A 141509-nucleotide genomic window follows, 5' to 3' on the forward strand; every position below is an offset into this window, starting at 1 on the left:
GCTGCATTCAGCACACATCGCAATCAAAGGTGTGCTTCTAAAGCAGATCCCCTGCCTGTGCTCACACGCTCTGCCTTGGCTCCCAGCACAGAACCGTCACTGAATACACAGACTGGGTTCCTGGCAGACGAAGCTGAACACAAAGGTGATCTTCAGCAGCGTATCTTGTGCATCCAAATCACTAATGGCAGCCAGCCTGCGAGGCCAGACAAAATCGAGGCCTCCACAGTCAAAAATGGAACCTCCTGAGCCGAGGTGGTTCCTCGGCAGGACCTGGTTTCTACTTCAGACCTGTTCTTCTCAGACAGCGCTGACTGGCAATGTAGATGTGCCCTGTGAGTTCTATCACCAGCGAGCCCATGGCATCTGCAGGCTCTCCCTGTAAATCAGCAACTCCCCTCCCATTACTCTGCTGCTGAGCATCTGGAGTCAATTTTGCATCGTTAAGTCTGAGAATTTTGTGGAGTCAGGCCATTCCCCAGCATCAAAGGGATGCTCAATCCTCCTTAACAGGGTGGGGGGAATGCAACAGCTATGTTCTGCCCCAGTTTACCCTATCTCTAAATGAAAAATGGTGAAGGGCAAGAAGAAATAAAGTAATCCCATTGGGTTTGACAAGTGGGAAGCGATTGAGGGTGAGCCCGTGCTGTAGCTGAGGCTCCTGCTGCTGTCCCTCGCGTGCTGTTTCTGACACCTGCCCCCTGCTCCATCACAGGGATGGCCAGCGCTGTGTCTGGTTCTGCTGCTTACCTTTTCTGAGGGCTTCTACCACTGTTATAGTGACTGGGCACTAAAGAGAGCAGGCAGGATGACTTTACCAGTCTAGGATGACATTTTCCCCTCCCAACTTCAGGTCCTCTGTAAAAGTAAGGGGGGCTACAAAACATAATCCCAAAATGAGTTCTCACCAAACAGGGCTTGGTATCAGCACAGCCATCATTATCATCTGATCTGGGCCTGGGGCCGCAGAAACTAAACACTTGCCCCTCTGGGCAAGCCAGCAGAAGGTAACTGCTGCAGAAGAGGCAGTGGACTTCCGAGGAAGCATGTCATCTCCTCAAAAGACTCGCCAAGGTGGTAAGACTGCTTGGTCTGCAGCTTGAGCATAACACCATGGTAAAAGCAAATCCTTGCAGGAGAGCAGAAGGGAAGATTTACTGAAGCAATGTTTTGAAACATTACTGTGAGAGAACAATGGAATTATCACAAAATGGAATTTCACACGCCCAACAAATCCCCGCCAGGGACAATGGACTGACAAACACAGCCTGCAAGAGAAAGCAAGAACACAAGATCCTTTCCATCAAGTTTCACAACCGATCCTCTTGCACCTACCACCAACATGTCTAACCTACTACACTCAGCATGTGACAGCAGTTAAAGTCATGTTTTGCAGCAAAGAAAAAAGTCTAGCAAGATTTTCTTAAACAAACAACCCCTCTAATATTTGTACTAATTCTGTTTGAAAAAAACACTTCTTTCTTTGATAACTTCAGCAAGCAAATAATCATAAGAAAGCTACGAAGCTAAACTGGTCTTGCCACGTAGCATTTTAAACAGTAGAAGCTTTACAGTCAACTCCAAAAACTTAACAGATATCTACGGTCTTAATTCATGTTTTGCTGTGATTTTTTTACATTGGATCCAAGTGTTTGACAATGAAGGGCTACAAGAAAAGAGGAAGGAGTGCAGGAAGGACAGATAAATGAGTGGGAAAATGATCAAACTGTGACCAACACAGATTTTCTGAAAATGCAGAAAAAAGTCCTTGTCCTTGACAAAATGGGTACATCTGGAAATAATAGGGACAAAAACATGGCAAGGGGAAAAACAAGGATGTGTAAAAGAAACAGAGGCTCTCACCCAGCACAGCATTTGCATGCGTGTTCCATGTGGAGCAAAGGCCGAAGATGAGCTGAGTGTAAGTGCACTGCTGGATCTAGAGGAGGGAAAACAATAGCGAGAGACAACGATACTGTGGTAGGTAACAACCAGGAGCTTGCTGTTTTCAAGAAAGCATCTTTTGAACTGCTAGCTCAGAGCTACCTCCTAGCTGAGTCTGAGATTTCAGGCTGTAGAATGCTCCTGAAGAGGGCACAGCAACTCTTGCCAGACTCATTTCTACGTGACAGACCATATAAAATTGAAAGAGACCATCTTTAATCAACTGGTCCCCTCACGCAGCCCTTTTGAATTTTGTAAATGGAGTTTTGGAGAGACCGTTTTGTCTGGGAGAGGTCACTGGTACCTGGTCCCTAGGCGCAGCCTGTGGGGATGCGTTTGTCCCCACTGAAAACCGGTTTGCCTATGGAAAGCACCATCTTACTCTTGAACTTTGGGAGAAAAAACAACATGCTAGGAATGTCCCTAGGACATTTTGAGTCAGAAACTTTTACAAACTTATTCCAAAAGCTCATCAAAAATATATTTAAAAGGAAACACTAGAAAAGAGCAAACAAATTGCCCCCAAAATATTGTTAATAAAAAGAAATGTAGAAGTAGCATTGTCAAACTATATACATAATTGTTTTTTTATTAAAAAAGAAGAAAAAAGCACACCTACCGCCTGCAGTTCTGGTCAGGTTTTCCCCTTCTCCCCCCCACCCCCCAAAGAAATAAAAAATAAGAATTACAAATAAAATAGATTAACCCTTTCATCAGCCTGGTTCCTAACTGAAACAATTTATTCCCCTACTGTTGTGCTTACTGAACACATTTGTTAAGAAAAAAATCACAATAGGTGTTCTTTAGATCAAACTCAAAGTAGAGCTTTTCCCCTGCCCTTTTTAAGCCTTGAATTACATTAAAAGTATACTTTCTATGCAATGGACAAAAAGGGATGGCTGGGGGGTACAGATGTCCTTCTCAGAAGGTCGGGACTATTCCAGCTGAGTGGACAAAGGCTATCTGAACAAAGGTTATTGCGTTTCTGGGGCTTGCTCAGATTTATTAAGCATCACTTTGAACTTGAAATCAGCTCCTTTTCTCTGAAGCAGCATGAATTGCTTGTCATTTAGTTCTGCCTAATGATTTAGATATCATTCATTAACTCTAATAATAATGGCCCCGATTCACCAGAGCACTTAAATATGCAAATAGTATCATTTAGGCCAATGGTAATCACACACTCAAAGTTAAATGTGTGTTTTAATGCTTGGACAAACGGGATTCCCAATGTACTCAATGAAAAAGAAGTGTTATGATTCATGTTCACAATATATGCACTTAGTATTAATTTTAGCTTTTTTAGTGTATTGGAAGAGCTCTGGAGAAAAGACTACAATGTTCATGTGAACAGGGTTTAACCTTCAGCAGTGGGAACTGATGGCAGGTTTGTGTGGCAGTTGGTATGAGGTACCCACAGTTGTATGTTCTGACCTTCAGGTAGCTGGGAAATGTCCTCTGCGCCCCTCAGCACCTTGCCAAATCTTTATTGCCTTTCAATAAATGTATTAGAACATGTGACAGTGGGATTTGACCCTTGTGATCCTTATTTTCCATCTGGAGGTACATCTGTTGAAAGGTACCCACAGAAAGGGCCTTAACAGGACAGCAAAATAATACTTCTGGAGGGCTCCAGACAAAAAAACATCCAGTGTGCGTGGTGGAGACCAAAGCAGAAATACAGGAAGCAAAGGAACTGTTCAGTGAAACCAGGTTTTATCCATACTTCACATTTTCCTTTTCTGACAAGATATTTCACGCCTTCAGTATCTAGTATGTTTTCCCCTTTTCAGCAAAAGGCTTCATTCCTTTCTAATTTACCAGGAGAAAAAAAGTTTGTGACGAAAAGGTTAAAGATGGAATCATCAAAGATACAGGTGGAAGTTTGTCATCTGGGAACCAGATACGGTAGGAAAAGGTTTTATCATGTCCTCGGAGCAGCACTCTAAACTGAGCATGCGCAGCTTGACTGACTTTCCTAAAGAAAACTGTTCCAGAAGGATTTCGTTCTTGGATCAAAGGATCCCCCCACTGAAATTGTTTATATCTTGCACTCATTTATACAGCAGCTGCTGGAAAACAAGCCCAATTCTTCATCTGAAGAGCCTGACCACAATAATAGACTGAAGTGAAAATGACCAAAGAAAGAGAACACAAACAATGTCATTTTCAAACTCTGCCACTGGCCTCTTGGAGAAGGCCGAAAGCAAAGCAAGAAGCGCTGGCTCGCTGAGCTCCCACAGCCCTACCAGGCATTATCTGGGCACAGACTCCTGGCGCACAGTTGAAGAACTCTTCCCAAGCTCCAGGGAGGGAACTTGCAAAGCATCTCCAGCAAGTCTTCAGGAAGGTCCTTCTTCTCCTTTCTTTTTGCTGTCATTTCCCAAACTTCTCCACCCTCGTTTCTCTCACTTTTTAGCTATCAGCCAAGGAGTTTGACCCTTGAAGGGGCAGACAAACAATTTCACATGAAACAGGCCAGTTGGAAAAACAGCACTCAGCAGTGACAACGACCTGGTCCCAGGTTTCAGCAGGGAGAAGCCCTGAAACCAAACTGCTGGATTTAGAGTGGCACAAGCCCAGCCTCTGCTGGTCAGGTTTTTCTTGAAATGCAAGGCACGTACGTTTGGGAAGAGCGCTGGTACAATCAGTACAATTTCACTCTGACTCACAACCTTAGATTGACCCGCAGCGGCTGGTGAGATCTCTGTTCCCACAGCCTACAGCGGTTTCAGGTTTTATGAATACAAAGGGCTATCTACTTCAGGTACGAAACAAAAAACAGGTTTTTGCCAAGGTATAAAAGGGGCTACTGGTTTTCAAACTAAAGTAGAAATGAAATGAATTTTCAAGTGATTAGATTCTCCTCTGAAACATCAGTCTCAGAAAACTTTAAAATGCTTTTTGCTGAATTAATTTCAGCTTTTAAGGGAACCCAAAAGGAAGCCTTGGAAAATCATAAATTGTGCTGCCCACAATAAACACCTTAGAGCCCAGCAGCGAACGTGAAGGCAAACCAAGGCTATGAACAGAACCATCTGAGACAGAGAAGAGGAAGGTAATAAGAACAAGCACATGAGCTGATGCCACGTACACGCGCATCTAGGAGGCACACGTCTTTGCTGACAGAAAGTAGCTGAGTCGTACAAAAGGAGTAGCACCAAAGTCTCCCAGGATTTGCCCTGGTTAACTCAGGAACACCTCCACTGATGACAAAGGAATTATGCTGGGGCAAAGCTGGAAGTAGGGAACATCAAGCCCCCTTTGGTCAGACTTCTCCCCTGCATTTTGCTGATACAAGTCAGGTACTTTTAAAAGTCACGGCAATTGCATTTCAAGGTCCCCTCTGCCTCAGGCAGAAGCTTTCTCTCTCACAAATATATCACCTAAAAATCATCCCAATAAACCAGAACAGACAGAGGATCAGTTTGAGACTCCTAGAGGAGCCTTCAGCAGCTGCGTTAAGACAACACAACACACATGTGCTTCTTTTACTTTCGGATGAGGCAAACCCAAGCAAAGTCCCATGCAGTACAGTCACAACAGTTACAAAACAAAAATACACCACAGACAGCAAAGGGAACAAGAAGTATTGGCAGGTTCTTCTACGGACCTATCAGTTTTTGAGAATTAACTACAGCCAGCATTTTTAGAAAAGACTGAAGCATTCAAACCACCTACCTTGTGGGCTACATGCTATAAGAGCAGAGAAGAAACTCCCTGCTGCCACTACCATCACCTTTCAAAACCAGCAGCGTACCTGGAGGGGCTTTTATTGCTTTGTGTTCAACAGGTGTGTAATTAAAACGCCAGAGCTGTGTGGTATCCTTGCTTAAATGAGTGCTGTTCCTGGCTAAGCTTCACAGCTGCAAAGCTTTGTACCAACAAGCTGGGTCTTAAATCAACGAGAGACCTTACTGAGAAAACAAACAAGAATCCCTCAGTGCTCTGCAGTTCATTTTCTTTTGGTGACGCGTCAGCTCCAGTACCCCAAGCATCTCATGAAAACATCATACATAGAAAAGTTTCATCCACAGCACAATGTTGGCATAAGAAATGTTTGTACAGATCACAAATTAGTTTAGGTTGAAAGTTACAGGGAGCTTCCTAACTGCGAGAGCAATCTGAGCAGGGAACAGCCTGTAGGCATGGGATGCAGGGTGGTAGAAACCTCACTGGTTTTTAGCTGAAGCTCAATAAATTTCTGACAGGGTGAGGTGACAAAGAGCTTTCAGTCAGACAGGGGCTGGGCTCCGCTCCTGGGGCACTCCCCAGCCAGCCTTTTTTTCTGCACACCAGAGAAGCACGTATCCTGCCGTCATCGTGCTCTGGTGGGGCTAACAGGCTTCGTGGAGGCAGCTGGCAAACAACCAGCTAGCAGCTTGAAAACAGCTGAGGAGCAAGTGCAGGAGGTGCTCATGATCACTTCAGCTGGTACAGCTGTAGCCAGGAGAGGCAGCTGGGGGCACAGCCTGTGGTTCCTGTGGCACTGCTGGATCCGTGGTGGTAAAAACCATACGGCAGCATCGTGATAGTACCGATAATGAGGATTTTTAAGTACTGAAAGCGTCTCTGTATCCCCCTGAAAGCCCCAGGTTGCAACCTGTCCTTCACCCTTTGTGGACGACCAAGGAAAGTGGACGTGTTTTAGGGAACAGATTTAGGCTTACACTCTTGCTAATTTTGTAAGAAAAGCAGTCTGTGATGTTCCTTAGTCTGATGATGTATTTTTTTCTTGTTGGGTAACTTAGGCTTGAGACATTAACAATAGCAGGACAGGAAGCGTAATTAGGGTGTACACACACAAGTTATGACACACTGCAAATTTGCATGCGGCTTTGGTTAGCATTAAAAGAGCCATGTGGATCGGTTTATCTAATAACCATTCATTAGGATATCATCGAGGTATCTGCCATCTGCTTAATTTTAAATGAAGCTTTAATCAAGCTAGTTGCAGGCCTACAATTCAGAAAGATGTCTGAATTCCTGAACTCAGTGTTGTGAGGGTTAATCCAGCTCAGTGACTGCCAGAGGCAGGAGACCGAGAGGCTCTTTGTACACGCCAGGTCTGCAGCTCGTGGGGACAATTCCCTTTCTGCATGGCCGAGGAGCAGCCCCAGGGGCTGGCACAGGCTGTGCTTGGTTACCTGAGTGTGGTGCTGAAACGTGGCTTCCTCCAGAATTATTCATCAGGGAACCTCTAAGTTCCCAACGTACGGGGGCTGTCATAGGTCTTGCCAGCAACACCCTTATTTAACCACCAAAACCCTGTGTGTGTGTCTCTTTAATAAAAATATGTAATACTTAGAAATACTCTTGAATGATTCCAGATTGAAAAATGAAAACAACCTTTGAATCTATACAGGGCAGCTCCTTTGGGCACTTTTTAATGCAATAATTTATTAAGTTCCTATATTCATCATGTGTGCACAAGTATCATGTAAATATTACAGCTGTACTCCATGAAAAAACAAGCGTAAAGCAGACATAGAATTATACAGAGAACCGACAAACAGGGAAGAAGGGAGATCTAGTATTTTCTGTACAAAAAATATGCAGCTTCTTGATAATTTGTAAAAATGCATAACTTTTGGCATTTCAGAGAAGAACACTGTATAAAAATAAATATTCTATGTAAAATAACACACAAAGGCCAGTCCAGGGTTAGAATCATCACTGCAAAAGAAAACAAACGGGCGTTAGTGGCAGTTCTCCAACAACAATTAGCGACAGCTCAGCGGGGCAGGGAAGGACCACTTCACGGGACGGAAGGACAGAGGGACGCCACGAGGGAAGCTGGCTCCAGCATCTGCTCCAGGAAGGGAGCCGGTGCTGGATCTCAGCAGGCATCCTTCATGCTCTCCTGAAAGCGAGGCCAGGAGCTGCGGTCCAGGCTGCTCTGTACCTCCGCCCTCTCCAACCACCATGGCTCGTGTACTTTGAGTTAAAGCATGCAGCACGTCACAGAGCGGGGCCAGACCCTGAGGACCAGCAGAGGCATTTACGGGAGCCTCCAAAAGGAGCTCCTTAGATGTGCGAGCCAGCAGAAACAAGGCGAGAGTGGAGGGACAGGCATTTACACACCGGTGCTAGCCCATCGGCGCTGACAGCCCATCCCCTTGCAGCAGCGCCTCCCCAACAGCAGGGGTATCGCTGCGCAGGTGTTGGAGCACTTCAAGGCCAGACAGCTCAAAGGCCACAAATGCAATGGTCTCCTTTTTAGCCCATAAAACTGACCAGCATACAAACAAGGGAGACTTTTGCTTGCTGCTTTTCAGAGGTTTGGTCTGGAAATCCCACATTTGCCTCCACACCTACTTTGCCCTTAGCCAGACTCATAGAAAAATCAGCGGGACCTGCAGCACAGCCAGCTCAGCACAGCCACAACAGCTCCAGGATTATTTTACCTTGTTCCAGCAGCCTTGAACCGGGAGGCCATCTTCTCCCTGCAAAAGGGATGGATGAAAGAGCAGTTTAGGACATGGCAAATAGTGCAGAGAATGCGGAAAGAAGGAGTGGGTTAACTGTTACAGCTGCAACAAACAGTCCGAACCGGGGCTGGAGGAATAGTCTGACAGATATTCCTCACCCCTCTGCAGCGACCCGGACCTGGGGGCGAGTCTAGCTGGAAGCAAGGAGGCAGGTGGCAGGTCCGTGTCCCAGGCTTGACTCTGTAGCACCAAGGTGAAATATCACGCCTGGCACACCAAGGTCAAGCAAACCCCAGAGGCAGCACTAACCTCGGGTCCTGAGGAGGGTCTGGAAAAAAATTCCATCTCCTTTCTGCCCTGTTTGTTAAAGGGTTTGCTTTATCACGTGAGAGGCTGCCCAGCTGTCCCCTCTATGCCTCTGAGAAGCTCCTGCTCCAGGGAAATCAGGAGGGCAAGCAGCTGGCAGCCCGTGCTGGCTGAGCATCTCACTGACTCCTTGAGTGTTTGTGTTTTCTTTTCCCCCCCATAACATCAGTGAGATTTCTGTGAAAATACCCCTGCAATTCTGCAGCCCTGAAGTATTGGGCTATTCCGTCCCAAGATGGGCATGTGATTTATTTTTTATCATTGAAGGTTGGGTACTTTAAGGACTTTGCTACCAACAGACTGAGACTAGGCAGCTGGGAAATGCTTTTGTGAATTACTGCCATGAATTACATCTCAGTGCAGCTTTACTTAACGTGAGAAAAGAGGAAACGAATGTCAATGGTAATGTGCTCTTGAGCAGGAGATACACAGTTGAAAATTCGGGCACAAGGAGCTGCATCTGTGACACTAGAAGTCAAATACTTCTGTGTGTATCAGGTTCTCGGGCTGGTGCTACTCCCAATGAGAACTGGAGGCAGTGAAATTGTACCAAGTGTGATGCGGGCACATTTCTTCAGTCAAATGACTCAGTTCTCACTTCCTCAAGTACCAGACGAGAAAGCTGTTGTGCGTTTCATCCCATTTGAGAAAGGGAGGAAAAAAAAAAAAAAAGCAAATGCACAGTAGCATATTCTGACAAAAACTATTTAGAGATACACTTTCAAGGGATTCATGAACTGAGCACTGTCGTGATGCTGTAAGTTATTTCCTGTTTATGTACTAAAATGCAAATTGCATCTCTGAGTGCGTTTTCTGGACTGCAGTCTCCCTGTGGTTCTTTCTCCCCACTTCCCCCCTCTCCTCCCACTATGTGGAAATCCTGAATCACGGATTAATTAACTACCAGTTAAACTGTGGCCTTCCCATTGGTACACTGGTGGTGGCAGGAGTGACTGGTGTAGTGCATCGCAGGAGGAGATGGAAGGTTAGGTGCATGGAGGAACGGGAAGCCAGAGTTACAGCGTAAGGATCAGAGGAAGACCAGGGGCACGAGGAAGTGTTTGTTGCAGATAACGGAAATGGGACATGCTTGTTAGCACCGAGTATCTCCATCCACATATCAGATGTGTGAAGCATTAGTTCACGGCCTCCAGAAGTTATGCACATGGATGCGTCAGCAGGATGCTAAGCTTTTAACCTAGTTGGATCAAAAACCATGCTTATTCAAGTTCCCAAGCTAGCTTGCATGCCAGTATGCTATATATACATATAAATAAAAATAATGGCATCTGCATTTCACCAGATTTTCTGGCAAGTTTCCCTTAACAAAAATAGGTATGAAGAGGTGCGCATTCTAATATGGCCATGCAGGGTAAATTCTAATAGAGCAGAGACAAAAAAAGAAAGGCAGTCTGTCAGGGCACAGGCAGAATCCTTGGCACCTGTGAAATCAGGTGCTTTATTCAGCCAAACTTACTCCATAGAAACCTGGCTGTTATTAGTAGGAGATGAAACACATGGCTCTTTTTCCGTTGGAGACTGTTCTGGGCAGGCATGATTTCACTTTTGGGACTGGCAGAAGAGTTGCTTTGTGCTACCCCGAATTTACAGAGCAGCAACTAAGAATGTGCAAGCAGTCACTGCTATGGTCACTGCCCCACAGAGAAAATGGCAGCGCACGAAGCAGGGAGTGCTGGAAGGCACGCCAACACTAGCTCTTCACAAAGGCCAAGTAATGAAGGCTTTTCTAATGGCAACCCCAGGGCTGGTTTCCTCAGGAAACGAAAAACCCCTTCTAGATAAAGTATGGCTTTATCTAGATACATTTTTCTTTGGGAGACATTTTTCCAGCCAGTTGAACAAACTGATCTCACATCCCTTGTAAATGGCATCAAACAGCTTTAAGAGAGCCTGAGGTATGGAATAACGGCCCTGAAGCAGGCCTAGGCATGGTGAATGGGGGCTGAAAGGGCAGGGGGATACTACAGGATGGTTGAGACAGCTGTAAGGATAAAACCCTCACTTGGATGCTGCACAGCCACAGAGCATCTCTGAGTAAACCCATAGACTGATGATGTTTAATGGGATACTTAGAAATCAGGTGAGGTTAAACGTTCCCAACTGCCTTTGTGCTACAGTCGTTGGGTTAGATGCAGCACTAATACAATAAGCATTCTGTAATAGATGAATGATTATCAGGATTGTCAGGAAATAGGCAATTCCACGTTTCTTGGATGCTGTCGATACCATTCTGATTTTGGGGAGAGTCACAAATAGGAATTGTCTGGTAGGAATTGAGGGAGATAAGTGCCTAAATAACATGTTTCACGTGGGCTTGCTAACAGCTAACTATATTTTTTACAGTCAATGGACAGGGTGACTGAGGCAATACAGAGCAGTGCCAGACTGTGCTAACCACACAGAAATGCTTGAAAGTGGAGTTACGGAGGGAGGTAAGCATTGCAGCTCCTTGGCTAGAAAGCCAAGCTAGTGCAGCTGCAGTCTCCATACATGAGTCTAATAAAAGTTCTCAAAGTGAAGGCAAAGCAAGAACTGAAGCAGTTTTAAAATTCTCATTCCTGCTACATCTTCCTCATGCTGGCAGCAGCTGTGAAGCATAGCACAAAGGCAAAAGGACTGATCCTGGCAATAGCAGTGTGAGGAAGGCAGGGCAGGAAAGGTGAGGAAGGAGCTGCCACATGTGTCTCTAGGGCATGCAACTACTTAGAGGTATCGGAAAAGAACAACCAAGGCAAAAAAAGCAAACAATCATGCAGGAAAGGGAAGGTACGCCATACCAATGGGCACGGGGCATCCAGCCCGTCCAGCCCAGGTAACCCCGGCTCACCCTTCTCGCCTTTAAAACCTCGGAGACCCTGTTTATGAGATCAACCACTGTCGTTATTTCAGATAATGCCAGGCACCTCCGTGGCACAGGAGGAGAGGCTCAGTCCTGCGCTGGGACTGTCGCAGGGCACTCTGCTGCACACCCAGAGTACAGAGGGCACATGTTCCCGGTTGTACCTTATCTGTGTAATCAGTAGGAGCAGTTGCCTGCTCTTCTGTAATCTACGAGTCAGGGCACACTTCTCCAACTGAGCTCAGTCTGAGAGGATGGAAGTGATGTTTCATCTGTTTTGAAGTCATCCATTTTTCCTATTTCCCAGCAGCTGAGTTTCTAGATACACGATGCACAAGTATTCCTAGGATTTATGGCAATACTACTGATTTCTGGCAGCATAGTCACTGCAGTGTATGAGTTTAGATGAAATGTGTAGATATTCATACATTTATTCATCCAGATTGATAGATGGCATATTCTGACAGAAACATGTCCCATTCAAAACAATTGAGACGTGCTTCCCCTCTGGGCAATGCAGCTCGAGTTCCCCGTGTCACTCTCAGGCAATCATGTCGGCCGGCCGTTATTCCAGGGCAACAAAAAGAGTTTTGCTATCACGCAGACATGACGACACTGAACGTTTCCAGAGAAGAGCCCTCGCGGGCAGTAAAGGAGGCACCGGACTCTGTCTGCACAGGAGAAAGCCCTGGGCTCCCAGCACGTGGCACGTAGCCACGTACCCTAAGCCTGTGTGAGCTCCGGAGGAGGAAGGAACATAACCACGGCCACTCAGCAGCTCAAAGGATTGGTTGTTCCCCACTGAAGGCTGCAGTGGGAACCAGACCGGCCTTATCTGAGTGTTATACTTTTGCAAGACCATTATTTCTGCTATGATTTCCTTCCTCCTTCCCCACCACAAATCTTAAAACAGTACATTTGATAAAACAGAACATACCAACGGACAGGGTGCATCTAATCCAGGCGCTCCTTGGTCTCCCTTATCCCCTTTAGACCCTCTAGAGCCTTTCTTGCCCCTCTCCCCCTGTAAATAACAGTTTAGTCCAAAAAAAAAAAAAAAAAGAATACACAAAAGCTTTAGGATCATCCATTTCAAACAAATGTCAGCAATAGTTTAAAAATGATAAACATTTAGGAAACATTTTAAAAGAAGTGAAACCTCCCTTTGAGACGTTAAGTGAAAGACAACGTATGGCACCCCTAACCTTTCCGTGGCTGTATAAACACGCTGGCTGTGCCTAAACCCCACACCGAGACTACACGGGCTGTGCATCAAAGGAAGCACAAGGGCCACTGAACTTTATGGCAGGCCTACGGGGCCAGCGGAGGCCTCCTCTAGCACCATCATCAGGAGACTGCTTCTCCAGGCTTCCTGGACATTCAGATAGGGGCACCTCGAGCCAGAGGAGGGGAGAGCACTGCTCCGGGCAGTGCCACCCACCCTCAGTCCCAGGGGGCTGGGGGTTCCCTCCCCTCCCACAGGAGCTCCAGGGTGCCAGGCAGAGGGCTCCAGGGGCACCAGTGCCTCAGGGACAGGACCTGCAGCAGACCCCAAGTAGGATCTCCTGCTGCAGTTACTGGGCGCTGCTGGCCCAGACTCCCCGTGGAGTTGTTCTTACTACTCTGAATTCTCATTCAGAACGAAATTCTCATCCATGGGAACGTTTTAGAAGAAAAAATAACCGAAAGAGGAGGCCTGCTCCTTTGTGAGGGGGCAGCGCTGGGTCAATGAAAGGCAGCCACAGGAGGGCCCAAGGGAAGGCACAGATGCCCTGGGACAATATCCTACGAGAGCAGGGCAGCCAAGGCCAGGTGTAACAGGGGGATTTGCCAGAGGAAATTCTCAAAGCTGCTGAGCATAAAACAGGGAAAGGGGCAGCTGCACAGGGAAATGAATTTAGGGTCCTTGTGGGAAAGGTTAAAGGAATTAGGGGATAACATCAGACAGCACAGGCTGCTGTTTCTTCTTTAAAATGTGTTAAACCCAAAGCTGGCAAGAGAAATGGATGGGAGAGGAGAAGCAATGAGGCAAAATCACCCAGAACCAAGCACTGGAACAGAGAGGATAATCCAGGAAAATGCAGCGTGGGTTGCTCTGGAGGGAGGAGGAAGGAACCAGGAAGAAAGGCGGAAGAGGAGGAAGGGATAAAGGGGACAAAGGTGGACCTGTAGGAGCGAGGAAGACACACATACACATGAGAAAAAATACAGGCATTAGAACAACAGCAAAGATATTAACTTGGCAGCAAAAGGTCAGGGTTTGCACTTTTTCATCTGGGTGTCCCAAAAGGCTGTATCTGTTCCCATTGGTACCTAGTGGCACCATACGTCTCTGCCTGTCCCCAGGCACAGCTACGCAGCGCTCCACGCTGAACAGCAGGCAGCAGGAGGGCTTCTGACACTGAAAAACCACTACTCTGCCTAAAGGAACTGGAAGGGTTCACTGAGGATTTTGGCAAACTGTTTGGAAGCTTAACAAAACTGATCCTCGATTTTTAATGTACTCAACACTGAGAATCTTCCTATTAAAGTGACAAGCATACTGCAGCTGTCTGGAAGAAAAAAACAAACAAACAAAAGGGAGGCATGTCAAATGAACCCATCTCCCACTTGCAAAGAGGAAGGTGGTGTACCCCACGTCCCAGCCCCTGTGGAGCAGGTCGGGAGCAAGGCGTTGCTTTCTCTTTTTAACTTCACACCTTTCTTCTTGTTCATTTTGAAGTCTCGTGACTGAACTGCCATAGTTTTGCCATAAGCTAACTTGGGAGAAATGGTCTCTCACTTCTCTCACAGAAGAAGCTACATTCCACTAAGGGAGACCTAGTGTTCAGCTAGGGATATGGGGCAGCAGAGCAAATCCTTGGGGACGAGCAATGTCCAGTTCTGCTAAATAGTATTTTTAATATGTCTCTGACCTCAAAAAAACGGAGGCATTCAGACAATACAGCTTTATTCGAAGGGGATTTAACAAAACTGTATTGTTTAACTCCTTTAAGTAGTGATGACCTAATCACCATTTTTGGAGCGGAGCAGGAGCAAGGAGAAGTCGTGGTACAAATATATGGTGGGAAGAGAGGTGTTTTCTAGGATCCCACCTGAAAAGACATTGCACTTGCCCATTTACAGTCTCAACTTTCTCACGTTTTCATTTCAAATGTTGGTTGCAGTGAGGCAAAACATGCTTCAAGGGGCCAGCGAATCTTCCCACTCATGCTGCTTTCCAACCCATCCTCTACAAGGAGGTGTTTCCAGTTTTCATTTGCTTTTATGAGAGCTTAGGGAAATCCTATTGACATACTACAGCCAGTGAAGGACCCTTCTTTTAAATAATACACCCAGTTTAAAAGCCAACTGAAGTAGCATAGGAATTCTGTTATTTTCTGCTTAGAAGCCACACAAAACACAACTTATCTCACTAAGGAGGAAGTTAAGAAGCAAAGCCAGAAATGGAATGATTAAAAAAGGAGAGGACTTTGGAACTCCCAGGAAATTTGGACCTTTCTCCCCAAGTTTAAGATGCCAGTTGGCTACTGCATTCCAGAACTGCTCGTTCTGTGCAGAGCAAGGTCAGAAATACATTGCAGATAAGAACAGAGAACACTCACTATTTATGAAAAGCAAAATCATATCATGAAATCACTGCATGGGCACATGCACTATAAATCTTTACATATTCAGATAAATTTAGGTGATACCAGAGTCTTATCAAGAGAATGTATATGTGCATGTGTGAGCACATGCGTAAGACATACACGTTTACTTTATTAACCTGTTTGACATATTTACAGAACTGTAGTCTTAAAACCACAACCCAGAAGTCATTTATATTTTTAACTATAAATTATATTCAACTGTTGGTCTTAAGTGTTTTTAATCAAAAAGATTCAGAGACTTAACAAGCAAGAAGTTCCTTATGTTGTTGAAAATCCAACGATTTGAATGCCAATGAAAGGCAAGGAATGTTCAATGCACACTTTTTAGTAATATTTATCTTTTTATAACGTAGGTGGTGAGACAGAAGAGCAGCCATTCACATTATGGGTTTTGATCCAGCTCTTTATCACATCCAGTCAGGACAAAGCCTGAGGAGGCTTCATATCTGACTCTTTAAAGTATGCAAATCTAATTTATCTTCTCCAAATTTCCATCTTCCAAATTCTCTGGAGAACCCTTTGCTAGAGGTCAACTTTTTTCATGCTTCAGGGGGAATTTAAAAGTAATGTGATAAGATCTGCTGACTACATCTCAGTTAATTCTCATGGGAATCCCTAGACACACTACAAAACAGATAAGCAGGATTTCCTAAAGCATGCCATGTTGGCCTAACTCTACCACACGTGAAGCCATACTTCAGTGAGAACAGAGCTATGACAACAAAGAACACATTAGAAAATCCCTCCTGCATCTTTCAGAGGGACATGCTGTGATGTCCCAGATGATGACACAAACTACAGGTATCACCTTCAAAAATACAGGTTTGTAAAGTCATTCATACAAAGGTCTAGCAAACAGAATCGCATGCTAGCTATCTTTAAGTGGCTCAGGCACTGACCACTCCACCACTGTGCAAAGACCAAGACTTGCTTGGTAACTTACCCGGATTCCTTTGTCACCAGGCAGACCTTGTAAACCCTGAAACACATCAACACAAAAATAGAAATATTTTACAAACAGATAGGTCCCATTGTATACTTCCTCAAAAGGAACGCGTGCCCAAGAGTTTCTTTCCATCACTATCAATTACTGTGTGGTAAAAATTAACATTTCCTGTAGACAACCTCCTCCTCACCTCCAGAAGACCATCCAGGCTAACACACCACTGCTTCTACTCTAAGGATTCTTCACACAGAAACCAGACTAGCTGAAAGAACTCCGTTTCTGAAGAGGAATACAAAAATACACAACAGCAAGCTGCATTTTTTTTTCCTCCTTTTATTTATTTATCTTTTATTTTTTTAAACAATGAAGCAGTTCCCTGATTACCTAAAACCAAAGTTCCAGCACTGGCTCCATTTTGCAAAAGTAATCCCAAACAATGGAACTAACCTCACTCAAGGCAACTTTTGTCACTGCGATGAAAATGCATACACCCACCTGTGGAAAGGTACACCATGCTCAAAAGCATTATTTTGGAGTAAGATACAAATCCTGCGAGTCCCATGCAGCTTCTTTTGGTACTTTGAGGGCCACAGAGAATTTAGAGTTCCCTTCAGCTTCATCTATCTCATTCTGAATAACTGCTCTGAAACTACCCAGCTCTTCCTGTTGCTCCCATGGGGGTATTTAAGCTCATAATTTTGATTCTTTAACACGTAACCTAGCTGAAATTGGAAATGTTACGTTAACAGCAGCACCTTAAACTATCAGCCACAGCAAGGAAATAGGGGCTTGTAGATAACACATTCGTAGTGCTCTCACACTTACAGGAAGTCCTGCTGGTCCCATTGGTCCTACAACACCAGGATCTCCTTTACTGCCCTGAAAGAGACAAAAGAGTAGAAATTGTTACGCTCCTATTCGGTATGAACAGGCAGCACAACAATGACTACAGAAACACTTTAGAAGAAATGGAAAGATTATGATTTAAAATACCTAAAACCCCAAGACTAAAATGCTTAGAATTCACAGACCAAGTTGAGGGTCCTATATGCACAAAGAGAGAAGTTTCAGATGCTAGAAAGACCTAGAGCTTCTCAATTTTAAGGAACTGTTGTATCTTCAGAGAAGTTACAGAGTATTGGTCAGTTCTGAACCAAACTCACCCTTTCTCCTTTTGGTCCTGCTGGTCCTGAAACCCCCATTGGTCCTGGAGTACCCTGTAGTTGGAGGAAAGAAAATATATCAGGCCTTTTTTATTCCAGGGCTTCGTTAAAGCCAGGAGACACAGATGCTCCTTTAGGAAGAAGCACAGCTGGGAAGGACACTCCAGTGGCTGAAGGCATCTAGCGCCACTACAGCTTTCAGCAATGGTGCTGATGGGTTTGAAGAAGTTGTTACATGCAGTTTGACAAACACGGGAACTGCTGCACTAGATCACACCAGCACCATCTTACAGAGCCTTGTTTTCTGATTTTGAAGCTATGCCTTCACAATTGTTACAGGGGGCATTTCTACTAGTACCACGAGGGAATGTTTTTCTCTCCAGTTTGTGTCACAGACAATGCTGAAAGCTGTAGCAGAATAAAGGCCATTTAGATATACAGTAAGCAACTTTTGTGTGTGTGTGTCGTTTCCTTCCCCCCAACCTCCCAGTGTCAGCTGAGGTAGACAAAACTAAAAGCTTGCATTGGTGGTAGGCAGCCAGTCATGCAAGCTGAAAGACACCGTGCTGCAAAGAGGAATGCAGACGCATACCAGGAAGGATAGTGGTATCATTCATTCCCAAGCCTTCTGCTCCCTTTTTGCCATTTCTGCTACTCCGTCGGGCTGTTGATCACACTGACAGGAAAACCCACGTTTTTTGCTCCCCTTTTGACACAGGGGCCATCTCCCACTAGTATACCAAACCTATTTGCTGGTAGTGCTGAGGCTTGTTCAGGCTTTGGGAAATGAACCCAGTCCAAGCTGATCCTTAAAAGGGGCAATAGGGCAGGCAGCCAACAGTCCTCCTCACTAACAAAACACTCACATTGAGGCGATGCTGGATCCAGGCACCTTCAGCCCTGTACAGCCTCCTGGGTTTTGGAGCATTCCCTGCTGAAGGGTCTGCTACAACTCTCCCAGACCAGATAAAGCACAGCCTTCACGTTTGCAGTGAGCATTGCCCCTAGCCACACTGCACAGTTAGGCATTTATTTACCCAGCCCTACTGCATACGCTTATAAGGTTGGCAAGAATCACAATGCATAGTCACAAAAGTAACCCCTCCAAGTTGAGTACAACTCATGGATCAGAAGAGCTTTTCAGACAAGCCAAGATCTGCAGGATGTAAGTAGAGATACAGTTCATGCAGCACAGTTTCAATGCAGTGAAAAAGAGTGGCTCTCCTTGGATTCATGCACAGGAGTCTACATCACAAAGATCTTAATTACCTGCATATTTGCGTCATTTTAAGATAATTTAGTGCCATGAAATATACTGAGAGCTAACCTGCACATTTACAAAAATCAAGCTACAATTTTCCGGAACAAGAGAGCAGATAAGCTGTAACTCAGAACCTGTCCTGAAGTTCCAGAGCAGTGGATTATCCCCAGTTACACTAAGGAGAAATCACTTTTTCTTTTTAAATAGCCAATTGGAGCATACATGCGTGATGCATGATTTCCCAAGTGGGATAAAAAAGTATTTGGCCCATTATTTAACAGCTTTTACCCTTGGAATGGCAGCATGCTTTACAGCACCAGGTTAGTGGTACCTGTCTCATTCCAAGTTTGACAGGCTGAGAAGCTAAACCACAAGGAGTTTATTTCCTTCACATCTCACAATGAGTTAGCAACAAGAGGTGGGGATCTTGCTTCTTCCTGTTCATCTATGAGATGCCATTGCCTCACAGATGTACTCAGTGGATTGGAAACCCCCCATGGTATCTCAGACAGAGGGAAAGCATGCACAGAGCTGATGAAGTTGCATGGCATTGTGCTGCTGGCAAGCTAATGGCTAGTCCTCCTCGCAGAACGCCTTTTAGCGGAGACATGCTTCCCAGGCAAAGGAGAGAGACCTGTAAGCATAACCCACAGTAATGCAGCCCTAAGCACCTAGTGTGAAAACAAGGCACGGCAGAAAGCTTTTGCTCACAAGATAAAGCAGACAGGAGTTGTTATGCCAAAGACACAACTGAAGAGCTGCTGTTGTGAAAAGGCTGCAAGCAAGGTTACCACGGAGAGCAACAGGGTGGAGGGATGGAGACCCCTCACAACAAAGCAGACAAGAACCGAGCATCGTGGAACCATGTGGAAGTTTCATTCATCTTGTTATTGAGATAAAGTGGAAGAAGTAGGCTGTGATCCCAGGATCCAGACAGACTCATAGTATCAAGAAACAAGCATGTGTCTTAATCACCTCCCAGACTTTAACACGCAACACACACACACACACACCCCACACCCCCAGAACCTGCTTTGGAGAAAATAAGGTTATTCTTGGCATAAACAAGACTGGTGGGAAAGACGAGACAAGTCACGATACTGGGGGGAGGAACATAGGGCAAAGGAGAAATGGAACTCACCGGTGGTCCAGGCCTGCCGTCTAAACCTGAAGCACCCTGAACAGATGGGGGAGGGTTAACAAAAACAAGGCAGGAGGAGAGGGGAGGAGGGTAAGGGGGGGAAAGGAGAGGGGAGAGGTGAGTGAAGCAGTGACTTGAGACAAACATATGCTTGCAATCAACAACAACAACTAAAGATCTCAAGGACAAGTGATGGTACTTACAAGCAAACCAACAAAAACAAACAATGAATACATGTAATATTGACCTGCAGCTTTCAGATCCCCTTAAGACCACAAATTTATTTCCCTCTTACCATGCCACCAAGAAAACCCCTGAGGAAGAAGCTGCTCTATGACAGGCGAGGAGGACAATGTGACAGTGGAGTTGAAGCCTGCATTGGCTTTGCACAACACAGAGGAGACACAAAGCTCAGAGGCCTGCAGAGCCATCGGCAGGTCTTCAAGTTCCTACCAAGAAACCCAGGTCCTGTAGGTACACAGGTAGGTAGCTGCAGGCTTCCTCCCCTCTCCATCTCTTGTCCAACAGGAGAGGTGAGGAACTGGTTGTCTGGGGGCTTCTAAGACAGGTGGTCCATCCCCTTGTGTCACCAGCACATGCGTACACCAGGCTGAGCTAAAGGGGCACTTTCCTGTCTGCTTGGTGCTTGCCCTGAATTTCGTCATCCATAAAAGCTTGCAGTGGTTCTGCCTAAGGTCTGTCTGGCACAGTGTGGTATCTCTGACAAAGACCAGGTGAGCAAGCTTAGGTAGAACTAGTACAAGCAGTGAGTTTCCTCCACTTGCACGCGACAAAGCCCTCAGCTTGTCAGTCACTAATGCAGACAAACCAACTGAAATTCTGGCACAACATCAAGCACAAAGTCTCACATGAAAAGCCAGCAGAGCCAACTGGGGGATTTTTTTTGGCATCTTTGTAGTAAGCACTATCAAATAGGTCCTGAAATATTTCCACTGCATTTAGTTTGACAGACCGAAAACACTCTGGATCACATGTGGGAAAAGCTCGAGAGAGAGTTACGTAGTTCTGAAGAGGTCCGCAATATCTGTGATCTTACTAGAATCCCAGTAACTGTGCCTCTTAGTTGGCCAGCTGATATTGTTAACCCAACAAACAGAACATTTCCGAGTGAGCCTTCCTGACTCCACAGCTTGGGAGCAGTGTTGTGAAAAGCCAAGGGACTTGGCCATTGCTGGAGCAGAGGTCAAAAGACCAAATGCAGGAATAAGCCACAGGACCCTGGTTTCTGGTGGGGCTCTGCAGGGTAATTCCCAGGGCATCTTCTGTACAGACTGTCACAAGGACCTCCCTTCCCTGTCCTGGTTCCCTCAGAGTTGAGGGAACACCTGTTTTTACACAGAAAGCTTCCATTTGCATTTCTCAGGGCAGAATAGGGACTGGGTTTTTATTTCTCGTGGCTTCACTGTCCGTTGGATTAGAGCCTTCCAAAAGCATCCCCTTCTCTCCATTGGCTATGCGAGGAGCCCGTGGCAAATACACTCATAACGAGCTCATGTGAGTGCCTAGAGTTAGATGAAGTGCTGGAAGGTAACCGCTATAAACACAACTGAAAAAGCAAAACATTTTACAAAGAAAGACATGCACATCTCAGCCAAAGTCAGGGACAAGAGCTCTGGGTGATCAAACAAAGGCAGACAAAGTCTCAAAGTGCACAGGATGCACTCTCGGTAGTGCTCGTTTCCAGGCAGGACTTTCAGCAAGGGGAGATGGTGGGCTTGGCCATCAGTGCTTTTCATGAGAGGATCTGGGGGCTGGCAGAGCAGCTGAGTAGGACTGAGCTAGTGCTAACTCATTCTCAGCACTCAGGTGAGTCTCAGGCACTGGGTGAGGAGGCATTTTAGCAGATATGATGCAAGCTTTTCTTTGCAAAGTCCTCAAGTTTGTATCTAAAGCTCTTATAACTTCATAATTCTGCCAAAATTCCTCCCTGTAAGCTAAGCAGTGCACTAGTGCTAGCCTGGTGTTACTGAGTTCACAAAGCAGGAAACAGCAGGCTTCTACTGCGTTGGGGAAAGCATCAATTCCACTGCAGAGGCGAGAGGAAAGTACTGGGTGGCAAAGACTGGATGCACTCAGAACCACCACACTTTTGCACAAAGCCTGGCCCAGGTGACAGGCTGCTGGCAAGATGTTTCCTTTGTTACTTCTGCACATCTTTGTGCTTCAGGGAGACATGGCAAGACCAGCCACAGACATTTCAAACAACCCATTGGAAAGTCACTGTTTTCTCCAAACCTGCCACAAGCAGAAAGAGCTAAAAGGATCAGTGATGTATTTAACAGGCTTAGGAGATTAAGATTGCATACAGAAATTGAAGCTTTGTAAGTTTAAGAAGCAAAGGCACAGTTATTTATAGATCATCTTTCTCTGACTTTACATATCAAATCCCTGTGTACATCTCCCATTGAGGGATCTTTTTACGGCTGAAACAAGTTTGGCTTGCTGCTTGCAAGTGCTGCTTGCTTCCTGGATACTTACGGGTAATCCCAGTGGCCCTCTGTCTCCTTTTTCACCCTGGACACCCTTCTCTCCTTTCATTCCATCAATCCCTGCTTCCCCCTAAAGGAAGAAGGATGGAGCAGAAAATAAACCCACCGTGACACCACTTATATAACAAACATTCCTCTGTTCTGCTCTGTTCCGAGAGCGATGAAGCAGCAGAAAACGCAAGAGGCAAAGAACAACGCTTTAGCCTGATTCTTGGCCCAACCTGAAGAAAACCAGTATCAGTCGAGTGACTTGCACGAGTACCTGTCCTACATCAGTGCCAGTAAGAGGGGAAATCAGGCCCAGATGATAATTGAAGATGGTCAAAGGGGGACTGAACTTGCCTCTGTGTTATTCTCCCTGCTCTTGCAAGGTTTGTCAAGTAATTGTTTTAAATGGCTTTACATTTAAATGGCTTTACATTTTAAACTGTGGATTCACTGGAAGCGAATGACAGGTGTCTATAAGCTTTGAAGAAAGTCATAACAATCTTTTGAAGACACAGACTTTATACATGCAAAGGCATCAGTTTCAAGATTTGGGGGGAAATTTTCATTATTTTTCCAACTGTACTTTTGAAATTCAGTAGTATAAACCACAAAGCAGTATCAAACAAATATTACATTTTTATAAATTCAAAATGCAATCCCCAAAGCTTTTTTCCCCACTACTGCAGTTTGTAAAGTATTTAAAAGTCATTATTCTGGTTGCATTTTGAAACACAAGTGTCAAAAGTACAAAGTTTGCACAGAAACAGTGTGTCTGACTGGTGCACCCTTCTACAACTTACAGAAGACAACACTGTCGGCTCACTCTACCAGCACACTCCAGTTTCCATACCCTGTATTACTGCCCCACAACACCGTTTGGCTTGGGCACACACCTGGAAGAGTTACAAATTTCTAACGTGTCTGCAGAGGGTATAAAATTCTCTTCCCTCCCCTCATTACAGAGCAATTTATTACTAATTACAGGGACGGAGCAAAAACTTCCCTACTCAAGACATCTCATTGCACTTGTTAGTTTAGCCTACATAGATCCTCTGTTTGAGGAGGAAATCAGTGCAGTACTGTTTGTAATCCAGCCTGTGCTGTGCAAGACTGCCACCTGCAATTATTTGGCAGCCAGCCCCCAAGAAGGGGCATGTGCCAAGTCTTAGGGAAGTTTCCCCAGACACTTGATAACAGTAGCTAGTGAGTTACAGACCAGGAAGGCAGATTAATTGTATTTGTAATCAACATTCAGAGAAGAAATGAATCAGGATAAATGTATCCTCTTCTCTAATGCCCAAATAGCACAGTTAGCCAAACACTAAGTCTAGCCAGAATTAAGATGTTTTGCACATTTTCAAACCTTTGCTGAGAGTAAGGAAAAATGCAGATCTCATTGAATATTTCCACTCAAATATTTTTTCACCTAGGTACATTAGTTTACTGTGGGTAAACCAGTGGTGCAGACTGAACAGAAACACATTTAGATGGAGATTAGAAAGCTTTAAATCACCAAGAACAGAGAAGTTCTTGAATGGGTTTACAGCAGAACTTACAGCATATAAAACCTGGCTAATTTTAAGATAGAGTTCAGTTACTTAGGACTGTATGACAGGCTGCCCGTCCTGTTGTATAGACCTTTTACCCTTCAGACAGAGATTTCAGCTATGCTCTCACGGGAAGATTTCCAACGGCCAGTGGCTTCCTTCTTCTCTAGGACAGGAGAGAACAACTGGTTTTCTGAATCCTAAAATGAATGCTGCTAATCCATTTTCTTCAAGAAAGTATACAGAAGGTTTTATTCTCTTACCAAGTTGGAAGAAAAATAACTTTGAAAGCTAGGGGGTTGTTGAAGGGAATTCTTGCACCTCAGACAACCCTAGTCAAATTTCAGGATTTGAAGTTTTACAGCCTTACCTTCGGTCCCGGGAGGCCCTGAACACCCTGTATTTGGGATGAGAAACAAGGTATGAGCAATGCTTAAGGGTGTGCCTTAAAAGCCAGGTATTCCAGTTCATTGTACAGCACAGAGCTTTCATTTTCTGACATGCTGAGGGCACAAATGCTTAGCCCAAAGGCCTCTTTATTTGTGTAGAGGGCACTTCATGTACTGTTCTCATCTGGTAATGAGGAGGCTCTCGCCAAGAACCACCTGGCTGCAGGCCAGGCTTGCTAGTAAGACCATTTTTGCAGTTGATCCCTTTAATCCTGTCCATCCCGTCTCACTACTGTCTTCCCTTTCATCTCAGACTAACGTAACCTTCTCCCTTTACTTCCCCAGCCCCTCGTAGCTCTGACCTGCCCTGGGGGTGCTTTTGGAAACGATGCTAAGCATGTTCCTGCTTCAGTGCTGCAGTGTTTCTGGCAGTTATCTCCACCCAAAAGCCTCCCCAGCCCTTCCCACTCTATCCTCACTCCCGGTGCCTCTCTCCTCAGGTGAATCCCTCAAAACCTACCGGAGGTCCTGGTGGTCCTTGAGGTCCAGGGGGGCCAGACATCTAGAAAGCAACACAAGAGAAGTTCCTGTCAACCCACCAGCCTCAGCAGGTGAAGGGGAACTGCTCAGTGGGGAGGCAGGGCACAGGCTGCAGCTGAGCTCTGCCAGGCTTGGAAACCTGGACTGCCCCTGAGGGCTGCGTTAGGAAGTGGCAGCAATCCAGGACAGAGCAGCCAAGAAGCAGCAGCAGAGCAGCAGGATGCTGGGGAGGGTTATTGTGGCAGCTGCAGAGACTTAGGTGGAAGGAAAGCAGTGATTTTTTTTTCAGAAAAAGGTCCACTTCCACTACGGTCCCACTGTTACTGCAAGGATTCACAAGATTAACAGCTAGATGACAGCCGTTTCAAAATATCTGGAGGAAGGTTGCTGGCCCTACACACACGAGTACTGATAGCCTGTGGGACTCCTCACTGCAGGGTGCTACAGAAGTTAAGAGTGAGCTTTGAGGGGAGAAGTGACAAATTCATGAACCCAAGATCTATTGAAAATATCTAGATCCAGGCAGGTATTTTTCAGAAAATCCCTTCACCACAAATGCCAAGGAAAATAATTGTTATGCTTCTCATAGGCTTCTGTTCTTTCCTAAGCATTTATTATTGATTGCTTGCCGTGAGCTACATGGTTCTTGTGCAGAGAAGTAGGGCATCAGGAGCTAAAGACAGCTGGCAGTTCAGCCCCACAAGATGAAGCTGGCTGTCCCTCAGTGAAGGATGTCATAAGAGGGTGGGATGTGCTGGTTTCCAGCAGCCAAAAATCATCACTCCTTTACTGACAGAGATTGCAGAGAAAATAAGACAGGTGACCTACCGATTCTCCTGGGTTTCCTTTGTCTCCACGCTCCCCAGGCTCGCCCTTCTCTCCCTGCACACAACAACAGACCCTGTCACAACAGCTGCACACTGGTGCCTCACGCCAGCAGAAGCCACCCATGAGCCACCATATGTCAAGCAGCTCCCCAAAGGAGGGGTGGGAACAGAGTGGGTATGTCTCTCACAGCTCCACTTGTCTCCAAAGCACCCCTGCTTCCAGAGGTGACGGCCTACAGAAAGCGAGGCCCCTGGGAACAGTGGCTGTGGACACTGCCTGCCTTTCCCAGCAGCAGCCTCACACCTCTGCGGCACTGCAGCCTCCAAGAGAGGAGGCACAGCAAGCAGGCCCTGCTGTCAGCAAACCAGGCGTCTCGGCTGACTTGGCTGCACAAGCACCTGCCAGAGCCCAGCACCTCCTGCCAGCAGTGGGAGCAAATGCCCAGCTGGCTCCCCGCCTGCTGCTGGAGCCCCAACAGATGTTTGCTGACACCTAAGCACCCAACTCCAAGGGATGGGGGTGGGTCTGAGGCTCCTGATACACTCTGCACTTTGAGAAACGTCTTTCTCTATACTGTTTTCACCAAGCAGGAAAAGTCAGCCTTTTTCACTCTTACTGTCAATCCTGGAAGTCCAATGGGACCCGGCAATCCTGATGGTCCTGGCATCCCTTGGTCACCTCGTTCGCCTTTCTCTCCAGTGGGGCCATCAAGACCCTATGGATCAAGAAAGATTTGCAGTTTTCTGAAAAACTAAGGCAGGCATAAGAGACATTGCCAGAGACAGGACTAGCTCTGGCCCCTCCAAGGGCACACTGCAAAACCTAGACAGCCTTCAGACACCTAGGGAAAGGGAAGGCTGCACCAGCATTGAAATCAGACAGCGAAGTGCCTGAAAACCCTCCTGTCATTGTGGATGTGCCGTTCCCCAGCGCAGGGATGGGGAACTGCTTTCCTGCCTCCAGGTTCTGCTCGTGGTTAAGCAGTTCGCTGTAGCCCATGCTAGAAACACACCAAAAGCTAGCTGTTGTGATAGCAAGAGGTTTTTTTCCTAGTAATCCTCTGAAAACACAAGATTTCACTGCATAAAACCCTCTTGACTAGTGCTGGGGATGCAGGAGTTGTGACAGGCTCAAGCCGGGAGACTGGGCACTGCCCCAGTTACTTAGGGGCTTTGAGATATCCAAGAAACCCCGTAACCTGGAGAGCCACAAGGACAGAGCAGTGCTGAGAGGGTCCGATTTACTTACCGGTGAGCCGGCTTGTCCTGGCTCTCCTTTATCCCCCTTTTGTCCTGCAGCCCCAGCATGGCCTGGCTCTCCCTTTATCCCAGGAGGTCCATCCTTTCCTGGCAGCCCATGAGGGCCAGGGGGACCCATTTCTCCTGGCTTGCCCCGTGGCCCCTAAAAGAAACCCACACAACAACAAGTGAGTGTAGATAAGAGTAAAGTTAGACTCCCTAGCCCAGAGACTCTTTCATTGCTCATTCACTCAACACTAATGCAATTTGAAGAGGCAGGAAAAATAAATAGTAGACTTGCCTTCCTTGCCATCCCAACTCTTCCTTAGAAGTTAGTACCTTGATAAGCTACTAACACACATTTTTGTGGAGCCAGATCATTTCCCCCACCACCTCCCAGGAGAAAAGTAACTGCATCAGCAACAGCAAGATGGAGCAAACTAGCCCAATTTAAGGCCGCTGAAGCAAAGAGCAATCACAGAGGCAGCTTGTCTTACCTTTTCTCCATCATGGCCTGGAGGACCTGGCAAGCCAATTTCACCCTGAAACACAAAATTGTTACTCTGGCAGTTTGGAAGCAAGTATTCTTACAACTTGTGTGGCATTGGGTTGATGAAGGATGGGCATTACAGAAGCAGTCAGCAGGGACTCTGACTTTCAAAACTAATAGTTACAGAAAAAGCATGGAAAACCCTGGTGAAACAGTACATCATGTGAGTTCTAAGAATTTCACCAGCCTTGTTTACCCAGAACAACAGTTCATGGCCCCAACACTGTAAGTCTCCAGCCAACACAATCCCTGCAGAGATCAGTTCCCATGAGCTGCTTCTTAAAAGGGAGTAGAGTAGAAAGGATCCCTCATCTTTGAGATAATGCCTTGGTGGGGGAAAAGGGATTCAGGATTTCATGCGTGGGGTGTGGTAGAGCCTGACCAGATGCATCCTGATAGTGCCAATAGGAAGAAGAGGAGCACTGGGGAGGGATGTTTGTGAATTCTGCCGAGAACACTCCCATGTTTCCCTCAGCTCCACAAGGCCTGAGCAAATACCTTCTGTCCTGGTGGCCCTGGAGGTCCAGCCACACCCGGAAGTCCTGGTGGTCCCTAGACAAAGAAAAAACAGTTTTCAAAATATCATCAGGGTTTTTATTTGTGTGTTTTGTACCCTGCTCCTCTGAGTTTAAAGGGGAATTTTCCTGGGGACTCCTAAAATTGTATTTGCTTGGGAAGCTAAGCAATGGCAGGCCCTGAGTTAGCAACAGGCGAAATCCAAAGCAAGTTGTAGATAAGTATGCATTTCTCTACTTTCTTATGGAAGAAAAGTTACTACAGCTATTCACTCTTAAAACTGAGAAGAACCTAACAAGGTTTTCCCTTCCTATCTACAAAAATGTATTTTTAGAGTAGAGATCATAAGAGACACTACACTTCTTAGATCCTAATATTTATGAGCAGATTTTACGACCAGCTTTGGCAATTACCACTTTAAGGCAAGCAGCTTAGCCACTAGGCAGCAGCTTAGCCTAGCAAGTGGTCATGCTTACACCCATTTTGCTCTGCCCTGTTGTTGTTCTGTATTTTAAAAATCTAGTTCCCCCTACCCCTGCTTTAAACAATTAGATTTGTATGGGACTCGTGTCAAATTACACTTACCAGTGGTGAAATGATGTCCTCCCCGCCCACCACAAAGTGCCCACCATGGACTGCCACGGATCTTTATTGCAAATCGCCCAAGGCCTCTTTTTTTTTTTTTCCACTTGGGTCAGCCCCCCCCTTGCTCTTCCCTGCCCCTTCTGAGCAGCATGCGTTACATTACCTCTTAAATCAGAGAAATAAAGGGCATGATTATAAATTCAAGTGCTATGATCAGAAGGCAAGGTGAGCTCTTCCTTCAGCTGTCAACACTGCCCCAACAGCAAAGGCCAAAAAAAGCTTCAGTTGCACAAAAATCACCAGGCTACCTGCTTAGGATGAACATATGGCCACTTGCTTAAAACCACACAGCGAAGCCAGGAACTCACCATCAAGGCCAAAGTTCGTATTTCCTAGGAAAAAAAGTGAAGAAACAGTAACAGTCATTTGAAAACAGAGATTCTTCCCAGGCTGGGTTTGTTCTCTTTTAATGTAACGCCAGCCCAAATGAGTAAGGACCTTATAGAATGAAGCCAAAAATCATCTCCGAGTCCCATAGAGCTGTTATTCAGCAATTCCTCCCACATCTCTTTTTTCCAAGCAGAACCCAGGCCAACCAGCAGTGCACAGCTCTGGGAGGCTTTGCAGAGGTTTCTTTCACCAGCGTACCCCAAGTCACAGGCCCCTCTTGAGGAGATTCACATGGCCTTTGTGCCCACCAGTGCTAATGCACCTCTTAAACAAGATGCAAAAATGTTTACTGAAACACAGCACGCAGTGAGCTATGGGTCGAAGGGAGCTATAGAACAACTAAGTATTTCCTTTGCTGCTACTGCTGCGGAAGCAGATCTAAGCTGCTCTGGGTTTTCTGCATCCCCTGGGAAACAGTAAGACACCCAACAGCCACCTCGTGGACAGCCAGGCAGTTGCTCACCTGGAGAGCTTCACTGATGTTGCCATCGTAGTCCATCATTTCATCCTTCCCAGGCTCTCCTTTGGGGCCCTGCAAAATACCAGACCTTTAGTCAGAGTTTAGGGATCGCCCTTACCACGGTACAGCCTGAGAGCTGTGGCTCACCCTAAAACAAGGTGTCAGAGAGGGGTCAGTTTCACAAGGTTCTGGTTTCCCATTTGTTGAACTAAGCTCAAAAGCATATTTTATAGAGGAAACACTATAGAACTGTAGCCAGGTGACCCCCAGACTATCAGACAACAGTCAGAGTCTGGCAAACAGTGAAGTTGAGGCCAGAATGCAGGAACTGTCTCTACTGCCAGACTTGGCATATCAGCAAATGGCAGCAGCAGGGTGTCCAAGTGCCAGAATTCATCCGGGGGTGCCCAGACACACCTCTTGCTGATGAGCTGAGCATGAGGTGGCTCAGAAGTCTATTTTTTTTCCCCCTGAAGTAGCAGTACCTTCTGATAAGGGTATGGAGAAGTGGCCTGTGTCAAACTTAACCCCTGACCACCTGTAAGCACTTCAACAAATGGTGAGAACCTCAAGAAAGCAGAGGCCCAACCTAGACAATCAGTGCTTAGACCCCTGTGGAGGGCCAAAACCCTTTAGAGGTGTTAGTGAAGGGACACCTACCCGTGGGCCCGTGGGTCCCTGCTCTCCCAGTGCACCAGGCTCCCCCTGTAACAAGAACGTGCTGTTAGCAGTGCCTGTCACTTCAGCTGCTTCAGCTCCAGGAACCTCCTCTCTCTGCTGGTCCTCTCTGACAGCCTAGGTTGGGCTAGAAGACCCTGCACGTGCCTGCAATACCTCAATAACCTCAAAGTTTGTAGGTTTTCTTTGCAGGAAGTAGCCTTCAAACCCCCTGGAGCCATACCTGCTCCCCCAAACCAGCCTGATGGGCTCTCTGGCACCCTGGAGATTCAGCATGCTCCAACAGAGGCTGCTGCTGGAAGAGCTGCCTCTGGGGGACCAGGCCAGCCCAGAGGCTGTATTTCACTCTCCCCCTTCAACATGCTGTGTGTACAAAACCTGTTCTCTGACACATGACTGAGACCAGCCCATTTTGCACAGAGCCATCTCTCCTTTCCCTTCTCCAGGTTGCCCCTGTTCCTCCACATCTGCCCAGCCGAGGGGGCACCCTCACCCACAGCTAACAGGCTGGGGCAGCCCCTATGCCTCTTTCATCCCACAGGTACAGCTGCTGAGCATAGGGGGCTGGCCAGCCAGTCTCCAAACAGTCTGATCCTCTGCTTAACCGTCTGCTTTTTGCCTGCTTCCTAGGCAGCTCAGTTTTAAAGTGCTTCACTTCTGCTACGTTTTCCATGTACAGGAGTAATTTTGCAGCTACTGAACCTGGAGCTGGGTTGCACACGAGCCCTCTATACCTTTTCCCCCTGCGGTCCTGCAGCGCCAACATCACCAGCTTCTCCCTGAGAGGAAAAGAAAGGGATCATTCTGTATCAGGTGGGTGGTGCAACTCCTGCATTTCCAGGAGGAAGGACCACACCAGCCGAGCACCCCGGTGTGTCACCCCAATCTCCCACCAGGACTTCACACCGGTACCTTTCTCCACTACCCAGCACCAGCAAGTATTGAGCGTGAAGGAAAGCATCCACTTCACACCCCAAGGAGGAGTGCAGGAGGGCTGTTCCCCACATACATCTGAGATAGAGCCTGAGTTTTAAGCATTCTTGGGGTGTCCTTTGCCAAGAGGCAGGATTTCTGTGCCTTTCTCTAGGAAGTAGGAGAAGAAGGGGAGAGGAGGTTCGGATGGCCCTGGTCCAGCCTCCCCACCTCAAGTACCCCAGGGGCTGGAGGCTGCTGTTGTTCTGGGCACCTGTTTTCTCACAACACCCAGAGGGGACTTATGTGAGCACAAGGAGATTGTTCTCCTCCTCAAAAAACAGTTCACAAAATTTCTCTCCTTCAGCAATTTAAACAACCAAAACACTCTGCAGTAGCTGATATCCCTTCAGCACGTAAGCAGAAATGGGGACGGATGAGTGCAAACTTCCTCCACACCTCGTGCTGGGCACAACCCCTCACAACAAACTCCTCACGCGAGGAAGAACACTCACCTTTGGTCCAGGGGGCCCAGGCAGACCTGGGGGGCCAGGTTCCCCTTTACCTCCTGCCAAGGCATTCTCACTATTTCCCTTCTCGCCCTGTGTGCAAAGAAAAACAGATCATGTCTCGCTCCATCTCTGCAATTTCACCTGGCAAACCGCTGGCTTAGAGATTCAGGGCCCAGGATGAATTTTGTCAGTGTCCCCCCACCCTCAGCTGGCCTCCTGACAACCCAGGGACATCCGTGCTCAGAGCCCCAGCTGGGTGGCCACAAACCAGGCCGGTATTGCTCTGCCTGGGGGCTCCAGCTCCGAGCCCTGCCAGGGCTTCACACAGCTCTCACCTCTTCAGCTGCAGTGCTCATTCCTTATCCCCACGCCTCCAGTTTGACCACACTGTGGGTTGTTTTTTTCCCCACTGTTGAAACCAAGCTGATAAAACCACTTGATGATGGCTTTTTTTTGGTACATCTCCCTCTGAAGCTGTAGTTCTCAGGCAGACAGCATTACAGAGCAGATACAAGAGCAGTAACAGGAGCTGTTGTTAAACTGTCATCCTCTGCCACTGCCATTCAGTGCATGGTCCCCTTTCCCAAAGGGCAAGTACCTAGTGAAAGCCTGACTTGGGAGGCGTAGTTGCTGCCCACCTCTCAGAGCACAGCTGAGAGCCACAGGGGAAGGGCTGCACGCAGCTAGCGTAGGAGAGAAGAAGGAAAGGGGATGAAGAATGGCCCCAAAATCGCAGACGATACAAACCTTCAGGCCAGGGAGTCCGGGAAGTCCAGGGTCACCAGCTCGTCCCTTCTCCCCCTGTTGAGGAAACACAGCCAGGGGCTGACTGCAGCCTGTGCAGGAGAAGCAGCCAAAGGAGAAGCTGCTCATGCTCTCAAACCGCTCCCCTTCCCCTCTGGGATCTCATTTTAGGCACAGACAAGGCACCTGCCAGCAGTGCCTGCTCAGGCAGGGACGTGCTTTCTGGTGCCCCTTTGCCCATCTCCGCACATCACTGCCATTTCTCTCCCAAGGAAGGTGAGTGGGCAGGGGATCCAGACTCCCCCCATCCACTATCTCCACCTTAATGCTCGGGTCTGCTAAACCCTTCCTGCTGTCATCCCTCCAGCACAGGCTCTCCCCATTTCTTATAATTAGAGAAGCTGCTGCCCAGGGTGCCTTATCTTATTTGGGGTGCAGGAGCTCAGCTCTTCCCGCAGGAACTGCCTGCTAATTTCCCAGTTTTCACCCCTCCCAGTCACCATGAACTGCACTGCTCTGGCAAGGATCCCAGCCAGCGTTCCTACACCTCTCCCAGGGGTGGCTCCTGCCCCCACCTCCAAACCCCAGCCTCATCACGCCTAAATAAAAGCAGCGCAGCAGCTCAGTTAGCAGCCAAGCTCTGTGACACACGGTGGTGGTGAAAAGCAGCAAAAACAGGAGTTTTGGAAAGGGCAGGGACAGGTGATGGTTTGAGGCCCCCGATGGGATGCCCGAGAGCACGGCCTGCAGAGAGCTGCCCAAGGCACCCTGGAGGATGGGGGATGTCGCAGGGCAGTGAGTAAAGAGGGCAGCCAGCACCCAGCCTTCGCTTGGTGAAGTGACTTTGCTTAGTTCACCACAGCATCTGGATCATCTGTGAATGATGGGGGTTCAGTCAGTGGTCTTGATGTTGAAATTTGGTTCTGTTCAGCCTATTCTATCCAACCCATGGTTTCCAGCTACTGTGTGCTGTCTGGGGCTCTGTCTTTTGTCACGACAGAGTGTGATATTGGAGGGTTTTTAATGCCACAAAGACATTTCAAGTGCACCAGCATAAAAAGGTGTCCTTACCTGCAATCCTCACATCTCCAAGACTAACAATTTGTGCAGATTACAAAGAACAATTCAAAACCCCTTTCCTAGCAGGTGCCTAGCTCTCTCCAGAGCAGCAGCACACCAGACCAGCACAGCATTCCCTGGTGCTGCACACCAGTCTCATCAGAGCTCAAGGGCACACATCTGGCATGCAGGGGGCTTGCCTCAATGCTCCAAGAATAGACATGCACTGGTGGCTCCATGGAAAATAATTAACAAGCAGTAATCATTTTTAGGCAATTCTGGAGTGCAGTGACCCCTTTCTCTAAGGTATTTCAGCCTGCTGCCACCTGGAAGGCCCCCACCAGTTTTCTCCCATAGCAGAGCATGCATCAACTAATACTTCTCTCCCTGGAAAGAAGAAAAACATTTGCAGGACTTCATGCCCAAAGAAAAAAAGTTTGGCCTTCAGAGTTTTGTTACGGACAACAGAATTTAAACATCCCGAATCCTGTCCCAGAGCTCTGCAAGTCCCACGCTCTGCCTTGCTCTGGTTTTGGTACCGTACTTTTCATTCCGGGCACGGTTTCAGTACACATGCCTGTAAGGGCTACAAGGACCCTACTGAAAACGTTGTGCCACCTGAACAACGGTGTAAAGAGGCAGGTTTCCTGAGGAGGGAGGTCAAGTTACTGAATCCTGTTGTAGGGTGTTATTTCTGGAGCCAAGAGATGCAGAACTGTCCTTAGCTGTTCCCGGGACACGACTATGCCCCAGGCACCTCACGCTGCCCTGCCTGCTGCCAACCCCCACCTCCTGCCAGCGAGAACATGCAAACGCACTTCACCAACGGGGCAAGAGCCAGAGAAGGACACACGATGCCCCGCAAGCACAACAACGCAAGGCCAAGCAGGCTCCTGCCAGCTCCCGCTCTCAGGGAACACAGCACACAAAGCCCAAACACACGGTGTCCTACCCGCTGCCCCCTTTTCCCTGGCAAACCTGGGGGGCCCATCCTCCCTGGGACTCCAGGCTGTCCCTTCGTGGGGAAGAAGAGAGACAGAGAATGGCTGTTACGTGGCTGCCGCATGCTGTAACACAACCCTGCCAGCCTCACACAAGGGGAGCCAGCTGTTCAGAAACCAAGCCAGCTGCTTCACGATGGAGAGTGACGGGGTATTTTTGTACCCTGCCCGCCACAGGAACTCAAACCAGGTCACGGCACGCTGAGACAGGGAGGCTGTGCACGAACAGAGGCACTGGGAGGCAGAGGGCGTCAGGGGAGAAGGAGCTTGCTGAGCCAAGTGTGCTGCGCGTGTTTTGTGGGGTAGGGACAGAAGGCAGCAGGAGGGTGCTCTCCAAGCCACAGGCACCAGCAGGAGGGAGGGAATCTGTTCGCAGTAGTCTCTTGCTCACTTGGCATCACTGCATGTTACTGCCATTTGCTATTGCCCTTGCTTATGGGGCAGGTGTCATTGTGACCTGGATTTGGGCACTGGGAAGTGCAGGGCTATTCCTCAGCTCCCTCATGGGAAGTGGAAAAAAATACCACAAGACAAAATCACAAACAAAACAGAGCGATGCCTACAGAGTACCTTTTCTCCTGGAGTCCCAGGCTCACCCTGGTGGGGAAGAGACAGGAAAATAAAGTGAGAAAAAAAAAAAAAACACACACAAAAAAAAAAAAAAAAAAAAAAAAACAAGAAGACAGCACAAAACCTCCTAGAGCTATCAGGGTGGAAGAAGCAACATTTCTTTATGGATGTCTTGCAAATAAAGGCATGAGGATGCATTAAATGCATATTAAAACAAGCTCCAGGCAGAAGTACTATCTTCATTAGTCAACTCCTGGACTGCTGAAAAAAACACATCAAGCCTCAAACAAGAGGCTTTTGGGAAACTGAGTAACCACCTTGCAGTGTTTCAAGAAGAGACTTCCAGATGCAAGGGAGCATGGTAAGACTCTTCTGCTGGCTTTAAGGAACTTGCCTGCTCCTGGCTCTGTTTGCAGACTGCAAGGCTGCAGGCACAGCTGGGATGTGGGTGTGTGTGTTAATATGGGAACCATGTGGGATCAGGGAGAAAAACCCTCCCCACCAGCTCTGGAGATAACTTCCTTATCTGTCTTTTCTGCAGCAGCTGGAGGTGATCAGGACAACAATCACTGTGCATCTCAGATCCCTCAGGGTAACTTTCGGCCCCCTAATAGGCACCCAGCTCACCCCTTGCTCTGCTGCCATCCCTGTCCTGCTGTGGAGTGCCATGAGCTCACCAGCCTCTGCTCAGAGAGGTGCAGAGCAGCAGGGGCACTGCTGAAGGGGGATGTAGCCTCTCTGCCTAAAGCAACAGCAGTTCTGCGATTCCCCTTTAGTGGGAGCTGTCCGACCATTTTCCCGTGCTCTCCTCACACAGCTCCAGCCCTTCTCTTGGATGTGCCCTATTTGAGACACTGCAGCGTAGCACAGAACTGACCTTCATCCCGGCGGTGGCCAACCCAGGGGCACCCTGTCAGAAAGAGAAGAGACAGAAACCTTGTTTAAATGAATTGGACATGAGGTTTTTTGTTGTTAAGAAATAAAACAGTACCAGCCAAGTGGAACTATAAGGCAAAATCCACATCTTTTCCTTTCCAACACTCCAAGTAATGCTGTAACGCCACAGAGCACACATCCTCCTTCCCTGTACGGGTCATTCACCTATGGCAGTGGCTTTGCTTTCCAGAAAGCTCCTCTAAAGAGGGAGATCGTGGGCACAGCCTGGTCACAAAACCAGATTTCCACCCCTACCCTGCTGGTGAAGCAGGGGCCAACAAGCAGAAAGGCATCAAATAACTGCAGAAAGCAAAGAGACTGAGGGCCAAGCACCCAGTCCAGCTCTTGATCCCAGATACGGAGCCCAGATACTGCTTTTATCAGAGAAGACGAGCCCTGCAGCAAGATGTTTTCAGGAGAGCTGCAAAGCCAGCCACCTTAGGGGAAAAAACAGCTCCCAAGCACTGCAATTCGGGTGTCATTCCGCACCACAGAGCAAGCGACCACAAAACCATGGGATTCAGCCTGCCCTGCAACCGGAGACAGGTGCTCAGAAGCCCCGGGAGACAGGTGCACCCGTGGGGACAGGCACATTTTCCTCAACAGCACTGATGCAAAAAGCAGGTCATTGGCATTGACCCTTTGCTCTACAGTCTCTGTGTGCCCTGTGTTAGTATCAGTTAGGGGCTGGTGAAAATGTCCAGTTACAAAAGCAAATATGAGGGATAACGGGGGTCTAAGGAGAAGGGAGGAGGTGAAGTAGTGTTAGGAATTGGGAAATGACAGGGCTTGGGATGTAGCACATGAGGCAGAGAGGAGGACTGGGAGCCAAGTTCAAAGTAAAGAGAGCTTGGAAAAGTTCAAACAAGGAGGAGTGGGGAGCCAGAGAGCAGCGGGATCATACCTCTCAGCTTTCTGAAACAGAAATCAGGGACAAAGCTAAAAACACAAGGACAGAAGATGGAGATCAGGGATTCTATGCAATAAAAGGGGAAAAAAGCATTCCAGAACGTCTCAGGGGTCAGTAGGTTTTAGTGAATATGGACTAGAGTTATGAAAGGGATTATGTGCAGAAAGTGGCTCGGGTTAGGCTTTCACGGTACATTTGGGATGCCTGTTCCTTGCTCTTTGGCCTTTAAATGGCAGCGAATGCAGATGTTATTTTCTAGTACTGATCCTAGAACTGCAGCAATGCACACACATGCAGGCTTGCTCACACACACCGACCCTGACCCATTGCTGCACTAGTCCGGGTCCACGCCTGCACAACCCCGCTGCCTGCCGCGGGCAAACACGCACCACGCAGGTTCGCAGCGGTCACTCGGGGCGCCCGGTTCACAGAATGCCAATTCCCTAGAGACCTCGGCAACCGGCTGCTCTCGCTAGCAGAAAGCATTCAGATCCTGATGTTGCAAGACAGCATCAGACCGGGCATGCCATTTGCTTTGTAAAACCCTTCTTCCCCCACAGTCACCGCCAGGAATTGGGCCCTACACTTCGCAATTTAGAAGCAAAAAGAATTCAGCTGAGGACAGCCATCGACCAACAGACACACACACCAATCCAGGTGATGCTTGCGCATCAGGGACAGCCAAGTGGTACGGGTGAGGTCAAGCAGACAAGCATCACTGCACTGTTTACAAGGTACCTTCATGCCATGTCTTCCCGGAAGCCCTGGCATGCCTCTCTCCCCCTGGAAGCAGAGCAAGAAACACAGGAAAAGAGCAACAGACACAACGTGAGTCCTCCCAGGGCCCCGTGAGGAAGGCCAAGCGCACAGGAGATGAGGAAGGCCACTGGGTGACGTGGGGCACAGCCCATTTTCCCCACCTGACTCCTCTCACCAGGGCCATTTACCAGCAGTGGTAAGCAAAAAAAAAAAAAAAAGCCACCCACGCTTTGCTCTCCTTTCTCTTTTCTTCTTGGGGTGACTTGCACTTCCCTGCTGGCACGGCAGTGTCCCCCACAGTGAGAGCCCACTGCCAATCCCCCCAAACACATCCCTCTGCTCAGAGTGGGGAGTTTCCAGGGGCACAAGCTTTCCATTCAACTGCATCTCCAAAGGTAAGGGGCACTCTGGCCATCCAGCAGTGTGAGCCCAGTGAAGAACTGAGCAAAGGGATAAGAACTATGACAAAGCAGGGACAAAAACAACAACAAAAAATCTTCCCCATCCTCCTTGCACTTCTCTATTCTGCTGTAGTTGTGGCTTAAGACTCATCACTTCTTGCTCAGCCAGTTCGTGGCACGCACCCTGTTCTGCTCTAGAGAGATCCCCAAACACAAAGAAGTGACAAATCCTGGGAAGGTAAATCCAAGGAACCCGGTGAGTCACCACCTCTGCAAGACCAGGGTACATTTAGGACACAGACCTAACTGCAAGAGGCATCTTCCTTGGGTTGCGCTGGTTCATTCAAACAAGCAGAAGCGTGGGTTTTTACATGGATGCTGAGCTAGGTGTCAGGGTCACACCAACAACTGAGAAGGCAGAAGAGAAATACCCTTTTTCCTCAAAAACTTGTTGTTTAATAATAAAACATAACCAATTGCACAGCACCTTTTATTTACTGAGCTCAAAAGATTTTTGACAGGAAAAGTTTCAGTGCAGGACAAGGCTGTCCTGTGATCTGAGATGAGAGATCACAGATTAGAGAAGCAACAGCGCTGGGAACAAAGACAGTCTCTGTGTCCTGCTGCAGTATTCTGCGGGGCACAGGGAGCTGTTCAGTCTGCGGCCACTACAGGATGAACAAACCTGTGCAGGGAATCATCAAGTCCAGGGTTTTTCTTGTACTGTAATCCTGAACTGTATCTGATATAAATGAAAATGAAACATCTTCAGAGAGGCTGCTTACTGATGTTGTGTTCAGTCCTTGCTTGGAAGCACTGTGTAGCAGGAACATATGTGCCTTAAAAATTTTAGAAAGCAGTTTTTGTAATTATGACATGCTGTTAAGTGTATTTTGTCTAATACTGCCCAATGCCATACCATAAACAACCCAGGCAGCTTGGGTACCTCTCACCCTATGCAGTAGATTGCACAGTGATGTTTTCATAAACAAGAAAAATAAACCAGTAATTATGAATGCTTTGCACTACAGAAATGAAGACCAGTCTCTGCCCCTCTTTCCCAGCTGATTGCCCTGTTTTTTTTTTTTCTTGAATGAGACAAGATCAAAGCTTTCTGCTGGGGGGCACCTGTACCATGGAGCCTGGCCCCACAGAGCAGCCCTGCACAGGGAAGTAATCCCCCATCCCAGAGAGTTTCCTGGAAGAAACTACACCTTTCTGAAGAGCTGTTTAATTATTTAGCCCTGCGAAAGCAAAGCCACCCCAGTGAGAAAGAGCGAGGTAACCCCTAACAGGGGGCAAGTTACAGAGCAACCACACAGCCTTGACATTTTCTGATGATGGCCTCAGACCGTTTGCACAGCCCCCATCAACACCTGCAGGATCACACAGGCCCTAGAGCTAATTAGAGAGCAGAAACAAGCATGGCACTGCACCATTAAAGAGCAGAAAGAAACCTCAGAGCCACAGCCAGAGGATAAGCAGGAAAAGCAAGTCTCCAGAACATCTTTAAGCCCCTAAGTACTTTAAAGCTCTTGTAAGGCAGTAAGTACCCACCACGATGATTGCTTAGTGGTCTCCCCATGTCCTTTGTGCCAAGGAAGGGCTGCACAGCACGCCATAGCCACCACCAAAGTGATGGAGCCAAGCCAGAAGCTGGGAAGGATCACCAAAGGCAGATGTCAGAGGCAAAAACGCCCAGTTCAGGACCCCAGAAATGCGGCCAGCAGCATCTCCTAGCTCTCCCAAGCTTCTCTCTGTCTTAGGAAATACATCCATGCTCCTCAATCCCACTGGAAGAGAAATACTACCCCTCTCCCCTCCAGCTCAGGGGAAACCCCTGCTCCCGGTGAGCAGCTTTATAGCTGCTCAGTGCCAGCCGTGACAGAGCATGCCCTGTGCTCATCAGCTCGTTAGCAGCACTGGCTATGGGCCACCAATTACACCAAAGACCCTTCCTTTTCTGCTCCTTGCTGCAAAAGGCAGAACACGTGGAATTATTGAGCAACTCTGCGGCCAATTTCTTATTGCTCTTTCCTCAGAGCATGGGAAAAAGCCTCATCCTAAGGAGCTTTCATAAAAAGAGAAAGAAAATGTCAGCTAAGCCGAATGCAATTGCCAAGCTGGGGGCAGCAAGTGAAATGCTTCCTAAAATGACCCAGCTGATCGTACTTACAGCTTGTCTAGTGGCCTTCAGGAGACACAGATGAAGACCTCAGGGTTATCAAATGAACAAGGGGTTCGAATGCAACTTGCAAGCCTCTTCAGCAAGTCAGGGCCTTGAAGTGTTCTCTGCTACCACAAGAAGCAGTGATATGCTGTGCAAAATTGATCGCTACAGCTCAACTATGAATCAGCTGCAGTATTTGAACTGGACTCCCCAAACAAAGAGGAGGTAGATCCTGGCCAGTGTAATTGAATCCAAAGGTGGAAACGTGAAAAGCTTCCCCAAGTCCCAAATGGCCCTCCTGGAAGGGAGGCAGACAGGAAGAAGAAATTTCCGGGGGCAACAAATTCATGCACCATGTGGATGTTCAGGAGCTGCTACTGGGTGATGTCTGGCTGCTGATTTAGGGGTATCTCTTCACTTTTATTTCAATTCCTCTGAGCAAAGAAGAAAGGAAGTAGAGAGAAAAGTGATACTGACAGTAACAAATGAAAGTCTGTGTGTGAAAGAACAGTTTTGGGACCGGGGAGGTGGCCCTACGGAGCTCCAATTTATTAGCACAAAAAGCATGGCAGGTTTCGTTTCCACTCTTTATGAAGCAAGATGAGTAAGGGCCCAAGTAGCTAGAGCATGTCTCCAGGCTCACACTGAGTCACTGCTCTCTAACACAGAACAGAGAAGGTTCTCAACTGTGGATTACCCTGAGACATCACTGAAGACTTGGAGATTTCCCTTTTGCCAGAGCCCAAACACAAAGAGCAGGCAGAACTACTGCAGAGCACAAAAGCTTTGGGGGAAAAGGACTGCCTCCCTCCCTGCTTGGTGCAGGCTGCCCTGCAAATAACAGATGCCAGCTCCTTCCCCCATCTCTGCCGCTGGTCCCCTCCCAGAGCCCCCAAGAAAGTGGGAAGAGGAGAGTGTGAGGAGCCCCTAGGACCTTCGTGAACCAGTGATGCCAAAAAGCAAACTAGAATTGACTCAAGGGCTTCGGAGGCCTTCTCAGATCCATTATCTCCTGCGAAGGCTTTACTCTCATCTCATCTGGGACTAGGAGATTTCAGTTTGGATTCCAGAAGATAAATCAAGGACTGATTAGTCCTTGTACGTGGGTGCGAGCACAGCAGGTGTCTGCTAACTGTGAGATGTGGGAGCAGGGACGGAACGCGGCGACTCCTTCCAGACTTCTCTCCCACCTAGGCCATGCTCCAACTTCAGTCCTGCAGTTCAGCTTAATTGGAGAGCACCTGGCTGTCGAGACAGCAGCAAATTTGTAGCTCCCAGAACATCCAGCCCTGGGTGCAATTCTGCTTTCATTTGCACTAGCACAAACCAGAAGCAATTCTTTTGTGCTTGATGGAATTGCACTAATGCGAAGCTGGACACAGGGGAACCTTTGGACTTTACATGCACCGTGTTATTTCTGAGGAGGTATTGTTTTCTTGTAGCAAGACAACTGCTGCTGTGATATTCGGCTGTTAAACCAGAGCCTGCATTCCCAAAGAACGCTTCCTTAAATTTGATGTACTACATCCATCCGCGTTAAGTTCTGAAGGTGCCTTTTCTACTATTTTTCAAACAGTAACACACCCAGATGGAAAAAATGTAGCAAATGTATATGCTGGACAATAAATGAGATGTATGCTACACACGAAATACTTTAAATGTCTGTGTCACTGTTAATGCCTTTCAAAATATTACTGAACCAATCCTTTCTCGTGATGTTTACAATGTATGGCATGACATGGGATGCTGTGACTGTCATGAACACTTGCCAATGTTGTAATGTTTTAAGTACAGTCTACATTGAGTAATATACTTTAAATATATGGGTACAGTAAATTTTAGTCAAATAGATAACATCTGGGCACAGACCATATGAGCCTGTAAAAAGTGTACAGAAACAGACAGAAAAGGCTGGTGCCAAACCTCAGCCTGAGTTGCAGAGTTTGAGTGGATTTGATGCGTCAGCTAACCAGATTTTATGAGGAAACCCCAACCCATCCCATCAAATGGAGAGATGTAACAAATCATTAGCAAGCTTCATAGTCAGAGAAATGCCTTTGCTAAGAATCAAATTCCACCAAATGGATAAAGGCTGCTTTTATTGCCTGAGCGTGGAGAGTCTGTTTGCTGTTAATGGCAGCACAGATGTGTACTCCATTAAATACCCCACAGAGCTGCCTCAGACCCAACTTCCTCTTACAACCCATCAGCCCAAGGAGCAGCATCTCCCAGATGATCTACTGTGGTAGAAAACCATATTGCTCATGCCTACCTTTATGCCGGCGTCCCCTTTTTCACCCTGCCCAGCAAAGAACAAAGAGAGAGGAAACGGAGAGGGACAGTGAACATAAGGAGAAATCGAGTGAGCAGAACAATCTTAACAGCAAGGGCCAAAGAGAAAATTGCTGAAGGAGGGAGTGCGTGATAAAAGCAAGCCTGGGTGTCCGGATAAACCACGCTGCCAGTCTAAACGCGGGCTGTAACCCACCCCTCATGGGAATGCAAGGTGGCTTACCTTGCTGGAGCGGATGCTGGAGGTAGCCCATGCTAATCCTTCCTGCATATTTTGGGTGTAGACTAGTCAACCATTAAACTGTTTTGGGGACCAGAGTATCATCATTCTCCCAGCCTTAATGCAAAAGCCTCTAAAAGGCAGGTCAGTTTTATTCTTGTACGGGGACCTGTGCAGGGCTAATCCTGGTCCTGGTTCAGGACAGCAGTGAATTGCTCTGGCCAATTGTCCAGGCCCTGCACACAGGAACAAGTCTTTCTGTGTACACGCCTTACACCAGGCAGAGAATCTGCCGCCATCCCCGACCCTGTGTTTTCCTTTAGCATCTCTGGGCTTGCGTGGCACTTATCTGCCCCTGGCAGACAGCCTCACTGACTGCACCCAGCAGTTACCTTGGGGCCCGAAGCTCCAGGGAGGCCATGTGCACCAGGCAGGCCTGACGTGCCTGCCTCCCCCTGGGGAAGAGAAGAGATGAAACAGAGAAAGAAGCAAACACAGTGAGCAAGCAAGAAAGGGAGCGTGCAGGATGGGGCAGCAAAGGTGTGAGGGGTCCTGCACACAGGTGCCCAGCAGATGCCAGCCTACCCTCCACGTGTCACTAGGAGAGAAGCACCTCTCTGCATCAGGAAGGATGCTCAGGGTGCAAAAAGTACGGATTTAAGGGAATGGTCCCACAATCCTCTATCCTAGCAGAGCTAACACCTTTGCGCAGATCTTTGCCCCATTTTCCCTTTCCTCGACCCACTCACCAGGGAGGATTATCTCCCTTCCTTTCATCCATTCCTTCCACCTTCCCCAGAGAAAGGTCGCAACCTCGGGCTCATTCCTCCAGCCAGAGCACGGGCTCTTAGCTCAGTAAGTAAATTAGCCAGACAAGTTGTTTCATGTAAGAGGGGCTCGTAGCAGAGGCCCTCACTGCGAGGTCGTTGCATGGACCCCTCGCCGCCCGCCCAGCGCCCTCAGGACAGGATGGGCTCTTAATGGAAAAACCGACAGTTCAGTGGAAGAGGAGGCAATAAATTGCATCTGTCTGCAGGAGTGGGCTGTGGTCCGTGGGGGCTATAATTTCCACTTCCTGACATAACAAAAACTTCTCAGTTTATACAGAACTAATTAAAAAGCTCTAAGGTCTTGCCATTTTGCTCACAGAGCACCCATAAAGCAGTGCAGAGAGAACACGGGACACAGGACTCCTGCCTGCTGGGAGCATTCACCTTCCCCGTCTCCTGATGACATCTTTTAGCAGTGTCCCTTCATTCCCTTTCCCTCCTTTGATCTTCCTCTGTGCCTTTCCCCCGTCTCTCTTTCTGTCTCCATTACACCCTCCAGACTTGACTCAACCCTGCTGTTAATTAGCAGATGCTAATTTAATTTAACCAGGGAAAGGATCAGCTTTTTCCTGCTTTACTGCAGGGAGCTATACATAGCCGGGATTTGGCCCTTCCAGGTAGCACAAGAGCTAGATCTCAGTCTGGAAGTGGCTGTAGAGAAGCACACAGACGGGGAGAAAGCTGTACCATTGCTAACGGAGGGTTAAAGACATCTCTGGGTCCAGTCCCTCCTTACGCAGGTGACAGTATGGGATCTGGGGGCCTGTCACAGCCCCTGGTCCAGCAGGAGCAGAGCTGAGCAGAGAGCTCCAGAGGAGCCCACAAGGCATCGGTGCGGCTGAATTCATTTAGCAGTATTGGAACTGCCCCTCTTACCTTTCTGCCGGGGTATCCCTGAATCCCAGGGTCTCCCTGCAAAAGGGAAAAGACAAAACAAAGTGATGCTTGCCCTGAGAAGGACAGATCCCTGCCCCTTCCCCTGAGGAGATGCTGGCATGAAAGGCCACTACATGAGGAAAATTCACTTTTTTGCTCAGAGTGACCCCACCAAGTCCCTGAGCCTCCAGCCTCAGGGGTCCCTGTTTCCTGCATTGACTGAAACCAGCAGGAAAGATACAAAAAACACTGGCAGCTGGGGAACTCATGCCAGCTCCGTGCCCCAGCTCTGTGCTTCCTATCTCCTCACCCTGGCTAAATATCTCAAACAAAAACAAATGGGGGTGGGCAGTTGCAGCTGAAAAACAACAACAACCACTCCCCCATTCGCACTTTGGCAAGTGAATAAATGGGAAACTGTGGTGGAGTTAACAATAGCATTGCAAAATCGGTTCCTGAAGCGCTGGTAAATGCTTTGAGAGTGGAAGAAGCCAATAAAGCTGTGTGTGGCAAAGAATTTTGCAAGAGGGGCTGATGAGGCGTGCCTTGCTCTGCTGAGATGCAACTCAGACACTTTGCCAGGGTAAAACCCATGAGTCAGCATGCAAGCTGGGCCCCAAAGGCAATACAGAGCTGGGGCAGAAATCTTTCTCAAATATTTGATGTAACCTCCATTCCCCCTCCTCCAGCCTTCAAAATGTACACTTCTCCCCATGCCAGCAGAGTCTACCTCTCAGTTTGTCACCTTGCTCCTCAAAGTGAGGCCAAATGTCTCACCTTTGGTCCAGGAGGCCCAGGTAAGCCCTGTAGGTAAAATCAAAACAGACACTGGAGTTGGCAAATGTAGACAACATTATACAGGCTTTGGGGTGATGGGGGATGCTGACTGATTTGGCTTGAAATACACCTTTACAGAGATGACTTGCTTCGGTGAGCTATCCTGACCTATTCTTCATGTAGGTAAATACTATTTTAACCCATACTCCCAAATATTTCATGTCCATGCTGCTCCATTCCCCCAGGCCTGATTTCACAGAATCCAAAGACCAAAAGCTGCTTTGCCTCGTGCACTGTGCTCCAGAATCCTTCCTGTTTCTCTGGCTTTGCTTGGGAGACTCCTTCCCAGCCCACTGTGCAGCTCTGGAGTAAATCAGGCGTTGGCAGCTTTCTCTGACTAGCTAAATAGAGAGAATATATTAACAAACAAACCACTTGTGTTTTTAAATGAGAAATAACCAAACAATTTACCTGATATGAACCATGAAGCACACCGGATATACGTGTATGTAAATATAAATAAACAAAATATCCATACAGGAGCTGCCTTCCTGATGTGAGCAGACAGGAGGAGAAAAACTATCCCAGATATGCTTTGATACCTATATCACCCTTGATTTTGCCTGCTTATGGCAATCCAAATGTTTAGTCACCATATCCTTGGCTCCTCAGAGCTCAAAGAGAGAGGAGGATGCTTGCAGGACACCCAACACTCCATGAGGCACTTTTGCCTCAAGGGACAAGACTTGCTTGTCCTTCTGGAAGGCCTTGAAAAGGCCTGCAGATGGAAGCTCCTTTCACAGGGGCCAGCATGTTACACTTCTCCCCAGAGCACACAGGAGGGGAGCTGGTTTTTGGTACCCACCTTTCCATCTCTGCCAGGTTTCCCCGGTTCTCCCACTCGGCCCTGTTGCAAAAGAGAGGCACGTTAGCATGGTTTTCTGCTCTGTCCCCTGACATTTAGCAATATACTGTATTTTAAAAGGTGCTTTAGTTTTCGCCCTCCTTGGCTGCTTGCTGCCAGCCTGAGAACAGGACAGGAGCAGGACTTCAAAGGGACGGCAGGGATTTTTATCAGTCAGGTTTCTGCTGCAAGGGGGATAATTACACCCTGCGTGTTACTTTTGTCTGCAGAGGAGGAGGAAATGGGGCTGGTGTCACCCCCTCACATGTGTGTGTCCAGATAGCGACAGCACAGGGTGCCCGCCTGCCCCCCCGCTCTCCCTCCTTCCTGGGAACTTCTTCCTCCCCACACACCCACATCCCCTGCAATTCCCCCATCCATGGCTTCAGCAGAGGCCAGAGGAAATTGCCTGCACTCTAGAGAATGGGGAAGCTGAAAGGCTTTTTCTTAATAGGACTTACAGGTGGCCCAATTGGCCCGGGCTGTCCTGGTGTTCCCTCAGGTCCAGCCGGTCCAGAGGGCCCTGGCGGGCCAGGGGGCCCCGGGGGACCTTGGATTCCCGCTTGTCCTTGTTCGCCCTGAGGTTCGTTAAAACAAGGGGTTATCGTCAGGCAGAGCAAACCCATCACCCCAACACCCCGCCACCCAAGGCAGGTCAGCCCGGCCGAAGCGGAAGAGGCAGAAGCAGGTCCCAGGTTAGTGCAGGAGAGGTTTCCAAGAGGCAGAGCCCTCCTGAGGACATCTCCCCACAGTTTGCAAAGCCAGCCGAGGCCACCTTCTCAGAGCTGGCTTCAAAAGGGATCTACGGATGACCAAGCAGTCCAAACAGATCTTTTCTTTTTCTTCGCAAGTCAGTGAAGTACGATTTCCATTGTCAGACACCGACATCTCTTGGGCTTCTCAGGAGGCTTTCCAAAGCACTTGGCAGTCACATGTGAAGCAAAGCCTCCCGTGGCCAGACTGGCACTTCCCGGCAAAGCCGCAGCGTCCTACCTCAGCCTGTTTTCCCCTGCGCTCTATTTGTTGGACAACACTCCCTCTGTTTTTCCAAGGACCGAAAGTAGAAATGCCACAAAACCGAACGAAAATAACACGATCATCATGGCATTTCTGGAGCTCACCCAAAGCAGGCCTACGTACGCCAGGCAGAGCCGGTTTTTGTAGGATTTAACAAGGCAGTGCGTGCAGAGCCACCTGCCATTTTAAGCTCCCTGAACGAGGCCGTCCCAGCTGGTTCCTCCCCAGGCCCCTCGGTAGCCCTACGGCGGCTGCGGCTCATGCCTCAGCAATGTCATCTGGCCCCAAGGACCAGGACTCGGGACCAAGCGGCGCTGCGGAGACAGTGGGTTGGAAGCACCCCGCTTGAATACCAGACTGCTGATCTGTAAGTGATGGATCCAGCAAACTCCTCTGGCCCCGCGGCGCCCATGTGAAGCTGCTGCCTCACGGGCTCCCCTCCTCGTGGCCATATCGTGACATCCCACTGCCGGCGACCCAACTTAAATCTGATAAACTCTTTTTCCACGGGAAGCTAGGAATCAAACATGGTGGTTTCCCAGTTGTAAACCATTGGGTGTCTGCCGCATTTCTCCTCCCTGCACTGCTGCCAGGTAAAACCGAGCCCACTGTCACGCAGCGCATGCAGAGGACAATACACAAAATCTGTCCCCTGGACGCGTTCCTAACAAGGGTGATGTTTATCCTGGCTGCCTATGGTAAAAACACAGAGATACAGGGACATCTGCTTTGTTTAGAATGATAAATGAAAGAAAGAAGCTGCAAATTTCAGCCCGACCGCCGTGAGCTCTGTTTAGAGGAAAAATTTCCAAGGCGTGGGCCAGGCTGACGGGAGGCTGGGGAACTGGGAACGGGGGACGGCTCCCTGGCAGGGGATGTGGAGATGGATGGGGAGAGCAGGAGCCCTGCCCCAGCGTGGTGAGCGGCTGGAGGGAGCTCACCCAAAGTCCCCCTCGTGTTGCCTTCGCTCCATGCGTCAGGCACAGCGAGTGCCCATCCATGCAGATCCCTCAGCATGCAAAACGTTACTGCCACATCGCTACAGTCTTATTAATGCATTCAGCACGAAAAGACCCCCACAGATCTAACTGGACCGTAAGTGGATACTGTAAGTTGGAGATCGGGTGTCGCGCTCATCAGATGTCATTCTGTATTTTTAGCTGTTGACTGGAGCTAATTTTTCAGCTCTTTTAAACACCATTTGGTCACCCTCATTGTGCCTCTGCGATGCAACGCTTGTTGAGCCTCCCAGCACAGGTCTTGTTGACATGCTCAGAGGCAGCAGCAGGATTTTCCTCTCTCAAACACTTGTGCGAGTATTTACTCCGCAGCCTCACATTTTTTTCTTAGTGTTCAAACGCCGGGCTCCTGGAATTGCTTGGTGCTGGCAGATCTGTAGGCGTGGATTACACTTCCTCGCACTCAGGGAATGAATGTGGCAGCAGCAAAACAGATCACGGCAAAATCCTCCAGTGAAGTTGGCCTCTGGGAGCGGAGGGAATTTGCAGCCCTGGCTGACGACAGGACACAGGGCAGCTATTCAAGTTTCCCACTTCATCCTGGATAGGAACTTCAGCTTTCAAAGCCTTCCCAAGAGGTCAGCCCTTGGCCTGGCTCTTTGGATTGTCATTTTGAAGGGCAACCAGCGCAAGCCATGGGGCTTTACGCAGTGTGAACGCTGAGCTGATAGGAACGGGACTGAGAGCACGGGCCCAAGGGATAAGATCAGGATTTTACACAGCGCTGGACAAGGGGCAGGCACCTCCATGGTACTGCAGACTGCAGCTCCCTGCTAGCATCTGACTGTCTAGACATGCAGCTGGGTGACAAAACCCAGCCGCTTCGTAGAGGGTGCCCAGCACACTTCAGTGGGGTAATTACAGCGGTTTGTCTGCACAGGAAAGTTAATCCCGACGGATGGAACGAGGGAGCTTAAAGTGGGCTCATTAAAAGCCACATGAACTCTGACTATGGACACTCTTATTCACCATTCATATGTCCGTAATTCATTTTATGAATTCATTCCCAAAATAAACTAAACTAAACATGAGTTATGGCCCTGGAAACCAAAATAAATGTGTTTACACAAAGATTTAATGCAATTTAATGAAACCATTATAAGAGCTTATTTAAACACATTCTCCCAAGTGTCTTAGACCAGACTAGCCCTCAGAAGAAGCGTTTGCCTATTCATTCATCTCAGTTAAATTTCACAGACATTAGCTACATTTCAGCAAGAGGCTTCCAACCTCTTCTGGAGATTGAATATGCAGGAACTGACTCTTTAAGGTAGGAGACTGCTTGTCGACAGTTCTGAGAGCAGTTTCATGGCCCATTTCTTTTAGTTTAAAGAACTGGCTTCACTGCATTTCTTTTTAGCCATATTATCACATCAAAGATTTCCTCCACTTCAAAGCAAGTCCCTCAGCTCTGCCTGAGCCTTTTGGAAGCCCCTCCATAGGGGAAGACAGACAGCTAGCAAGCTGATTAACTGCAAGCATCGGAGTAGGCTTAGAAACAGGCAACGAGGAGGAGAAGTCTACCTGGAAAGTGCGTCTCTTTATGACCGGAGGTGGAGCCAGCCGCACTGAATTGAGGAGAGGCAACAGCTGAAGATCAAACCAGAAGGTCGCAGGGCAAAGGAGGCCGTTAGGGCACCGAGAGTCAGAGAGCAGCCAGGGGAGAGAACAGAGAAGACGGGAACAGAGAGATTGCCATCAAAGTTGACCACCGCGCGGGGCACGGGTACCTGCTGGCAGACCTCCGAGCTCCTCCACGCCATGCGGTGCTCACACGGGGATGCGCTGCTCACTGGCCCGAGCCAGGCCAGCCCTCCCACTGCACACAGCTTTCACTGCTTGGAGATAAAACTTACCCAGGGGATTTCTGACTCCACTGCTCTCCACAGGCAGCATTTGTTGAAAGAAACGCCCCCCCAGGCTTTGCTAAGCTCTCCACTGACAGGAGGGTTTCCCTTTATCTCTCATCATCAGATTTGGGGCAACTATCAAAAGGCTAATTTTCTCCAAGTTTCCCAAGTGTGATTTCCTATTTCTTTCCCCCTTCCCTTTCAAGAGACTGCCTGTATCTGTGGGCCCCACCCTTCCCTGGGGTATGGAAGGGAGTGAAGAGAGCTAGCTGGGGTCAGCAGCAGGCATCGGGGCACCAGCATGGTGCATTCCGCCATGTGGACACCACCAAGGGAGAAGATGAGACCTTGGTGAGCCCCAAGCAGGGCATTGCCTTGGGAGCCAGCGCTTTGCTTTTCCTTGTTTAACAGTAACATCAGCCTCCAACTGCTTATAGCCAGGAATGCTGCCCTAGTGCACAAAGCTGACCCGGACACGCAGAAATCAAATGCACTAAAGCTCGGGAGCATTTGTTCATCCTTGTGCTGTATCCAGTTTCCACTTGCATACATGCTGCTGTCAGCCTGGCACCCACCGTGCCGGCTCCAGGCCCAGGAATGCTCCTCTGCCCTGATCTGCTTTCCTGTTCCTATCAGTTTTCCATTGAGGCTGATCTTGATTTTACACAGGGAGAAGAGAAAGAGGCTTTCTGTGCTCAGGCACAAAAGCATGTCCCTGCTGTGCAGCCTTTCCCCAAGTGAGCTGTGCACTCGGACCTCGGAGGTGTGCCCGCAGGTCTCCCATGGCAGCAGGCGCCTGAGCAGCGCACCCTGGTCCCTGCAAACGCCGCTCCTCGCACCCGCAGTGAAGGCCAGGACCCAGTCCCGTTGCAAAGGGAAGCAGTCACCTAATATTGCAGCACCGCTGCCCCGTGCTCAGGCGGCTGTGTTTGAATATGCTGATCCTGACAGCCTCCAGCTATGGCAATAAAAGCAGTGCTGGAAAATCAGCTGGGCTGATCTATCTGGAGGAAGTCCTGCTCTTTTTAGAAGACAGTGCAGGAGGCCCCTTAGCTCAGGAGAGCATTTGGGGCTGAGCTGACCTTCTCAGGGGGGATGTTGCTGTAAATCAGCACAAAAGATGTGCCTGTATGAGTGACCCAGAGCCATCTAAGCTGGCTTTGTCTGTCTCCTCAAGTGCTGAAGTGTATCTGAAATATTACGCAGCTCACAGGGAAGCAGAGGGAGGATGTTGGAAAAGATAAGGAAGAAAGTGGAGGGAAGCAGTAAGAGCTTTCCCCAAACCAGAGGAGAGACAATGTCCAGCGATGGATTCAGGTGCACGTAGGATTGTTTAGAGAAGGAACCTGAAGCCTCCTGCAGGCAGCTCCTGCCCTGCCCCTCTGCGTCCCAGTGGCGAGAGACGTTCAGCAAGCAGCGTGCAATACTGGGTGCACATCCTTGTGCCTTTGCATCGGAACTGGGTCCCGCCAAACTGTCACCCACAAACCTTCAGCGTAAGGATCTGGTTAGAGCGCAGGGCTGCGAGGGTGGTGCTTAGGTATTCCTAGGGGACAGTGAAGACGTGACAAAGGGGGTCAGTGAGACACACGGCGTTTTGGAGAGCAGATGGAGCATGGCTGCTCCCCCTCTTCCCGGCGCTGGGCTCCCTTCCCCAGGGCAGCACTCTGGGGACAGCCAGCCCACACCGAAGGTACAGCCCCACGCCTGGGATCATCCCTCGCAGAGCCGCAGGACATACAGACTCGTACAGAAGAAAAAAATAGGAAACTGCAGCATGAGCCAAGGCATACATCCTAACCTACATTTCCTTCCTAAGAAAACAAAGGCCAGACAAAACTGAAACAACATCTCTCGCTTTTCAGGATGTTGCTTTTCCCTTCCTTGCCCAGAACATCTGACAAAGGTCCTTGTCAATGAGTAAAGCAAGAACAAATTTCAGTTCAGTCAAACGTATGGCACTTTTACTGCAAGCCTCATCCTCCTTTTCATTCTGGGAGGAGGAAAGGGAACTGCACCTCTGCTGGCTGCTTGCACCCTGAGCCTGTGAGCAGACCCTTTGGGACAGCCCACCATGAGCTGACCTGATGGCAGTCACTCTTCCCACGAGCACATCTTGGAATGCCTTGGAATGACCCATGGGCTTTTTAAAATGCTGAGCTTGCTCCCTCGGTGAGTCCAGAGCTAACCCCCTGAGAGCCAAGGAGGCTTTGCTGGGACGTGAGGTTTTACTCCAGCCTTTTCCCTGCTGTCCCCACCCTGTGGTATGTCACCCTAGGGTGCCTTCACCCCAGGAGCGAGCGCAGGTTACCCCCGGTGATGCAGTTTGCATCTCTGTTTCCCAGTGTTGCTGCAGGTCCCATCCCCACTTTTCACCTTGAGCTCTGAGGACAGACAGGAGCTAAGGGCTGTAACAAGAATCCAGGACATTGCTGGGGTGAACATTGTTGTTCGCTTCTTTTTAACATAACAATCTAGTGAGCCGGCTCGCCTAAAGAAACACAGCTGACCTGCTATTATTGTACCCGGGCTGGCACATGACCACAGCCCCCATCTCCCTCAGTGCCAGCCGAGATCTCGCCCCTGTCTCTGCATTGCAGAGCATCCAGGGCCCTGCTCTCCCAGGGACAGGGAACAGAGCCCAGCTAATTGTCCAGAGGCTCGTCAAAAATAAACAGAAAGCCCTTAAGCCTGTCTCCCTGTACACCCAGACTGCAAATTCCAGCCGCTTCATATGATGTCGTTCCAATGCATTTCCAGTGGATTTTCAGCGCTCGGGTTGTTTTTAGAGCTGGTTAAATTTTGCCCCTGTAATCCCCTCAAACCCCATGATGTACTCTCTCCTCTCTTGGCTGTGGTACATGCTGACCAGGCCAGGACAGAGAGGCAAGTGGGGCAATATCCTGGCTTTCATTAAACGGCTGTTGGCATCGGTCCTCCCTCTGTGCCTCTTCTCCACCCTGGGGACCAGCTCATGGAGGACCAGTCAGAGTGCCGTGGCCACCCCTGGTCATCTTCAGGCAGGGAGCACAACCCTTCCCCTTGTCTCTACGCGGGGTTGGGGACAGCAGGAGGAAGAACAACAAAAGAGGGAAGGCAATACAGTTTCCTGGGATCTGCAACCCCTGTATTGCTCCTGGCCATACAACATGTGGGAGAGGGATGGAGCTGGAGCACCTCTGTTCCTCCAGAAACCCCAGGTTTCACTGGGTTTTGGGGTTAAGGACACAGACCTTGTCTCCACCATGTATTTGCGTCTAACCCCGCTGGGGCACAGGGGCTCTCCAGGAAGAAGCAATGACAGCATTTAGCCAGGGGTCAGCCCTGGTGGGCAGGAACAGACCAACATCCCTCCTGGAAAACCTTATCTGCAGTTTTTCTGTGAAACACATCAATCAGCCGAGTGCTGCTGCCTGGATGATGCACCTTGTTAATGAAGAGATCTATATTTCCAACAAGAAGCCACTCAAACGAAGGGGGATTAACATGCAGGAAGGCGCAGGACAGATAACAACACTAATGACTTACCCTGTGGGGGTACTCCGCACACTGACCCTGTGAAAGAAGGGGATTAAAAGGAAAGGGTTTAAAACATGAACAGAGAGGACCAAAATAGATGCAGGGTCAGACCCACAAGGTGTAAATCACTGTGGCCGTACTGAACTCAGTGAGGCCATGCCAATTTACACCTGATAAGCAGCCTGCCTTCCACCCCCTGCCCCTAGAGCCCTCTGTTTCCCCTGTAGCTCTCGGCCAAAGTCTTTAGTTTTCATTTTTAATTTACTTTTAATTTTCAACACATCTCACATTAAAATTACCTTTTCTCCTTTTTGTCCTGGGGGTCCCTATAAAAGAAAAGTGATTTTAAAAAAAGCTCTCAGTAAAGAGTTCCGTGCATGCGAGGGGAAAGGGATTGGGGAGGTACAACTGCGAGATGGGGTACTTACTGGTTGTCCCCTGGGACCTGCAGCACCCTTTAAAGAAACACATTATTATGAACGTGAGGGGAATTCCCATTTACAGTGACAAGACAATAAAAATCTCAGCATAAGGAGTAGGTGGAACCTCAGATTTTAAACACATTTGTGGAGAAAAGTTCCCAAGAGAGCTTTGGGCCCTTTGTGAAAGGAGGAGTGAAAATACACACATGTTCTGGCTGTACCGCGGGGGGGGGGAATTATTAGGAGAAGGGGAAAATCATCAGGAAAACACATCCTCATTGTTCCCGGGCCCTCAGCCGACACACTGGGATGGAACCAGCAGCAGCCAGGACTGAAGCCTGGTTGCGCAAGTGAGGGATGTCAGCTCACCCCTCCGCCACCGAGCAGGGAAGGGGATCTTCAACATGTGCTCGCCAGAGGCTACACTGACACCCGGGCTCCAAAAACAGAACTCACAGAAGAGCGCATGCAGAAGTTCAGTGAGTGAAGGTGACTACAGAGCTGCTAGCTTAGCATGTTGGTGTCTGGGGATGTCATCATCAGAGATGTCAAGAGGAACAAGACCACATTTGGGTTTCCATCAAGCGCGGCCCGAGTTTATCATTCTCGAATGAAAGAATTTCAGTACAGCGCGCAAATGAAACTGAGCTTCAAGAGGGGAAGAAAGATATTTAATACGAAAAATATGCTTGTTTTTGGTTAGATAAGTTGAAAGTCACCAGATGGGTTTTCAGAAAACTTTCCATCAACTTTTACTTCTGCTATGAGGCCAACCACGAAAAATGTCAGCTCCCAGAGTATATTTAAAGAACATAATTGCTAACTGCAAGGAAAACATATCCCATGTGTAACTAGAAAGTTGCTGTTGTGACATGATGCATCGATAGCCATAATGTAAAAATGACAGACATGCACCCCAGCATGCTGCAACGAAGTTACAGAATTAGGTAGGGCACTGGCTGAAGCTAGGACCTCTAGCCTTCCTACAAGCTCATTTCCAGCCGAGTATGTCCTTTCAAACTAACCCATCAGCCACAAACAGATAGATTTTTTATTTTATTTTATTTTATTTTTTTTACCATCTCCCCCTTCTGTCCAGGATGACCCTGCAAAAGAAAGACAACATGCCTCAGCTTCAGTCATCGTAACCTCTAGAAGGTGTTGACTTTACCTGCTTACCCCTTGCCTTGGGAGGTACTTTGTCGAGGGAATTGCAATGCCAAGCACATGCAGCTTCGCTCACTCACCTAACAAGACACTACTCCCCCCTACACAAAACACTCGGAACAAAGTGCTTTCCCTGCAGCAGTCAGGCTGATGCTCTTGCAAAGTGCTATTTTATAGATTTGCCTAGAAAGAAAGCAGCCACGTTCTCTCTCCCTAATCTCTTGACTCCTGTATCTCCCCCAAGGCATCTATGGTATCCCCCTGCCTGCCAACCTTCTAATTTTCTTTTAATCCATGCGTGTGCATGATATTGCAAAATTATCCTCTCTAAAGCATGCTTTGTAGCAGGCAGGTAGACAGGACAGTGGGTCATAGCAGGAGGGAGGGCACAAAGCCCTGAGAGAAGCTGTTTGCTTACCGGTTTGCCGTCTAAGCCAATAGGGCCCTGAAATCAAAAAAAAAAAAGGGAGAAATGAGGAGAAATGCTGTTGCTGGGGGTGTCTGTCTACCCGTCCCAGCAAGCACTATGTGCTGCAAGACTGCACAGCTGGCTACCACTCCAGCATCCTCACTGCTCCTGCTGGGACCTGCTCACTGTCAGCCCATTGCAGCAGCAAAGCTGGACACAAGAGGAGGCAGAAGGGATTCACGGGGAATTTGTAAAAACCCTCAGCATTTCATGTTGCTCCGTCCTGTAAAGTAGTTGAAAATCAGCACAGTTTTCTCAAGACTTTGATTTTAAAAGGCACCCACTGTTGGAGGAAGAGGAATTTTTGCAAACAATAGAATAATAAAAGTATCCCGAGGAAGAGGTGACACACAGCTCGACAGCATTTTGAAGGTACTGTCTGATGAGAAACAGGCTCTGTAGAGTGCTGTCCCACCTGCCGCTTCTTGAGCCGTGCTGATTTGCTCTCTGCTGCTCCAAAAGACAAAGACCACAAGGGCTTGGGGGAGATCTGCTTCTCCCCAGCCCAGGGGCAGCTCAGGGCCCCCCTTTCCACAAAGGGCAGAGCCACAGAGCCTGGTCAGGTCGCAGACTGCCAATTCCTCCCGTTTTCCAGGCATGAGTCTCCCCCGCAGACCTGCTCTGGCACATGGCATGTCCTGGAGCAGCAGCTGAGCTGCCTGGCAGGAGCAGGGGTGCCAGGGGTGTTGGTGTTCACCTTAGGCTTCCTGGTTGTCCAGGGTAAGTGCATAAGAACAAATAGCAACTCTGTGAGTTCTCCAGCAGCCTTGATGCTCCAGAGAGCATTGCCAGCAACCATAGGACTGAAATTATATTTGTTTTGTCCTCTCTCCTGGGCTTGTTTCCCGTTCCCTTGCCCATCTGTAACTTAGCATTGGAGAAAAATCTCCCCCTTCCTGCGCTTTTTGTCCTTTCTCTTTGGCATGACCAGAGCGTTCAGCTCATGGTCCCCAGCTGAACTGCATCGTGTTGGACCTGTTTGGATCACAGATGCCTGCTGCTACTGCAGAGTTACCTAAAAGTTCAGTGAAGGTTGGAATTTCACCTATCTGGGGGTTATTTTCTTTGTTTGGGTGGTATTTTCATAGGATGGTTTTCTTTTACTGAACAGCTCTGGCTTCAACTATGTTATTTTAACACTTCTGGTGTGTTTTTTTTTTAAATTAATTTCCTTTCGGAGTTGTGGCGTGTTTTTTTTCCCCCTTAAGTATCTTTTAAATGAAAAAAAAAAAGAAAAACAAGTGAAGAAAAAACTACTTTTTCCAGTGATCAGATCAGGTCCCTGGTCTCAGACAGAAACGATAAGCTCCAGCAAGCACTAATGACACTTCCTAGGAATACTGCACACATGTACCCCATAAATTAGCAGTTACACTTACCGGGAATCCAGGAAAACCTCTAGTTCCAGGCTGTCCCTGGAAAGGGCGAAACAGAGATAGCAGTTTAGAGGAACCGAAGAGGAATTTGATAAACCCTATGTCCTCTCTATGGAACCTTTCCTTCAGCCTCTGCCCATTTATCCTGCAGCTCTCTGAAGAGTTACTCAAGGTCTGATTTGATTTCCCTCCAAGGGGAAGGTGACTTGGGAAGGAGTGGAAATCTCACGTCCCTGCTCCAATTTGTACAGGGCCAGCAAAATGCTGGAGCAGGTCCAGCTTGGACTGCAGGCAGTTTCCTTGAAGTTTGTACATTAATTAAATGGGTGTCCCTAGCCCATACACTAGCCTTTTGGAGTATGTTCCAGAGGCTGAGCTCATTTTATGGCAATTCTTGCTGCCATAAACCAGAGGCGTTTAATGCAGGGTGCTGCTCTGTGCAAGACAAACCTCACAGGTCACTGGTGTCTAAATACAGCCATTCCTCTTTTCCTCCCCTAACGTGCATGTCCCAGTGCATTCATTTTCCTCACAAATAATTCTGGAGAAGAGATGATTTTTTTTTCTGCTTTTTTTTTTCTCTAAGAGCTATGAGAAAAAGGAGAGTTAGGCGGTGTGATGAGGAACATGAGCACCAAGTTCTTTTCCCCTGCCTTTTTCTGGCTAGCCAGGGCTGGCTACCATTTTGGGATCAGGTACAGCAAACAAACTGGCTCTCTACGTATCTGGCAGCTTCTTTACTCACTTAAAAACACTAGGGAAAAAAAAAAAAACAAAAAACAGAAATTGTCCTGGCTGCTACTTTTGCATAATTGTACAGTTTCTGGGACTCGTGACATGTCAGGTCACAAATACCCTAGGCCTTTGCTCATCCAGTAAATATACCACTTTACTTGAGGACTAATCTTCACAAAAAAAGAGCGAGCCAAGTCAGGAAGGAAGGTGGACCAGATTTCAGCATATCTGGAAGCGAAGCTATGTAGATGGAAATAGCAGGATGAGGTAAATCCTGTACCATGCTCATCGAGCAACCACTGCGGCAGCTTGCCTTCCCTAAAAGCTGTACTGCGATGACAAAAAGCTCAGCTTTCTTGTGCCTTCTCAGCTTTGTTTTGGGGTAGAAAATGCCTTCCTTAGGCACTTTGAGATACCATGACTGGACTGTTTGAGCCTTGTAACGGTCTCCTAGGAAAGAGGTGGGTATGAGCAAGGGTTTGCTTCTTCACCTTAACATCCTGTGTGGTGACGTGGGAAGGGGAAGAAGGGGACAGGTTTGCCAGACTGCAAGGAGCTCATGAGATTTGCTATAGCAAATTTCTATCCCCTTGGGAGACTGCTTAGAGCCACATCAGCAGGAGAGGGAAAACCTTCAGGTTACGTCTCCTCCATCCTCCCTGTGCAGAGATATTCAGTGGAGATTTGACCCCGCAGAGAATGAAGGCAAGTGACCTCTTCGCACAGTCTGAGGGCTGCTCCTGCCACAGTGCCTGGACTCGCACCAAACAGTTCTGTTTCTATACACAGTGCTAGCAGGACCTAATCGCATTTGCACTGTTTTCTTAGTTTTGCTAAGTTGAACTTGGTCAGCTTTGCTTTGCATCGCAAGATACATATAAAACCACCTGGTCTTGTTGGCCAGTGACCAGGAGGGAAGAGAGGCTATAAATTAAAGGATTTGTCCACCGCTGCTTTCTGAAAAGGCAAAAATCAAGAAGAGCCTAGCCACAATTCATTAATTTTGGTTCCCTGTTGGAAGCCTCCCTGGACAAGAAGTGCTAAAAAAAGAATTAAGGAGAAAATCTGGAAATGGTGCAATTTGGCTTCCTCTCTAGACTACAGACTGCTGCTTCCCTCTCCTTGGAGGACGGCAGAGTGATTTGCACAGTATCAGGCCAAAACAACAGTTCAGCAGCAAGCAATTCCAAGAGACTGTTTTTGTTGGGTAGCTGTTTTTCCTTGTCTTCTTTTTAAGATGTTGATCCTATGAAGTATGTAATCCTGGGAGCTGCCAAATCGTGGAGATCATCTGTTTCTGCCACTATCGACATACTGTCCCTCTCTGGCCAGAAGTTTAGCAGCTCTGAGCTCAAGTGAAAACTTTAACCTCCAAATGGAAATCTGGAAACTATTTCTCATCCCACGTCTTCCCAAGTGGCCCCTTGGCTGGGGTTCCCATGTTTGTCTTCGGTGCTCAGCCATCCTTTTGACCTATCACCAGCTCCAGTGGAAACTGGATCATCTTCACAACAGACTTTGGGGTGGAAGCGGGGAGCTGCCCCATTCCTTGCATCTTAGAGCTTTGACCAGGTTAGGCCAAAGCCCATTTTAAGTATTATTCACCATTTTCTGCCATTTTCAGGGTGCAACATGTTCTGTGCTTTCCCAAACAGGAGCAAAGGTAATGAGGCAAATAAGCAGCACTGAAACAGACATTAGAATTTGTCCTGCAGACCAGGCACATGTCCTGCAGGAAAACAGCAGTGCCCATCCGCATCTGCAGGACCTACAGTGACGGGGACCCCCAGCTTTCCTCTCCCATTACTATTCCACACTGCAGGAGGCTGAGCACTACAGCTTGAGGAAAACAGAAAAAAAGGTGCAGCATATACCCTCTGTATCTGCTCATGGGGCCGGGTGGCCTTTCTCAGAGGCTGGAGGGACTGTCTGGGTATCAAATGCTTGGGGCACCCATTCATATCCTGGGCTTCGGTTCTGTCACTTCTCAAACCCCAGCGTGCCGGGCAGGTGTGCCTGGGATCCCGCAAAGCTGTTTCTTATTAGAAACACTTATCACAGGGCTTTTGGAAAGCTAATTGGAAAGCCAGATGTAGCCAAGCGTTCGTGCTGCCTAGGTCCCTCTCACTTGACCTCTGCTGGGAAACAAAAGTCGCCGGCGGCCCATCCTCTTTGCAGGTCAAGGACGGTGCTCTTCACAGGTTAATCAAAATCGGAAGTGCCCAGCAGGAGGGAGAGAATTGAGGCGCTGGGTCTTTTCTCATGGAAATCTCTGGTGGAGGCTGCACAGGGATAGAGTGAGGAGGACTGGCTGCATCTGCACAAAAGCAGAGACTTGACGGCTGAACCGCAGAGCAAGAAACATCCAGTGTTTAGGGCACGCGAAGGCTCCAGCCCTTAATGTTCTGTCGGCCTGTTTTTATTACCCCACACTTGCAAAAAGCTTTGTCTGGCTGACTCCTTGCACGGATGCTTTTGCTGGAGTGGGGTGCAAAATCCTGCCTCGCCTTTCCTCTGCTCCCCAGCCAGCAAAGGGACTTTCAAGATTGTGGTAACTGTGCTGACAAAGAGTTTCCAAGATTTTGGGTAGTGATAAGGACGTCTGAACAACTCGGATCTACCCATCTGCATGAGTTCCCAGTCACCAGCTTAGCCCTGATCCTGCTCTTCTGCAAAATCAGGGCTTTTGTCCTTTGCTAATGAAACCAAAGGCTGAGATCAGCCAGAAAAAAGGGATAGTCTCCTCAAAAGTGGCAGTGGCCCTGCTTCAAGAAGGAAATATGCTTCTTCCTTTCAAATACAGGACTACGGTCTCCTTGTGAGGCAAGGCTTCTTCATTTGTTCTGGAGTATGAGCTGTAATTTCATTATATATAGTATATAATAGTGGTATAAAACCAAGCATGGCTCAGCATAGGAACCACATTATACAGGGTTTTTGCTCTCTCCCACTGATGCTGTCTCGCTGCCCCTCCTAAGTCTTTCCCTGTAACTTGCCCACATCCTGAATCAGTCAAAAATAGAGAGAAAAACCACTTACGGGTGGACCGCGGGGCCCGATGATGGACATGCCTGCTTCTCCTGGAGCACCCTGCAGAGAGACAGAAGAGAGGGAAAGGGCTGAAAGAAGGAAGAGATTAAAAAAAAAAAAAGACATTCCCACAAAGATCGAAGTTAAATGAGAGTGCCCAAGGTGTGAGAACATCAGGGCTCAGCTGCTGTTCTGGCCTCCCCAAGCTCTTACCCTGCATTCTGGGAAAAGAGCTGTCATTTGGAGCTAAAATGGAAGCTGCACAACAAGGAAAACTGTAAACACGTCAAACACTTGCAGGATCTGTCCCTTGCAAGTGTGAAAGATTGCCTGAAACCCTTGCTGTTGTTAGAATATGTCATGGTGTCGGGCCAAACTTCAGCTCAACAGATGACTGTTTTTCTTTGGCATTTGCCCCTTGAAAATATCTGATGCTAATGCTCACCCTCAGTCCCTGGTCCCGTCCACAGTTCGGGACTTTCTAGGCACCTTTCACATTCCTCCCCAGATGCAGCTGCATTTTAGGGATTGCTTTCTGCCCATCATGTGTATTCTTTGTAAAGTAACCTGTCTGCCTCAGACAGGCCAAGTATTTGGGGAAAAATAAGCTGAAAAAAGCACAGATTCTGAATATTCTCCAGTGGGTGTTTATAAGAACATCTTTTGTAGGCAATACTGGTGGCTGGATAGCACCATACTAAAGACCATATTCTCTATTACAGGGTAAGGAAAAGACAGAAAGGGATTATGCAAGCTGCCCATGTCTTTTGACTGCAAAGCTAGTGATTCTATGAATAGGTTAAATGAGACTTAATGACCGGACAGGAATGTAAAAGTTTAGGTCTAAATTAAATAACCCCACATGGAAGCAGCTTGGCGTACTGTGCAGTATAAAGGGGTGGGGGAGAACATCCAGAAAATAAAGGGCTTGCTCATATGTGGTTTCTAGAAGAGACTGGGTCTGCCATGGAGGCAAGGAGTATAATTAACAATGGATCACATTGAGCCAGACAGTTTGAGTCCAATCCTAAGAGGAACATCAATTCCGATACCATTTTGGTACCTGAAAATTGTTGTAGCCCTGCTGCACCAACATACATAAAAATACTTGAGGTCTAGCCTCTCCTGCACAAAGAAGCTGCCAGCCCCATGGTGGGAAGGGTTGGAGCCTTTGGGGCCGGTTTCCAGCCCAGCTGGGACTCGATGCGGGAGATCCCAGCAGCAGTAACCCCCTGGCCACCCATGCCCTGCAGACCCCAGTGCAGCATGAACTGCCTTCATCCTCGAGGCAGAAACAGCCAAGATCAGACAGGTCTGGAGCCTCTTTTGGGTTGACTGAAAGTCTATAAAGCTGCAACATTGGCTGGGGAGAGTGCAGCACAATTTGCCCAAGGCTGCTTCTCTACTGAAGTGTGAACTGTGGGCACAGAACAAGCCCAGAAGTCAGTAACAGGCAGCTGATAAGAGAGACGGGGCAATTAACAGCTGCCAGAACAGCAGCTGAGCTCTCTCCTTCCACAGTTCAAGACCAGAGTGTCCAGGAAGACTCTTACGTGTCCTGCACAAGAGACAGAAGAAGGGATGTGGTGGGCTCGAGAGCAATGGGAGCTGTGGGCAGCTTGCCGGCTGCCTCCTGCCAGCACTGGGGAAGAGCTTTTCTTGTGTGTCAGCTCAGATGGGACGTGGACGAGAACAGCAAAGTCCTTGCTGGAAAAGCAAACAGCCGCTCTCCAGCTCCTAGCCACCCACGATGCACAGGACACGTTCGTGTCTTTGGAAAACACGCCGTATCCCTGAGAGGCAGCTCCAGAAGTGCCCGGGGCACAGCAGCCTTTGGACGGAGCATCCCGTAAACCAAACAGCCCATGGCAAGCAGAGCTCTCTGCAAAACAAAGCTGGGGTGGCCAAGGAGCTAGGGCGGCCAAGGAGCTAGGGCCTCACAGAGGGCTTTGGGGAAGCATGGGCAATTCAGAGTGAAAGCTTGGTCTGTCAGACAATGTTTGTAGGCTCCAATGAACAAGCAGGAGCTGGCAAGCAAGGAGAGGATCTGTCCTACCTCACCCTTCCTTGCTGTGCTTTTCTATCTCCTAGAAAGAGCAGCAAATGGCCCTGGTATGGTGGTGCCCTGCACAGGTAATTCCCCTACTGGGTGAACGTCCATCCCTTTCCTAGCTCCTACACCTTGCTGCTGCTGGCTGCAGTTTCCCAGTTATTCACACACCCCAAACACATCCATCCCACTGTTCTCATGGGTGCCAAGTCCTACCACGTCAGAAATGGGAGCATGCCATCCTGTTTTTCCTTGCAACAGCTCGCACCAGGGACTGGGCTGACCTGGGAGGCAGAGGGGAGCTGCAGGGGTGGTTAGGGCAAGCGGTGCTGCCAGCGGGGAAGAAACTCAATGGTTAACACCCAGGAAGCCTTGATGGGAGCCCTACATGTGCCCGCCAGCTCTTACACTGTTAGTAAATTGTCATAAACAAGAAATGCAGTGTTTTTGGAGGCTGAGTGGCCTGGAAAGAATTTGGGAGATAAACTCGCACTGCTGGGGGAAAGGGGGAGGCCTGGGGAGCGGAAGCCCAATGCCAGGGCTGTGACAAGGGGTTTGGGCTGGCCCTACAGGAGAGCAGCTGGGGACATTGTGGGCTGCAAGGAGACGACTCACCTTCTCTCCGGGTTGCCCTTTTAGTCCCTGCGTCAGTGGCACCCATCACAGACACATGCAAGAAGGTGCAGGGAAAAGAGAGAGAGAGAGAGAGAGAGAGAGAGAAAGAGACACAAACACAGGCGTCAGCGGCAAGAGCATGCTCCCCTGCCCCAAAACCCAGGCTGTGGGGTCTGGGTGAGCAGGGTGGCCTCAGCTCCCACCCCAGCCCTCCTCCCCATCCTCACCCCAGGTTGCCCGAGCGGAGAGCAACCCCAAAACGCAGCGCTCAGCCAGACAGGGCTTGCTCAGGGCAGGGTTATTTGGATAGGGCAGCTGCGGGCAGTGGTGTGAGTTAGCAAGCCCACGGTTAGCAAGCCCAGCCGGTGCACAGGGCAGCTCCCGAGGGGATGGGAACACCTCCCACACGCACGTGGTTTACAGGGCTGGCCACCCTGTTGCAACCAGGAAAGCCCCTCAGGTGTAGGGCTTGGGGAGGGTGGCTTTGCTCACACTGACACCCGCCAAGGGTGAGCCTGAAAGACCCCCGAAATCTCAGGGGTTGGAAAAGGAGGGGGAGGACAAGGCACAAAGTTTTGACTTACCGGCCGTCCAGGAATCCCCATCGCGCCTTTGTCGCCCTGGCAATTAAGGCAAAACCAGAGGCAATTGGAAACTGGCCAAAAGCAAGGTTATAAAACTGCACAAATGAGCTGTGCCACAGACGCGGCTGAGCAGCGCGGTGCAAGTGTCCAGGGATTTTGAGAGAGGGAGAGAGCAAGTTAGAGAAGAAGTGTGTCTGTGTGCACCCCAACCTGTCAAGGCAGCTGTGTAAGCCACTGGTTTCTTTGTGATATGACAAACCAGCACATCTCCTGATAGAAATGACATAAGATGACTTTAGGCAGGGAAAAAAAAAAAAAAAAAAAAAAAAAGGAAAGAGTTTTCAGCCTAACAAAATCTAATCCCAATTTCCAACACTTCATAAAATCTACATCCTGGGAACCAGCTTCATGCAGTAGTCAACTGTCACATTTTTCTCTTTCTTTACCAAAGTCATCTCTGGTGTTAGCTATTTATTTATAGAGTTATCACTTTTAAACAGGATTCTCTTAGACTTGAAAATACAGTCCTGTCCAGAAGCATGAAAAAAAATGTGGGAAAACAAGCTGACACAGGAAAAAGCATGTCTGGAAGAAGACATACGAGCAGCTGTGTTCGGTGTCCTCTACCCCTTTGAGATACTTCCCAGTGCATTGTCAGGGTGTGAACAATCCTAACAGCAGTTTGGGGAATGACTTGGGGTCAGGCAACGCTGAACAGAGCCTTGTAAACACACTAACACAACACCGGTGGCAATTTCCTTCAGCCACTTACCTACAAGGCAGATTTCTGCCTCTCACAATTCAGTTTGACTTTGTAATTAAAAACAGAATATATATTGTTTTTTAAAATTAACCCTTTCTGCATTCCTGGTCACCAAAATTAAAGGCTATGCAGATCTGGTAGACAGTCAGAAAGATCCTTTCAGCAATCAGCTGCTATGGCTTCAGCGGTCACATCACTTTTGCTCTATGTTTTACAAAAATGACAAGATAATAAGCTCTCAGTTTTGTTCCCAGCAATGTTTGGGATTTTCTGATGTTTTCCTGTCCACGGATGCCTGCATCCCTAGACACAAACCTAGCTTTCTGGTTTCTGCAGCTGGAGACACTGCTTCATTGATGCCACTTCTTTGTGCCTTCCCCAGGTCCAGTCCCAATGTCTGTGAACATGGTCTGAAATCTCTAGAAGGGGAATGCACTTTATTTCTTTTTCTGGGTGTACACAAAGGTTCCTTTGGTCATGCATCCCAAATCCATATGTTATTGCCAGGATCCAGCCACAACCTGGTGAGAGTTCAGCCATTTCCCTCTGCAGAGCGGGGAGGCCATTCAGTTTTGGGTACATTTCTTTCCACACAGGTCATGTTTGGACAAACTGAAAAGCAGTAGCTGCTTTGCAAGAACATCCCTTGCAGATGGACAAAACACTAAGCAGCTGCTTGATTTTAATTTTCGTAGATGATGGGAAACTGCTTTCATCTAGGGTTTTACGCGGGCTCCCAGTCCAGCTAATATTTGCCTATCTCTGCGTGTCAGCAGAGAGCAAAACTCCTGGTGTCAGCATCTTGCCCTGGGATTACTCAGCGGCTGCTGGAGAGCAGAGTGGTGAGTTTTCCTAGGCTTTCAGCCCTTTAAAAGCTGCTTTCCTCCTGAGCTGAGATCCCTCACGGTTCGAGGTAAAAGCTGATTTTATTTCTGGTGGCTCTGCTGTGGCCGGTGCCTGAGCAGGAAGAGCCCGAGGTCGGGGCTGAGCTGCATCTGGTCTCCAGCGAGTACCTGGTGCCGGAGTGGTACGTGACTGCGCCATGTCTGGTATGTGACTGTGCAGCGTTACAGCCCTCTGAGCAACCTTAATGAAAGGGGGAGCTCCCGGTAGGACAGCAAATAAATGCCAGATGTTTACGAGGAAAGGTTGGCTGTGACAGGGAGCCAGGAAAGAGCGCTTATGGGTGGACGATACCATGTAGGTCAGTTACAAATCCCCAGCAAAGCTGCCTGCAGCTCCCGTGTTGGAGCTAGAGGAGCACGAAAAGCAAGGAGCAGCCTCTGTCCTGAGCTAGGGGGAAGCCAGCAGCACAGTTGGCATTTCATTCATGGGGACACTGCCCGTTACAGCTGCTGCAGTCACCAGGTGAGCAGCAGCCCTGCCACAGGGAGCCACTACCACAGAAGCATGCGGCTGTGACCCCAAAATCTGTGCTCCTTCCCTGATCATGACCATCACAGATGCAGATACAGTTATTATGGACTTTCACATTTGTACCAGAGTGACTTAGGTCTTACAAATCCTGCCGCAATTACCAAGCCCCACCAGCAAGAATACAGCACACTGCACCTCTTCAACTGGGCCTTCACACTGATAAAGGCATCTTCAGAAGCCGCGTGTTTCCCAAACGTGGGAAGGCTCATAAGGACTATACTACCCTTAAGTCTGGCCTACAAAGCTCTTGCAGTCCCTGACCTGTTACAAGCCATGTCCTGTCTGCAACATGCTATTCTTCTGCAACAGGTTTGCTGTGTGAGACCTCTACCTTCTCCCTGCTTGCAAACCCTGGAGATGGAATTACTGCCAGACAGAGAGAGAGAACAAGAAAGAAAGAATGGAGTATTTACCGGAAGCCCTGGTCTTCCTGTAGGACCCTGAAACAAAATGTGCAGAAAAAGTGAAAGTTAGCTTGAAAATCTGAATGGAGGTCTTCATAAAGAGAAGAAATCACAAGCAAGTGTTTAGGAAACAGAATGGTTAAAAATCTCTCCACAGCTTGTTGACCATCAGCTCTGATTGCTTGGGTTTCCTAATCTCCTGTTTGTAAAGTTTTCTCTCCTTTCAGCATGGCTCTACCCACAGCTATCCACACGGGCTCCGAAGGTATCTGCAAGTCCGTGGAGAGCTAGCTAATTACAGGGCTCTGACTTTCTTCCTTAGTTTCCATCTGCTAAATATTAATTTTTCATGTATGGAATTGCTGTAGTTGCCACAGAAATGTTGCATGTTCAGAAATGGGAGGGAAAATGTCCGTGAGAGGATCTTTTCCTTCGGATGTGGTCCAGACAGCGAAAGAGTCCGGGAACCTCAGGCCTATTGCATGATTTCATCATTTCCTTCCTTCCTTCCTTCGCCCCTTTTCAGTCCCAATCTTACCAAATTTCTTGCATGACTGCAGGTTGCCCTTGCCTTCACCAAAGCCTTGATTGACTTCAAGGATAACGGTGGGAGCATCTGTTGGGCAAGAGGAGAGCGTGGAGGCTCCTTTTGCTCCCGGGAGTGTTGCTCATCCTTTTCCTTGGCTCTTCCCCCAGCTGGCCAAGACTACAGGCTGGGCTCAGTGCGGTTCTGAGGTGTACTTCTGCCCAGCCAACACTGGCACCAGGGGCTGAGCCCTACCACCTGGCATCTTGTCTTCTGCGAGCTGGGAAAGAAACCTGGGAGAGAGACGAGAGGTCGTCAGCACTTTGGGGTCGCTATCTAGAACACATACGACAGCCAGCCAGGCAGGAGCCCCAGTGGGTTGCTCATAAGCTTGGGTTTCCATCCGATTTTAATCATGAGAAACACGCAGGGAAAAAGTACTTCCTACAGCAATGTGGAGGACTCTGCTCGACTCTTCAGTGGTGAACTTCTGCTCATGGCAATTGAGCTGGTCTTGCTCGCCAGCCCCTTGGAAACCCAGAGGTCCTGAACGAGACGAGGGTGCTGTTAGCCCAAGACAAATTCCACTTTGGCTAAAGACGCTCGGTCTGCCTGACTTCCTCTTGTTATTTCCATTGGCTGGAGCATTCCTCGCGGCCTGTCCTCAAAGTCTGCATGCGGAGACAGGTTCAGGGGTCGCAATAAGCCAGGATACAGTAGCGCATATTGTCAGCACTTCTCCGGTGGTCCCATGTGTTTCTGCCAGACTTCAATCTTTCATTATGATATTAAGTTTCTAACCCTTATTGCTGCAAAGAAAGTCTGGAGTGTGCGTCTTCCTCGCCCTGCAAAGGCACAGACTGCTCCCCAGGAGACGTCTGCATTGACCTACTGCTTTCTCTCAGCAGCAATATAATAATATAGTGCCAACTCCGCTACCAATGCTGTGCCACATCCCTTTAGCACCAACATGTGCCTGCCTGGGGCTCCGCCTGCAGCCCCCTCTGGAGATGCGATATCCCCCCAGAAACCACAGGCTAACGCTGAAATACATTCACTTCAGTGGCCAGTCCTGAAAGCCTCTGGGTTAAACGATTGCTAAAGGTTTGCACGGATCAGGGCTTCCAGCTGTAAAATGCTTTCAGACCTTCTGGCCTGGAAGGTGCAACTTTTTGGAAGATTGTTGTCGTTAAATCGGGCTGTGCTCATATATCTGTGGGAGTTCAGTCTACAGCATTTTGACTTGATGAAAGGGGAAAATAGGTTGTGCAGCAACTACTTCTCCTCAGAACGTCATCTGCAAACTGTTTAAGACATTTTTGCATGAACAGACAAAAGATGACTACCGTATGTTTAACTTCTCATGTTCCTTCATAGAAACCAAGTATAGTTACTCTATTGTACATGAATATAAACCATTTCCTCTGGAAGGACCGTGCTACAGACAATATAGCATTTCTTTATAATCCTGAGAGATATTGATACATGGCCTCATTCCTTACATTGCTTCTTCTGATTCACTGTGGGTCTCTTAATAGCTGTAAGAAAACTTCTGCAATAACCTAGCTATTTTCCTGAAGCCTAAATCGTCTGCGCTGAGGTTTTGCATTAGCTAACATTTGAAAAGGAAGCTGTCAACACAATTTTTCCTCTGAAATTGATAGTTATGCAGCTATACTTGAAGGCCCAACAGTTCCGCAAGCCCGGGTGAGTAGCATGGAGCAAGTCCCTACGGCTCAGCTCACGCCATGTGTTTGCGATCTATCTTTCCTTTTTTCACAAACATGTCTCGTTCAGCGTGTGGCATCCAGTGCATGCAAAGCACATGCAGCCGATCCCCCTGGGGTATGCAGGGCCAACTGCTAACACGTGGATATCTGAGCCCCTCGCGTTTGCTTTGTCCCCATCCCTACAATCCCTCTGTCTCGCCCTCGGAAGTTGTGACACGGCCGAGAGGAATCCCACCCCAACGCGGGTCCTGAGCACCCGCAGTACTTGCTGTTTGTGAGATCCCGGGGCGCCCGGACTGCAAAGGACACCACAGACAGGAGACTTTGCCAGTTCATGCCCCGCAAACTGTGTCAACAGCTTGTAAAACCACAGAGGTTCGGTACTTACAGGTGGACCTGAAACAGAGAAGAAGAAAAAGAAAAACAATTAACTTTACAATAAATCCTAAGGACGATGGCTAGATAAACATATTGTTATCATTCTGGGGGACTGATCCTGATGCTGCTTCCATTTCCTGACACACACTTACCGCCTCTATGCTCTTTAATTAAGGCATCCCCACAATTAGCAGCATTACTTGCCAGTCACCACGAGTGCAGGGCAGCCCCAGAACACCCTGTGTTGGGAAGACTGTGCCAGTCAGGCTCCCGGCACTGTCACGTTCACTGTTGGTCCCCTGGCACACTGAGGGCCCTCCCTGAGCGTGACACTGCTGAGCACAGAGTACTCGTTACTTGTGTGACTCCCCCTCACATCCCACCCTCCACTCAGGGTCAAGAAAGCTAAATGTGGGGAGGTGGGAGCCCCTGCATTGCAAAGATGCATCTGCCATCAGCATCCGTGGTCCTGCAAAGGCATGGAAAGGTTAATGAGGAAAGTGCAGCTATTAAACATGTTGGGTGCTTTTTTCCTTCAGTACATCCTCGTTTTCCTTCTCGCTTCTGCCTCTGTTCCCGTAGAAGCCAACCTGCCCTCTTGGAAGAGATCCCCTAAAAACTTCGCCTCACCTCACTGAAGCACTGCACGTCCCCTGTACAGAACCGTTGCACGGTATATATCAGGGCTTGAACAGCACACTTCTTTCATCGGATCCCAGAAATTTCCTCAAAATCCTGACAGATATTGTGTGTGGAAAGAAACCCCTGAACTCACCATTTTGTGGTTTCCTCTCTGTGAGAGAAGCGAGACGCACAATACAACTGTCAGGGGTTTCTACATTTTCCATACTTTCTAGACACTCTCTTCCCTTTTTTTTTCTCCTCCACGTAAAGTGCCAAGAAGTAAGACTAAGCAGTATAACAGGCGATCTGACAGATAACAGGCAGCAACCTCTCCTCTGTGTGGGGGGCGGATGTCATGGCAAGCACCTGCAGAGTACGTCCTCATCCTGAAAATGCCCCTGGCTGAATGTCCATGACAGAAACAGAAGACTTCAGATGAACAAACATTCTCTGTGCTGGAAATATCCCACTTAGCGTGACGCCGGCAAACAGTTTGGCTATCAAGCTCTGGTGACCTAAAACTGCACTGTCAAATGCTGTTCTTAGCCTTGTGCTCAGCTTTCTTCTTGGCTGATTGAAAAAGGGTATCTTTCAGTTAAAACAGAATAAAAAGTTTAGCACCTTGCTGGTAACCAACAGAGCTGAGCCAGAAGGCTCAAGAACCCAAAACAAACAACTCTACCCAAATTTAGGATTGGAGCTCAGTGGGGCTGCCACCAGCACCAGCACTGTCCTACCCAGTGTGTCAAGTCTAAACAACAAAAGGATTTCTGATCAGAGAGTTTGTTTCGGAGAGCAAGGTCAGCCGCAGATTCAGGAATCCCAATTTATGCCAGACTGGGAGGAAAAAAACAACAGAGTTTTCTGACTCTGGCTTGGATGACAATGAAGTTTTGTGAGAGAACTATTTTGGAGAGATTCTGTTTCGGAGCGAGCGCCCTGTCACAAGGTCATTGCTTGCAGCCTGCCAATACACGGACTTTATTTCCATTAGCAACACTACAGACCCTTAATAACCCGCCTACCTGTCTGCAAGGCTCTGGGGCACTCATGGGTTGCACGAACCAAACTGCTTAGCTAACACTGCAAGAAAAAATTAACAGCAAGCAAATCCTGAGCTATCCCTGCCCTTCCACACCAAACGTGGCCAGACAGCAGCACAGCCAGCAACGGTAGTGCAGTACTGCTGAGAGAAAACACAAGCTTGTGTCTGCTCCAGAAGCTGTGTCCACAGAGCTGAGTAAATCAGCGGTGCCGGCAGCCCCGGGCCCGTCAGGCTGTGCACCCCACGCAGATCAAAGGCCGGAGGCATACTGGAGGCCCATCTTTGTTATATGCCCTCTATAAAATTAATGGTTGCGAGAAGGGGGGCTGCACAGTCTTGTGTAAACACACACCAGTGGGCGGCAGGGACACGGTCTTGGCTGCAGTAACTCCAGTGGTAGAGACCATCCATGGACTGGGCTTCAAATGTCAGGACCATTGGTGTGACCCAGGAGAAAGCGAAGCCCTCGGGCGCAGCCACTTCTGAAGGCACCGTTGCCTCGCAAGGGCCTGGGGAGGAGGAGGGAAGATGTCCCGAGGACAGCGGGGAGGGAGGATGTGCTGCTGGATGAGCTGTCACAAAGCGCTGGGGATTTTACAACGTGAAATAATGCTTCAGCAAAGTGGATTTGTCATGTTCCGTCACGGTGATTAACGAGAAGGCCAAGCAGAGCTTCTAAAGAGGCTCAGCCTTTAATATAACAACGAGTAATTTAACGCACATTAGAGGAAAGAGCGGGCAAGGGAGGGAGGGGACCCTCGTGCCTCTGCTCCCGCCATCAGCAGCTGGGCTGAGCCAGCCTCCCCCAGGCAGCACTGGGCTGGCCCCTGGTCAGGCGTAAGGCAGAGCCGCCCTGTTTTGCGCCAGGGACAGTGGTGATCTCATAAATTGAGCAAGCAGACCTGCAAGCTCAAGCAAGAGCCTTTTAACATCTGGGCAAAGCCTGGCAGAGCTCCCCAGGTTGGCTGTGCTGCTCCTACCAGGTGACCAGGCTGCACGGAGCCCTTGGAGAAAGCAAGCTGAACTGCAGCAGTCACCGCAACACCGCTGCAGGTTCTCCCACGTGCCCCCAGGCTCCTGCAGTCCTGGCCAGTTTGGAGGAGCAGCACATAAAGAGGCCTGACTGCCCCCAAACAGGACAGGTCTCAGTGGTGGTGGACTCCCAGGGACTCCCCAGACAACCAGAACCAACAGCCTTGACAGCCATGAGTGCAAATCACAGCTACGGGGGCTCCTCCTCTTCCCTGCTTCTAGCAGGCTCTTTTGGGGTGAGCCAGAAGTGATGCTGCATAGGAGATCAGCTAGATCCCCTTTTCATAGACAGCCAGCAAAGAAAGGCAAAAAGTTGGCAGAGCAGGGACCAAAGCTGCAACGAACACTCCTAAGCCTCTTTCATAGCTCAGCCCTGCCAGCAGACAGACCCAGAGCTCCCAGATGACCAAATTTCCAAGCCCTGTGGAGAACAGGGAGCTCACATGCTTGCAGTTAGCTCCTCCAGACCCTGTGTGTTTTGAAGCCCACCTCGGTGGGGCCAGAGTGACGTGGGTGCTGGCATGCAGGCTGCAGCATGACCTCCTGCCCGTGACGGGTGGCTCAGGAAGCGTCTCTCCATGCCGGCACTCTCGCTGAAAGGCACTGGAGGGCTGTAAGCGATTGCGATCGCTGTTTATCCAGCTGCGGCGCTCGGCGAGCAGCGGGGGACGGAGGGAGGGGACGGAGCAAACGTGTCGAGAGTGGACGAGTGGGAGGAAGCAACAGCCTCCTGCAAAGAGGAGACCTCCAGAGCACCTTTGAAAAGGAACATTAGGAAAACAAAGGATTCTTGTGGGGGTACCCGGGGTCCCTCCAAACATGTGGCCTCTGGAAATTAGCACCATCTGCACTGTCCCTTCTCTGCTGTGCTGGTTTTTGTGCAGATAGAAACTCTCTTTAAAGAAGCTCTGCTTTCCTGTAGACCAAGTGGGTAAAATGAGCAGCCGTGGTCTGCAGGGAGGATGAGCTCACCTTATTGCACCTACTGAGCGGGCACACCTGCAAACAATGGGATCCCCATGCCACAGAGCCCTCTGCTCCCTCGCCCTTCCCTGTGGCCAGCTCAAACAGTGACTATCAAAAACAGAACTGCAATGACCCCTTTTCCCTCAGCCACACAAAGAGATAAAAAGCCACCCTCTGAGCTGTGGCCTCTTCGGGCCCAGAAGAGGGGATGCTTAGTTTTGTAAGAGGGTCATATTTATCCTAATCTGGAAAGTCCCATGTCCCAGCATATCACAACTTAAAAGCTGGACAGTATGAGAGCGGGTCAGCATGGTGTGAGACCTTCTGCTGATGGCAGAGATATCCCCCAGCAATGATCTCAGAACTGATAGGATCATTGAAACCATCCCAGCCATTTAAGGGCATTTCCCAACATCTGGAAAAGTGGCTGTTTAAAACACTCTTAAATGCTGCTGCTTAATTTTTTTCCCCCCTGACTTCTTGGAGCCAGGCACACCAGTGTCCACAGCGTGGGTGCCTGCTCCAAAAACCCACATACAAAGCATTTTTTTTCCTGCTCCATGGCACAAATGACACAAGGAGGTTAGGGAGGGGACATAAAGACGTTGCCATCGCTTCCTTGGATCTCATCTCACTACACACAGCAGCAGGAGGGGAGATGTAAACATGTAATCCATCCCTGTGAGGAAATCCAGCCATTTCCCAGAGCCAGAAGGCAGCCTTAGCGCGTTAGAGAGATACAGTTACTTCCTGACATTCAGGACTGTTAATTGATAACAAGATAGCTGTGGGCCAGGCAATTAGTTATGAAAGGCTGATTGAAATGTCAGCAGCCCGTGCACAATGTCGCCTTGGGTGGCAGAGGGAGCCCCTCATTTGTGGCGTGGTGCTCCCCCATTTCAGAGCAGGCAGAACCCAGTGGGGTGTGATGAGCCCAGATGGGGGGTTTGCCTTTTTCAAAGACTGGCCACGCTGCTGTTTTGAAGCCCAGGGTTCCTCAGTCTTCTGGAAACATCTCCCCTACCTCCATCAGGGGCCAAATGATTCAAAAGGAGGTGGAGGGAGCATTAACTCAGAGAGCTGCAAATGATGAGGCAAAAATGCCATGCGCCTGCCAGGTGACAATGGGAAATACTTGCCATAATTCAACAGTCTTAGTTCTAAGTTAAAGACAACTGCAATCTTCAAAATAATAAGGAAAAAATAATTAACAGCAGTGATTTCCCAAAGCGCAGCCTCCAGAAGTGTTGCTTCAGGCGGTGTCAGCAATCCGGGAGTACAGCTCCCTCCAGAGAGCACCAACCCCTCAGGAAGGCCAGGCGCCCTGTCCCCAAAACAGCCCCCTCCCCGCTACAGCCATGCGGCACGGCAGGAGGTTCTTCAAAGGCTCACAGCAATGCTGGGCAGCAAAGAGGCTCTCAGGATTTCACTGCCAAAAAATGCGACCAACGCTAAGCCGCGGCACCAGGTTACGCCCGTCACTCAAGCTCGCCTCTGAAATCAAACCCATGACATCACTGAGCCTCAGCAGTTGATTTCAGCAGCTGCTGGGGACAAAAGTCACTGCTCAGGCACTCTGAGCATCCCCGTGCACCACCAGCACCACCCGAGGAGGAGCCATCAAGCACAGACCCAGAGAGAAGTCCATGGGAAGCCTTGTCCAAAGCGAGCAACAAGAAGCCATTAATTTCTCATGGAGAAATTATGGTGATTAAACAGCAGTCTCGAAACTAGAAGGTTGGGTCCAATAGTGAAGTTAAGACACAAGCTGCACCTCTGAGCATCCACTTGTTTCAAGAAGTGCCTAAAAGTGCAACAGAAGCCACTTGAGCCTCCAGAACCTGTAGAGGCATAACCATCGGCCAGATTAAAGTGCTCGCAGGTGAGGGATCAGCAGCAGACAAACAAATATTCTGACAGACATGTGGGAGAGCCCCTCATGAAAACAAAGGGTGGGAAAGGGCCAAGAGCAGGCAGCCCACACGGCGCTGGCTGCACCTGAGACGATCGCGGCACCTCGGGCACCGCTGGGAGAGATGTTGGGATGGACAGGGCAGAACAATGCTCATTTCGGGCAGGCATCCACGGGTCAACAAGCTCTTTCCAAGCAGTGAACAATCGCGTTTGTCCCTGCCATGCTGAAGCACTTAGCACCACAGAAAGTGGAAAAATCAGGGCTGGGAAGGGCCCCCAGGGTCAGCTCACCCAGTGGGGTTTCTCGCTCGGGATCTGGAGGCCCCCTTGGGGTTTTCCAGTAGTGGTGCGGACCCCTGGATTGAAAATGTTGAAAGCAGATGGCAGCAGGCTTGCTGTGCCACCAACTTCTGCCAGAGCTTGCGTGCCCCTGGGCTCCTGCGAACCGCCAGCTGAAAACCGCAGCTCTCGGCTGTCCCCTTTCTCTTCCCCTCCTTCCTCCCCTGAGCAAACCAAGCAGAGATGAAAGGATTCCCGGGGTGGGAGAGGGACACGAAATCAAGGAGGAAACATCTTCAAAGCAACCAAAGGAAAAAGGTCTCTACCTAACCCACGTGGGCAAATATTTCTCTAACCTGTTTCTGTCATCTGGGGCTGGAGACTCCACACTCTTACCTCATGATCCAGTCCAGGGAATACTCCTGCCCTGATTCATAAGGCCCTATTTATTATCTTTCTTAGAGGCTACCCAAAATTTCCAGTGTTGCTGTTTAAAGCAATTGATGACCTCCCTGATGCATAGCAGACTTGAAGAACAGCCTTTTTCTATTTCTCTCCTCTTTGTGGTCAACTTTTACATGTTTTAAGCCTGCTCTCCTGTTCCCCACCCCAGTCTTCTCTTGTCTTTAGACTAAATAAAACCTAATTTTTCCAGTCTCTCTGCAGCAGCCTTGTTTTCTGGGTCGCTGGTCATTCCATCAACTTGCTCCCTGCGTCAATGGCAGATGACTTGGTAAAGGCAGAAGAAATGGTGTCCACGTACCTTATCCACAGGGTCTTAATCACACAGGGAAACTGACGCCCCCTGTCACCACGTCTGCCTTGCCTTTTTCTTCCAAAACATCGCTTGTCCTCCATGAGACCTCAGAGGTTTGGAGGTTTCTTGCAGTGTTTCTGTAAGAAGCTCAGGTGCTTGGTGTCCAGTGGGACCCACTCTCCTGCTCCACTGAGGAAGGCTTCCTTTTCACTCAACTTCTTCAACATTTTCTTGGTGTCCTTGATCATCCTACCTCACCCTAGGCTTTCAAATTTTCATCTTGCATATCTGCTAATTTCAAATTCTTCCAGCTTTACATTCTTCTGTCTTGAAACGAGCTCACTGAGCAGTTTGTGATTTTCTTTAGTTGATCCCTTCCTCTACCCTTTGTATTGGGATGGTTTTAGCTCACACCTTTAACAGCGGTTCCCTGCCAGACTGCTGAGTCTCTTCAGCTCCTTCCCCAGGGGTCCTACACATTAATTCTCTTGCTCCTACTGTACTTTTGAAGTCCACCTCAAAGACCTGGACATGAGTACCTCACAACTCATAGTCTGAAGACACCCATGCAAGTGCAAAAGGCTACCACTCCAATAAAATCCTACCCTTGGCAGAGTAGATGTTTGATTGTCTTTCTGCAGCCCCCACTTCACATCCTCCATCACATCCTATTTCGCACCAGAAATATGGTAGATTGTGTCTGAAAGCTCTGGAGATCCAAACCTGGATTGAAAACTGCAACTGGTTATTCAGCAGTCGTCTGAAATTCCTCCACTGAGGAGCTGACTGCTTCTTCGGTGCTTGGTCAGGCCCTGTACAAGTCCTACTCCCCAGAGAGCTGCAGAATTAGAAAAGAACCACAGGGAAAAATTGGCCAAAGTAAATCATGGCTGGGTAAAGAGAAAAACAAAATCCACTGCACTTTTACTTCCTGCTGAAAATTACAATCTCTCTCATAATGTGGTTGTCTGGGAACAGTAGAAATTTGGAGCTTACTGCAGCTAATAATTATTTAAATCCATTCTCCGATCATGTACTTAAAATGCAAATGATACATTTTACTTGTCAGATTGCATAGATTCATTTTCTTCCTACGCCATTTTTGCAATTAGCTGTTCATTTTAATATATGGTGCACTAATTGTTACTTTTTTTCCCTAATTCTTGTTATTCTTCCCCCTCTTCTATCTGCTTTTTTCTTCTTCCTTCCCCCTTCCAAAATATTTTGCAACTTTTGTACCAGCAAATTCTGTCACCTACTCGGGGAGGAACAAAAGACCATTGTGTTCGATTCATCTTTTAATAGACTCCTTCCTCAAATACCTCGTGGACTGCCAGTGCTGTCTTCCAGACCTTGTCTCACACCCTTTTGAGTTATGAAAATGTTTGGGAGGGTCTTTCCTTTAACCGAGACGTTTTTCCACCCGAGATGATTGATCGCTCCCAGTTACCACTAATTACCCTATCAGCAGTTGGACATAAGCCTAGCCACAGCGTTCTTCCTCCAGAGGCCGGCAATGCATCCCTGTCGCTCGTTATCCTCTTCTTCAAGGATGGAACAAACTGGCTAATTAGAGACACTATAAATTCTTCCTTCAGGCTCTTTTTCCTGATGTGCTGCCTTGTTTCCAAACAGAGCATGTGGAGGAGAGCAGGGTTGATGCTAGTCCTTTTAAAAGGAAAAATGCGATGGGGTTTCCGAGCCCAAGCGGGTTTGCACAGCATGTTTTATTGCACAGGAAGAGGAGGGTACTCGTTCATTCATCTAAATCTAGCTGATGCTTTCTTAGCACGTCTCAAACACCGAGAGGCTTGCTTAGCTTGGCTCCTACCCCTGCACAGGGCTCTGCCTGGAGGGAGCCAGGCTGGGGCTACACGCACAGATGGAGACAACCCGTGCTGCCTAACAGCAGTAAGAGGATTCACGACTTTCCTTACCTAGGATGAACTGACAGGCAGATCTCTTCCCCGACGCCTCCGGTGCCCAAACCAGATGCTCTGCACTGTGCACGCTATAAAGAGAGCAATAGGACTGGAAAAGCAAAAAATAATCCCAAGCAGCTGCTGCTGCCCTGCTGAGCACAGTCTGGAAAACACCTGTATTCTCTCGTCTTCTCACGTTTGTGGATCTGACTCAATGAGTAAGTTTGCACAGGTTTTATTGCTGCATATACTTGTCAGAAACTCCATCTTGTTGGAGGCGAAAAGATTCTTCTTATTTACCTATACAGGTCACTACTCTTTAAGGTAGTGAGAGATCTCCTAATAATCTCAAGAAGAAAAGAGGGAGCAATGAAGATGGAAAAGAGAGGTTTTCCCCCTAGAATAGAGGAAAAATTACTTGGAGGAAAACCAACTCATTTTAGAAACTAGGCACTAAAAAGCTCTTCCTCTCAGCTTCAAGGAAATGCCCTGAGGGCACAAGGAAGGACAAAGGGCATTACATTTAGAGAGAAACCTCTCTGAAGTACCAGGGGTTGGTGGTATGCACACACTAAAGGGATGCACACCTGGCAAAAAAAATCAGTGGGGCTGCTCAGATGGTGCCAAAGAGCTCGGAGTCCTCCCACAACAGCAAGCCCTCACTGCTCTAGAAAGAAAAAGATTAAAGAGGAGGAGCAAGGACCAAGGTCTACAGCAGTTTGCTGCTGGGGAAGGCACATGGAGAAACCCCCCTGGAAAAAGAGGGGATGGCTGAAAGTGCATCGAGTCACACAAGGCAAGGGACAGTGCTTGCCCCACACCAGCCCTTGATCCAAGAGTCAAGCTATGTATATGGCTCCCCTTCCTAAAGGACCTGGGAGTCACTTCCCGACACCTTCCCAAGTAACTCCAGGACCCCTTCCCATTAAAAGTCAGGTTAATGCAATGACAAAGCACGGGAGGCAAGCCAGGATGCCTTTGAAATTCAGGGAAAGAGGAAGTCATGAGCCACAGCCAATAACCCCCGTCTCCCCTGTTTCCACAGAAAAAACATTTGCTACAGGCACACAGGCTATCCGTGAGCAAGAGATCACCACGCACATGAACTGGCAGTAAACAGAAATACAAGGCTAGAGATGAATGCATGACATTTCATCACTTCTTTCCACTTCTCTTTCTATTTTTAACCCCACACTAAATTGCATTGCACCAGGGATGCCAAACAGGGCCTCACAATGCCACAGCTCTCCCCAGGTTTTGGACAGGTCAGGGCCAGGTATATGGCTCTTCAGCAAGCAGAGGGCTGAGACTTGCCTCCCTCGCTGTGCCCAGGGCTGTGTCACAGACATATGAGCTCTGTGGGGCACTCTGGGATTCAATCCTTCTTTCATCTGGCATATAATAGTGTTTAAGGGGTAGTTAATCCATAGGCTGCCTTTTGGAGTCACATAACTATTCCCACTTTGCTGCCAAAATCTTTCTAAAAGGAGCTGATATTTAAGAAAATAAATTACAACAGGGAAAAAAAAATCCCAGCCCATTGTGTGCTTCAGCTCTGTTAGGGACAGGGCCAACACACAACTCCCAGCAGCTGCCACTGCCTCCAGCAACATCTCCTCCCTCGGACAGCAGCAGCTGATGATATAGGAGGAGGACAAGCAAAGAAGAACCACTGGAATCCAGCAGCATCCCAGAACCGGGTCTGGCCTTGCAAAAGCCCCCTTTCCAAAGCCAAGCACAGCCAGCATCCCCTCTACCTGCTGCTGGCCCGTCCGCACGGCGGGGGGAGCTGGTGTGGATGGGATCACTGGGTGGTCCCAGCATAGCGCACACGCTGCCCGGAGCGATACCGAATCATAATAAACAAGTCCCTCGCACAAAGCCCTGTCAGTTCAGATTCCACTTGGGCTGATATAATCTTCATCTTCTCTTTGAAAGAAAGGATGAAAAAAAGAAAGAAAGAAAAAAAAGAAAAACCCAGACATCCTAAGGGATAGGAGTGAGGCAAGCAATGGATTGATACTGCCCGTGTGTGTCTCAGCCCCCCAGCGTGGGGAAAATGTGCTGTTAATCAGCCGCCCCCCTGGGGAATACACTGATTTAATTACCACCCGCCTGCGCGGTCCAGCCACGATGCTGCTCGCCCAAGACATTGCATGAGGAAGAAGCAGACAGTGAGCCTCGGCAGCCGGGTTGGAACAGGACGAGAGAGCAGAGCAGGAATTTCCCCGGCCACGTTCGGGAGAGCTGGGGGGTGAATCAGTCCAGGGAGGCTGTGCAAGGGGGCTGCCTCCCACACCCACAGATGCAAGAGGCGGACAGCATCAAAGGGCGCATCACTGCCCTGCCAGAGCTGCGGGCATCACAGAGGGGATGGATGCATCAGGGGGCCGCCTCTCCCGTATCTGAAAGGCAGACTGGCTTGGGGGAAGTGCAGAGAAATGCAACGAAGGGGTTTCCAGATGGGAAAGGGAAGAAACAGCCAGATGAAATGAAGTGGGGAGGCCCAGTTAGCAGGACCTGATAGCCAGGGGGTTAACAGGGCACCCTGCAGCCCCTGTGGGGCAGGCAGACGCAGACCATGTTATGCCACAGCCCCTTCCCCAAACCAGCAGCAGGGCACAGACCCCGCACGTGAGCGTGCCTCTCCAGCCCTCCAACTGTCATGCTGCTGGTATTTCATGACGTTAATCTGGGATGCATTGGAGCGGTGCTCCAATGCAGGCAAATGTTTTCCAGTGCTTATGTTTCACAATGCTTACGAATGTCAGAGAGGAAGCGCAGAGCAGAGCAGAGACACATGCCAGGAAAAACAGGGTGCGAGCTATGGTGAGCCTGTCAGCGAGGACAAGAGCAAGAGGGACCTGCACTCCCCTCAGCTGGGGTTATGAACAGGCTGGGATGGGGGAAACTGAGCGAGGGCAAAGCGCTACAGAGCTGTGCCATGTGTGGCCATCCCCACCAACCAGCAGCAGCAAGAGCTGGGACCAAGCATCACACTTTCAGTCTTGCTCACCTACTCCCTACACTCATTCTCCAGGAGCTGAGAGGAGAGACCTCCACCGTAGGGCTGAAAAGCTTTTCGCTCACCTCAACACCTTAATGGGGTCCTGGGTTGTTTGCAGCAGTTTGCCCAACACGGGACCTTGATCAAGAAGCTTGGTCCAGCTCCTGGAGAGGAGGAGCTGCGTCAGGAGCACCCCCTCAAAGCAACACACTGGATGGTCACTTTGAAGTGGCTTCACCACAAGACATGAGCTTTGTCTCTCCCACCTGGGGGACAGCCGGGATGTTTAATAATTAATGGCCGTATGCTCACCTCCAAAGGCCAGCGCGAAAAGCATCGCTGTGTCTTTAACGGCTGCCAGCGATGGGAAACTCATTGGAGTGTGTGTTCGGAGGGGAAGAAGGTTAAGATGATTAACTGGTGCTAACAAGTTTAGGATGTGGAAGAAGTATTTTCTTGGACGTCCATCAAAGAGAGGATTGAATGTTCCCCGGCGGGGGGGGCGGGCGGTATGTGTTTAACAGATGAGGTTTCTGCCTCTACCAGCTCTGCCTCCCAAAGCCGCCTGCCCCACATGATGCAACCTCTCCTTTTTAAACCGCTACTTCTCCCCCTGCCCTAGCGGCCGTACCTGCGGCCCCCAGGCTGGCACAGGGGCTGAAAGTTGATCCAGGGGGAGGAAAGCCGCCCCTCTGCTCTTCCTGTTGATCCTCACCCTGGGACACCCTTCGGGCACCAGCGGATCAGCCTGGCCCTCGGTCCCTGTGGCAGGCGAAGATGCAGGCGGATGCCCGGAAGAGCAGAGAGGGAATCAAGTATCACTGCACCGAAAACTGACACCTCAGAGAAGAAGGTTTCTCCTGGGCATTTGCAGCCCTGCTGCAAAACCCCACTCCCTGCCCAGTCACAGGGAGGCCGAGCAGAGCCATCCCCACCACCAGCAGCCCACTTTGTACCTCCCCATGGCCCTCAAGCACACGGCAGCAGCTAACATGAGTGCCAAAGTCCCCTTGCAGATGGTTTTGGAGCAAGCAACTTGCTGCCTGCAGCATCTCCCTTAGCCCGCCCCGGGTATTTTCAGTGCTCCTCGCAGGCTGGCGGGCGCCCATGCTTTGTGCAAGTGCCCTGCCGTCAAGCCTGGTGGCCAGCACGACTCACCTTCATTCCTCCAGCCGCCGCAAAGCTGCCGGGATGGGCAGCACACGCGAGACCCGCGTCGTGGGGCCCGGACGTGCGTCAGTGGCTGACGCAAACCAGCCCGGCCATGTGCACACAGCCCAGGCCTGGGAAAAATCCCTCCATCCTGGTAGCGCACTCACACTGAATCAAAGCCCTTGCTGTACAGTAGCAGCACAATGTGCTCTTCGGGTTTCTCCAGCCAGCTGGGATGTCTTTGCCTTGCTTTGTCACGGCGCTGATTTATGCCCATATGTACCATATACATTGTAAGCACAGGCACGCAATGGTGTAAACACTTCCACCAAACATCTGTACACAAACCCATCAAATATGCAGAAGCTCTCTGCTGCAGCCCTCTGCGTGCATTGCGGGTGCCCTGCAGGCAACCTGTTGGGCCCCAGTCTGCGTGCAGGGTGCTGTTCCCCACCAGACCCGTTACTTGGATGTGCTCTGGCCAGGACAGTAAAGGTCAGAGTGGGACCATTACCTCTCATGAATCAGCCTGGCCGCAAATGCTTTCCTTCCGTGTCAGGCTGTGCCCCTCACCATGGGGGTACTTGCTCCTCTGCAGTGCTGTGCTCCCTTTCCACCCTCCAAAATCTTAGTGCTTCCTGCGCAATTCATCCTCAACATCTTTCTCTGCACCATGTCCTTGTCCAGGGAGGAGCTTATTGCCTTTTTCAGACGGAGGACAGCAGAACCAAACAGCCAAGGCTTTTCTGGGGCTGGGATATAACGTCTGGGATGTAACATATAAGCACCACTGAAGTTAACGTTTGTGCCACCAGGACTTGTGCACACTGAGACAAGAATATTCACCTGTCTGCACCCCTAGGGAGAGCTCGACCTCCAGAAGAAAAGACCTGCTGCAGTTCTTGTAGGTCCAGGGAAATGTTCTTCCACCATCCAATCAGTTCAAACAAAAAATAAATAAAAAAATAAAAATGTAGAGGGTGGAGAGAGGAGCCCTGGGGCATCCAGGAGGTAGGCCCAAACATGGCAAGAGGGAATTATACAAACAAGCAGACTGACGTAAATAAAACAGCCACCCTCTCACAGAGCCATTGTGCCTCAGCACCTTCCCTTTTGACTGCATCGATTGTTTGTGGCCAAATGTTGGATGCCGAGGGAAAGGTGGAAGTTCTCTTCCAACACCATCGGTGTGACGGCACCGTCAGAGTACACTTGTCCTCCTGTTGCTTTGCAGCCTGGGCAGCACTCACAGCTGTACTAACGGCTCCTGTGAGCCCTCCTAGTCTGCACTGTGGCAACAACAGCAGGTTCACTGAAATCATTTAAACAAGCCTTAATAAAGCCAACTTAAATCCCAAACACAGACTAAGCCAGATGAGTTGATGCTTAGGAGAATAAGGAGCATCCTTGCTCCATTACCATCCCTCAGCAGCAGACGTGGTAACAACCTCCAGGTGACAAAAGCCAAGGAGGGGTGAACCCTCCATCTGCCCCAGGCAGTTGTGTAAGAGCACAGCTGCCTACGTGTTTGGAGAAAGAGAGTTAACCAACCAAACTGTTTGTTTGTTTTTTTCTGAATCGTTCATCCCCATCTATTCATAACTACTCTCAGAATCCATGGAATTCATTGTGTGGTTTGCATCTTCAAAACAAATGAAACAACAGTATGTCTAAACCAAACAAACCCCAACCCAAAATACAGCCAGCAGGCCAGGGCGCATGAGCAACCTTCGAGGCTGAAGTGTGTGTATACTCTAGAGGGCCAAAAAATGTGGATGGGGGAACACAGCTAAATTTCAGGGAATAATAGAATTCCCAGGGAGAATTCTTAAAAAGGGGGGGAAGAAAGAGCACAAGCATTTAAGCAATGATTATGCTGCAACTTTGCTTCCAGATGTGCTGCACCATGGGGATGCCATGCTAGCTAATGGCATCTTCTGAGGCAGCGATGCGCTGCTCCGGACGCTCGGCCACGGCAGCCCGGCAGGAGTTGGGCTCTTCAGCCAGCACGCCTGCAAGGGCTTTGCTGGTGCATTCAGGGAAAAAGGCAATTCACAAAGCTCCTCTCTCTTTTTTTTTTTTTTTGTTTAGAGGTTGTTAAAAAGCCACGGTTAGGCACTTTCAAAGCAGAAAAAGGTTGTGACGCAGCCTAGAACATCCTTTGCGTAGTCAGCATAGAAAAGCGTGCTGACTTACCATCCTGAAAACGGGTCAAACAAAAACACAGCGCTTGGAACACACCTCCTGACAGGAGGCCACAGGGCTGGGTGTTTCATTAGAACTCCTGCCTCATGTTCCTCGGGGCTCTGAGCCAGGGCCACCCGCCCAGCTCGCAGTCCCCTGGCATTTAAATAACCGGGGGAGAACCTTCCCATCCTGTGCCAGGGATGCCAAATGCCCCCTCCACCTGAGTTTGTCTGTATGCTTTCAGACTTCTAATCTCACAGGTGTCCTCAGATCAACCCAAGCAGTCCCAGCGAGCTAAAAACAGGCAGAGTTAAAAACGACAGCAAGAAAACGTAAAAGCCATGAAAACCTGCAAGAACTGGAGTACCCTGGCTTGTGTATGGAGCGGGAGCAAGCGGTATTTGGTCACCGCTCTCCTTTTTGGCTCACCTGCCCAGAGGAGTCTGGGGAGGAGACAGGAATCTCAAGGGAGAAACGTGGGTGCTGCAGGGCCAGGCTCAGCCCACGCTGCCCTGCGGGGCTGTCCACATCCCCACCACCCCCGTCCACCCACCAGCCCTGGTCGTGCCCTTCCCGACGTTTCTTCCCTCTGCCGGCTGCCGGCCGGGCCAGGCAGGGGTCGGGACGTGGGAAATCCTGCTGCCTCCCGCCAGCTGGCCTTGCCGGCACTGGGTGACACATCCTGGGCAGGAGCCAAGGCCCTGCTGCGGCCCCACGACATTTCTTGCTTGCCTCCTCCAGGGGTGAGCAGGATGCTCGGATTGAGCAGGCACACTGCATCACCAAAAGCCCCATGGTGTAAACGGGGCCTCCACCTCACCGCTGCTCTCACTGGCCACCCTACACAAAGGGAAAAAGCAGCAATATTTGTGGGTTGTGGTGGCTCCTGCTAGTATTTCTGTATGGTCAGTCGGAGCTGAAGGGAGCAGCCAAGGGGCTGGGGCAGATGGGGGAACATGCATGAGGGTTTGTGTGAGAAGAAATGCCCAAGAAGTGCTCCCTCGCAAAGACCCAAAGGTGTGCACAAGACCCCAGTCCACAGCCAACACCAAAATCCTCGCAGCTGCCCCATATGCCCACCCCAAACCCCTGTAACAGCAGAAGGTGCATCAAGTTGCGGCGGGGTTGAGCGACCTCCTCCTGACCACCCGTCCCCAGGAGGGGCCCATGGGGCCAGAGCCACCTCCTCCCCTGGCCCAGCTCCCTCCTCTGCCCCTAGGAGGGATGGAAAAGCCATTGGGCATCCCTCCGAGCCACTTCCCCGCTCGCACAGCTGACCGCCTCCAGCACTGCGGGCTCCCAACCTGCCCAAGGAGAAACCGGACCAAAACAAGCAGTGCGGAGGCAGAGGGAACGGAGCCAGACTTTTTCTTTTTTTCTTTTTAAGGGATATCGAAGACTGGAGCAGAGAGCCAGCAGAGTGAAAAACAACCACGCGGGGACTGTGAAAATCGGAGCTGAAGAGGGGAAGATGGGAAAGGTCTAATAAAGAGTCACAGTATATAAAATACTCAGGAGCCCACCTCTGCCAGAAAGGCAGTGGGAAGGGGTTTTGGTGGTAATCCCTGGCTGTTTGAGACTGTCCAGGCAGACGGGGTCTGGATCTGCAACTGGGTCTGGATCAGAGCAGTAAGGCTTAGGGTTTCACTCTATCAACCTGAAATACAATGCTTTTCTCTTGGAGGGTTCTGTTATTACATGGCAGAAACCAAGGGAGGTCAGATGGCCACAAGAGGCTCCTCCAGAACTCAGGTAGTTCTCCTCAGCTCTCAGCCAAGTCCAAATCCCACACAGAAAAGAAACACTTCCCTCATCTCAGCAAAAGCTACGAGGGGAAGCTCTCTCACAGAAATCAGGCCCGTGGTCCCACCAGCACCCGCTCAGCCCCAGCGAAACACCCCAGGCATCACCCCAGCGTGAAACAACCTCTGTTCAAACCCAGTGCTGAGCTCCCTGCCTGCACGTGGCCCTGCTGCAGGGCAAGGTCTGGAGGTGGTGAGCAGCTGGGTGCAGGCACTGCTGCTTCTGGGCCCTTTCCCAACCTGCACAAAGCTGTCCCAGATCAGTCTGGGAGACAATCTCATGGAATACCTATCAGATGAAGGGAACTGAGTCATTAGTTAACCCAGGCAGGTTGTGCTAAGTTTGATGGGCATGTCCTCCCCACTTGGACACTGCTGGAGAAGCCCACTGTGACCTCTGAGCTTGAAAAACCACAATGCTGTGGAACAACATCTCACTCACAGGTAGCCTAGCCCCAGCCCAAGTGATCTGAAGTACCAGCTTCCCAGCTGAAGGAAACATATATTTCCTTATCACTTGCTATAAATACAGCTGCGCTGTTTTCCTGACCATGTTATTCTTACAGTCCTTATCGTGTGCACTCAGATAGCCACGGCACAGTCACACGCTTCACAGCCTTCTTGCTCCACTATTCCCAGTTTTTCCAAAGCTTTTACGCCCACAAACCCTCTTGTCCTGAAGCTCTGGCAATGGGTGACCTTGCCCAGGACCTCCACATCCGTACTGAACAGGTCAGCAGATGAACTTGTCTTCCTTTTCCCTTCTTTGCCATGCAGGGACCTGGCTCACAACTAGGGATGTACTGAAATGTCATTTCTGATAAACATTTATTTTCAGTGGGGAACATGATGTGTGCTTGTTTACAGGCGGTGGAGTGGGCCGGTGAGAAGCAATAGGCATGCGCCAAGTCTTGCAACATCTTGACGCTTCTCCATGCTTCTGAATACCTCGGTGTCCCGCAAGGGTCACATTGTCTGCTCCTCAGGGCATTTTGGACACAGGGGAAAAAATGCATTGGGGAAAAGGATTCCCGAGGTCTCGGCCTCGGGACAAGAGACCATGCTGAAACAGCACAACAGTGGTTTCAGGTGGCCTGCATTGCATCAGCCTGGAGACCGCAGGGAAACACCCCGCAGCAAAGTGCCTAAGATGAGACAACCGCTGGCCAAAGGTGCCTTCGATTCTGTGCTGCTCAAAGCCAATCCAGGCTTCACCTGACACAACTTCACCTTTGGACCATAGCTTCCTTTCCCTCAAGCAAAATTTGGCAGGGGGGCATGTGGATTTTTACAAACAGCTTCTGTGGCCACAGAATATTTGATGAGGACAGGCAAGTTTGACAGGTAACAAGGAAGCCGGAATCTTTATGGAGCATTTACTGTCCTCCCAAATCAAAGCTGACCTTCAGAAATACTATGAGCCTAATGAAATGAGCAGGTAACTAAGGGCTATAAGAAACCCAGCACCAACCGCTGTCATGGCTTCACAAGGGATGTGGGTATCTGTAACCAAGTATGAGGACCTCGATGCTGAAATGCTTGGGTTATACATCTATCACACACATGGTGCAGGCGGTCACACTCAGATGGCCTCTCAGATCAGTGAATCTGCTTCTTCCTGTTCTGCATTCAAGTTCTACATTTCCTTCTCCAAACTGGCTCAGAAACACCAGGAGGATATTCATTCCTGTGGTTTTATGGCATTTATAAGTCAAGTCTAGGCAGGAACTTGAAAATGGAGTAGTGCTATGATTTGTGTTCCCATTGAAGGGAAAAGGTTAAATTTAAAAACAGTTGAACTTAGTTTTGATCTATCTTTGGAGAAGTGGAGAAGACATTTCATTTGTGCTGTCTTTTAAATTTAAACCAAATGGTTCCTGTTGTTCAAAGGACTAAAAAGAAAGTCCAACAGTCCTGATTTGGACATATCAAATCACACATTTTCCAATGTTCTGCAAGTCTGGATCCTAGATTTTACTTCTATTCCATCAAAAACCTGTAGGGCTTTATGTCTTGCTTTCACAAGCCACCTTACCAACCCATTTTAGTCTGTAGACTAAAACTTTAGACTGTACCTCCTACATCTGTACAAAGGCCTAAACACACCAAGTATGAGAAAACATTAGTCATAGCAAAGTCAGACCCTTTCATCATTTTTTCCACTGCTGTCCAACAGATGACCATACTTAAATACGCTTTGATACCCCCACCGCCAAACTGCAAAAGGCTTCATGTTGAGCACCAAGAGAACCAAGAAAGAAACCACAGAAAATGGAAATGCCATGCTTAGGCACTTAACCAGACACAACTTTCCCTGCCCCTTTCTTTTCAAGATGAGCTTCAGCTACTCAGTTTGGTTATACACATTCAAACTCTTCCAAAACTCCAGTGCCTCTGGATGTGAGGGGTAGCCAGCACTTTTCTATTTCTTCTACACAGTCAAATGTATCAGAAGACAATGAGAAAGGCTGCATGATTCATAGTAATGGAATGAAATGCCATTCACAAATGTTTTTTCCATAGCAATTTGTCACTTATTGTATTGAAACCACTTCAGAAGATGTGTCTCAAAGAGCCTTTTGATATTAGCATGATTAAAAACATAATGCAATTAAGCAATCCCATAAGATTTCTGTACATTATATGAGTGGGACCTTCAGTGACCGCTTCATTCAACCCCCCCGATAGATGGCCGCTTCTAAGAGAAGGTTGTTATTCTGCAACATGCCTCAGATAGTTGTACAACGCCAAGGAATTCAAATCTCCTCACCCCAGAGGCATTTTGGCTCACCAAAATTTAGCTGTTCAGCTTTGGTGTTCGGCCTAGCCTACGTGTCTCAAACCCTTCTCAAATTAATCAGAAAGATGTATCTCCTAAAGCCATTCTGCCCACCTCAGTGCTGATATCTAAAGCTAATGAGAGCATTTGCACTTCTTGATGCATCTTCCCCTCAACTATCTTGATGTCTACGTGGATGACTGGTTTTCCTACTGTTTATGTCATACACAGAATCAATATTTATGTACCCATCTTGTTATACGCTTGCCCATATTCATTTGCTATACTCAAAGCACATTGTTACGCAGGAATGCATAACTTTACATTCATATACATTTGCATTCACATCATGTGGTTCTGAAAAAGCCTTCAATGAGAAGTAGACAAAAAACGACAAAAGGAACCCTCCAAGGTGCCAGCCGCCGCAGATCCCTACCTGCCGGGCAGTTGCATCGCTGGTGTGTGTCTCGAACTTCTCGATGTCTTGGCAAGTGAAACTTTAATTTCTGTCATGGAAAATTAAAAAGGAGTCGTTAGTTACTGCTGAAACCCAAAGCCTCAAATTCTTGGAAAAGTGGGACTGGGGGGACATGCCCAAGCAAATATGGGAAAGACACAGCAGACTAGCTTGGGAACGAAGAGAGGCATTCAAGTTCATAGTCTTTAACTAGAAATGCAGGGTTTGATTGGAAGCAGGCTAAGGGAGTTTCGTAATGGCCTCCAAATGTGGTCCTCCTGACAGGCATTACAAAATCAAGAGCCATCAGTGGGGACTGTGTCCTCATGAGAAAGCTGCATTTCTCAGAAGACCCACTCAGCAAACAAAAAAAAAACAAAAAAACGAGAACCAAAGCAGGTACCTTTCCCTCTGACACTCCTCCAGGTGTCTCACTCACAGAGACACCTGGAGGGACAGAAGGGCTGCACTGGAAAATTACAGCTGAAAGTGGTCTGAAAACAGCAATGACTTTTCATGAAATTATCAGCGGCTTTGAAGTTTAATGTTACTCTAGTGCAGAATGAAATCAAACCCGCTGAGCACTTGCACAAGGTGGAATCATGTCAGAACGCTCGTTTCCAATGAATCAGTATTTCTACTGGTGCTGGTGTGTTGGCCTCTTGCTCTGCAACCCCTCTGTGCATCTCTTCGATGTGACAGAGCCACCCAAGGCCATGGTATCTTCCCTCTCTGGAAACATCAATAAAATCAACCCATATTCTGAGCAAAACACATTTTGGGGACAGCATCCACACTACCCCTTCATGGACATTATTAAAATAACTAATTTAGTGAAGAAAATGCAAATCAATCCAAATAAGTTATTGATTAATGCCTGTGAACCACTCTTGGTTAATGATTTGAACTCATTTGAGAAGACTGAGCCACCAGGCTGTCATGCTACGGAGACCCTCCCTCTCCCCGGCTAACCGTGCAATTCCAGTTGCATCTTATCGTCCAATCTACTTCATATCCACGGCTGACATTTAGAAATAAGCAGTCTTATGCTGGGCTTAAAAGAAGCCCATGCCCAGGATCATAAAGCATTGACTTGATTTTCACAAGTAAACGAGCATCTTCCTGCAAGAAGGAAGGCATCGGTTTGGGGATCATTTCTTTTATAGAGGGAAAAAAGGCACGTTTCTGCCTGGAACGAGGAAAGGCAGAACTGGCTGGAACACTTCTATTTTTCACTTTGAAAGCACTGGCTTCCTCATTGCAAGTCAAAATCAAAAGGGGTTGTTGCAACTGACCAGAAATGGAATATGACCAGCCTTTTTTATTGCATTGTAGACTGAAATGTTTTGATAGTGGGTTAATTTGATATCATGGTGGGGAGAGGGTTTCACATCAGGAGAGCTGCCAGTTCCCATACAGCATTTTATCTGCATTTGCCCTCCCACTCTAAAAGCACAGATGCATGAATCTTGGCATTTGGGCACGCTCCCATCTAGCTGCCACCCCAGATGGCATGCCTCTGTTCTGCAGCACTGTCTGGCTTTGAACGCGTCGTGCTAATGGTCAAACATGGGCACAAGTAGGACAGCGGAGCCTTTATTTGGATACTCCCTGGTATGTAGACATACACGTCCCTACTTCCATCTACACACGTGCCAACCAAAACGTTGGAACGCGAGACTGCCACATCTGGGTGGCATTCCCGTATTTGGGAACTGGGCTTAGCACAGTATTTGTGTTTATAAGGGAAGAGTTGATGGCTGACACAGACAGGGGCAGGAAGTCATTTCCTAACGAGCGAGGGTCCGACACCCTGCCCACAGCAGGGCCCTTTTTATAGGGTAAAAAACTGAGGAAACGTGCAACAGATCCCACCCCACTAAAGACAGAGACACCAAGGGCTTGCTGCAAGAAGCCTCAGCTGCATCGCTCTGCTGGCGTGCATGGAGAAGAACAGCATAACCGGACTTATGAGGGGAAGCAATGACCCAGCAGAATTCAAGCACGACTGGGAGAGGAACAAGAACGATAGCATTTCCCCACAACTTTATCTGCAGGGTCAGGGATGTGGAAGCTGCTCAAGGAAAACAGGGCCCTGTGGGAGGGATGGAGGGGTGCTGCTGGGCAGGGCTGGGCACACAGCCCCAGACACCGGTACCATGCATTCATCAGGCGCTCACCAGGGCTGGGTATTTTTCCCCATCCCTGGCCATCCAGGTGGCTCCCCAGAGCCCAGCAGCTCCACAAACCCTGCAAGTGCAAAGGGCAGTGCTGCCATGGGATCGCTGCTCTTTGGTGGGAGGCAAAACCTGCCAGGAATTTAGGAGCACCTGGATTTCAGCTTCCTGCAGAGTCTATCAAACACTGACAGCAACAGAAAAAATCTTTGGCTTCTGGAGACCTCAGGTCAGCTTTGGGTTGAGATGGTGAAACAAAATGAATTCCTGGAGGTTTCTGCTTCCCTCATTACCACTGTGCAAAATACCGCCCAGTCCAACACGAGAAGCTGGATTTGCTCAAGAGAGCAGAAAGAAAAGGCTTTCCTCTGAAACTGCTCTTTTCCAGGCAACAGAAAAACAGTCATGTTATGGCAAGGCTGACTTTGTAAGCAGAAATAAAAGGACTTCGGAAATATGGTGCACCTCCTTTCTGAGATCTGGGGTCTGCTTTTTCACCTGGAAGACATCAGAGCAGCCACTGTCCCCCTCTTGCCTATGCAGAGATTCCAAAAACCTTTCCTATATGAAAGGCCAGGCTGTCTGCATAGCCTGCTTGCTCTTACCCGTCATGTTTTCCAGTGACATAATGGCTGCACCTTCCCCCTACGCATGTGAAAGGGTCTTAAAGAGCCTTTGCCAGTGGCTGACCGGCTCCTACAAACGGACCGCGTGCCCCTGTGGACTTAGGGAGCCATCACACACTGCTAAGTGCAAAGGAAAAGCCCTGTCTGCAAGAGGGCAGGACCGGCAGGGCCTGGACGAGCTGGAAATGGGCAATAAAGCCACCAGCACAGGCTTCTCCCCTGGGTCTTGTTAACTCACCACTAGTGAGAGCAAAGGGCTGGCTCGGGTGGACAGAGCGGCGAAAGCGGAACCTCTTCTGGCATTAAAGGACCGTGGCTGTGGCCTCCCTAAACCTTGCAAGTGCTTGTTTTGCATGGGCACTTGAGATTAGGTGAAAGAGAGGGCACTTCTTCAAAGGGGGCAGATTAATAGCTCTTTAGCAGACACAGTTGTTTGCAGTCACCCGGGGAGGTGAAATCATTTCCCACCACTATCTCCAACAGCTAAAAGAAACATGTCTCAAATAGATAATCTATTACAACCATCAGGAGGATTTCAAGGGCTGTTGGTTTTGTTAACTCTAATTGTTTTATCTCCAGTTCTGCTGTTTTTTCTTAAAGGCCCAGCTCCTGGAACCTCAGGACTACGTGGCATAGTGCAAAAGCAAGCAGCAAGCTCTCCTGAAGGGAGCAAAAGAGTTGGGAAGTAACGCCATCCAGGTTCAAGGACTGCAGGCAGCTGTGAGGAAATGGGACTTCGCTATCAGAGGAATAGGAAGGGAAAATAGAAGAAATCTCACAGGTTTAGCTTAGTGTTTTCCACCCCAAAGGGCAAGGCAGGGGATGCTTAGGGTAAACTTGCTTGTGCCTGGGAAATGGAATTGCGCAGTGTGGTTCTCAAGGTATTTAAGCAAACGGAGAAGAAAAGGAAGAAAAAAGCTTTAAATGCGGAGGGAAAGGGAGTTTTCAGGTGTTCCTCCTTTGCTTGTTTATGAAAGGAGAGTGTCCCAAGGAAATGAGACTACTGGGACAGCAGTGGTGACCAAAACTCCCTCCTCATTCACAGCAGAGCCCCTCAGCCTCTTTAGTATCACTAGAAACTTGACACAAGCCTGAGAGGCCACGCACACCCACCACTGTGCAGAAGGGCAGCAGATCATCCCCCAGGCTTTACACAGGATACCTGCTTTTGTTTTACCCACACACAACTTCTCCCCCTAAAAACACACAAATTCTTTTTTTCCCCCCTTACAGCAGGGCTAAATCCATCGTGCTCTCCACCCTGCCAAGCTTTTGGCCGGCAAACCAGTACCAAATGTTACCCAGCATGGGAAAGGACCTTATTTTCTTCTTGGAAGTTCTAACTCTGCTACAAATGCCAGCAGTGAGTTTATTTGTGCTCTGTATGATTTTCTGTTGCCCCGTAAATGCAGAAGAATTCCTACATGGAGCCAAAGTTCTCCCTGAACTGCCCACTCCACAGACATTTTTTGGGGAAAACAGTCAATTTGTGCCTGGCAAAAATCTCCCCTCTGGTATTTGCTGACACCAGGCAGAGGTTTTCACAGTAGCAAGCAAAGCAGTGCTGCCCGGGCTGCTCCAGAGAAAGCATCTGCCACCCTCTCCTTGTTCATCCCTGCTGAACTGAGATGGAAACACCACCACAGCTAGCTGCAGATGCTCCAAAACTGGTCTCCAAGGACAAAAAAAGTCATCCCTACTGGCTGGCTTAAAATTAACATTTTATACAAACCAACCCACCTCCTCTCCCTGCCAGTTTTGCTTTATTTCTGCTTGCCCAGAAAGGCACCTGCCAGGACTCTGGCATTTTGTACTCCTTAAGTACAGCCCTTATGGTGTCCCCACGGATGCCCACAGACCCTGAGGACCCCCAGGTATAAATGTGGCACAGTCTGGAGAGCACCGCACACCCCAGCTCGGAGCACAGAGCAGTACGTTTGAGTATAACCTTAGAGCTCCTCTATCAGACCTCACAGGCTTTGCTTCCTCACATGCATCCAGCTCACAGGCAGAGAAGATGGGGAAGGGACAGAGATGGGAAGCAACAAGGATTTAATTTGCCCTTAGCAAAAGCTGAAGCGTGCCCTGGGCAAGGGCCACCAGCACCTTCGCACACCATCTCTCCCCTCACTCTTTCCTGCCCTGACCTCCCCAAATTTTGAGCGCTGACCCTGGCCTCGCTTTGGTGCCCTCCTGTGCCCATCACCTCCCATGTGGCATGACCAGTTCTTTGCAAAGGCAAGGTTTCTTTCAAGCCTGGCTATTTTGTTTTGTGATGGATAACACGGAGCTGGCAGCTGTGAAACCCATTAAGGTCAGAACATGAGGAAACTGCGAGAACATGGCAGTGAGAAGCAGCGAGGGTCTGCGTGGGGGGAATGAACACCTCATTTTCACACCCACGACAGTCATCCTAGCCCCAGCCCCAGCCCCTTACCCTGACCCCAGCCCAACTTGCCACTGTCTCTTGCTTCCCCAGTTTTTCTCCTTTCATCCTTTCCCTGCTCCCCTTCATCTTCCCTGTTTTTCTCCGCTTTTCCTGTCCCTCAACAGCCCATCCAGACGCCCATCCAACTTAGCCTTGCTTCAGACCTAACAAAAAGGAGGGTGGCAGGGGGGTTGTCCTTTCCTAAGCCAAAGCCCCATATGCCAGCCCACCATCTGTCCTCCAGCAGCCCCTCGCCCTGCACCTTGAGCTGCTTGGCCCACGCCACCGCCCCTGGCCAAGGCACAGAGGTCTGGAGGGGCTGTTTTGGGAGCTGAGTAAAAGCGTGCAGCAAGGCCGGGGAGGGGTCCTGTTGTGGGGGGCACAGGTGCCTTTCCCCGAGCTATTTTTGAAGCTGTGGCCAAGCAGGCAGCTGGCAGCCCCGGCACTGCCAGCCCCCGTCCCGTGGGGCTCCCTGCACCGGCTGTGGGAGCTGAGGTGGCCCCCAGGGGCTGAGGAAGGGCTGCTCAGAAAGCAGGGGTGCTGCCGGGCACGTGGGCAGCGCGACAGTCCCGTTTCCTCACTGAGCCGGGCTATAAAAAGGCAGAAAGGCGCCGCGGGCAGCGGAGCCAGCAGGACGCACGGCCCATCCGGCCCCCGGGAGGGGTCCTGCAGCACATCTCAAATCACCCGGCGGATAAACCCTGACTTCCCGGGAGGCTCGTGCCAGCAGCGAGGAGGGGGACGCTGCACGTCATCCCCTGTGCGATATGCAACCATGCGACACCAGTCTGGCTGCTCGTGACACTTGTCCTGCCTCCACTCAAAGCTTTCCTCTCGGGGGTATGGCCCATGCAGTCCCTGACACACCAAAAACACTTCAAAACCCCAATGAGGTGAGGGATCCTGCATGGTGCCCATCCCATCTGGGGCAGAGGCACCTGGGCAGCCCCCAGCAGCATCAGCACACTGAAGGGAAAGGCTTCAGCAGGTCAACAGTGAAAGTCAGTGCTTCTTGGCCCTCTTTATCAAGCAGCTCAAGGTCAGGCTTCTTCAGCAACAGCTCTACCCCATCCCTCAGCCTTGGAGGAAGACTCCACTGGCTGTGGTGGGGTTTGGATGGGACTCAAGTGGGTGTAAGACAGCCATATGCTTTGCGGTGATGCCGCAGCAGCACCAGAACTGATCCTGGCAGCACCAGCGCATCTTATTCCCCGAGCCAGGAGCAGTGGAAAGGGGTCAGGGCTGGCACAGCAGGGAATCCAGCCCAGCACAGCACTGGCACATTTGCAGCTACCTGCTTCAGCACAGCTGGGGCTTTCCTCCTCCCATGGTCATGCCGGCTCTGGTGTGCCTTGCCTGTCCCTCTCCCAGGGCTCAAACCTGCGCCGAATTCCCACGTTCAACCTCTAGCCTCAGCTCTTCCAGCAGGCAATGCCACCAAAAACCAAACGGAGAGGGCTGGAGGCTCTTCTCTTCCTGCAGGGAACGGGGATGAGGTTTCCCCTTCACGAAGCGCCAGGGGCTCAGCCACAGCGTGGGCTGGGGCAGAGGGAAGCAAATGCCAGGCAGGTTTGAGAGGTGGGAGGGACCTGAAGGCACGGGAAATTCAACCTAGCAGCATCACTTGTGCAGAAACACCTTTTTAAGGTGGGGAGGAACACACAACACGACAGTATGAGCACGCACACGCTCTAAAACCTATAGCACCACAAACTGCACATGCAAAATGAAAGGACCGACCTCATCAAGCAGTTGGTCAACTCTTCCCAAAATAGCTGTCTCCATTTGGTCTGCTGAGAGCCAGGCAGGGAGCTGCGTGGGTCTGTCCGCTTCCAAGTGGGACACCCGGGACTGCAGATCAGAGGTCCGAAAGTAAAGCAGGAGGCTCAGCACCAGAGAGAGCAGGGAGACACCGGGCAGCCCCGAGCCCAGCAGGAGAGGGAGGCGGCAGCATCTCTCCCCGTCGCCGGTCCTGGGGGGAGCCACGCACCCCCTGTCAAAAGCTGCTTCACCCACGCCTTTCCAGCTCTTCTCCTCCAACATTCCCTCCCTGTCCTGAGAAACAATAAATAAATAAATAGAATAAATAAAGCCTCACTCCTACTCCGAGAAGCACAATCCAGAAGGCATAGAAAAAGACTGTCCAAGAGGATCCCAGTGCCAGCAAATGACAAATAACAGCAATAATGACAAAAGTGGATGGGGATGTCTAGAAAAAAAAAACACACGCGTGCCAAAAAAATTAAAAAGGTGCAGAAAAAATGGATCCAACTGCAGCAAAGATTAGGAGAGGAAAAAAAAAGGTGATCAGATTTTTTCTTTTTTTTCTGTCTTTCAGTCTTTTAGGTCGCTGATGGTTTTTTGTTTCTTTCTATGCTGCCAGTTTCAGTTCCTTCGCAGACCGGCCAGGAGCTTGCACATAAAAGTCCCCATTAGAGAGAGGTAATTCTCAGCTGCTCGGGCGACGCTGTGCTCTGGCTGATCGTGGCTCCTCTGTAACATGACACACTCCCTCCAAACGACGGGCTGGGATGAGCGAGCCGCGCGGCTTCCCAAAGTAACCTCCTCTGCTCGCCCTCTCTCTCCACCTCTCCCTCGCCGCATGATTTATTTATTTATGCAAAGCGCCGGGGTGGGATCGGGCGATGGGACGCCCCTGTCCCGCTTGGTCCCCAAACCTCCTCTCCACTGCCAGCCCTTCCCTTTGAAGTGGCTCTCAACGAGCTTATTTATAGCGGCAGGAAAGAGATTGTAAAGCAGAGGCTGGGCTCACACCAGCCCGCGTCTTTCTTTCCTCCCCGCAGCCAGAGCACAAATGGGACAGCATAAGTGGGCTGCCCCGCGCAGAGCCCCGGGCAGCACTGAGGCAATGGGCTGTGGGGTATTTGGACCCCGGCATTAGGGAAGAACAGCTGGGCAGGGTGAGAACCAGAAGGAGACAGCCAGAAACCAAAGCCAGGAGTCAAGGACTCAGCAAAAACTAAGCAAAGGGCAGAGGGGAGCAATGCCTCTGGCGGGCAAGCCCTGGTATGAGGGGGGGACCTCGTTGATGGGGTTTGATTTGGGCGTGCAACATGCTGAGCCCAGGGGGACCGAGGTCGTTCAGAGGAATTAATCTGCTGAGGCCCTCTAGTGAAGCAGAGCTTCCCGTCATCTCCCCCACGTCCCACCAGACATGAGGCACCAGGCAGACTCCCCCGTGGCAGGGAGCAGCCTCCCCGAAACGTGCCGTAGGGCAGCTCCGAGCCACGCGACCAGGAAACAAAGCCCCCTTCTGTTCTTCAGAAGTAACAGAGGCTCACCTCCCCCAGTTTTTCCAAGCATAACATACGATATTTTATCCTCCAGAGTGACATGTGGGCTCTGCTGAGCCCCTGCCTGTCCGTCCGTCTGTCTGTCTGATCCGCATCTCGTGCGCACACGGCAGCAGAGCAGCGCGGGCCCGCTGCTGTGCACACTTGCTAAAAGCAGGGCAGCAAATTGGTCTCTTAAAATCTGTCTCCCTTGTGGCTCCTTCACTGTCATTTACACATTTTAAATGAAGATTTTGCGTGCAGTCTGTGCTGGAAATTATTGGCAAAGAAAACTCATATTCATCTCTTGCCCACTCTCCATTTCAGAGGGCTGGAAGAAATAGACCTTCTGGGAGCAGGTTAAAGCAAGCAAGAGCTGTTTCTCCTCCACCAGACAAACCCTCGGAGGGTCCGGTAGCACACAGCCTCGATTCTTTGAACTGCCTCATTCCTTTTGCAGCCACTCGCTTCCCGAAATGGGGGCTTAGTGTCTGCAAGGCAGGAAATCCTTTCTTCCTTTCTTTTCGCAGGTTTCTTGTCATCTCACTGCTCAAATTCACATTGCCGCTCCGGTGCGCGTGGAGAACACCCCTCTGACGACTGCAGCTTTTCAACAGTTTCTCATATGAGCAGGGCAGGGCCGTGCAACCCACAGTCCCGGCGCACGCAGAGCCTGTATTTGTTCCGGAGGTGCAGCTCCCCCTTCTGCCACCCCCTGCTCGGTCTCTCCCAGCTGCACCCACATTCACAGTCTACTTCTCTGCAAAGGAAAAGGATTCTTCAAGGCCATACCTCCGCAGCTTGGTGCTGCAATAGTGAGAAACTGTAGTCCACGGAGCCACCTAAGATGCCATCTGCCATCGTAGCAGCGATTTCACCAAACCTGACAGTGAGAAGTGAGGGGAAGATGCTGAGAAGCTGATAAAACGTGGGGAACACTGATCTACATTCGGAAATAACTGGGATGCTGGGCACCCTAGAGAACACTGAAGTACATAACTTAAGGCCAGGGCTGAGCTACTGGTGACAGCAGCAGCCCGTGTTATACGTATCTTCACTGAAGGCTGTCTCATTTATACCAGTCCAAGCACTAAAAATCCAGAAAAACGCACCCTCTAAGCTGAAAACGGAAATCTGCTAGGTATCTACGTTTCATTTCCCCGCGCCAGCTGGGGAGAGCTCTCTGCTCTTTCACTCTGATTTGCAGTAGAGGTCCTGCTGTCCAGACATGAGCATCGCCTGAATGACTCTGTAAGTGCCTTTTCCTGCCTCCCCGCCAGCTCCCCTCCAGCTGATCAGTTCACTTACAGGGTATGTCATAGCTGCTGCAGGCTGGGGAGCTGCACTCGGCCGGGTTTCACGGGGAAGCCTTGGCTGCAGATGTGCAGGAGGGTAATTTCTCTATCCATGAGGCATGGAGGAGCCCTGTCATCCTATGCCAATACAAATGGACTAATTTAGCTATGAGTCTGAGCCAAATGCGCATGTCGAGTGTGCAGCACTGCTTGCTGAATGAGCTGCCTCCAGGGACCAGCCCCAGCACACAGAGTCCTGGGGCTGAACACAGCCCGACCTTCAGCTCCTCCTGCAGCCTCAGAGGTGGTGGGTGCCAGCCTGACACCAGCCCTCCTGCACATTTGTGATTCTTGACATTGGTCAAGTAGAAGCAGATGCTCAGCTGCAATCGAACAGAGCGATTTCACTGACCAGTGACTCTCTCACAGCAGGCTGGACCGCCGAGCTTGAGGCTATATCCCTCTCTCCTCCAGGAGGTTGATGCAATTCCTTAGGAGGACAGTAACTGCACATTTCCACTGCTTTCAACAGGTCCTCTGGGGATAGTTACAGACCTCAGCACAAACATGCAGCGAAATCTGGAGCAAACATAAAGTAAGATATACCTCCCAAGACAGACAACTGAACGCATCCATACAACAAAACAAAGTGTTTCACATCTAGCATGTGGCATTGGGTAGCTAATACTCTGGATGTAGTTAGGTACAGGGATGAGAGCCCCCAGGTTTCTCTGTCTGGCACTGGCACTTTGTCCATCCTGTGCCCCAGAGAGTTTGCCCAGTGCTGCTCTGCAGCAGGCATGGAGTGTGTGGGGACTCCTCACAGCACACAGCAGGGTACCAAGAGGTCTCACTGCAAAAGACCAAGAACCCCCTGACTCCTGGAGATATCACCACACACCACAGGCCAGAAACAGAAGAGCCAGGCACAAATGAGGTCGGTCTCACACTTCAACGCATGTTGTTCAAGCCAGCAAGTTACCTACAGTGAGTCTTCATTTGGCCTGGGAAAGGGTGGGCAACAGCAGCAGACCTTCCTCACTTTCCTTCACTTTAAGCAGAGTTTTTAATCAAAAAAAAAAAAATAAAAAAAAAAATATGCCCTTCCTGTCACTAACTGGAAGTTGAGGCCAACTGAACGGAGATGGCCATGCACTCAATCCCATCAGTAATCTCCAAAACAGCCTGTAGAGTTTCCCTCTTTCAGGCCATTTACTAGGGAGAAAACAAACGCAACCCCACTTCTCTTTTTCTATTCTATTTTTTTCCCTCTCAGGAAATGTGGGGATCTTGATGTGCTTGAACGAGCCATTAACTAGCAGCCGACATCTCCAGCTATTGTAAATATATTAACTCAAGGCCTTTTGCTGCGTTTATTAGACTCAAGAACAACATCTGGAAACAGATGTTTTCTGAGAGCAAAGGAGGGGAGGGAGGAGGAGAAAAAAACAAGGGGGAAGAAAAGACTCTTGCAAGTGGAAGTGCATGGGTCTGCAGACCATCCCTTCGCACAAGGCTGTTCAGAAGAAGCACTGCGAGGGGCTGAGGCCAGTGCAGCCGTGTCCCTCCTGTAGACAAGGCTTTGTGAGAGCAGGACATCTCTGAGTTGCCTGTTTTCAGGGAAACAGTGATGGGGGAGTAGAAAAACTCATGACTGCCTTCAGGGCTCTAGCAAAGAACAATCACAGCACTCACAAAAACGTCCCCTTCCCTGTCAGCCTCTGGCACAGGGACCCACCTGCCTTTGGGCTGGGGTGCAGAACAGGCAAGGCCTGGGATCCCCAGGGGACACCACCACAGTGTCCCACCTGCCACGAGCAGCCCTTCCTCAAAGGGCAAGCAGCGGGGAAACCTCCCACCCTGGGGCTGTTAAGGACCAAGGGGCCCTGCTCTGATTTAATGATGTCTTAATGACACCACGGCTCAAGTTGAGACAATACTTAGAGAGTTAACATAGTGTTACTAGGGGGAAAAGCATGCAGACACGTGTGTACTTAAACCCATAACCCAAGCATTACTGATGAAACTACACTCTCAACTGGTCATGCTTTGCTCAGGTTCCAGAGGTGACTCAGGTACAAGAGAGATCTGAGACCAAAGCTTTCCTGCATGCCTTCTGAGGGACATACGCCTGTACCCATATGCTTACATACGTACACTCACACATTTTTTACAATCATCATTTTCTCTTCTGTAACCCCAGCCTCACCTCTGGCATCTCCAGCCCCGTCTCTCCTCTAATATGCAGCTACTAATATTTTGCTGGTCAAGTCAGGAAAATTGAGTATTACCTACTTAATTGGGCAGTTGTTTATAGGATGTATCAAGTAGTCTATGGAGCAGAACAATTCCAGCCTGAGGAGCTGCTCTAACCCATTGTGGAGTTACAGAATAAAGACACATTCGATCCTTTGGGAAAAGGGTTAGGAAAATACATGGAAAAAAATGTACTGTCCGCGCATAGTAATATTGTGGCTGTTTTCAATCACTTGGTCCCTACAAAACAAAAGGGACCACTGCACAATATAAACTCCTAGCCCTGCCAAGCAGCAAAGGCAGAAAGAAAGAAGCGAAGCTAGCAGTAGCCGGTCAGGGCTTTACATTTTTATAACCCTAAAACACCTGAGCTCAGTTTTGCCCCTCTCCTGTCAAAGCCAAACCAGCTTCATGCAGGCGCAGCGGTGGGAACCTGCCCCCAGAGCTGTGTGAGATGCCAAACAACTGAGCAGAGCCGGGCTGGGCCAGGCCAAGCACTCCTGCAGAGGCTGGGTCAGAGCCTCCAAGGGAAGATGAAGCAAACCCTGGTCTCGCAGTCTGAGACCACCCCTTCCTGAAGGCTGACCACCCCTTCTCCCTTGGCCCCCACAGAGGGAAAGCCCAGACCATCCAGGCTTTGCAGGATGAGAGCATCAGGCAGTGCCTGGTGGATGCACAGTTAAGCTGCCCACACTCCTTGTGTTTTCAACTAACCTCCCGCCTTTTGTTCAGAAGAGGAGAATGGCCCTGAGCAAGCAGGCTCTGCACCCTTCTTTGTGGAAGACGTTTTTTCCCCCAACAGAAGCATTTCACATCCAAGCTGGGCTGGGGAAATGTTTTGCTTCTTTTCAGCTGCAGTTTTTTTTTTTTTTCCCTCCTGGTCTGGAGCTGATTTTCAATAGGTCGTGCTCAGTGCCGTGGGAGCCTGTAGAGATGGTCATCTCTGCTGGCCTGATTTTTGCCGTTATCTCATTTCTCACAGAGCCTGGGTGGTAGGACCTTTAGGGGAAGAGAAACTTAGAAAAATGACATTGCTGCAAATGAGACAAGGAAAAGCTTCCACTGCTGCAGCAGTGTTCCCCAAATCTTTCTAGCTTACAGACGCACACAGCAGCCTGTGGAAGATAGGCATTGCTCAGAGCTGAAAGAAACCTGCCTCGGGAAAACTGCTTTAGAAACACTTCTAGTTTTGGTGTATCGCTACGAGCTCCAGCACAGCTAGAGCAATGCAAGTGCTGGCCACAGCAAAGAGGCAGGCAGATTGAACAGTCAAAATCTGCTCATAGGGGTGGAAAAACAAGGGTGAGATTTTCAGGCACAAAACCTGCAGAGCCAGCTCCAGGAGCGAGGGGCAGCTGTCCCTGGGACACAATGTTCTCCAGCACAATGCTGGAGCTCAAAGGAGCTACTCGGTTCCGCCCTGCAACTCCCCTCGGCCCCTTGCTGAGCAGAAAACCTGCCCACATTAATTAATTAATTAATTATCGGACACTGCATGCTCAGTTAGTTATCCACGCACCAAGGCCCTTGCCACAGCGCCTTGGCACGCATGGGGCTGATAAGTCAGAGCACCGATTTGCATTTGGGTTTCCCATTAAATCGCTTTGCGAGAGGCTACTGCTGAAAGCCTGCAGCCTTGCTGCCCAGCTGGGCTCTTGCATCCACCCCAAACCCACACTCCTCCCACCCCTTCCCCTCAACAGGGGTCCCATTCAGCCTCTGCTACTGTCTTCCACAGAGGCATTTCTAAGAGATCCCCCGCTCCTCACCTTCGGCAGCTGCAGTCCAGGCTTGTGCCCAGGCTGCCAGCAACCCAGGGCATACGCAGGGTGAGCGCACCACAGGGTCAACTGGAAACCCCAAAAGCCTGGGGCCAAGCAGGCCTGCCCAGGGGAGCCCAGACACCGCGTGCATACCCAGAGGCAGGCAGAGCCAACGTTACGGCTCGGTCTAGGAAACCAAACCCTACAGTGCTGGGGCAGGCGTGTGTCCCTGCGCAGGCAGCCAGGGAACCCACAGCAGCTTTGTATGGTCTTTGAAGCTAATGAATCGATGCTGGGAGGGTTGGGAAACCCAGACTAAGTGTCAACTGCTCTGAGGGAAGCAAAAATAATGAAGCAAGGCTCCCCCAGAAGACAGATTGCTTCAGAGCCCAGGAGCAAAGCAGGGTGGATATAGCTAGCTCAGGAAATTGAAAACAACTTTTGGTTAAAACTTCCTTTTGCTCTAACACTCGGTCTTTTATCAAAGCTCATTCAGACTCTGACAGCAGCGTGCAAAGAGGCTCTGCTCCATCGTAATGCAAAAGACAGGCCCAGCAGCCAGGAGGTTAGCAACTAATGGAGCAGAGTCAGGTTTGATTTCCCTGGAAATTGCTCGCAGAGGAAAGTCAGGAGATGAGGAACGCTGCTAATGCCCTTCTGTGACACCATGCCTCCTCCTGCTCAGGGTGAAGCCCTTGCTTGTGCCCTCTGCCTTTACCCTGTGGCTTGTCCCAGCGCTCCAACAGGAGGGAGAGCAAAGCAAAAGCAAAAAAGGCGGGGGGGGGACATGAACTCCTGAGCCACGAGCAGACAGTGCCAGAGAGCAGCACAGCTCCTCACATCAGGGTTTTTCCTTCCCACTGATGTTGCTTTCCTAGCGCCTGATGTAAATCCTCCTGCCAGGGGGTTAACCTGCCTTAAATGGGGCTCTAGCAGCACATCCTCAGCCATCTGAGGAGTCTCTTCCAGCTCATGGTTTTGTTTTTTTTTTTTTTTTAGCTGCCACTGGGGGGTTTGTCTCCTTTTAGCAGCATCACAAGGGGAGCGTGGAAAGCTGTTTTTCCACCCCAAAGGAACTCGGGCACAGCTGGTTCATGTGTCAGATGCACAGTGCTCATGAAGGCTGTGCTCTTCCTTCAGGACACTGCGTCCTCATCATGCTGGGGCACATCCAAAGCAGAGCACCAAGAAAACAACATGTTTTAAGAGAAAGGGTCCAATTCATCTCCCTTGGGACTTGTAAGTCAATGGAAAAAAAAAAAAAAAAACACTTTTAGGCTTCCCTGGGCTTTGTCCCATATGTCCCAACCCAGCTTGACGTCAGTGTAGTTGCTCCTGCTTTATGCTGGATCCGAAAAATGGAATCCATTGCGACAGGTCCCGATGAGACAACGGGAGAGCTGGGTCCTCCAGCCCCAAAAACTCAGCATACGGAGGGAGGAGCTGAGCCCCCCCCATTTTACCACAGGCATCTGAAACTGCCTCATGATGCTTTTTAATGTTCTCCCTCTTTCTCCTCAATAAATCAGCCCTATCTTCTTTGTATGCATAAAAGTAAAAATAACTGGAAGCTGTGCTTGAGCACTGCTACCTCCTTCAAATCTGAGAGGCCTGGAGCAGATTACAAGCAGCAGGGAATAAACCATAAATGCTTAGTAGATCGATATTAAGAAGTAGTAAACACACCCTTGCCATTCCCCTTTAAGGACGTGAGCCTGTAAAGGCAGTTCATATTCTTCAGGCTCAAAATATTTATGTGTTTGGGGTTTTTACCAATGTTACCAATGCAGCGAATAAGAATTTAAAAGGGGTCAAGATGGATGAGAGCCCCCCTCAGGGGTGCTGCTGCCCACCACCCACCTTGCAAAAGCCCATCCTGCCCACGGCAGGCAGAATCCTGCACAGGTAGCAGACAACACCACAGACGTGGCAATGGATCTGGGCAAAGCCACCGTAGCCACTGTCATCTGCAGAGGTTTGCCGTGCTCGAGGGCTTTGCTCTGTGTCAGCAGGAGCTGCCTCCCTGCCATGCCCCGGCAGCAGGGAGAGGTGCAGGCCCATGCACACAACTGTCCCTGCATACTTGGAGCGCGGGAGTTAGCCCAGAGGCTGAAATATCATGCCTATCAGTAGGGTCCTGTGAAGAGAAAATAGCAGAGGATCTGGTGGCAGCTTCCTTTCAAGATGTACAGGAATAGCAGCACACATCTCTGCCGGATCAGATGGACTGGATTCCTCTACCCAAATCCTTCAGCTTTGAATTCTGCTGCAAACCATTTTTCCCCCTCCTTGGCTTGTTTGTTGTTTCAGGACCACTAAATTACTGAGAATGGTTTACATTATATAACCACCCTGTCCTTATTGCATTTTGGGGAGGAGACTCTGACAAGCAGCCAGATCTAATTTGTACTTTAAATTGGCTTCTGGGACAGACAGTCATGCCTTCCAGATGGAAAATCCAGTTGCACTCACCAGCAAATATCCCGGTGCGTTTGGCTCCTGAAACAGCTTTGTTTGTATCGCTCCAAAGCCTGCTCTGTGGCATGCTTTACTTTTATACAGCTGAAGAGAGGCTGTTGGTCACCGCAGTTCCTGGTGAGGCAGCATCACTTTCCACCACCTGTACCAGTTCAGCTGTCAGCCCTGCCTTGCTGTCCTGTTGTTTTTCCTAGAACCCTACTCAACAGCTGCAGGAGCTTTACAACTGCCAGAATCGGGATTTGTCTCCCTGGGAAAGTCCTTTCAGGTTGCCTTTTCCAAGGGTGACTCTGCTACACTTGCTCAACCTGTTTAATGCTACCCTGAATCAAAAATAATTTTAAGAAAGCAAACGCCATGTTTCTTTTCATGCCTGTGACAATTTGGAAGGCGCAAGATCCTCTCTTCTCCTGCCAGGGCAGAATCAAGGGTACGTTCAGCCCTGGTTTAGGTTACAGCCAGGGTCTGGCGAGCAGCACGTTACACACGGGACTCTCTAACATTGCTCACATCAACAGGGACTTAAAATGCTGTTGCTGATGGTGACAAACATGGGCTGTCATTTGCTTTGGAGGGGGCAAGTGAGGAGAGGTGGGCACTGCCTTGAAACACCCTCAAACACAGCTGGGAGCATTCCGTGAGCAGCCCTGTTCAACATGTCCAACTTGGGGAACAGCAGCCCAGGTTGAGCCACAAAATTGTATCTCACAGGCAGGTGCACCACCTGGGGCTGGCTATTTGCTTGTATTCACCCACAGGGGAAATAGCATTGGAAGACGACATTATCCTGCACCGAAGGCAGGCGTGAACCTGCATTTGGGGTGGCCTCAGTGGATCTGCGGCTTCCTCACAGTCCCTGTGACGTTTTTCACCCTTTCAGCCTTGCTCTCACAAGCCGCGTATTGTTCTAAGGTTGTATGGTCTGATGGATAAACCAACAACGTGATCCTCTTCCCACCTCTGCAAACTCTACCACACTTTTTTTTTGGTGGCATTAGGCAAGGCCATTCATTCTGTATGTCTTCATCCCTTTCCTTTTCTGCAAAATGAGACAAATGATCCTACTTTGTACATTGATCTAAAATAAACTGCTGACCAGGGTTATCATTTGAGAAAACAAGACAGATAAGCCATCAGCCACAGAGCACTTCGAGCCAGAGTTATCAAAGCCTTACCTTGTTTGCAAGTACTGAATCTAACACTGCCCACAACTGCATTGTCCTCTTGGTCCAGAAAGACTCTTGTCACCAGGGCGCTAACTCTGCTAATGAGTCTCACACCTCCAGAAGACACGTGCCATGTATCATCCAGCAAAAGGTGATGAGTGGTGCTGCGGGAGAGCTAAGAAGCCCTTTGGGGCAGTACTGAGTGAGGGCATCTGACTATTTACATCGTGTCAGATGCTGATGGAAGCACAACCATCTCACCACAACCCTTCTGTGTCCTTCCCAAGTTCCTCTGTGTTTTCAGGGACTCTTTCTGCCTAGCAGCATTCTTGGGACCAAAATGAACTCTTGGGAAAGGTTAAGAACAAGCTTTCTTGGGATTGTCATCTGTGGACAGCCAGAGCGTGCAAGGAAGGTCAGAAGATGGCCAGCCATGCTGTAGACAGGCTCAATGAGCAAAATCACTCCTGAAAGTCTTAAAGAGAAGTGCCCAGCCCTAAAAGCCAATGCTGCAGCTGAAAGCATTTGGGTGGCCTCTGCCCTGATGGGCAACGAGCACTGCATTGCACAAGAGCAGGACCACAGTGGCTGGCAAGGACGTAGAGGCTCAGACAGGCATGCTTCTGGTGCAGGAGAGCTGAGGTGTTGAGCAACACCCAGCAGAGACGGGCAGATCTACAGCCAGGTCTCTGCTATGTAGTCTAACAGTACCCACACATCTCCTGGGTCTCCTCCATCGCCTCTTGTAGGGACGCACATTTAGCACAGTAGTATAAACCACCATCGAATCTGAGTGGTTGCACTTTATAGCCACTTCAGCTCAGGCCCAAACAATTGCAGAGTCCACCGTAGCAAAGACCAGGCCCGTATATTATTTTAAAGCAGTAGTTTGTTTTGGTTTCGCTCCCTTGCCTGCACCTCTCTGAAATTGCCCTCTGTTTGTTTGGGATATTTGCAGGCATGCAATGTTTTCCCAGCCAAATTTGCAAAGGATGTTGCCGTCCTAACAGGCTCTGCCTTTGACTCCTGTGCTGCTGTGGCCAAGTCCTTGGACTCCTCTGCAGAGTAAATCAAATGACTTCTGCAAAAGCAGATGTGTAAAAATAACACATGCAAAATGACTGGCACGTAAAACTATGAGCAGTAACTGCAGGTGTGCAGGAGAGCTCCAGGGCTGATGCTTATTGCTCCAGCAGACAAAAATGTCTCAAGGATCCGGGGCCTACACTGCATAATCCAAGTGAAACTCATGCAATTCTTCCCACTTTGTGGAAACTGGCATTTTGGAAAGTACGGAAACTGCAGCCCAGTGACCCCCAAACCAGTCCCAAGCACTCCCAGTCCCTGCCCCCATTTGATGCTCCCCTCAAGCAGGATTGAGAGGCCCAGCAGCAGGGACTAGCTAGAAGTGGTTTCTTAAAAGATGGAAAACAAGTTTCCTGAGGGAAAAGAAGAATCAGGCTTGTTTCACTTTGAAGGCTTGTTTGTTTGGCGCCTTTGGAAATGAGAAAGAAAACAGTGGTGTTTTTGATAAAAAAAAAAAAATCCCCCAAATGAAGAAACAAATCGTGAAAAAATGAAATAAGACAGTTATGCCTTTTGAAAAAAATGTTGGCCAGCCACAGTGCCGTGCTAAGTCAGATGTGGCTCAGCACAGCTCAGCAGCAAACAAGGGCCCTCACAGACCACCACTGGCAGCAGCTGCTGAAAAATCCTGCCCTGGGTTGGAGCTCACACCCCCTCCTCCCACCCTGCTGCTTATATTAATTGCCTGCTACTTGTACAGTCTCAGCAGCACACATATTTACCTACCTGTTAACGCTGCACTATCATCTGCCACACACTAGCATCACCGAGTCTCTTCTTGCGCTGCCTCTGCACAGACAGCACCAAGTTTGCAAAAGCATCCTGACCTCTAGGAGAGACCTGAGGAGAGCCAGCAGGAAGGCATGCAGCCATCCTGGTGCCACCATTCCTGCTGTGGAGCTCTACAGCTGCCTGTGCAGCATTGCAGGAAGCCCACTTTGTAAAACTCTGCACACTCAGTCACACACCCGCCTTGCCCATGAACACTGCCACCCGTTTACCACTTCAGGCAGACTCCCCGCCAGCACTCCTTGCGTGCACGCCGCCGCTTGCTACAGCTCACCACTGCACACAAGCTGCTCACCAGCACTTACTGCCACCGCAGGGGTGCCCACAGCCCGCCACTACATGAGTGCAGCCCATTTCTGTCTGTGGACAGCTTGGCAATAGCATGGTGCATGGCACAATCAGCATAGCGGCAACAGCAACATTAGCACTCGGGTTGTGGCTTGCAATAGAATCAAAAGTTAATAACAGCAGCAGGAGATTATGTGCAGGACTGAGGATCCTAATTGCTGGTGGGATTCTAATGTTGGTCACTCACCACGTATCCAGGATACGCAATCTCTGCATGGCACATTCTGTTATCCATATTCTTATGATGTTTGTCCTTTTTGGCATCGCTGAATTTTCAGATAAAGTCCTTCCCTAAGGCAACTGAAGATGCCTTAAATTAGAATGCGATTGAAGTAGCTGTTGGTGGTGTTGCTGTAATAACGGTGTTCCTGTATGGAGCCAGTAGCTGAACTCGATGATCCTTGCAGGTCCCTTCCAACTGGGGAGATGATGTGATTCTGTGATCTTTATGCCACCCTACTGTGCTGAGGAGCATCCATCATGGATTAATTCCTCCTTCCCTCTGCAAATTTATTTATTAAATGCTGAACTGGCTGATTTCTTGGGCCTGCCCTTCTAAGAGACACATGATGGCTTTTGCAGGGAGCTGCACTGGGAAGAGCAAACAGTATGCAACTAAACATTGTTGCTGGTAAAAAACAAGAGCTGTGCAACAGCAAAGTAGCCCAACAAACTGCCTCAAGCTCCCAGCCTCACTAGCACAAAACCATGATGAATAATCCAGAAGAGTAATCTTCAATACCACATTTCAGCCCTAAACCAGCTAATCTGGTTAATATTTGTACATACAGCATGTGTGATCCTACAGAAAGCAGAGGGAAGGATACCTTTCTTGGCTTAACTGCCATCTATGTTCACATCACAATTGCAATAAAATGATGTTATCTTCAGTTACCTTTGCACGTATCTATCAAATGTCCCATAGTCAAAACATCTTGTCTCACAAAATACCTTACCACTTGCAAGTGTCAAAGCAACTTTTCTCCTTCTCTCCTTAGACAAAACACATCCTCACCTCAGTGAATTAACACCACACAGGGTTTCTTAGATGACTGCAGAAACCCAAGAGCTTCAGTGCCAAACCCATGCAGCCCCACACTTGTCACCAAAGCATTCAGTGCTCCAACACTGAAAACCCAAACATTTCCCCTACTTGCTTTCAAAGAAGCAGCTAAGTCAAAAGCCTCAGCAGGACCCAGGAACCTGAGGTGGTGTCCACAGGGCTTGAGTCCCAGTGTCTGTCACTAAGGTAAAAACCCACTTTTTTGTGGGTTTTCCTCTTCTTCCTCACATAAAGGACAGGGCCCAAGCACAGGTTGTGGGCTCAGTGCCAGCTGCCCCCTCACCTCAGCAGAAGGGAAAGAGAAAGCAACTGGAAAACTCAGGGAGGGGGGAATAAAAAACAGGAGATCCCACACCAGTTACCAGCAAAACAGACTCAGTTTGGGGAAAATTCAATGCAGAGCCAAGTTAAGATGGATTTAGATGGTGAAACACAGACGAAACTAAACCACCACCTTGCCCCATGTGGAAGGGGTACCTGTGAGACCCGCTCCTCTCCAGCAGCTGTGGGGGTTCTGCCATGGCAGCCCAAGCCCCTCTTGCCCTTCCTCCTCCTCAGGGCTGGCAGGGCTGTTCCTCACACCTTCATCCCTCACTGCTCCCCCACTTGGCATTTTTGCCCCTTTCTTCAATCCGTTTCCACAGAGGTACCACCAGACCCTGTGGAAAGGGAGGCATGAGGGCAGTGCCGGAACCTTCCAGAGCCTCCTGGAACCTTCCGAAGTTTTTCCCGCCTTTTTCTCACAGAGCCCCCTCAGTGTTGCCACCAGCCCCAGGTGGGGGGGGGGGGGCACTCCCCACCTTCTCCCCGCATCCAGAGGACCCAAAATAACTCAATCTCTCTGCTCAAGGAGCCATCACCAGCTTCCCCATAGGGTCCTCCACGGGTTGGCAGTCCTTCGCCTCTGCCCTGGCTCTGTGACAGGCAGCATTTTGTCTTCCCCTTCAAACCCAGTACAGAGGTGGGGCTGAGAGGGATCGCCTGTGGGAAGCGACCCCGTACGCTCACCACACCGCTCGCACCACCTCTGCCCAAGTTTCCAGAAATGACAGTAATTAAGTTGTAAGTGCAGTGCTTGCTCCCCACTCCCCATATGTTTTCACTTCAGCCATACAGCAAAAATATTTCCTGGCATCTGTCTTCAATTGAGGGCAGGGAGGGAGGTAAGCTGGTAGAGAGGAGAGACCCGTGGAAGGGACATGCTCTTTGAGCCCCTTTGGGAAAAAAAAAAAAAAAAAGAAACACAAAGATGCCTTTGATCAATTTTTCATTACCATGATGCTACAAACAGCCATGGTGAAAGCAGGCAGTGAGCATGAGCCCCATTATCTCAAGTCTGGCTGACGAAGTCTGTGCATCCAGCATGCCCTGCATGCAGCTGCTCCAGCACCAAGCTACAACCTGCCTTGCCACTTCCACACACTGCTTTCCAGGCTCTGAAAACCTTCTCCCCATCGACAGCCGTCTGCATTAGGTCTGTGCAGCCTGCGGCATCACTGGCAGCAGCGGGTGGGAGGTGATGCTGTCTTGGCTTTATTCACGCTTCCTTGCAAAGAGCTCGCATCTCTCCCAGGGATCTCGCTTCACTTCTGGTTGCTGAAAAGAATGTCCTCATCTTCACTTGCGTGTTTCCTTGCTTGAAAACAAAGAAGAATCCCCCCCAGGATTAGCAGAGCAGATACCAGTGCAAAAGCCAAAACAGGAACAGTAACACGCTAGCAAACTCACCGCTGGCCTCAGCACATGGCTCCTGCCTGGGAAAGCACAGAGGCACCACGTCCCCATCACTGCGTACTCATGTGCAAACCGCAGAAACCAGGAGCAGGAGACAACAGTTGCAAGCAAAAAAATCAGAGACCACAGCAAGGTAGAGATCAGGATCCACACCTGCTGCATGTTGGGGAGCACACAGAGCTAGGTTCAGAAACCAAGTCCTGGCCAGAAGATGAACAGCTCCTCTTTGCTGGCAAGTGCTCATGCCATCGTGTTCCTGTGCACAACTAGCCTGTACCATGTGAGCAATGTAAAATGGTGTGGTGAAATATCACCTGTAAGCAGCTCTTGCTCTTACAAGGTAATTTCACCTCACCCCTGTTCTCCACATGCACACAGAGAGCTTATTATCCTCTCTTTCCATCTGCAGGACATGAGGTTTTCTCTTCAATATTATAACCCTTCCAGCAGATCCACTTGTACGTTTTTTCATATCCTTGCTGGGACATATAAAAAAAGCTTCTCAGTGCAAAGCTGTTTTCCATGGCACATCCTCCAGGCTGCCCTGCTCCTTCCCACAAGTTCCAACCTTTCTCCCCAACCAACCTCGTACCAAAAACTAGTGTTTACTTACACTTTAAACATGTTCCTCCTGTGTTGCGGCCCCTTTGTTAACTTACAAAGGCCTTGTGAAAAGTGCCTGCCATTTCCAGAGGGAAAGCCAAGTAATTAATGACTATCAGAGCCCAGCTAATCGTTCTGCATGCATTACCTTTGCACAGAAGCCAGCGAAGCAATAAAATCACCAGGGCCAGTGTGAACTTCTGCATCACCCAAATGGAATCACCTGCTGCTATGGTATTTCCATAAAACCCCATCCTCTCTTCCTCCGGGCCACTCCACCCCCACATTTCTTTTCCTGCACTGTGAACTTAAAGGGCAAAAGCGTTCGCAGATTGTTCATCGTGTCATAGAAAACATCAGAATATCTCATTGGGCACCTGCTGACGTTCTTCACCTCAATAACCTGCAGAAACCCCAAAGATTTACACCCTAAAAACACTACAGTATGCATCATGCTTAAAGAACAGGGAGATATATCCACATCCGACACTCAGAGCTGTCTTACGTGAGACTACGCAGAAAATCCTGACTTTGCAACACACCTCCTTTACTCTCCAGGTTACTCTAGGTCCCCAGACCCCCAGTGGGAGAAGCTGAGCCCCATCTTTCCACACAAGTGCAGCTCCTCAATGTGCACAGCACCGCACAATCAGGAAGGTCAAGCCTGCTGCCACACTTCCAGGTGGTCCCAATTAATCCCACGGAGTTCGAGCACAGCACGTAATCGGGAGCTCGCCCGCGCAGTCAGCAACTGGGAGCCCCAGACACACTGTATTTATCTGTAAATCAAAGTGAAGCTAAGCAGCTCCCCGGCCCTGACAGCATTGGTGTGTCTCCCAGAACATATTACAAATGATTTTTATGACATGCTATGTGTCTTTCCACGTTGGACAGTGTTTACTCAAAAGTTTCTTCCGAAAAAAATGCCAGGGGCTGTCCATTGGGACCAGAATAAATTCAAGAGGATATGCCGTCCTGTTTTATTTTTTATCCATCAATAGCCATTGTGCTGTTTAAAGAACTGAGAAGAGTTGTGTTAGTGGAAAAGCTTTTCAACGCTTTGATTCCCTTCTCCCCCCTCCTTCTTCTTTCTCTGCAAAATTCCACTTGTGATTCCCCATCATTTTTTTTTTTCTGGGTGGTTATGCTAAAAACTTCTGCCCAAAGGCTTCTGGATAAATTCTGCCCTCAGATATGCACATTCAACTGCTGGTGAAATTAGTGGCTTCTTTGCATGCAAGTTGCAGGAAGGAATTTGGCTCAGCCAGCAGCATTTTCCGAGTGGCCACAGAGTGCATGCACACCAATTGTTCAGCCCCATGCTTCAGACACCATGGCCCAGGGGCAGCCAAATTCCCAGACCCCCACGAGTCACATACCAAAACCTTCGTGGTGATGAGCTGTGAGGAAGCATTCCTCAGCACTGGAGGAGGGTGTAGCACACCCGCCTGGTGTGCCAGCTCAGAGGCTGGCCGCTGGGCTCTCCTCTCCAGGACCTCACTTCCTTCTTGGCCACAACACTGCCCAGCTGCCTGAAGGAATCCTCAGGTAGGGTCATCACAGAGGAAAGTTGGCATTGTGCATTAAAAATGTGCACCACCTCCACACCAAGGGTTTCCCTGGGGTTCTGGTGCATTGCTGAGCGGTTCAGCTCATGTAGGACCCCGCTTGTTCTCCCCTGACTGCAGAGGGAGATAGATATAGGTAACATGGATACCCTGTAGTCCCTCCTGCTTTTCCCAAACCTCTCTGACTGTAACTTGTGTCAGATTTACCCACCTTCATTTTCAACCTTTGCGCCTTCCTGATATATCCCATCTCCTGCAAAGAGCAGAGCCAGGCTGCCTGGGCAATGGATCTCTCCTGGGGAGGTGGGGTGGAACTACCCGTAAGGACTCCTGGATCCTTTGGACAGGACAAGCAAGTCTCAGAAGGGCTTTTTTCAGGACTGCAGCAAAACTCAGATGACACAGACAACACTGTGCTCAAAAGTCAGACCAAGACCAAGCTCAGACCTCTCCCACAGCTTCAGAATATTTGGTGCTTTATATAGGCATACATACATTTAAGTGTGCATGTGTACATGTATATCACAGAATCACCTAGGTTGGAAGAGACCTCCAAGATCACCTAGTCCAACCTCTGACCTAACACTAACAAGTCCCCCACTAAACCAGATCACTAAGCTCTACATCTAAACATCTCTTAAAGACCTCCAGGGATGGTGACTCCACCACTTCCCTGGGCAGCCCATTCCAATGCCTAACAACCCTTTCGGTAAAGAAGTTCTTCCTAATATCCAACCTAAACCTCCCCTGGCACAACTTTAGCCCATTACCCCTTGTCCTGTCACCGGGCACGTGGGAGAACAGACCAACCCCTACCTCGCTACAGCCTCCTTTAAGGTACCTGTAGAGAGCGATAAGGTCGCCCCTGAGCCTCCTCTTCTCCAGGCTGAACAATCCCAGCTCCCTCAGCCGCTCCTCGTAAGACTTGTTCTCCAGACCCCTCACCAGCTTCGTTGCCCTTCTCTGGACTCTCTCGAGCACATATTTGCAGGCATATACATGCCTGCAAATAAAATTAACATCCCTCAGCCATTCTTGATTCTGGTAAAAAGGAGTTGTGATGAGTTGGTGTGACCAAGCTGCCATAGAAAAAAACCTGCTTTTAGAAAGCCTGGTTCTTTCATGTATGCACACACTCTCCTTGAAGGAATCTGCCACTATGAGGAAATCAGGCCAGAGGAAGCAGCGCTGTGCACGGCTGGTCCCCACGTTATTTCGGTTAGTGGCAGGGCGGTAACAAATTCCAAGATGGGTGGAGAGCGGAAGAATGAAGCAGCCCAACATTGATCTCTTCTGTTCATTCAGCTAACAGATGAATCTCCAAATGTCCACATGCTGTTCTTCAAAAAAAGCAAACGCTTAGCGTGTCCACCACATTTGCAGCCCAAAGGCCTTTCTAGTGTTTGTGTCCATCTCCGTTTCAGTCCTAACACCCTCTCCTCCATGCTGAGGCACATAGCAAGAAAACATCCCTGACCCAAGACCCAGTCCACAACCTTTTCAAAACAGGTTATTCCCTCTCCCAGATTTTGGGAGCCAACCTAAACATGTACCAAATGGGGCTGTTCATAGAAATCTCCCAGGTTAGCTGTTGAACTGAAGGCATTTCAAGTCTACAGAAGCCACTTTTTTGTCAACAGGATTGCTTAACAGCTCTCTGGAGCAGCACCTTCTTTCAGAAGCACAGAACTATCTCCTGAGTTACATAAAGGCTGTCACCTTCTTCAGACATTCAGTTGACTTTTTTTGGCCCTTATCCTGTGGTTCATGTTCTGCAACAGCCCCCTGACATCTGTGAAGCTGGTCACTGAGTAAACACTCCATGCCATCAACAAAAGCACCGGGAGGCGACTGTAGGAACGCACACAGCTTATGGATCTATTGGCATGGTGCAGAAAAGATTTCTAACCTTCCAAAGTCTCCACATCTCCATAAACCTGAGGTTTTTTTTGGACTGAACCTGCTCTGTTGCATCCAAGTTGTCCCAGTGGAGCTGAACCAAAAAAAGCCTAATAAACTGCTCAACTAAGAGAACAAAAATAATTACCCCCAAAGGAAGAACCTCTCCAGAGTCTTGGCTACGTAACACAATGATAAAACGGAGTAAAACTGGTCTCAGTCTCTTGACTCCAGAGGCCTGGATGGATGTTGTTGCCATCACTTTGAACTGAAGGACACAGGCCTCATTTATTCTTCCTTCTTCATTCCCTGCCATAAAAGCCAGGAAATGTAGTAATATGGCATTTCCAGTGCCATTCATTCACTTTGTGCCTGAATTATTTTTATTTCCCAAGGCAAATGAAGAAGTGTGAGACAAGCGGCTGTCCTTAATTCCAAATTTCCTGCCATTGACCAGTTTAAACCATAGATCTAATGTTGTTAGGACAATATTTTCTTCCATACATGTCTTGCTGGTGATGTTAACTACTTACTGTTTATTTCCTACAGCAGCTGGGAACACGGAAACATGTACTGAAAGGGCTGAGTCACCTCCCCGTTGTCTAATGTTAGCATCACAGCCTGGACGCAGCTTGGTTAGGATGTTCTTGCCTCCAAAACCAGGAGCCCCTGTAAGGTTGGAGCACAGACCTCCAAAAAAAAAAAAAAAAGGAGAAACAAGTAGCGAGAAGCAGCGCCAAATGGGGAAACGCCAGGCAAACGGTGAGTGGGGACGGACGGTCAGACCTTAATCCCACTAAATGGAAAGCAGATAGCCCTGATGGGAGGGGAACTCCTGCTACTCTCATCTCATCATCTGAACAGCGAGATTTCAGCTCTTTGTGGACAAGCAGGGCTTGCAAGGAACGGGGGGAGCCACTGCCTTTATCTTCTCCCCAGTTTGCACTGCCAGCTGGAGGCGAGCCCCCAGCAGCAGTCCCCAGCACCAGCCTGGGGACCCCCCATGGATTCAGTTTGGGTTAACAACATCCGTGTTCCCTGGGAGCCAGGGATTTGTTGTGGAAACGCTGCCAGAAGGGCCTAGCTTTGGCTCCTCTTCCCAAACACTTGCGGAAAGGCTGCAAAGTGTCCACCGGGACCCCGAGCTGAGGGGAAGATAAAGGCAAGCAGGGAGAGATGCCCATCAGGGCTGCAGCTCCTGCCAGAGAAGTGGTGCAGTATCAACCCCTGGCACTCTGGGACAGGTGGAGTGTCCTCTCCTTCCTTCCCTCCACAATCCTCCTTCCCAAAATGTTCCTCCAGAAAAGCAGAAAAGGGATGGAGCTGAGGAGACCATAGGCACCAGGGAGATAGCTCAGAGGACATTGCACTGCCCTCTCCACCTTTGCACCTCTCCATCAGCAAGGAAGGTGCCATTTGGGACTGCCAGTCACCAGCTGGGAGATAAGCAGGGGTGCAAGAAAAAATAATTACCCTTCTATTTTTTTAGTGAAATACAGCGAAACAAGGATAGGGGATATGAAACTGCCGGCAGGAAACCACGTCTTAGCGAAGTGAGGTGTAATGAACAGAAAACACCAGTCCATAGGACTCTCCGCAGGGGATGGTCACAACCCTAATGGAGCCATCAGAAAAATATTGTTTTCCTTGCAGTAACACCTCAAGCCCAATTTACTACAAAGAGGGGAGAGCTGTAAAAGAGTGGGAAGTCTCTTCATCCAGTGCTGCTTCCCAGGGACCGCATGAGGCCAATTCAATTTGCACCTTTTATCACCCCCGCCTGTGTCTCACTGCTTCGCAGGAGCCCTCTCCCCAAGGCAATAAAACCAAAATTACCGCAGAAAGCAGGCCATGGAAATAGCTCACCTGGAATCCAAGGGAGCTTTGCTGGAGCAAGAGCTGCCAAAAGACACCACTGGACCCCTCTGGCACCAGCAGATCCTGGTCTCAGTAACATCCTTCACACCGCACCAGGCGCCTGTTCCCTGCACCAAAGCACTATGAGCTGAGCTCCTCATTTCTGTGGGTGCCAAATTACATTCTGCTCCTTCCCCTAGACCCCCCATCCAACTCTCCCCTTTTTCAGGAGACCCTCTAACTTCTTCCATCATTTTTCTTCTCTGTTTCTGGGAAATGAGGGTCTAAACAGCTGCCTGCTTCTCTCCTGCTGCAGCACTGCGGAGGATGAGTTGACCTGCCGAGCACCTCCTCCCTGACCCAGCGCTCCCCTCTCTCAGCTTTGTTTTCAGGCAAAATTAGGCTGAGTTTCAAGCAAACCTGGGCTGAGCTTCAAGCGAGCCTGAGCCAACTCCTAATTTATGCCGTCAGTGTATTATTTGGGGTCAAAGCCATAAGACACATGGAGGCTTCGCTTCATTTTCCCTCCAGCCTGAGAGCACATCAGAGACACCCTGGCTGCGTTCCGCTGCTGGCAGTCGCCCAGACCATGGCACATGGCAGGACTCAGCTGGAAGCCAAAGGAGGCAGGTCTCAGGGGCCAGGCTGTGCAAAGGGTTAATGTACAGGGCCCCAAGTCCAGCCCGGGCAGTTATTTCAGGGTCATGCTCCCAAGCGATAAATTCTCAAAAAACAAATCTCACTGCAGGGGAAGATGCAGTTTCTCTTAATTACGCAGAGATGCATCTTAGCAAGTAACCCTTTGCCTGCAAGGGGGCTGCGCATGAGGGTAGGGCTCAACTAGGAAAATGTTTCTTGATTTGAACACCCACACACTTCAACTGTACTTTGTGGATGCTTGGGGGTTATCATATACATTTGTCACTGCAAAAACTGCTGATGGCATTTAGCTTTGCCCCTTTCTCTCTACACCCAGCCACACCTGAAACATTGCATCTCTCTCTGTCACTCTTTTCAGGACATGCAACAGGCACACAAGAGCCAGAAAAGCCACAGAGTCATTTCCACAGCAAGGTAGGCACTGCAGGCCAGGGGTGTGCAGCCGGAGCCTCACACAGCTCCCCAAATGCTGGCCAACACCCCTCACACCATCACACTGCTGCCAGAAAGGCGGTGAGCAGAGCACAAAATGGAGCAGGAAAAGGGATCTTGCTTCCTAACAGACTTGCCAGGCAAAGTGGAGAACAGGAAGGCAGGCTTTCTTCTTTGGAGACCTGTACACCAGTCCTGTAAAAGTCACAGGAGAAAGGTTTTCGCAGATTTGGGTTTTGCCTGTACTGCAAAACCAAAAACCACTCTGAATTAACAAGGGGAGCTGTAAATCAAACCAGCATTGGGGTGCTGAGGTGGGAAGACCCCACGTGCCTGCTCGCTTTGCCAGCAGAACGGATGGAAAAGTGGACCAGAGCATCTACTTCATGCAAAACTCCCATCTACAAAGTGAAAATGAGCTGCCTCTTCACAGCATCAGCACAAAGGAGGCAAACCACGGTCTGCCGTGGAGCATCTGCATCTCCTCCTACCACAAATACTGACCTCAAAGAGGCCACCAAGATGATCGCACAGAGGCCAGCAAGGCCAAAAGCTGAAGCACAGCTCCTCACCTCTGCAAATTTTGCTCTCCCCGATGGGAAAGTTTAGTCTTGCTGGAAGCCTGCATTTATCTTGTGGCTGAAGGAATTGCTCTGAACTGGAGACCAGTAAGTTAAACAATCTCCCCAGCTTGTCTTTGTGCTGCAAACATGTTACACAGCGCTTCAATAGTTTGGGCAATAGTGGGGCTGTGTGTCATGTATTATTTCTGGCCATCTGGAACAAGCATTAACCACAAATAAGCAAATTTGCTTGTTCTTTACTGCAAAGAAAGAAGAGCTTTGCCAGAATGGTGCTCATTTCCACTGATGACAGATGTTTCGGGCATGCTTGGGTACCGACATGCATGCAAACCAGAAATCACCCTCCTCCGCCCTGAAGACCCGCCAAGTTTTACAGGCTGAGATTCAGAAAAATTACAAAGGGAGTTGGGGGGGGAAAATCTGCTTTTTGAGTTGACTCCAGTTTACTTTTTTCCTGGCTTTTTGGCCCGGACTCCCCGCAGAGTGAAGCTCACCCAGTGGCTCCATCTCCTCGCCCTGCCAATTCTTGCAGCCCCGGGCAGCTTGCAGGCGACGTGCAGCGAGTCGCCCAGGGCAGCCGTATGCTCAAGGCCGAAGGGGCACACAGCAGCACGTCTGAACTGGTGCCTGGAAAACTCCCCAAACCAGGGATTACACGCTTCCTAAAGAGCCAGCCCATACCCGCCCGCATGCTTTCTCCCCTGCCTCTCGTACACTCGCGCACAGGCGGCCGCTCGCTTACTTTCAACCTCCCACACGAGCCAGAGGGACAAAATGAAATCAATAAATAACCGCTGTTAGCTCCTGCACTTCCAAAGCAGTGCGCAGGGATTTGAATCCATGTAACTTCCATTAACCTCATTTAGAGTTGAAAATGCAACACCCTGGCCACTGCTCCGTGAACGTCGAGGCTTTGCTGCAAGCCACCAGTGCTGGCAAGCCCTCTCTGTTTCTTTGCCCAGATCCAGGATTTTTATTTATTTATTTTTGAGATGGGCAACTGCTGTCCTCAAGCTCCCATTTCCCTGCTACTGTTTCCAATTACCAGCATTATTCAGAGGGGGGTCCAGGACCTCCATCCCTGGGTGCCTGGGACTTCAGTAGCAGGCTGTCAGAGCACTCTGCACTTGGTTGCTAACCTGCACGCATTCCCATTTCCAGGCAGTCCCTTTTCCTGCAGAAATTGCCCTGAAAATACATGTGCCGACACTCCCTACTACCCAAGCAGCAGCAGGGAGGTGTGTTCTGCCCCATTTTGCAATCGAGATAACACTGCTGCATCCCAGCACTACAGGCACTTGTCACTCATTTGGTAAAGCACAAGGGAGAAGAACACGAGGGCTCACTTACTGCACGAATTACTGCAGCCTGGATAATACAGAAGGAACAAGAAAAGAACACTTAGATTTTTTTCAGCCCTGCTAGGCAGCCGATGTAATTAGCAAGGGAAACCAATTGCAGTCTTCCTTGCCTTCGCTCTGTGTTGAGCTGAGCAACTCTCCAAATCGCAGTACAACAGCACATTGCTGCTTGATCACACCCTGATCTGCCCAGACCTTTGGCTGCGCATTTTTAGAGGCTGTTCAGAAGTATCAGGAGACAAGGCAATTGTCCTCCTGGTTAGGAAATCCTTTTCAAGAAACCCAATTCATAATCAGAGCTCAGTGCAAAAGAAAGCATCCTTCCACAGGAAAGGGCCTTCAAAGTGTTCGGGGACAGCTCTGGAGGCAGGTGAATTGTTCTGGGTTTTTCCTGTGTACTTGCTTTCTCTTTTCGTCTACTGGAACGAAGACAAAAAAAAAAAGATGTTTTTAATGACAAAACAAAAACATTTTTGAAATTAAAAACAGAAGAGAAAGGAACACATACATTTCAATCTCATGCGACTGAAAACCCCGCTTTAGATAAAGGCACTTCCATACATGCTCACTTTCTAGGGGGGAGTCTATTTTGAACACTTACATCAAAATGTTTTTAAACAAATGCCTTTTGTTTAAAGAAATTCAGCTGCGTCTTGAGCAGCTCAGCACACGTAAAGCCAAACGTTCATCCTGTTGGCAGAGACATTTTGCCAGCAGAACATTTGCAAGGTTTTCTTGCACAGAGACCAGAGTTGGGCTCTTTTCTTCACCCTCGGCATCACCAGCACAGGCGATGGATCCGTGAACCAAATCCATGGAGAAAGTGTTGTGAAAAATTGCTGAAAAATAACACAAAAGACTGGTTTTGCTCAGTGAACAACTTGCCTACTGCTATGTTTAAGCAAAGCCTTCTTTCAGGTCACACCTGGAGACAAGTGAGCGAGCCCCAAAATCTGTATTTACACACATAGAGGCACTTCCACACACCTGGTCCTAACAACCAAGTCCATCTACGCAGCACAGAGCCACTTGCACAGGAAAATGTGTGCCTCCGCACACAGCTGCGGAGCAGTGGAGTTTATGAAACCTCGTTTACTACATCCTCAACCATCTGGCTTGGGCTCTCCGGTGTCTGATACAAGCTGTGCTCACGCACAGCCTTTCCCTCAAGCAGAACACGGAAAGATCTCTTTTTTAACCTTTTTGCAAGGCCATCTATTTTCACAAACCCCCTAGAAATTAAGGCCTTGGGGGTTTCTTTCTCCCTCCCCGCCCTCCGCTCACGAAGGAGCCAGCCAGCTGGGAGGACACAGCGGAGGCACCACAAACCACTATCCATGGCGCAGAATCGCAGGTGAGCTTTGCACCAGCGTCCCCGTGCACCTCTTGCCCTCAGCCTCCCCCTAGCATAGTGCGGGATCTGCCACCCTAAAAATAGGCGCCCAGCCGACAGCTGATCCCCACACAAAAGACCCTCCATATCCCAGGAATTTCACATGGCTGGCAGACCGGGGAGCAGCGCTGCTTTGTGCTCCTGGCCCCAGTACAGCCGTCAGCCTGTCTGTCTCTCCATCCCCCAGCATCCTGAGCTTGCTGCAAGCCCGAGCAGCCCCCGCGGATGCCTCCCCCAGCCCTTCCCCACACCCTGCTGTGGACAAAGCCAGCATTGATTTGCAATGACAGATGCAAACCTGGGATTTTCTTATACTTAGAGGCTGGGCTTATTTTCTTTCAGCCTAAATCTTTTATTTCTGCCCCATTTTCTCCAAGTTCCTGCAACCTTTATGGCGGCGCTTTGCAACATCCACACAAACTGCTTTGGACACGCACACGATGGGAGCTGAAGCCTGCCCAGCCCCAGCAGCGAGCTATGGAAACCCCAGAGGCTGCTGCTTGGTAAGTTGTCAGCAAAGCGCTGCCACGAGTAACGCTATGGAAGTTAGTGTTTTTCAAAATAGCAATGGCAAAAAAAAAAAAAATCAACATCATTGCAACAGCCTGTCCTGAGCATGCGCCTGTTAGCCTGGAGGTTTTGCTCCCACCTGGAGAGGGGATGGGAAAAGAGGTACAAGGGGAGCACCTGGGGACAACAGCATTGCCCCAGTGAAACATATGGGACACTGCAACTGCTGCACTTATCCCGGTGTGAGATGGGCACGATGAGCAGGGCAGCACACAGCAGGCGTCACTGTAAATTGCCAGGGAAGGAGCCAGGACAAGCGGGGCACCTTTATAGGATGGCCACAGTCCTGTGTGGGCAGCCAAGGCAGGAGCTGGCAGCTCCAGGCTCTGCCCGAGGCTTAGCAGACATCAGGGCCATGCAAGTGCCACCTGCTTTGGCCAGTCAGGGCCACAAAGCAAGCCCGGTGCAGATGGACAGAGGGCCACAGGAGCCTGCTGAATGTCTGGGCTCATCCTTATGTTACCCACACGCCCTCCAGCCCTGCTCAGCGCAGCTCCCCAGCTGCATTTCCCCGCTCGTGCCAGCCAGTGGCATCAGGAAGGTGCAGGGCTGCTGACACCAAAGCCCTTTGTTGTATATTTATGCCCTGCCCTCTGCAAGCAGCTCACCAGCGCCTGTCCCTCAGTGTCTCATCTCTCCTTGCTTTGCAAACTGGCTCCTGGCAGCCCCCTGTCAAAATCTGGGGAGCTGCTCCCTTCCCACTTAATCCTTTTTGAACAAAACATAATTAGGCACCCGGATTGCACTGACAGCTTAAAAGGCAGGGGGTTGCACTCCTTATCAAAGGCACAAATATGTGCAGTGACCCCAAATCCCAACTACTGCCTCCATTTTGTGCCTGGCAAGCTGAAGATCACACCTCCTGCTGCACAGGTGGGTACTGGAGGCAGGGCTCTGGACGAGGCTCACTACAACAGCTCTAAGAGTTCCCACCTCCATGAGCCTTGTAAAGGAAGGTCCCTATCATTGTCCTTCTGTTCACAGAAAGGAAAACAGATGCACAAAGAGCTTAGGTGACTGCCTACACATGCACAATGGTGCTCAATGATACCAAAGCCTTTGAGCTCGTAAGACACCAGGGGCTGACCCATGGAAAGACACAGCCATGGTGCAGGTAACATCCACCTCCCTTCACACCCCTCCTGGTCCGTGTCTAAGATTTATCCCATTCACATCCGCAGGGATTTCCAAAACCTACGTTCTCGAACAACAAGACCAATATTTGGATGAGACCAAATGCCCAAGGAAGGGTGCAACACCCTGGCAGGGACGCTCTGGGCACCATTCTGGGGACAAACCCTCTGCTGAACCCATAGCCCCTTTTCTCCCCCCTCCAGGGACCCGGGCAGCAAACAGGCACCCAGAGGGACTGATGGACAGGGTTTATTTATGAACAGCGCATGTCTCCACAGCCCAGGGAGCCTCCAGCTGTCTCTGGAGCCGCTTGAAAAGCCATGAGGCCAGAAAGCGTCAGCTGGGGGAGCTGGTCATGTTGCAGAGGCACTGGTGGGACAGGGCAGGAGGAAGAGGAGGAGGGCCACGGCAGGCGATGGGGCTGCTGCAGCACAGAGCGTGTGTCCCTCCCATTTTGTGGAGGGCTTGCACGTGGGAAGGCGAAGGGTGGGGGAAAACAAGCAAGGTCCTGGATGGCAGAGACCCACACACAGAGCTCACCTCAGAGCCCGGGGAGGCTCTCAGGGGTCTGCTCACCATCAGAAAGCAGAAGCACGAAGCAATATGGCCCCAAACTCTCCACCCTGAAACACAGCTGCGTTTTCCTCCATGTGCAAGAGCTCCTTACTCAGCCAAGGCCACATCCACCCCAAGGGATGCCAGGAGGAGCCCGGCGACAGCAAACGCCAACTGCTGTGACCGATTTCCAAAGCATTTCCCATTTGCTTTCCCGAAACCCCTTTGCTTTGTGCTGGAAGGCTTTGGGGGCAGCCTCAGAGGTTTTTTTTGTGCCCAGGGGCTGAAGCTGCAGTTCAAACAAACGTAGCATTGGTGAAGCTTTGAGCACCACATTGTTTCCCAAAATACCGCTCCCCAGGCCCCAAAGGACTCACGGGAATGAAGGATGCAAGCGCTGTTTTCTGCTTTGAGCAAACAGATTGCTCAGTGGCACCGAGATCTAAAGAATTCACCGTAAAATGCAATCCTTGTGCTATTTTCTTTTTAACTTCTTCCCTGGAATTTGGGGGTTTGCTCTCCCTGGGAGGCTGGTTTGGGCAGAAGCTTGAAAAGTTTCAGCTCTTCTCAGCAGCCCAGTTTGCCCTAAATGCTGGGCTCACCCAGCTCTCTGTAGGATGCCCCATCACTGGGCTCCATCTCCCTCCTCTGGGCTACTTTGGGGGCAAAGCCTAAGTCCTGTCCTCCCAGCAGACCTGGGCCCAATGGCTCTCCTGCCAACATGCTTTTCCCCAGCTAGAAGAGAAGTGAGCTCTCCTCCTGCCTGAACAGCCGTGTGGCAGCTTGGTGACAGGATCAGTGCCTCCAGCCCTCGGCTCCCACATACACCTTTAGGAAACACTCTTGTGCCTTGGGGAAAAAGCTCTGGGGCGCACAGGGAACTGTTGCTCTGTAAAGTTACCAAACACTTCATGTGTACAAGAAGAGAAAATCCCTAAAGAAGGCCATTAAAAAATTAACCACAAGCATTAACGATGTCTCCTGTGAGGCAGAGGAGCCCTGAAGGCACACATAACTTCCCCAGGAGCATTGCTGGGGACGGACTTGCCATGAGCCACTGCTGCAGATCCCCAGGCCTACCCCTTGTCCTCCCTCCTCCTGCATGCCAGCTTCTGGTCCTCAGGAACAGGCTGGAAACGCAGCCCCAGCTCCGAAAAGCTGCTGCCATCTCCTGGAAAAAGAATCCTTCCCTGGAGAGAGGTGAGAGTGTGCCGGGGCCGCGAGCCAGAGGGGTGTTGCGGCCACCAGCACCTGCTGCTCTGGGCTGGCCTAATCCTTCCCCTTGAAGTCACGGTCGTCACCCAGCCGAGCAAGGGTGACTTCAAGAAATAGGATTAGGGGCTTGTGCTGGAGGGAGCAGTCAGAGCCACCCTTGGGGCCATGCTGAATCTCAGCACAGGCTGCCCATGGGCACACTTTTCCCCTTTAACCTAACCAGCACAGGCAATGCTACAGCACCAGGGCTGCTTTGTCCTCCTCCTGACTGCAAAGCCAGCATCTTCACTGCAAGGAAGTGGTGCAGGACAGCTCCCCCAAGCCAAGCACTGAGACACCAGGACCCTCTCATCACCAGGATGCTGGAAAGGGGAAAAAAAAACCGTAATGCTGCAACCCCCTGGCTTCCCTTTCATCTGCAGCGCCCCGTGGCTACCACACAGCTGGCCAAAACACAACCTGCTGCTTCTGCAGGCCTGCAGAGAGGTTTCTTGCAGCCCCAGGAGCCTCTCTCTGGCACTGATGCACATTTCCATAAGCATGTATGTCAAACAATACTGAGGCTTCTTCCCCCTCCCCTAAGAAAAAATAAAATAAACACAATCTCAGCCATCCCTCCCTGGTGCCATGAGGCTGAGGGGCTCAAACTGACTTCCCCAAAGGATGGTGCCCACAAAGGCACAGCTGATGGGCTGTGCCAGGGCTGTAAGCTGGCCCATGTGAGCGTCACTGCAGTATTTATATCCCTTTATTATGCTTTAAACCCTTGTGGGGAAAAAGGTGCAGAGCTGCCTGCAAAGCAGCAGCTAGCAACTCACACTGGTGATGCTCCATGTGGCTGCAGGGAGGCAACATGGGCTGACATGGGTTTTGGGGCACATCTTACCTTGTGTCTCAGCTTCCAGCCGCAGGGGGTGGGCTGGGGGCACCCACAGGTCCTCCCTAGGGAGGAGGGGAAGTATCCTTCAGAGAAAAAGAGAAAAGCCCTTCCAGACACAGAGCAGGCTCTTCCCACCTGTAGTGCTCTGAGAACTCCCCATCTTCCTCCTTGGTCACTTTGCACCTCCCCTTGGGGGATCCCTAAAGAAGTCTTTAACATCCTGAAGCACCAGCCCCCCCCCCCCCAAACAAACAAACAAACAAACAAACAACCCAACCCAACCCCCCCCCCCCCCCCCACCCCCCCCCCCGCATGGTGGCCAGGGGGTGGTGTTTTATCACCTCCAGCTGATTTATCACCTCCACCCCTCACTCCTCCTTCAAGCAGGTGCTCAGGTTTACCAGGATCAGCAGCGAAACAGCCTTGTGCCCTGCTCTCAGAGATGCTGCAGTGGCACCGCGTGGCACCTTGCCAACACGCACCACCTCAGGACGTGCCTGGTTTTCCTGGAAAGGAGGGGGGAAGCCCTGGGTTAAGTGATAAAACATTCACTCGCACCCTGCTGCTAGAAAACAACATTTAGCTATGAAACCCATCTCTCGCGGGTGGTGCCGCACTGCTTGCCCAGAGCAGGAAGAATTTGGACACTGCTGTGCAGTCTGGGGCTCAGCCCTTCCCGTGCACAGTGCCTTCGGCCTCCCTTTCCCCCCAAGCAGGCGAGGAAGAGGCACTCAGCGTCAGGCTGCGTCCCCTGCAGCTGAACACCTCATAAATCTCCCTTTGGGAAGCCGGGGCAGCCCCGCTCTCACCCCGGGAAGAAAGCAGGGATTGTTCAGCGCCAGGCTCAGGCTGTGCCAAAATGCAAGCGCTGTGCTGGGGAGTGGCTGGTGTGATGGCAGGGTGGCTCAGGCTGGGAGAAGACCCCTGGATTCCCCCCCTTCAGACTCTGGGAACAGTACTTCCAATTTTTATGTTATTTTTGAAAGAAATGATGTGCTGTGTAACAGGGAAATGGAAACGCACAGGTCAAGTCTGCCTCAACCACTCTTCCTACCCATGCAGGTAGTTGAGATGGGTTAAGGAACGTGCCCAAGGACATGTGGGGTCTCAGTGGCGGAGATAAACCCTGAGCCACTACTTCTCAGGCTGGAAGCCTTGTGCTTTAACCAGACCACCCCGCTTTGCCCCTCAGACCAGCTTCGTGCAGCTTTTCTCAGTTTAACCTCACCCAAACATCCTTGACTTCAATACAAAGCCGTGGGCACCTTTCACCGCCGACAGCCCGGCTTTGCAGATCTATAAAACATCTGGCCCAGCCAGGGGAGACCCCGTCCTAAATGTCACTGCCCCGGGAAGACGCTTCCTCTCCCTCCACATGGCTCCCGCAAAGGTCGGGGAGCCAGAAGGAAATTTATGGCCTTCCCCTCCTAAAGGACTTCTCCAGATGGGTCTCCAGTGCCGGGATTTTTTTTCCAGGTGAAGGAAGAAAGGAGGAGGAAGGAGCAGAGCAAGGGCACACCTGTAGGTCACATTTTTCTGCTCCTGGCAAACCCATCGGAGAGGAGGGACTGCTCCTCCAGCCCCTGGGGCACCACCCCAAGGCCACCCGGCACCCGCAGCGGTGCTTGGAGGCCACCAGTGACACAAGTGCAGCTGCCCCACGTCCGGAGGGACACCCCGACGGGCGAAATTGATGGGGCTGCGGGAAGTCCACCAGGCCGCACGCTGGCCCCGCAGATTGATGGCCCCGGCGACGAGCCGCGCACAATGGCCAAGTTCAGGCTGCGGCGGCCGGGAGCTGAAAGGCGACGGCCATAAATAAGCTGGGGGGAAAAGAGGGGAGGCAGAAGGCTGGCAGGGAGGGATAAATAAATGCGCACCCCGTGGGGGGGGGGGGGGGGTGCAGGGAGAGGTGGTGCTGCTGAGGGGGGGACTGGTTTGGGAGTGATGCTTCTGGTTCAGAAACACTGAGCTCTTCCCCCACAGTCTTTCACCCAGTTATGAAGGGGCCGCGTCACGCATCCTCCCCCCAAATATGCCAGGGGTCATTATGGGGGATATTAGGGTTATAATTACACCATTACCGGCACCGTCTGATGCTTCCCCAAAGACCTTTAAATCCCAGCAGGTTTCTCCTCCACCAGCCAACCCTCACCACCTTCCTCAGCCAAAAACACTGACCTTGGGCTGTCTCTCCTCTTCCAGCCATCGGCCACTGATCAACAGGGGACACGGGGGGGAGCAGAGCACACGGAACTGGGCATTTCCCACATTGTCCCCATCTGCTTCCTTCACGTCGCTCACTCTTCCCCACGTTAAATAAGCCCTTTGCATTTTGTTGTGGTCTCCTCTCTCTTTCTCTCCCCTCCACTGTTTTGTCAGGAAAAAAACCTTACCCAAAGAGCTGCCGTGATTTACGGCGCCGTTAACAAATGTCAGAGCTTGGGAGCCGTGTCGGAGCCGCTCGCTGGCAGCCTGCCTGGACAAACATACTAAAAGTCAACCCCGGCATGGATACTTGAGGAATTAGCGTCCGTACAAAGATGCATTAAATACAGGGAGAAAGACCGGGATTTTTTTCTTTATTTATTTTTTTTATTTCTTAAACAAGGGAGGCTTGAAAGGCTCCTCGGGGCTGTTTAACATATGTCACATCGCCCTGCACCTGCCCCGCGGCCCCTCGCTGCCCGTCCTTGTCACTGTGTCCCAAACGAAGACGAGCTGGGTTTTAGGGGGATCCCACAGCTCGGTGCCAAGCCTCTTCTTCACACACGGCTCTGCTACCATTATTTTTGAGGTCCCTAGTGCTGTTTTGCCTGCACCTTGTGTGCATTTTCGTGGTTAATCCCTCCTGCAGCAGCTCCTGCTCCGTGGCTCTGCCTGGCCGCTCCGTGCCAGGAGAGGCGCGCTCAGCCTCGCCAAGTGCAGCCAGGCGATGTTCCCCGTCCCATGCCAGATTTCCTACAAACCAGGAGCAGAATATAGAAAAATATCATGTCCTAAAATATATATAAAAAAATAAGTAGTCCCTGGGGTTCTTGGTAGAACAAAACATTTTTTTCCCCAAGCAAGCCTACTCCCGTACACGCACGGCTGCACTCCGAGGCTCTGGAAAGGCTGTTATGGGAACTGATGTGCTGTAAATCTCCTGCATTAAAGGGAATGTCCTAACCCACGGTAATTTAGCAACTCGATGTGCTGCCCCAGCAGGCAGCGTTACCTTATTTCACCTCCACATCCCATCTCCAAAGCACAGCTCCTTGCCCACCTGACGAGCCCCGGTGGCATTGTGGATGGAGGAAGAGCTGCTGGAAAACTCCCGTGGCTGTTCAGTGGTGCATAAATTGGGGGTGCTTATGAGGGGCTGCCCGTCAGCCTGGTCTCTTACCCCAAATGGCTCTACCAGCATGAGGAGCACGCATCTGGGAGGAGGAATGGAAAAAGCAGCATTTTTTTCATGCCACAATAGCCAACAAGCAGGAACAGCTTCAAGGGCTGAGCTTTAGTCTCAGAAAAGGGTAAAGGGGAGCAGACAGAAGAGCCCCTTGGCACAGCCAGCACCCCACCCATAGAACAAGAAGTCACTTCCCTCCCCAAATTCAGGCCATTTCCCACCTTAAATAGAGCCTCTGGTGTGGGGAGGCCACAGGTGAGGCTGCTCAGCACCGTTAAGCGCAGTCTCCCTGTACTAACCAGGTTGCAGCAGCAGGATCAGGCCCATAAATGAAATTAATGTGATGGAAACACAACATACATGGGCATGAGTGCCAGATCCCCCTACAGGTCCCTCCTAGGCCCCTAGGACACCAAAGCCTGGCCCTTTCCTCACCAGTGCTGCTGCTCCTGGCATGCTTTGCGTAGCTGAGCCTGCAGCAGGTATGTGGAAATTCCCCATTTTTTCCATTTGGGATCGCCCTGCTATGAATGCCCCCCCCCCTTCTGTGCTTCAGCCTCCACGGCATGTCATAACCCGGGTTTTTATTAGCCTCTGGCCACTGCAATTCCGGGAAGCTCTAAAAAGCCACTTTGATTCCCAGAGCCTGTTTTTTCTTTGGGAATTCAAATACCTGTCATGGTCACAAAGGCGGCAGCAGAGCTACAGAAAAAGAGGGAGGGGGGAATAAAGTACTTAGGGGGAATGGCTGGAAGGCGCAGGACCTCCTTGGGCACATGGGGAAGAGGCTCAGCAGGGCATGGGTGGCCTCTGGTCATGGTGAATGGCCCTTTATGGGGGGGACATGGTGGGGATCCATCGGCAGGGCCATGTAAAGCCATATATAAAGAGTTTTGAGTGTTAGGAGGGGGTGCCAATGTCTATTTTAACAGAAATGTGATGCCAAGGCTGTGCGCTGTTGGCCCAGGCACCTGACCTGTAGGGACAGCACCTCTCTGCGCTGTGTAAGGCCAGCTGGTGTGGGCAGCTCAGCTCTCCAGTGGTGGGAACACATCCCACAGCACGCCGGTCCCCTTCCCCACAACCGTGGGGACCTTGGGGCCAGGAAACGTCTATATCGGGCCACTCCCTGGCGGCACGGCGGGCTGCTTCCTGCGCCGCCGGGGCTTCCTCTCCTCCCTCCTCCTGCCCGCTCCCCTTCCAGAGCGCCAGGCAGCCACTGGCGGTGACTCACAGGCCCGTTTTTAGCCCGGTGGCAGCCCCGTCTTCCTGCCGCCAGCCGGGAAGCACGCCCCCCCCCCCCTTGCAGCCACCCCCTTCTCCGGGCTCTTCGTGAAGGGAAAGAAAAGCGGGGGCCCGGCAAGCGAAAAGAGGTGCGGCCAAAACACGTGAGCAGGATGGCTTCGTGTGCCAGCGCCCAGGTGCACAAATCCTTGGTGCCATCGGGGTACGTGAAAAATAGGAACAGGGGAGCTGGGGGAAAGGGTGATGGGCAGGGTGCCGGTGGGCTTGTGGATGCACGGAGCCCATCGTGAGCAAGGGATTCGGCCAAGTGGAGGGGGAAAAGGGAAAAAAAATAAAAAGCGAGGCCACACCTTTCCTCAGCTCCATTCCCAGGCACTACAAACCTCCTGGGGCAGGAGCTGTGGGCCTGCAGCTCCCACCAGGCACAGCCGGGGAGCTCCCCTGCGGCGGGCTGCAGCACCACACGTCGCTCTGTCCGTCTGTCCATCAGCACTGTGTCGGGGCACTTCCACCTGCCCTTCACCGAGGGTCAGGATTTCTCATGCGAGCACGGGCAGAGAAAGGCAATGCTGCCCTTAGTGTACCACAAATTCGGGCAGGCAACAGGAAAAATCTTCCACAGCCTGGGAGGCACCCAGTCAGGATGGAAACAATACTGGCGGCTGTACGCTCAGAGCCCAAACACTTTTTTGTGAAAAGTAAAAAGAATGGATGTTTACTCACAGGAAAGCTAAGAACGGAAAAAGTTATCAACTCCATTGTTTGCTGCAAATAATTTTACCTTACCCAGTCATATGGTGAGCTTTTAAAATAAAACAAACCCCAAACCGCTGCTTTTTGTCATTTAATATCACTCGCAGCCTGGCGGGTGCGGGGGCAGCACCACCTCCTGGCCGAGCCCCCCGAGCTGCTCGCGGCTTCTGCGGGGGGACCATGGCCCCACGAGACCCCCCTGGTGCAAAGGACGAGGAGGTGGCACGGGCACGGAGCATCCCATGGCATTTTCATTGTGGGCTGACAAGGGGAGGGAAATGCAGTTAGGGGACAAAGGGGGTCACTTGGTGGCCGTGCAATCAAGCATGGGGAGAGGGCAAGAGAATGGGAGCAGGAGATGAGTGGTTTGACTCAAGTCCCCCAAAATTTCTCAGAAGCCTGGATTGTTTTTTTCCAGCAACAGGTGCCTTTTCCTATTTTTAATAACATTTATCCCTGGGCTCTGCTGCCTAAAGCAGTTGGTTGACGGCAGGAGCGCTGCACACCCATCAGCGCATGCACGGCTCCCCTCTTGCACATTTGGGCATCAGAGGACGCAGCGGGGGGTGGGCACACAAATAGCAGCTGGGTTTGGAAGGAGAGGTGACAAATGGCAGCGCCGCGCTCCCTCGGGAATTATTAACGGCGGGGGAGGCTGAAACCTTGGCTTTGCCCGTGCAGACGGGTCCGGCCGGGAGCAGGGCCCCCAGCAGTGCACCCTGGCAGGTTTACGAGCACCGTGTCAGGGATAAATCATTGCCAGAGCCACAAGGTCAGGGGACCCCGGGGGCTGGGGGAGGTCTCCTTGCCGTGATGTCCTTGAGCTCCCCGAGCCCACGTTGCTCGCTGCTCATGCACACGAGGGGTTGATGCAACCCACGGTCAGACACACATTGTCGCTCCCAACCAAAGGGACGACGGGGTGGGCCCAAAACGCAAGGACCCCATATGTTGTCCCCCATGTCCTCTCCTTCCTCGCAGACCCTCCGGTGGCTCCAGCAGCAGCTCCAGGTGGCCGCCGCGCCGCGCTGAGTGTTGACCCAGCGCTATCTCGGCTCCCACCTTATCAGGGAAAGGGCCAGCTTCGGCACCGAGCACCTGCCCCATTAATCTTCCCCTGCCCCACGGGCGCAAGGTCTGGTCAGAGGAAAGGACCCATCTGGGGATGGAGAGGCAGGGATGGGGATGAGCTGGTGGCTTCCATGGGTTGGTGTCCAGAATTTCCCAAAGGCTGGTAAGCAAGTGGGACCCACTCTGGAGTTAGCCAACGTGGCGCAGCCCGGTTCCGGATGCAAATATGCATTGATTTGCCCTTTTCGTCTGCCGTACGAAACCTCCAGTGCTGGCCCCTGCCCGCCCTCCCCGTCGTGTGCAGCCCCTGGCCCAGACGGCGTTTCCCCCTCGCGCAAACTTGTGATCTCCTTTCAGCCACTGCTTTGTGTATGGGCTTTAAAAGGGGGCACTGCGGCTTTAAAGAGATTCCCAGACTTGCCTTTGTGACCGGAGGAGAGGGTGGGGTGGTGGCGGAGGTGGGGACCCAGAAGAATGAAATAAAGAGGAGTACAACAAAAAGAAGTTAAAAGTGTGAGTGACAAGTTTGCGGCAACAGGCTCCAGCCCCTGTGGGGTCGTTTGCGCGGAGAATGGAAACAAATGAACAAATGAGCTGGATTTTCATGCTTGGTGGACGGTGAATGAATAAGCATCTTTTAAAACCCTATCAGGAACTCTTTGGATTGTCATTATAGCTGTGAGGGGCTGGGGGGAGAAGGCAGACTTTTGAGCGCTGGCCATGTGAAAGAATCCCGATTCTTCGCCTTTTCTTCCCCGGCGAGCGCGGCTACGCCAAAACGTGCAGGCGGTGCGGGAGCTGGGAGGAGAGGATCTGCGCAGGAGCATCCCAGCCCCAGGAGCATCCCAGCCCCGGGAGTGAGCCAGCCAGGCACGGACGGAGCCGGAGGACAGGGGCAGCGTGCGTAAAACCGCCCTCAGAGCACGGAGAGGAGCCTGAGGTCAAAAGTGCTGCCCCAGGAGCATGGGCATTGCCCAAGTTCTCTCCCTTCTTGGAGGCGAGGGATGCTATTTGGGAACTACGTGGTCAAAAATCCTCTTGTCCAAGCAGAAGGAGACCTAAACCCAAGGAAACATCGGCTTGTAGCCATGGGGGTCTCCTCCGGCTGCAAAACCAAAAAGGCGAGCACATCTGGCAGCGCGTGGGCCATGTTCCTCCCCAAGCATGCAAGGGCACAAGCCCTGTGGCCACCTGTTTCTGCCAGATCAAAAAGCCCAGAGGCTGCTCGTTGCGGCAGCCCTGGCCATAAAGGCAGGGCGCTGGCGCTGGGACAGCCCCGCCAAGAGAAATGAGACCATCATGCACTAAACACAGAGAAAAGATAAATGGAAAAGGAGTCTTTCAGTCTTCATTATCAAGTTTCCATGGGTTTGCCAAAACCATAGCAACCAGTTCAAGCAACGATTAACCTAATAATGTGGAGGCAAAGGGAAAAAAAAAAAGCATTCAAGCCCCTAAAGAAGTCACTAGTTCTCCAGAGGTAGTAAATCCGACCCCCCCCCCCCCCCGCCCCAGACATGCAGCCCTGCAGCCAGAAGAGCAGCGGCATCCTGAGCCTCCAGCCAAAAGGCTCTGCAAGGCAGGAAAATCCTAGAATCGTTAAGGTTGGGAAAGACCTTCAGGATCATCTGGTCCAACCATCACCCTACCACCAATGTCACCCACTGAACCATGTCCCTAATCCGCGGAAGCGCCTGTTGTCTGGAGGTGCGGAGGTACCTGGAGTCACCTCTTAGGGCTTTGGCAATACCTACTGCTCGTGGGGCTTTTAGGGCCCTGTCTCCTGACCATATAGCCCCTGAGCTCCCTTTGGGAATTTCTCCCAAAATGTCACTTTTGCAGACAGAAGGGCTGCCCAGTTATCACCTGCAGTCCTGGGGCGCACGCAGGTGAGACGAAGCGATGTAGGACCACCGAGGAGCGGCACCGACAGCAGAAAACACTACATCATTTCATCCCCCAAACCATCACCTTTTATCAGTGGATTTTGGGGACGATTTCCACTTTTCCCCTCGCTGTGACCACACACGCAGCCTCTCTCTGTCACCAACAATACGCGATTCAGCCGGCGAGCGGGGCGGGGGGCAGGAATCCCACCACCTCCCCACGCCGCCTGCCCCCGACCCCCGGGCACATCCCCGCGGACCGTGGCGGGGCAGCCGCCCACGCGTGGGGTTCCGATCGCCCCCGGCCCCACGGGGCCCGGCCCCTCCTCGGCCGCCTTCAGCACCAGGGAGAGCGCCCGGCCCGCCGGGACAGCGCCCGCCCCGCGCAGCCCCCGCGCAGAGCAGAGCCCCCAATCCCCCCTAATCCCCCCCATCCGCACCCCCGCACCCGGGTCCCCGCACCCTCTGCGGTCCCCCCCTCCCCCCCTTCTTCTTCGTCTCGGAGCTTTTTGAGTTTTTTTTTCCTTTTTTTCCCCCTTTTTTTTTTTTTTTTTTTTTTTTAGGGGGTCGCGCGCCATTGTCTCCCGTACCCAAATTTCTTTTGTCCTACAAATTGCCTCAATTGCGGCTCTTCGCTGCCGGCGAACGGCCTCGGCTGCGGACAATTAGCATCACAACGGGCTCGCGGCCCGCTTTGTCTCCCCGGGAGGGGAGGGGGCCCGGCCGTAAATCTGCAGCTACAAATTGAGACCCCGGGAGCCCCCCGTCCCCGTCCCCTGGGGGCTGCGCGGGAGGGGTTTCTCTCCCCACCTCCTGCGTTTTTAACCGCTCCGGCCTCCCCCCGCTCGGGGAGGCTGCTGTCGGGCCGGGCCAGCCCCGAAATGACCCCAGGGCGCTGAAAATCCGGCGGCGAGGGGGTCCCACGGCCCCGCGGGGAAAGGTGCACAGGGGACGGCGCAAGATGCGCGGATGGGTCGCGGGGGGCGCACGGCCGTAGGGTCCCCCAGCCCCTGGCTCCGCGCAAGCCTCCGCAGAGCCCAGCGCAGCCTCCGCTGCGGGCTGCGCGCGATTTTGAAAGCGCTCCTCGGGAAAACAAAACGAAAAACAAACAAACAAACCCCAAATCGCCGCGTTGCCCAGCTCTGACCGCGACACACTTTATTCCCCTCTCCTTCCGAATGAAAAAGAAGGCGCCCGCGGCCCCCCCTCCCCGGTACAAACAGCCGGACCACCGCTGCCAAAAATACTCTTATATACAAAATATATATTTGTTACGAACTACGATCAATAAATACCGATAGCGACAAATTAATATAATTTACCGTTTCCGAGTACAAAACCGTGATTTGGGGCCGCCTGCCCACCGCTCCCGGGACGGGCCGGGGGGCGCAGGGCTCCCGCGGGTCCCCCCCCCGGTGCCCAGCGCGGAAAGTGCGCGGGGAGCCCCCTCCGACCGCGATTTGGGGCCGGGAGAGGGCAGGAGCGGGGGAAAGCAGCCGCGGGGGGCTCAGAGGAAGGCGGGGAAGGCGGCGGGGGGCGCGGGGGCGGCGGGGCAGGGCGAGCCCCAGGGCCCGGGGGAGGCGGCGGGGGGCGGCGGCGGGGGGGGCTCGGGCAGGCTCTGCTCGGCCAGGCGCAGGCTCTGCGTGAGCGCCCAGATGTAGTTGTGCGCGAAGCGGAGCGTCTCGATCTTGGTGAGCTTGGCGTCGTCGGGGAAGGTGGGCAGGACGCTGCGGAGCGCGTCCAGGGCGGAGTTGAGGTGGTGCATGCGGTTCCTCTCCCGGTCGTTGGCTTTCATCCGCCGGCTGCGCTTCTGCTTGCCCAGCAGCCCCTCGCTGCGCGCCTTCCCGCGGCCCCTCCGCGCCTTGCCCTTCCTGCGCGCAGGGGACGCGCCCCGGCTGCCCGCACCCGCGGGGCCGCCGGCGGCCGGGGAGGAGGCGGCGGGGGCGGCGGCGGGGGGGCCGCCGAAATAGGGCTGCCCTTCGCCCGGGGGGCACTGGCTCTGCGGGGCCATCCTGCAAAGCCAAGCCCCGCGTTAAGGCCGGGGGGAGCCGGCCCCGCGGCCCCCTCTGCGCGGCCCCGGCGGCGGCTTTACCTGCGCGCCCCGGGGGGAGGCTGCGGGGAAGGAGAGGGGCTGCGGTTCCCGTTCGCCCGTGCCGTGCCGTGCCGAGCCGTGCCGTCGAGCGCAGGCAGGACAGGTTGCGCGGCCGGCACACGACTGCCGTTAGGCCCCTATATATAGGGCCGGCAGACAATGGGGATTTCCCGGCCGGGCAGCGTGTGCGCCCCCCCGCCCGCACCCACCCCTTGGCACGCTTTTATCTTATCAGCCCGCCGGGAGCGTGCCGGGCCCGGCACCGCCCGCCGCCCCGAGCCGGGCCACGAGAGAGCCCCCGACAGCTCCAGGGCGATCCCGGCCCCTCGCTCCCTCTCCTCCTCTCCTCCTCTCCTCGCCCCCGCAGCTCCGGGGCCGGCCCCGCGCCCCCGGGCTCCGAGCGGCCGGGGGGAGTACTGGGGGGGCCTCTCTCCCGCCCCCCCCGTGCCGTCCCCTCGCTCCCACCGGGGAAACGGGGGCCGCGTCCCGACGGGGAAGGGTCCCCCCTCGCTGCCCCCGGCAGCCGGCGCCTCTCCAGCCCTGCGCTCGGGCAGGGCCGGGCGGCCCCACCGCTGGGGCTCGGTGCGCAAAACGTGCCCGGGATTTTTGCGCACCGGCGGCGGCGGGTGGCGGAGACCGGCCCGTGCCCGGCTCTCGTTGCCCCAGCGCAGGGCGGGGGGGCGCGGACGGCGGGGCCGGGGCCCCCCTGCGGAGCCCGGAGCCCCCGCTGGGGGCGGGCAGGGCCGGCGGGGGGGCGCAGCCCCGGCGGGGATGGAGCCCCCTGCTCCCTCCCCAAAGCAGCGCGGCGGCGCCCGCCGGGGGAACGGCGCCGCCGGGAGCGGCCGGGCCGGGCCGAGGAGGGGCTGAGGCGGCTCCCCCGGGCCGGGCCCCGCTCCCCGAGGCCCGGTGCTCGCCCCCCGACCCCCGGTCCCCGTTTCCCGGCCCCCGGCCCGGCGGTGCGCGGTGCCTCTCCGGGAGCGCAGCGCGGCGGCTCCGCTCCCCCCCGGGCGGCGGCGGCGGGCGGGGGAGCGGGGCCGGGGGGCGGAGGGGGGCGAAAGCGGGGGGGAGACGACGGCGGCCCGGGCGCCCCTTCTCGAGGGGCGGCGAGGAGGGCAGGGGAGGATGAATAGGAAGGGCCCGGCAGGTTTTTTTGTGCCTGTGCAATTGGACGACAAAAAAATCTGGCGAGCGAGTTTCCAAGCCTCAGACTGCCCACTTCAAACGTCCTCCAAACAAAAGCTGGAGAGGGAAAGAAAGCCCCACCTGGTACCACTGTTTGCTAAAATAATAATAAATAGATTTCGTTTAATAAATAATTACAAGAGATTGTAAAGTGGAGTGCTTTGGGAAGCATTAATCATGGGGCTGGGGGCAGACATCACCTGCTGGCAAACAAGACAACTTTATTGTTAAATCACCTTCCCACTGCCACTTTCCGATAACTCCCTCCTGTTGCCACAATGCCCGGCCGGGTATGTTTACTCATAGTTAGCATAACAAGCACAATATTACCACAAACGTGATAAAAATCTCCGGGGGCACCGCGTCGGGCTCCTGCTCACACCTGTCTGAGCCGCTGCGGCGCGGGGCTGGCACCAAACGGCCCTTCCCGAAGGGGCCCTTCTGGCGTTTACATTGGCCTATTTTATGCTCCTTTATAACAGGTTTACTGCAAGCCCTATCTCCCGGCCCTATTTGTCTTATTTTATTGAAAACATATGGCAACCAGTGGAGCCCCGGCACATCCCTCGCCTGCCAGGCGTTGGAGACGTTTTGCAGAGCCGCGGCCCGGCCGCAGCCTGCCCGCCCGACGGCCTCGGGTCGATCGGCGGAGGAACGGGGCTGGGGGGGCGGCCCGGACCCCTACATCCCTCTCGCCCCCTTCCCCGGCCCCCATGGGCACAGCCAGGACCGCTCCGCGCCCCGCAGCCCCGGCCGCGCACTGCCCCGGGGCGCGCCCGCTGCTCCCCTTTCCCTCCTCCTCCTCCTCCTCCTCTTCCTCCCGGGGCCGCGGCCCTGCCCGGAGCCCCCGGTGCTCACGGAGCCCCCCAGGGACCCGCAGCCCCGCGCTGCGGCTCCCGGCAGATGTTGGGCAGCCCCCGCGCCCCGGTGCGAGCGCGCTGCCGGCACCCGAGGAGCGCAGATGCTGGGCGCAAGGTGCGCCAGGTGCCCCCCTTTGTGAGCGCCGGAGACAAACGAGATTTCTCCCTTCCTCCCCCCCGCGGCCGGCTCCCACGCGAGGGAGAGAAAAAGGGGCAAAAAGGAGGAAAAAAAAGCAGGAGGAGAGCAGGGAAAACGGCGCCGGGAGCGCGTCCCCGCCGCCCGACGGGGCGCACGGCTGAGGAGAGCGGGGCCCCCCTGGAGCTCAGCCGGGACCGGGGCAGCAACGAGCCCGCAGCCCCGGAGCCCTGCACGGGCAGAGCTGCAAAGGGAGCTCGGAAAACCCGCAGGCACCGCTCTGACCGTGCACGAGGAGGAGAAGAGCTGTGAGGGCACGGGGAGAGGAGCACCAAGGGCTCTGTCTTCGCGTGGCCCTATAAGGCAGCCTGCGGGGGCAGGCGGCTTCTGGTGCCCTGCTTTTGGCCAGAACAGAAGTGCAAGCATTTGTAAACCTGTATTACCTCCGGCTAGGAGGTGGGAAAGGAAAAGAAGTGCCAGGGAAAGGACAGGGAGGGAGCAGACGCCAAGCACAAGGTGGTTGGAGAAGGATTGGTGTGGGCGATGCCAACAGGTGCCTGTGCCGCCCCGTTACACAAAGGCATTTGCCCAGGGTTCACCTCCAGTCCCACCTCCCCGGGTTTGCTCCCCTCTGCTTCGTGCTGGGCTGCTGGCCCCGTGCTGCTTCACCACCAGCAAGGGGGCTGCTGCTTCCCCAGCTCCGCAGGGACGGGTCAAGCAGCCAGTGCGTCTCCCTCAGGTTTTCCAAGCATGCCCAAGCCTCACAACCAGCCCCTGGCCAGGTCTCACAAGGCAGCCCATGGCCAGGGTGCTCGGGCTGGCATCGCCCTGAGCAGCACTCCTGTCCCACGGGGCAAACCCCAGCTTCTGGCACGCTGGTGCACAACAGGGCTGCAAGGGTGCAGGCTGGGACGCTCGTCAACTCTTTGTCCTGCCAGCTGCTCATCAAACACAGGGACAGGGCTCACCTGCTGCCCAGAATGACCCCAGATGAGCTTTCCCCTCCAAGTTGGAGGCTCTGCTGGTTAAACTGGAAGCATTGCAGAAGAAAGCAGAGAAACCAATGCCAAGTGCCAGCCCTGTCCCTCCTCACCCTGCTGCTCAGGACAAAGCCGCTCCTCGCCTCCCTCCCAGGTCCAGCAGAAGACAAGGCAAGTCCCAGAGAAAAGGGGATGGTTTCTGCCCCAGGCTGAGACGTGTGATGGATCCAGTGAGGGCACCAGTGGCCGTAACAGTCCTTGGCAATGCAGTTGTAGCAAGCCAGGATCGAACCTCACACCAAAAAGCCAGGACAGCAAAAGGCAGCGATTTCACAGCAGATAACAGCAGGGAAAGCTCACAACGTTCCCTCACCTGGCTGCACCTGGGTGACGTTAGCAATTTGTGCGGCCAGGAGACCCCCAGCCATGGGGCTCATTACTGGCCGTGCCTGGCAGCTGGGCTCGGACCACAGCCGGCCTCAGAGCAGGGGCTGCAGCCTATGGGATGGGGTCGGGACGGGACTGTGGGCTGCAGAGACCAAGGACCTGGTCCTGCTCCAGTCTTCAGCCCTGGCACGTGGCGTTCTCCAACCCACCGATGGCCTTGGGGACCTGGGGGCTGCCTTCCCCCATGCACACACACCTCAGCGTCCCAGCAGCATTTTCAGATGCTGCTTTGACAGAAAAGACATAGGGGAGGTGCTGCTGGGCTGGGTGAAGCTTCCTCGGTTTTATCAGCACCTTCCCAGCAGCAGTTCCCCCTTCCCCCCAGGGGACAGAGGTGGGCTCAGGTCCCATGGGGCACCCACAGGTGGTGCTCACGGCCACGAGGAGCAGCTCCCAGCCACCACCAGCTTTCATGGGTCCTAGGCTCCAACCCCCCCCCCGTGCTCGGTGCAGGGATCACGCCCTCCCCCAGCTCTTTCCATCAATCCCCACCATGTTCCCAACATCATTTAAGTTTCTGAAGCAATTTCTTTTTTCTCTTTTTTTTGTCCTTTTTTTTTTTTTTTTTTAAGCAAACCATCTACCATATGTTCTCCCCTGAAAGGGGTAATTGTTAACAGATCATTAAAACACCGTGGCGAGTGCTCTGAGATTCCTTCCCTTGGTCTTACGCATTATCCCGTCTCTGTCACCCTTTCAATGCGGCTTTGAGGGCTCTGCTTTTCTAACTTCCTTCTTGGGGGAAGAAAAAAAATAAATGAAAGAGCCACTAAAGTGACCCTCTTCACAGCGCTCCTCCTTTCTTTTCAATGTCTTTTTCGACACCCAACAATAATCGGGGCCGGCGTGCCACTGCCGCGGGGCTGCGGGCTGCAGGGCCGCATCCTGCCCCGTTCGGGGGGCGCCGGGGTTGAAAGGCAGCGCGAGGCACAGCGCCACCAGCCTCACCTGTCCCTTCTGGGAAATGGGTCTGCTCGCACCCTGTTTTCATTACGTGGCTCAAAAGCTGCCTCCCATCCATCCCCGTCCCTTTCTCCCCTTGAGTTTGTGGAGCTGGCCCCGGGAGGGCTGCGAGCAGCATCAGCACAGGCAGGTGTGGTCAGTGCCACATTTAGGGCTGCTGTTTTACTGCCAGAATGAGCCAGCAAAGCCACGTCCAGCCCTGAAGATGGAGAAAGGCAGGGGACAGAAAGTCATCTTCTGCAGGGGCAGGCTTTGCCACGGGTCGCACACACCTTACCTGTTACTCCCTATCAGCAAATGACAAGTCAGGGAAGGAGAGGGGACTCTTTCAAGGCATGACAGGGAAGGGGCAGGAC

The 141509-nt window shown here is 50.7% G+C and overlaps 1 protein-coding gene across 1 annotated transcript; it reads right to left on the reverse strand.

The window, feature by feature from the left end:
- Positions 1–7461: 7461 nt before the first annotated feature.
- Positions 7462–66404, reverse strand: COL13A1 (collagen type XIII alpha 1 chain). The gene is made up of 37 exons (XM_050712022.1): positions 66384–66404; positions 63771–63806; positions 60531–60581; positions 56760–56795; positions 55330–55356; positions 54824–54850; positions 53751–53777; positions 53622–53648; positions 53332–53358; positions 51293–51349; positions 46379–46495; positions 45879–45920; positions 45014–45040; positions 44237–44272; positions 35720–35752; positions 34843–34869; positions 34224–34286; positions 32216–32269; positions 31472–31558; positions 30779–30823; positions 30027–30071; positions 29370–29438; positions 28825–28848; positions 27854–27907; positions 27303–27347; positions 26816–26968; positions 26184–26282; positions 25568–25621; positions 24720–24761; positions 24181–24207; positions 22265–22345; positions 17364–17417; positions 17026–17079; positions 16198–16233; positions 12539–12625; positions 8352–8390; positions 7462–7620 (listed from the first exon to the last, which is right to left on the reverse strand). The coding sequence occupies exons 2-37, from the start codon at positions 63789–63791 to the stop codon at positions 7618–7620; spliced, it is 1797 nt and encodes a 598-aa protein (XP_050567979.1). The 5' UTR covers positions 63792–63806; positions 66384–66404; the 3' UTR covers positions 7462–7617.
- Positions 66405–141509: the final 75105 nt, after the last annotated feature.

This window comes from Cygnus atratus, chromosome 7 (genome assembly GCF_013377495.2).
Source record: "Cygnus atratus isolate AKBS03 ecotype Queensland, Australia chromosome 7, CAtr_DNAZoo_HiC_assembly, whole genome shotgun sequence".
Classification (NCBI taxonomy): domain Eukaryota; kingdom Metazoa; phylum Chordata; class Aves; order Anseriformes; family Anatidae; genus Cygnus; species Cygnus atratus.

Excerpts from the sequence above, each read along its gene's own strand:
- COL13A1 (XM_050712022.1), bottom strand. The coding sequence starts at position 63,791 with ATGGGGATTCCTGGACGGCCG. Across the intron at positions 53,359-53,621 it reads CAGGACAAAAAGGAGAAAAG|GGTCAGTGTGCGGAGTACCC; the intron begins GTAATTTTAATG and ends CTTCTTTCACAG. Across the intron at positions 30,072-30,778 it reads CAGGACCGCAGGGGGAAAAG|GGGGAGCCTGGTGCACTGGG; the intron begins GTATAGAGGGCT and ends TTCTTGTTACAG.